At 37.3% G+C, this 130,235-nt stretch overlaps 6 protein-coding genes across 7 annotated transcripts; 4 read left to right on the top strand and 2 right to left on the bottom strand.

The window, feature by feature from the left end:
• The first annotated feature begins 10,366 nt into the window (after positions 1-10,366).
• il11ra (interleukin 11 receptor, alpha) lies at positions 10,367-64,705 on the top strand. Its single transcript, XM_059538954.1, has 12 exons — positions 10,367-10,541; positions 36,303-36,399; positions 40,131-40,197; positions 40,586-40,746; positions 42,148-42,262; positions 42,380-42,549; positions 42,771-42,940; positions 49,795-49,942; positions 53,048-53,140; positions 57,918-58,020; positions 58,140-58,219; positions 63,549-64,705. The coding sequence occupies exons 2-11, from the start codon at positions 36,303-36,305 to the stop codon at positions 58,216-58,218; spliced, it is 1,203 nt and encodes a 400-aa protein (XP_059394937.1). The 5' UTR covers positions 10,367-10,541; the 3' UTR covers position 58,219; positions 63,549-64,705.
• Positions 64,706-72,698: 7,993 nt separating this feature from the next.
• tmem267 (transmembrane protein 267) lies at positions 72,699-77,339 on the bottom strand. Its single transcript, XM_059539246.1, has 3 exons — positions 77,215-77,339; positions 76,169-76,561; positions 72,699-73,076 (listed from the first exon to the last, which is right to left on the bottom strand). The coding sequence occupies exons 2-3, from the start codon at positions 76,523-76,525 to the stop codon at positions 72,741-72,743; spliced, it is 693 nt and encodes a 230-aa protein (XP_059395229.1). The 5' UTR covers positions 76,526-76,561; positions 77,215-77,339; the 3' UTR covers positions 72,699-72,740.
• A 4,651-nt stretch (positions 77,340-81,990) lies between these two features.
• Positions 81,991-83,953, top strand: si:busm1-57f23.1 (uncharacterized protein LOC368621 homolog). The gene is made up of 4 exons (XM_059539233.1): positions 81,991-82,240; positions 82,614-82,765; positions 82,851-82,952; positions 83,071-83,953. Exons 1-4 carry the CDS (start codon positions 82,147-82,149, stop codon positions 83,155-83,157), a joined length of 435 nt encoding a protein of 144 aa, XP_059395216.1. The 5' UTR covers positions 81,991-82,146; the 3' UTR covers positions 83,158-83,953.
• On the bottom strand, positions 83,326-94,803 carry rassf6 (Ras association domain family member 6). Its single transcript, XM_059539232.1, has 11 exons — positions 94,531-94,803; positions 93,659-93,736; positions 93,128-93,206; positions 92,774-92,925; positions 90,039-90,130; positions 89,685-89,878; positions 84,584-84,685; positions 84,427-84,478; positions 84,006-84,124; positions 83,826-83,923; positions 83,326-83,686 (listed from the first exon to the last, which is right to left on the bottom strand). The coding sequence occupies exons 2-11, from the start codon at positions 93,715-93,717 to the stop codon at positions 83,629-83,631; spliced, it is 1,005 nt and encodes a 334-aa protein (XP_059395215.1). The 5' UTR covers positions 93,718-93,736; positions 94,531-94,803; the 3' UTR covers positions 83,326-83,628.
• A 2,786-nt stretch (positions 94,804-97,589) lies between these two features.
• LOC132127340 (muscle, skeletal receptor tyrosine-protein kinase-like) lies at positions 97,590-112,957 on the top strand. Its single transcript, XM_059539155.1, has 7 exons — positions 97,590-97,802; positions 107,339-107,465; positions 107,636-107,787; positions 108,066-108,193; positions 108,313-108,454; positions 108,553-108,677; positions 112,613-112,957. Exons 1-7 carry the CDS (start codon positions 97,730-97,732, stop codon positions 112,883-112,885), a joined length of 1,020 nt encoding a protein of 339 aa, XP_059395138.1. The 5' UTR covers positions 97,590-97,729; the 3' UTR covers positions 112,886-112,957.
• Positions 112,958-114,390: 1,433 nt separating this feature from the next.
• Positions 114,391-128,008, top strand: musk (muscle, skeletal, receptor tyrosine kinase). Of its 2 annotated transcripts, none has more exons than XM_059539154.1 (10): positions 114,391-114,574; positions 117,842-118,105; positions 121,042-121,205; positions 121,690-121,713; positions 122,081-122,169; positions 123,066-123,225; positions 123,372-123,558; positions 124,480-124,671; positions 125,531-125,679; positions 125,993-128,008. In XM_059539154.1, exons 1-10 carry the CDS (start codon positions 114,447-114,449, stop codon positions 126,676-126,678), a joined length of 2,043 nt encoding a protein of 680 aa, XP_059395137.1. In that variant the 5' UTR covers positions 114,391-114,446; the 3' UTR covers positions 126,679-128,008. The 2 variants fall into 2 exon arrangements, with proteins under 2 accessions (XP_059395137.1, XP_059395136.1); XM_059539153.1 differs by having other exon boundaries at positions 114,412-114,574; positions 124,477-124,671.
• Positions 128,009-130,235: the final 2,227 nt, after the last annotated feature.

The following is a 130,235-nucleotide window of genomic DNA, read 5'->3' as shown; positions in this document are numbered from 1 at the left end:
GAGTGAACTGTTCACTGCGTCTATCAGCAACATCAGACGATGCCTCAAAATGGATAATATGCTGTGCAATTATATGACAGACGAGGCAGCATGCTTGATTAACTTTGATTGCTGGCCCATTATCCAGCAAATAACAGCTGATGTGGCCATTAGAGAAGTTAGTGAGACACAGCTTTTCACCTTTCAAATTAAGACATTTAAATCAAATCTCGTAGACACCCCATAATTACTGCTCAACACATCAGAACTTAAAATGCACTGGCTCAAAGGTTATTAATTATGTGCTAATTAATTAATTTTACAAACAAAAAAAATAATAAATAATAGTTCAAATATTCATACAGAACTTCTTAATATTTGGTATATTGCTTTGCTTTAATGGCATCAGCACTGAATCCTCCGTGAATCCGAGAATGTTTTAAAGAGCATTTTCAGATCTGAACCCTAGTGTAACTAAAGTCACTATCATTTCACGGTTGGTCTGATTTAACAAAATAAATCTTTAATAAACTACTGAATTTTATGCATTGTTAGAATGTTTTTGTCTTTGACGTTGGTCTTCAGGCATGGCTTATTGCTCTTTATTAGTTGTGTGTCTTACTCTACTTGTTTGCGCCCGCATAAAAGTGTGCCACTCATCTGAAGCAGCCACCATAAAATTTTACTGTCACAGTTACACTGTCTCCTCTATCCAAACATGTCTTAGTTAGTACCTAATAAAAGCTGCTTTATCCCATTCTCTAGGTGGAGACTGACACCTGCTGGACACACACTGAAAATGCCTTATCTTGGAACATTTATCTCCTATACAATGTATGGCACCAACAGCATACAGTTAGGTCCATATATATATATTTGGACACTGATAATTTTCATAATTTTGGCTCTGTGTGCCACAAGAATAGAATTAAAATGAAACAATTATGATGAAATTGAAGTGCAGACTTTAAGCTTCAATTCAAGGGGTTGAACAAAAATATAACATAAAATTCTTAGGAATTACAATCATTTTTATACACAGTCCCCCCATTTTCAGGGGCTTATATGTAATTGAAAAAAATAAATAATAATCATAAATCAAATGTTTACTGCCAACTGCCTTAAGTCTGGATCTCATGGACATCAGAAAAGACTGGGTTTCCTCTTTTGTGATGCTTTGCCAGGCCTTTACTGCAGCTGACTTCACTTGTTGTTTGTTTGTGGCTCTTTCTGCCTTCAGTGAGTGAAATGCAGCTTGATCGGGTTGAGATCAGGAGATTGACTTTCCACTTTATTTGGATTGATATTACACTTTTTTATCTTCAAAAACTCCTGGGTTGCTTTTGCTGTATGTTTTGCTTTTGGGTCATGGTCTATTTGTACTATGAAGCACCACCTAATCAACTTTGCTGCATTTGCCTGAATCTGGACAGACAGTATATCACTATACACTTCAGAGTTCATCCGGCTGCTTCTGTCCTCAGTCATCATCACTAAACACCAGTGACCCACTGCCACTAGAAGCCATGCATACTCATGCACCACACTGCTCCATGTTTCACAGATGATGATGTATGCTTTGGATCATGAGCTATTCCAAGCCTTCTCCATATTTCATCTTCCCATCATTCTGGTTCAGGTTGGTCTTAATTTCAGCTGTCCAAGGATGCTTTTCCTGAGTTGGTTAGACTTTTTTTGATGCCTTGTTTGCAGCTTGTGGTGAAGATTCTGTATTTGCTCTGGTGAAGTCTTCTCTTGATTGTTAACTTTGACAGTGACATGTCTGTCTCTTGGAGAGTGTTCTTCTCTTGGCTGGATGTTATGAAAGGATTTTTATTTACCATGGAGAGGAGGACTCTCAGTCATCCACCACTGTTGTTCTCATGGATGTCCAGGCTTTTTATCTTGCTGAGTTCACCAGTGTGTTCCTTTTTCTCAGAATGTAGCAGCTGTTGATTTGGCCAATCCCAATGTTCTTGCTCTCTTTGATGGATTTGATTTGATTTTAAAGCCTAATCATTGTCTGTTTAACTTGTATGGAGAACTCCTTTGACCACATGATTCCAAACGAAAATGGCAAACTTAGGATCAGCTCAAGATCTTTTACCTGCTTAAATGATGTAGAAATAATGAAGTAATAGTCCACATCTGACCTGCTACCCTCAAATTAAAGCTCAGAATGTGCACTTTAAGCCCATATTCATTATATAACTCAGGGCTCAAAATTAACTTGTTTACTTGGTAGAACTGGTGCTCCCAACTTCATAAAGTTAGGAACACCAGCAAAATTTAACAAAAAACGTCCAAAGGTTACGAATGTAACCCTAGTTCCTCGAAGGAACGAGACACTGCGTTGAATGCTTTGGGAAACGGCTTTGGCAAGACCAACTCTGAATATCTTGTGCAATCTGTCCAATGGAAGGGCATGACGTCACGGGCGGGGTGACATAGCGACCAGGAAGCTATAAAGGCATGTGCCGCGCAGCTGGCTTCAGCTTCGAGTAGGGAAGCAAGCGCCGGCAGGGGTGCCGGAAGTATGGCGATGCGACGCAGCGTCTCGTTCCTTCGAGGAACTAGGGTTACATTCGTAACCTTGGGACGTTCCTCTTTAGGAACTCGAGCTGCGTCGAACGCTTTGGGTAACGATGTGCCCACACTGCCAGACCTCCAAATCCCTGCCTAGTGTGTATCAGAAGAGCACAGCTAAGGCGAGAGAACAGAAGTGCCAGGAGTGGACCATCCGCAGGGTTGCAGATGTCCAAGATGGATACACCTGCTGAGAAGGCCTTAGAGGCCCCCATACCATGAGTAGGGTGAGCCTTGACTAGTCCAATCCCAGAGGAGCTGGATGAACTGGAGAGAACCAGAGGGGACATTGCGATGTCTTCTGAGTCGCAAAGAGGTCCACCTGGGCTTTGCCAAACACTTTCCATATCTGCTTCACCACCTCGGGGTGAAGCCTCCATTCCCGGGCCTCGGCCCCTGTCTCATCAGTATGTCTACTCCCACATTCAATCTATTAGGAATATGCACTGCTCTGAGCGAGAGGAGTTTGCCCTGGGACCACAGAAGGATCTGGTGTGCCAACTTGTATAAGGGGCGCGAACGCAGACCCCCCTGGTGATTGATATAAGAGACCACCGATGTGTTGTCGGTGCGCACCAACACATGGTGACCTCTCAGGTCTGGGAGGAAATGTTTTAATTCTCGATACACCGCTAGCATCTCTAGACAATTGATATGCCATGTCAGATGGTGACCACTCCACAGACCGTGGGCAGGGTGGCCACTCATGACCGCACCCCAACCGGTGAGGGACGCATCTGTCGCTAGCGTTACACGGCGACCAAGAGCTCCCAGCACCAGGCCCTGATTCAAGAACCAAGGTCTCTTCCACATGTCTAAGGCACGAATGCATCGCCTCGTGACCTTGATAATTCGAAGTGGATTCCCCTTCAGGGAGAAACCCTTGGACTTGAGTCACCACTGTAGGGGTCTCATGTACAGCAGGCCAAAAGGTATCACGTTGGACTCAGCTGCCATCAGACCTAACAAACTCTGAAACAGTTTGACAGTGAGGGACTGACCTTCTTTGACTCTCTTGACTGACGTGAGGATCAACTCGATCCGAGCAGGAGACAGACGTGCCTGCATCGTGGTCGAATCCCACACTACGCCTAGATAGGAGGTTCTCTGAACTGGAAAAATACACTCTTCTTGGCGTTTAGTCTCAAACCCAGCTCCCCCATATGTGCAAGAACGACATCTCCATGTCGAACCGCCATGTGCTCTGATTGAGCTAAAATCAACCAATCATCGATATAATTCAGAATGTGGATGCCCTGTGAACGTGCGGGGTGAGAGTGCAAGGCCGAAGGGAAGTACTCGGTATTGGTAAGCTTTCCCCCCGAAAGCGAACCTCAGAAACTTCCTGTGTTGTGGAAGGATGGATATGTGGAAGTATGCATCTTTGAGATCTATTGTGAGAAACCAGTCCTCAGATCTGATTTGAGCTACAACATGCTTGATGGTGAGTATTTTGAACTTCAGTGCCATAATTGAGCGGTTCAACTGACGTAAGTCTAATATCGGACGCAACCCCCCATCCTTCTATGGAACTATGAAATACCAGCTGTAAAACTCGGATTCCGTGTCTTGTGGAGGGACCACCTCGATGGTCTCATTCCTTAATAGGGTATTCACTTCTCGTTCCATAACCAGAGCCTGCTGGGGGCTGACTAGTGTCGGTATAACCCCATTGAATATTGGTGGTGGATAGCCAAACTGAATGCAGTAGCCTTATTCTACCGTACGCAGGACCCACTGAGATACATTTGCTGGTAGTTTCCATGCTGCTAAATAATCTACTAAGCGAATCAGTCTCTCGAGACTGACCTCTCGTCTCAGCTCCGCTACGCTCACAGGTGGAAATAACTGAAAACTGCGCTCGCTGGAAGCCGCATCACCCTGAAACTCTGGCAGGGTTGGCAGACCATCCTCCCAAGGGCACTGAGTTGAGATGGGCATTGCTCTATAATTCCGCTCTCCAAGCCCCATAACGTTGCCAAAATATAGTGTCTCGGGGCCGAAGAGGCGGGTAGAATAAGGATGGTTCCACGATCTCGCGATTTCATCATGGAGATCGGGAAAGAAAGGAAGGCTCCAGCGTGGAGGTGGTTGCCTCGGCCGCAGAAAATGTTCATCTAGCTTGCTTTTCAGCTGCTCAGAATGTTTCTTGGCAGGCCAGTTGATTTTTAATCTATCTACTGCGTGAGTAACCACCTCCAACAGCTCCTCATATTGGGGCGATAGGGGTGGCGAATCCCCACTAACAGTCTCCACATCAACCTTCACGGAGGAAGAGAGGTGAAGAGTTGATCCCTCACCCTGGGGGGAAGAAACCGCCAAGCGTGCCTCCGAACCCAGGGTTTGGGCGCTGGATCTGGCCCGTCTCCATTCCCTCTGCCAGATCCACCTTCGAACCCCACAAGTGCAGCGGCTGCTCTGCCTCAGCAGATGCGGGGCTAGCACCGCAGGGAATGCTGGTGAAGGCTCCCTCCTCGAAGAGAGTCCTCCGGCATCGAAGCGTCCGCATTGGCAATCGTTCACAATGCGGACAGTCAGCCCCCTCGAGAGCCGACTCAACGTGCTTTGATCCCAGGCAAACCACGCATAGACTGTGTGTATCCCTGCTCGTAATGTAGCGAAGACAGGGAGGAACACAAAATCTATAACGCGATTTGGAATCGCCCCTCACATGCTTAGTCTTAGCCTTACTCTTAGCCATACTGAGCTGCTCTTATTATAAAAACAGGCAACAATAAATAAGACTGACAGGACAGACTTTTTGACATGCACACACAGAGCGCTTGCTGAAAGACGCGAAGCTGAAGCCAGCTGCACGGCACGTGCCTTTATAGCTTCCTGGTCGCTACGTCACCCTGCCCGTGACATCACGCCCTTCCATTGGACAGATTGCACACGAAATTCAGAGTCGGTCTAGCCAAAGGCGTTCCCCAAAGTGTTCAACGCAGCACGAGTTCCTGAAGAGGAACCACTCTCTCCGAAAACTGAATGCCGTATTTGGCTGGTGGATCAACATTCATCACATGATCTCTATTTCCAGCACCATTATTTGTAACTTTAGGTGGTTCACAAAAGAAATCTGTCAGTGTTTCTTTTTTTTTCTCTTTTCTTCAGCCCTTTACATTCCCCGCAGTAGTTCGATCCCTGTCACCTGACAGCAGAAAGCAGTGACTGGGTGATTGACAGCTAATATTAGCCAAATCTAAAATCTGCATTAAAGTTAAGAATGTAGTGATGTTTAGTTTAATTGTTTATGCAGCATAATGTTTCATACAACGGTAGACAGGTCAACGTATCAACACTCAGAAAGCACATACTCTGAATTATTTTAGACAAATGAAAACAGGCCGCATGACAACAATTAAATGAACTCGCACAAATACTCCCAAACATATTTTGAGGTCGCACAGATTAAATTTTGGGAGCAAACTGTATGCAACCAAAATGGTTGCAATTTCGATCCTTGTAACTGTAACTTAAATATGTTTTGGTCAGAAGCTAAAATAACAAAAAATGTGCCTTTGTTTTCAAATATATATGGACCTGACTCTATGTGGCTGCCCACAGCAGATGATAGATAGGTGGATGGATGGATGGATGGATGGATGGGTGGGTGGGTTGGTGGTTAGATGGATGGATGGATGGATGGATGGGTGGGTGGGTGGGTGGTTAGATGGATAGATAGATAGATAGATAGATAGATAGATAGATAGATAGATAGATAGATAGATAGATAGATAGATAGATAGATAGATAGATAGATAGATAGATAGATAGATAGATAGAGCGTACAACATTTAGGTGATACCTCACCGTGAGGTAACAGGTAATTTTTTTATTTATTTTGTTTAATTGTAGGCTTCTTATGCAGACCATACTGAATTGTTTACTGTGGTTTCTCACAGCGTAACGGGATACTTTAAAAGACAAAAACCAGCACTGATAGAAAAGAGTGTTGGATGAGTTGAATCCTTTAATTTGAGATGTTAGTAGGCTAGATAGTGTTTTATAAGATTTTCCAGAAGATGTCGCCAAACAGCTGTTAAGAAACGGACGAAGTAAATCCCTCTCAGATTCAGAAAACTGAAACTATAAACTAAACACTTCAAGTCTCCCATGTGAATGTAACTGAATTTGATTGGAACAATCATAGTTGGACATTCAAATGGTTAATCACCTAATAATTGTCAGCCATTGTTAGATCAGGCCTAAATAAAACGAAACAGGCCCGACTGCAGATTCTGATATACTTTCAAAGAAACATATTGAGTTGCTCTGTTCTATGAAAAGGAGACTGAAATGTTCAGTTGTAAATAATACAAGATTAGCTGACAGCTTTTGTGATGTCTGAGGTTTTCATTTAAAGGCCACAGCATCATTTAAAGATTAATATATTGGGTAGCATATTTGTGGGGATGTTGATGTGGCGAGACATCTGCTGCATCTGGTTCTCTTGCTCAGATTACAGACTGCAAATGTAACTTCTGAAATGCAGTACTGGACAAGTTAAAGACAAAATAGAATCATCTGAATTTTGATACAGTGCTATGTATCCACTCACTCCATATAAAAATCACCTGTGCTCCAGCGACTTGCTTCTATTGTCAAGATGAAACATGTTCCAGTGTTTAAAACGAGAAAATATTCATTCACTTCTCTTCCACTCTGTGGTTTAACAGATTAAAGGTTTTAGATGATTATTATCCACCAACAGTTTCTGCCACTGTACTTCTGAACTGGGAAAACAAAAATATTGGCTTGAGGAGGAGGAACCTTCTTGGAATAAATGAAGACATGAACACTTTAATAATAAGTGATGTAACAGTTTATTTAGAAGAATGACACGTTATGGGCTACTAAAGTATAATTTTGGTAATTCTTCTTATTGACTGTACTTTTGAAAATAATAAGGACATGTCCTAGTAATTTCAACAATCAGTGTTTTGTGCGTTCATCATGATCAAAGCTGTTCACTGATTTTTTTTCCCCCTACTGTTGTTTTCTATAGTTGATTAAAGGATAGCCATTAGATTGTATAATGCAGCCAGCAAACAAACAAGAGACCTAGATAGCTCACTCCACAAACAGTTTTGTATCCATCCAGTATTTTTATTTGTACACTATAGACACAGAAAAAGAACATATTGCATAAAAATGATGAAAGTCATAGCTTCTGGTTACTTTACACCATATAAAGGGTGACCGGGGTATTCTAAGACTAAAAGACTATTATCTCTTAGCACCCCTATTCATTTCTTTAACTCTGGTATGCAAATCTGCCATAATCACTTCTTTGCAAACTTTTTGTAGGCCTGTTTTGTATGTTTTTATGTTCATCATTAAACAGCAGTTCTTACTGATGTGTAATGTTATGGTACTTAACTTTTATTTCATTATGAAATAATGTTTTATGAGGTACTATTTTTATTTCATTTGAGGTTATGATGCTTTGTATAGTGTTTTTTGTTTTGTTTTTATCTATAAGGAATGGTTCACCTAAAAAAAAAAAATGTGCTCAACCTCAGGCCAACCAAGATGTAGATGAGCTTCTTTCTTCATCAGATTTGGAGAACTGTAGCATTGCATCACTTGCTCATCAATGGATCCTCTGCAGTGAATGGGTGCCATCAGAGTCCAAACAGCTGATAAAATCATCATAATAATCCACACCACTCCAGTCTGTCAAGTAATGACTTGAGAAGCCAAACAATGTGTGTTTGTAAGAATTAAATAAATCAAGACATTTTAACTTTAAACTGACGGCACCCATTCACTGCAGAGGATCTCCTGGTGAGCAAGTGATGCAATACTACGTTCATACATAAAGTAATGAAGAAGAACTCATCTACATCTTGGATGGTCTGAGGGTGAGGACATTCTCAGAAATCATTTCTGGGTGAACTATTCCTTTAATATAAAACTCTGTGAAAAAAAAAAAAAAAAAACCCAGAATAAAAATTGCAGACCTGGCACTGATTTGCAGAGAATGACAGCATGCAAACTGCTATGACTGAATTACGATATGATGAAACAGAGTTGCATAGAGAAAAAAGCGCATGACGCATAACAGGAAATGACAGCTGTTCATCACATCTGGGTGTTTCTGGCACAACAACTTGCTAGATTAATTATCTGTGGATTACACTTAAGCACCATCATCAATACTGCATTATTGTCACTGCAGTGACACCTCTGAGAAATGAATACATGCGATGACTTTATCAAAAGTTTAACATTTCAGAAACCATACCCAAAGTTAAATGTCACTCAAACAAGAGCATAACGATGCCAAGATCATGCAATGGATTCAAAACAAGAGCTGATTAAAACTGATCAAACTTCAATTTGAATATTAATATAACGTATTTACTACAAAAACAATAAACTACAATGATTGAATGAATACAATGAATGTTTTATTTTTGATATTAAAAATAGCATATTCAGAATGTCATGCTTTTAAAACAGCAAAAAACACCAAAATAAAACAAGGCCATGTAACATTTCACCCGGAAAAAACAAGCCTAGCTTACAATGGCAAATATGTGGAATTAACAGGAAACTTATCACAACTGCCAAACAATACATTAAATTATTTATCCATCTTTCAGCTGTGACTGGAAGAGCATTTGGGCAAACAGACTGAACAAGTTCATACACAGGAGTCTGACAGGAAACACGTTTTCTGACGTATGACACGTTTACTTCTCAGCAAATTGAATCAGGAACTTAAAGGATATAAAAATACAACAGTAATGCCATAATGACATATCTAATAATATCTAATCTACTTTTATTCAAGCTTAACTCCTAAATGTTATTGCTGGTATAAAACAAGTTTCCTAAAACTAAAATGTGATGATAACATCATAGTTTCATTTCTGCAATGTTGTGAAAGTGCATTATGTAAAACAAATCCTGAATAAATATGTTCACGGCTAAAAATGGATACACACTGACCTGCTTTTATGATTGTTTCTTGTCAAATTGTGAGAAATGACCCCAGTGAGATCGTGTGTACAAGACATTGTGTTTACAAACGTCGATCTGAAATGCAACATTACGATTATAGTGTACAGACCCACACAAATCCCTATGGTAATGTTGACAAAAATGTAAAAACAAGCTAAAACAATAAATACTTAGTGTTGGATCTGATTGGGAAAATGATTTTAGCATTGAGCCATTATTTACATTGGAACGTGTGTGCAAATGCATTTAATATATCTGCAAACAATTAATATCACTGCTGAAACACTTTCAAATAATTGCTCAACATTGTTCATGAGTCAAAGCAATACTCATCATGTATTGCTTCCATAGTGGTGAATCACACACACACACACACACACACACACACACACACACAAACACACGCACACACACACACACACACACACACACATGTTTATATATATATATATATATATATATATATATATATATAAATATCCATGAGATTACTACAATGCTACTGCTATGAAAATCATATAATTACTACAGGATTACATTGTATAAAAGCACCTGCTAGATGTGGAATTAAGTTTTATTTTATTTTGTTTTATTACTTCAATTTACTTTATTTTATATTATATTTGATCGTATTTGATTTGATTTGTGTTGAATGCACCAACGTTTGGTCTGGAGGTAACCGTTTTTGGAGGAGGGGGAAAACTACTTAATTTTCAGGCATCATCAGGGGACTGATACTGAAAATACTTTGCAGAAGACACAGCTCATACTTGAAAAGCAGTGCATAAGGAATGGTAGTATGGCATGGAAACACCGCCCAGGATTGTTCTGCGACAGGAAACGCTGGCGCGAGCGCGTGAGTACTGACAGAGCTCTTGTCCAATGGGAGCCGCGGAAGGAAGGCGCAGAGAAATCCTCTGACTTTACTACGAAGGTGAAGCGCAGCCAAGGCGATGGAGAGAAACCGCGTAAAAATGCTCGTTTAATGTTTGAAGAAAAGTAAGGTAAGGATTGACAAGGAACACTTGAAGAGTTGCAGTTTGGGAAAAAGGTTTAATGTATTAGTAATGGCATCATAGTGAAAGCGAGAGGAAAGTTTTGGCGACTCAAGGGAGATCATATAACTGAGCTCTGGGAGCTGCGCTTGGAAATCTGTCCGCTGTAGGGAAGATAAACAGTTTATCATGTTAAAAACTACATGTTTTAAGTCTTCACATTTGAAAAACTGAAATAACGTCGCGTGTAGCAGCTTGGAACCTGTTGAATACGCAATGATGTTTTATGTACAGTATTGTGGAATAGAGGAACGTAGGCTATTAACTTGTGTAGATTACTACGTACGCGTATCCTGTAGCTTTTCAAGACGGGAAAATTTACTGGAGTATTATAATAAAATAAAATAAAAATGAAAAAAAAAAAAACTTTTAAAGATTAAACACTTTAGAAACATTTTAAAGGAAATGTTTATCATAAAAAATGTTTAACGTTTTTTTTTTTGACCATTAGTTTTTTTTATTTTTTTATTATTATTTTTTGCATTGCATTGCACTTTTAATCTATTTTAATTTCTATTAGGGATGCACGATCATGATTTTTCATGGCCGATTCCAATACCGATTTTTTTACAAGCAAACTGGCCAAATCCGATACCGATTTCCAATTTTTTTTAATTATCTTTAAGCAACAAACAAGAAAGAAGGAAAGTGTGCATAAACAAAATCAAATAATGTTGGTGCGAATAAAACAAATTAATTATTTTAAAATCAAATTAAGTCTATGTAATTTCAAGGTAAAATACAAATAATCATCCTAATGCATAACTGACGTTTACTTCTGGCTTTTCAAATGTGTATGCAAGTTCTACTTTACACACACACACACACACAAAAAAAAACATTTCAGTTTTGTCACAGTTTAGTCCGTTTCGTTTTTCATCCAACACGTGAGAAGTTGAGCTGAACATCTCTTCATGGTTAATTTCGTGTTCAGGGCGTTGACCGGTACAGTATACGCTCACGCAGCTTCAGTAGGCGCAGGAAAGGGACTCTTTATTTGTGCGCCAGTACAACAATGGCTGTTCACTTCCTGCTATCTGTGCCTCCGACATGAAGTTCTGCACTTCCAGTGCTGAACGGCTGCCGGTGTCCTGCGCACAGATTTCAAAATTCTTCCACACAAATGACATAGCGAACCATTACAATGTAGTCTGTGCACACGAGTGCACTTCCGGAAAAATCGGCCGAAAAAAGAAAAAAAAAAAAGGTTCCGATTTATGGCCGGTCAACCGGTGCATCCCTAATTTCTGTTTATCCAATCATCTAGCAACGAAGTAACTGTATTGGCAATAGTAGGCTGTGGGAAATGTTGTGTCCAAACATTAACTGTGTCAGTGTCACATTGAACCTCAAATTTTTTTAAATCAACTTCAAATTTGGAACATAACTAATTAGAAATATGGCTTTGTTTTTTGTTTTTAACTTTTTGTGTGTGTGTGTAGATTTTTATTTTAGATTCCAAAATACTTATTAATATGTATTATAATATTTATTACAAAAAGGGAAAATAGTACATTCAATTTTTATTTACAGTAAACTTAAACTTCTGTGACTTTTTTTCTCTTTATTTTTGTTAATTCTTTCATGAAGTTCAGATTTTAATGCATTTTAATGTCTAATGGACATTTTTTAAGATTTTAAGTTATATGAGACTACAGAGAAACAACCTGTAATCGGAAATACATGCCAAAAAGTTACTGAAAAAAAAGAGAGTTACACATGTTCCTGCTTTCTCCTACTCTTCTTTACTCCAATGTGTTTTCATAAGCACAACAGCATGTCAGTTAAAGTGGACTTTAATCATAATAGTTTGAATATCTATACATAAAGCAGTGAGACAGTTAATGCTTCTAATATTTTGGAAATGTCTTTGTCTTTAGATTGTTTGGGAACAGTGTCTCCAGTCAATCTCTCTGTGTATTTTAACCTTGGATCAGCTGTACACTGGTTGCACAGTCCAAACTGTTAAAACTCTCTTAGTTACCACACCAGGCCTTGTTTTTAGCCAGGTATTAGGAACATCATCTTCTCAAGATACTGAACCCTACATGGAGAACATCTTCCCAGATGTGCATTCCTCAGGACTCGAACATTTATATACAGTAAATACTAGAAGCGGAATGCAATCATGGGGAAAAAATGTTTAAAAAAGCCTTTAAATGCAGGAAAGTGATACGCCTGTGATGTTAGTTTGGCGGTGGAATGCGTGGCTCCAACCCCTCTCTCCACTCTTTAACTGAATCCTCTCTGGTTTTCCGACTTGCCAAGTTCTGTTCCTCATTCAGTACACTCGTCTCCAACGCATATTTCAGCACGCATTATGAGTGGCTGTAATCAATTTCAAATTAAACTTGAGTGCTCTTTGTTCTATCGGGAAAAGGGCCCCAGCGAAGGGGACGTGGTCGACTGTCTCGCTGGCACACTGATGGTGTGTTGGCTCTTGGCTGCTCCAATACTTCGCTTGCTTGAGGCCCTAGATGGGGTTTCATACACTGTGCTTAGGCTGCCTAAAAGTTTTCATATGTATTTGCTCAAGCTTAGGTCTTTTTCCATGAAACTGTAATGCGAGGGCACGGTGAGTCATTGCAGAAGAGTTCAAGTTCGTTAGGGATTTGTTTATGAGTTGAAAGTGTCAAGGCCTGGTGAAGCCCTGCATTTGGCAAATGCAGTAATTATACAGATATAGAGGCCCCTTGTCCTGGTCTTTGATGTCCGCTCGGTGTAATACAGGACATGGAATGTTGCGCAAGAAGTGCATTTATTCTTGTGTTTTGAATATAAAAGTACCGTTTTTTTGTTGTTGTTTTTGTTTTTGTTCTCTCAGTACACATTTAGTTTTTCTCTAATGAAACGATCCACATGCCCTTTCCTTGGGAACCACAGAATGGCATCAGACATGAGGTTTGTTCATATGTGCTTGATGGTCACCTGAAAACATTTCCATCTGACATTTACATTGCGTAATCTGGACTGATTGTTCTGTATGTCACTTTATAGATGGCTTTACAGCTAACTGACATGAACTAAAAGCCTCAAACTGCCAGTTTTTAATAATGGCGTTTATTCTCACAAATTATTCATTCATCTTTGAATTCAGTTGGGTTGAAAACAACAATCTTTAATGTAATGGTTGTTATTGTGTAAGGAGGTTTAAATCTGTAAAACATTTAGTGGTTGAAATAGACCCAACATTATCCATTTAGTTTGTTGTCAACTAGCCGCACATTTTATAGTGTATTTCATCGTTCTCCATTTTATATTAAGCCTAAATGGTTTTTAATGAGAGACAGATCTTTCCCCAAAAGTGGTATCTGGAGGCACTCTGCTAATGTAATGCCTAATATGTTTAAGTTTCACAATTAATATGCTATCCATGATACTTTTTCTCAAAAGGCAATACAATGGCTAATATCTACTAAATAAGTACATGTATTTTTGTCCTTTCCTGAGACCAGAGTAGCACATATTATGACATGTCTTGAAATAAAGCCTTAATCAGCCTGCAAGGAGAGTTTTGTTATAGCATATGTTGATAGTGACATTTTTTTTAATTGATGTAAAACACATTGGACTTCCTAATTTTATACTTATACTAAAGAAATTCTGATTTAAAACGTTTACAAACTGAAACATTTTCATACTATCAGATCAAAATCTAAAAATCTTAAAATAAACTAAATTTACAGTTTTCAAACGTTCGCTTCACTGATCTGCTAGAAATGTGGTCATCTAAAAATATATTAATTATTAAACAACAACAATAATAATAATTAATATTATTATACAATTTAAATGTAAAAAAATAAATGTAATAAAAAAACTATTTTTAATTTAGAAGAAATCATTCTTTTTTAACATTACATTTACATTTAGCAGAGGCTTTTATCCAAAGTGACTTACAAATAGAAGCAATCAAAATCAACAAAAGAGCAATAAAATGCTGTGGCAAGTCTCAGTTAGTCTAATGTAGTAATCATTGCAAGGTGTTTTTTATAATAAATAAAAAGAAAAGATATAGAAAAGAAAAGAAAAGAAAAGAAGAATAGAGAACACTATTGTTATGGGGTCAATTTTTTATAATAAATAAAAAGAAAGCAATTAGGTAGATAGAATTAGGTAGATAGAATATATTTTTATAATAAATTAAAAGAAAACAAGTAGTAGAGTAGAAAAAGAATAGAGAACGCTGATGTTAGAGGGTCTATTTTTATAATAATAATAATAATAATAATAATAAAAGAAAACAAGTAGTAGATTAGAAATAAAGAGATACAGATAATAGAGAGTGCAAGTGTATAAATAAAACAAGTAGATAAAATAGAAATAGAATAGATAGTGCAAGTGTTAGAGGGTCATGTTTTTTAAAAAATAAATAAATAAAAAGAAAGAAAACAAGTAGATAAAACAGAAATATAATAGACAGTGCAAGTGTACATGAAAGAGATGTGTTTTTAGTTTTCTTGTTTTGAGTAAATATGTTTTTAAAGCTTTATTCTTTTATAAAGTGTTTGAGAATCTGGCTGGGGACCAACATTCTTAAAAAATAGCAAAACAATAGACTCATCAAAGTTGCAATAAAAATGCATATTATCCATCCATTAAAAAGAGTGAGTTTTTTTTTCTTCAAGAATTTGTCTCTCAACATCAAGAGACAGAAGGGCTCTAATTACTGCATAAGTGTTGGCAGTTTGATTTTAGGCGGTAAAATTCTCATGGCTCGGGCCTGTCATGGCAAATCGCTTTGATTCCGCTAAAGCCTTTTATCTCTGAAGTTCTCTCGCTGCCACTCAGATTTAATAAGGAGTTACAAATGGTTGTAATCTGTTTGAGGAATGGCCTCACTATGTACACATTACAAGAATAAATGTTCGGTAGACATATGACTTCTATCAGTAAGGATAGTCAAACAAAGTTCTGTTTGCAGAGGGTTCGATTGTGCAGCAATGTTCTTGTCTGGATGCTGTCGATTTTTTCCCCCTCTCATGCCGAAGACCAGCTTTCTATGAGCCAAGCATGTTGGAACAGTGGTAACAGAATATGTGTGCCGCTTCCCAGCAGGTGTGAGTCATAGGCACAAAGAAAGTACTTTATCTTCTGGCGTGCTACCCTCTGTTTGGGAACCATATACAAATACATATACCTGCAGGCAAAATCTGATACCCTATCTGTCATGCTGTTTGATACTCAGCAAACCTTTACCGACAGATCATCTTCAGTTGTTGGTGAGACCTTTTCTTCATCACGTGCACCAGGTCAAACAGTGTCACCTCTGCAGGGAGTTGTGTCAATTTCAACCAGTCTGAGACTGTCAGCCGTTTGATAAATGACACTAGAGAATATTCAACAAGCTATTCGGAGCACTTCACAATTCACTCCTGGGCTTTATACTCCCCATGACTCATTTGGCACTGATTGGGCATTGAAATCAGACACGAGACTCTGCAAATCCAGTCCCATATTCCTCATGCCAGATCCGGGACTCAAGAAACAGGCTGCTGGTCTGGGCTTAGTGTCGTCTGACATTTATTTGCTTTTGCTCGTTTGCTGAAATGACATGTTGGCCTTGGGGAGTTTGCGCCATTCATGATGTGGTAGCTCGTCGAAGTGAGCTTTGGCCCATTCGGCCTCCATAATTACATGCAGCGGGACTGTGGCGCCATTTTAAATGCTAAGCAACCCAGGCTGGTGTTGAGCTGTCATTGTCAATGAGGTCCTTGTGCTTGAGAGATCTTCGAAATCTTCGGTCTGCTTTCGAAGAGCAGGTAGCGGCTTTCCGAAGTTGTTGGGTTAATAAACGTTTCCAAGTTTGCTTGTAACCATGACTCAAGATTGCGGTATACGGAAACCTCTTGTACGAGGTAAATGACTGGTGTTCTTCACGAGAAACCGATCCATGAAAGGCGCTGCTTCCAAGTGAATGTTTGTGCCATACCAAGTTGTAATCAAGTCTTCAGGCCATGTTTGGAACCGCAGAACTAGGCAATCCATCAGCTGAGGATGGTTTTGTCCTTTTTGTTTAATCCTGTGTTGAGTAAAGTGAGGGTAAGTGTTCACGCACAGTCTACCTTCAAGCAAAACTGGCTGAGGCTGCAATTCTCCTGGGAAACCAGCCAAGAGCTCAGTGAATAGCTGGCATCTGGTAGCCATCTTATTCTGGCCAGTGCCTGAAGAAATTCCAGCCTTGAGTGGCTATGATAGCTCTGGTTTAGAGTGCTGATCCACAGCCTTATCCCCGCTTCGCGTCAAACTGATGTTTGTTTCAAAGCCAGGTCCAAGAACGCTCGTAATTTGCCTCTTTTGCGAAGACTTTTAGCTGGATCTGTCAAGCTGCACAAACATTGACTGTGAGAGGTACACAAACAGATGCCGTTTTCTTTCTTTGACTTATTAGATCATCAGCTTGCTCTGAGTAGAATGGTATCATGGAGAATTGGGGTGGGCAAGTCCAAATATGCATTGGCTCGCTTGTTTGTTTGCTTTCTGTGTCATTATCCAGGCTAAGCTACTTCTGCATTGCCTTAGAAATCCTGCAGATATGTTTATGTCTTTATGTGTGATGACTGCAACTATAATTGTTGTGGATTCTATCTGGTCTACCTGGTTTGGAGTTTTAAGCTTCAGCTAAACTTTAAAGGATTTGTTCAATAAAAGATAAAAATATTTTTATCAGTTAATCACTATTGCAAACACTTTTTAAAAGGGCCATGAACTGCATTAAATTTTTTTTTATAATGTTCTCTGAGGTATGGAGCCCCGCATATGACATGCAAGAAAAAAGTAGGCTAAATCGTGTGCACGATTTACTAATTCGTTCCCTCAATGTACTAAAACGTGCACACGATTACTATTGCTTTCCTTCGATTGACTATTTCGTAAACAAGTCGTGCTCACGATTTAGCAAATCAAGTGAATGCAATAGCAAATCGAGGGAACGCAAACATAATTCTGTGCATGTTTTAGCAAAAGCATAGATGTGTAAAGCAATATATTGTGAGAGGGCCGACTCAAAATAATAAACCACAAAGTTAACAAAACAATGCACTCCACTATGCTGAGAAAGCATTTCTCTGCTGTTTTCACGTGCTATCAGAAACTTACTATTTTCCATTTGTGAAGTTGTGATTACAAGCTCATTGCATTCTTTTCTGTGGTTTGTGAATGCTGATGCTTAGCCTAAATAATTTGATCGGGAGTATCCACTCCTGTGACCCATGATTTTCCTGTATGTATATTCAGAGCCAGTGAGCAAAGGACTTTCATAATAATGAAAACACTGCATTAACAGGCCATAAAATAACCACGGGTGTTAATCAATTAATGCGCTAACACCATAATAACGTGTTAACTTGGCCAGCCCTATTATACATGTGTATATATATATATATATAGAATAATAGGCAATTTTCTGTGCTGTTTGAGCCTTTCTGCAGAACAGTCAAATTACAAATTAGTCCACTGTATTTTGGACTATCGTCTCTATTGAGGTTATATGCTCAGATAATTTTGCTGTGTTACGTGGTCATGAAATCTTTGCATTTACATGCGTTTTTAAGCATTACAGTTTAAAACATGATTTTAAGCCATTGAAACGCAATCAGAGGCGAAAGAGCTCACAGTTATCAGCAAACAGATGAGAAAGAGAACACGTGTAACGGTATATTGGACCCGGGCAGTTCTTAAAGTGACAGCAGTCTAGTATTCCTGCTGTCTGTAATTCATGCTAACCAAACAACAGGAGAGAAAACATCTCTCACTGCTCGTGATCTTTTGTAACTTCAATAAGAAAAAAAAAAAAAAATTATATATATATATATATATATATATATATATATATATATATATTGTTTAATTTACACTGAAGAATATGCAGTATTTTATACATTTGATTACTTTATATAATGTAGCATTTTTTATTTATTTGTTATTCTTTTGTTGTCCTATTGCTTGCCATTAGTTTTTTTTTATTATTAAATAATTTTTTTTAGCTGGATTTATTATATATAGCTCTTGTGATATTGACACTGACAAGAATTATGAAATTTCTAATGTTGATATGTTACAGACTGCACTGTGTCTTTTACTTTCAGTCTCTTTGAAAAGCCTTCATCAAACTGTTCTTTGAAAACAAATCCACAGTAAAGCAAAGCAAACAAACAAATAGTGAAATTTAAAAAACGTCCATTTTCCGTTAACATTTGAGCTCTGTTGAGCAGATAAAACCACTGATTGGCCATTGTCTTCACATGCTCAACAGTAATATGAATGTGATTGGGTGATAGACACAGCTTTCAAACAGTCCTGTGTGCTTCTGTAGAAGTGCTCAGTGAAGAGTGTGAAGCGATGATCATTGCAGCCAATCACAGTCATATCTGTTGAGCTTGTGAAGATAATGACCAATCAACGGTGTTAAAAAAATCTGCTCATAAATTTTAGTACCGACTCGTAACACAGTCTGTACTGTTGACAACACTATAAACAAACAAAGCTTCATCTTCATGTTTGAGCTTCACCTGCAGAGACAGGCTTTTATTGTACTATGATGTCATAACGTGATGATTGCAAAATGAGTCGTTTTTCAGCTTTGTTTCAGTGAAAGCTGTTTTTGAACTAACAAAGTAGTTTTGATATATGAAACTTACTGGATGTTTCTATTCTACAGTGACCCATTATATGTCAAAAGATCAAGGGAAATATGACTTCTCTGTTCATGACCTCTTTAAACTTACTTACTGCTGTGGGATACAAATGGAGTAATATTGAGTTATGTACTAGGCCTAGTTGTTCATTTGGGATTAATTGGGAAAGGAGCTTTCAAACTTCTTTCAGGACTGCCCCAGTCTTCATTTTATTTCAAAAGAATGGGCAAGAGTATTCCTCAAGAGTCCTTCCTTTGTGTTTCTGGGAATAAAGAAATTGCTAAAGTTTTGGAATAACATGAAGGTAAGTAAATAAGAACAGAACTTCCATTTTTGGAAGAACAGTTGATCTCCATTAAGCGGTTGTCGTTGAGGTTTTCATTAGTTTTCTACAGACGTTAATCCAACCTGGACAGTCCACACAAGTTTTTAATAATCTATCCTGCATATACAGTGAATTCAGGAAGGAGATTGATTGGCTGATTTGTGATAAATGTTACATCAGGTTTTGCTTCCAGATCCAGGAGAAGTTAAAGTCATTAAATCTTTGCCTTAGGCAGGCTGGCAGTGCACACAGCCTAATTTCAATGTTGTTCCCATGGTAACAGAAATTCCAGAGTGGCTTTGTAAGACTGAAAACTACTAGTTGTTGCCCAACTAGATTTCATCTTGTATCTAGGGTTTACATCTGGATAAAGTCCATATCTTGGGATGAAAAACTTTTCCGGCTCGTTCTGCCTGAAATGGGCAACGTTTCAGTAGACCTGTCACCATTCCCCTAGACTAATGCTGTATATTTGGATTCAGTTTCTGCAAGCCCTGTCAGTCTATTATCTGTAAACCACACTTTTATCTGTAGGGCCCTGGGTGGTCTGTGTTAAAGTTACGAAGAGAGAACACAAGCCACGGTCCCCTGTGTATCCACATCCTGGACTGTTTAGCAAACTCTGCCCATCCAAACAACAAGGAAGATTACTTGCAGCTTTATTTTCCTTGAATCCCTTGAAACTCGTCTCTTGTTGCGAAGATGTGCTTGAAGCGCACTCTTTCTTTTCCCGAAGACCTGCAGTGGCCCTGCACCGCAGGCAACTCTGGGAAAACGCATCCAATCATCTCAGACTTAGAAAGACATGAGTGAAAATCCACCAAAATATAGCTAAATGGCTTTTAAGAAGGGTGTGGTTAAACTACATTAGCAAGACATTAAAGGAATGTTTGTTTTTCATGTATTTCGTGTATTTGTTTATGTATTTTCTTTGGCTTCTCTGATCTTTTTCTGTTATATTTCAAGAAGTTACGCTTTGCCAACACAATGCATTGACAATATGTTTAGACATCATTTAGCTTTTCACAAGTGAAAACACACGCCACAGCATTAGAGTTACGAGGAAGGAGTGTTCTAATAATATAATAAGAAGAATTGATTAATCTGCCAACTAATATAGTGTTCCATTGTTTCCTTCTGCTGGTTGGATAGCAATGGGCCAATTTAAAATAAGGGGGAAAAAAACTAATTTTAAAACAAATGCGGCAAGTTCAAAAAAACAAATGTCATGTTTTAATTGGTTTAAAAAAAAAAAAAACATTTTAAAGAAGAGTTTAAATTCAATGTCATGTAGTGATTTATGGCCGGTCACACCACGTTGTACAGCCTCAACGGACCTTGCCTTGACATGAAAAGGTCAAAATCTCTGATATTTTAAAAGACTTTTGCACTCAGCCATGAGAACATCCAAATGACCATTTACTGTTCTCTCTGTGTGTGTACATGTGACCTTTGTGACTTTACGGAATGCTCTAAACATATCAAAGTGAATGTTATTGAATGTTATTAGAATTAGAAATCTTTATAGTCTAAACTTTACCTTTATAAACAGCTGTGATACCAAGTATATTTACTTCAATGTTACTTTAATTAAAAACAACTACATTTGTTCTTATGTGTTATTTTCAGCTTCCATCAAGCAGTTGTTGCCAAACTGAGATGCTGCCAGCTCAAGTGTTAAAGTTCAAACACATTTTATTTTCCTGTTGACCAGGCTCATTAAGCACAGGAGATTCATGTTAATGCCAGTTTTGTCCATTAGTGCCGTCAACCCAACGTCATATTGTGATTGTTCTGTCCTCCCATCCTTTGAAAAGTGATATGTCACTTGCACTGATTATTTATTTAGTCTAAAACTCTCACGTGGGACAGGAAACAACTGAAGTCACAGAAAAATGCATGAAAACCAGGGCAAATATGCATCGCATTCCTCACGTGAGCGTTTCCATTTGTCAGGTTGTCAGTTTTCCATTCAGTCTTGTTGGATGAGTTGGAATGTGCCAAAGAGGGAACACTGTCTATTTTCAGCCGTCCTCTCTGCATTTTCCCTCGTAAAAAGACTGCATGTTACTTCATGAGTCATCTCTGCGATCTCTGCTCAGACTCGCATGACTGTGAATGGATCCTAACAATTAATGCTGGAAAGAAAGACAAACAGACTCAGAAATGAGTGAACTTGTTTCCTGGCTCCACAAACAGAAGATGCTGTGAACTGCGTATGCACTTGGAGTCGGCCAAGACATTTCAAGTAGGTATTGTTCTTTTTAAAGCGAGCAGCAATGCCACGGGATGTTTTACTTCTACTGCTTTTATCAACAATGCCTTTTCAATTTTCCATAAACAAACATCGGCAATGGCTGATAAGCTTGTGAAGCAGATGGAGATACAATTGTTGCAGCTCGACTGACGCTGAAAATTATATTATATCAGAAAAGACTTTCAAAGGAGTCTTATCTCTTGTTATCACAGCACTTCAAGAGCCGGCCTCACTATTGGCAAGTGTAGCAACCCCGCAGAGCAAACGCAGGAATTCTGTGGAAAGAAACAAAAAATATTGGCGCGACTTGAACATTCCTTCGCACTCTCTTGGCTGTCCCCCAAGCTCCCCCGTCCCTCCTTCACCTCTCATTTTCTCTTCTGGTCCTTTGTCCTTACTGCAAAATGAATGAAAGTACTGGAAACTTCTTTTGCCCTTTAGGAAAGTGTTTTAAGAAAGCACAGTAAATTAATAAGACTTGCTAGTGGGTGGTCTGATGGTATATTCTGTGCAACAGTAGAAATATAGCACAATATTAGCACAATAGTTACACATAAGATGACAAAAAAATGTAGTAATGTGAAATCCAACAGCATAAGTTGTACGAAACAAGTCAAAATCAGATTACTTTTTATTAGGAGTTTTTATTAGGCAAAATATGGAGTTTATGGTTGTTGAACTACAATGCAACTTGCTTCGTGTTTTGATTTTAATTCCAGTGTTACATAATGTGAAGCTGTCTCAACTCTGATGTTAAACTATTTGTTTGTTAGGAACATTCTTTTATACTGTGTGTGTATATATATATATATAAATAAATATATATATATATATATATATATATATATATATATATATATATATATATATATATATACATAATTTCTGTTAACTGAAATAAAGCTTAAATTAATTATAAATAGTACTAGAAATGCACTAGAAATGTTATCTTAGTAACTAATTTGAAATAAAATTAGTTTAATTTGAAGTGCTTAAATTACTAAAACGTATACTGAAATAAGAATTTCAAATTAAAGATTACTAGAAAAAAACACTTAAATTACCATTTAAATGAAAAGAGAAAAAATATCATATAATACTAAATATAATACTAAACTAATACTGTTTCAAAACTTCGTTTGCTGTCGTTTGCTTATCATTATAAAGTTTCAATGCATATAGAAAAATCATGTCGTCAACAGCAACATGCTGACAGAAAAACTTATTTTAAGTTTTAGTAACGATATGTGCCTTTTGTCTTTTACCGTAAAACTTCAAATAATAGCCCGGGCTTCTATTTACCCAAATCGCCGAACTGCACCGGCTTGTATTTGAGACAGGCGTCTATAAGAGACAGGCCTTTAATTTAGTGTTGAGATGTTCAAGCATGACAGTAGGAGGTTACAACATTATATTACGTTTTATTTAGAATTAATTTGGAATGTGTTTAACAAATAATTTAATGTAAGAAATGTCTTTGGCTATTGGCAGCATAAAAAAAAAAAAAAAACATAAAAAACGAAACGATGTCACCGCAATGGGCAGAACAATACAAGTTACCCCTAAACAAATGTGTTTAACAAATAATTTAGTGAAAGAAATGTCTAAGATTATTGGCAGCATAAAAAACGAAACGATGTGACAGCAATGGGCAGAACAATAGAAGTTACCGCTAAAATCCATCGAGCATATGAACTTGTTTCCCGAAACATATCAACAAGAAAGAATGAAGGCTACCCTGTAAAACAACTGCAATCATGTGAAAGAAAATTACTCTATTCATCACTATCATCATCCCCGCGATCCTCAATTACAAGTTCATTGGCGAATTCCTCCTCCACGTCGCTCTCCTCCACTTCTCTCTCTCCAGCCTCCGCTAACTCTGCCTGCCTTGCTTGCACTAACAGCTCTCGCCCAGATGCACACGGCTCTCCCTCTTTGAAACAATGGATAAGGTGATCCTCACTTCCATCAGAAGCTACTGTCAGGCCACATACCTAAGGATAACATCCCGAAGTCAATGAAATATATTATCTCCTCTTTCTCCCTCGCACACACACACGCGCACGCGCGCGCAAGCATACCTTAAAGGAATTTTTCAGCCGCTCCGTATCCAGCTTTTCCCACGCTTGAAACAGACCAGGCCTCTATTTGAGACCGGCCTTTATTTACCCAAACCTGTCGTCACACCAGGCGTTTAAAAGAGACAGGCGTCTATTTGGGACTCGGCTATTATTTGAAGTTTTACGGTATATATGTATTGTTTGTTTGTTTACTTTAGTCATTTTAGTAGTTTAACAAACTTATTTTGGTAACACTTTAGTTTTGGGTCCAATTCGCTCTAAAAACAAGTTGCTTATTAGCATGTATAATTACTGTTGCATATTAACTGGTCCCCCCCCCCCCATGTAGTAATTATATATATTTTTTCACTTTTTTCAATTAATTATTATTATTATTATTAATATTTTTTTAGTTTGAGTTAACAATAACAACGCTGAGTTCACCTATGGATGCTGTCTTAGGAGCAGCAGTCTAGGTTGGTAGTAGAAAGCAAGGCAGTTCTCTGGGTTTTGGCAGAGAGCCAGACTGTCAGTGCAGACTCATACTGTAGCTGGATTGGTGTTGTGATGTGAGCCTGATTCTGTTGAGTAGAGGTAGTGGTACATGTGACTATAATAATGAGTCAGTTTTTGGGAAGGTTATTCTTATGTGTGTGTTTGTCTTCCAGAACCTGCTATTTGCCATTAATCCTCTTTTTTTTTTTTTCCGTTGCCTTACAGTCGTAAATTTTCACTTGCTTGAATATGCAAACTGAACATCTGGTTGGCATATGTGCATTTGTGTGTGTATGTGTTTGTTTTGGCGCTGAATATTCATATATGAAAACTTGTGGTTTGAAAAATATTCCAAAACCATCAAATTTTCATAAAGGAACATTTAGTACCGCTGTGCAATACGGTCTTGTAATGCCGTATAAACAAAATGTGAAACTGTGAATGATGGCCTTTCACAGAACTTTTGCTGCAGGATATTAATAGTAGCTACTATCATTATTCTCACACATTATGTATTGTAACTGAAAGACAATGATTATATCCATGACTAATGTTGCATGTGCCTATATTAGTCACTAGTTTTAAAATATTTATGCAGAAGTAATAAATACTAAGGGTATTTTAGAATATGAATATAACCTGAAGTTTATTCACAACAGTAGTTTGCGTCAATTTCTCACAGTTTTCCAGCAAATTTTATTTAAAGACTAATAAACATAGAAGAGTAATATAGCAGTGTCACACTGGCCCTATTGTTGGAAATGTTATGGGTACCGAGGGGCTGTTTTTAACAGCTCTATGTTTATCTTCACCAGATGTGCCATCATTCTGTAGCATCCAGGCCAACCGTCCTGAACAACAACAGGCAACAGACTAAATAATATATAAGGATATGGCCCTGATATATAATTTACCACTAGCTTGTGGTCAGTGTTTGACTTGTGGAAGGTAGAGGGGCTAGTGTGGAGATGCATTTTTGTGAAAAGAAAAAGTTGAAACATTGAGTTGGGAGGGGGCTAATGAACTGGAGTTTTAACTCTGCCCCTATTGGCTTTGTCACAAAGAACCGCAGGTGCATCAATTTTGTGGCTCGAACGGCAAACGCATCTCACGGCAGGAGATTTGTGGGCGTATTGGTATGATCCTGTCTACAGTGTAATATCTGTGCCAATGGAATGTGTAAATCAATTTTATTAGTAAAATTGAGCAATTTAGTATCATTTACAAATAATAGCATTTTAGTATTTTTACTATTTTATGTATAATTGTATATATTTATGCATGTAATAAAATGGATTCAATAATTAAATATTTAATTTATGAATTGTTTAATGTGGCTTATGATTTATATAAATTAGTGCTGGGCAACAGTGATTTTTTTTATCGTGATTAACCGTATGATTGTCTGCGATTAATTGCAATTTTGCAATTGTGCAATTTTATTTTCATTTAAAAGTACTGCTTACAAAATAATATTTGTAACCCTTGACCACAAAACCAGTCTTAGGTTGCTGGGGTATATTTATAGCAATAGCCAAAAATACATAGTATGTGTCCAAATTAACCTTTTTTTTTGTGCCAAAAATTATTAGGATATTAAGTAAAGTTCATGTTCCATGAAGATATTTCCTACTGTGTATAATATATGTGCATATATATATATATATATATATATATATATATGCACACCAAAACATATTTTTTTATTTGTAATATTCATTGCTAAGAATTAGGGCTTGGTAAAAAAAAATATTTTTCGATTAATCGTTTTTTAAAATGTGGTCGATTCAAAATCGATTCTCAAAGGCCATGAATCGATTTTTTTCCCATATTTATTTCCGCAGACATTGAATGTAAGATTAGCGTTAATCTAATTATAAATCTTCTCCACTAGATGTCACCCTCTTATGTTACCAACGAACCTGTCATTTATTCATTCAGTTTAAAGCAGTGGTTCTCAACCCGCGGCCAGTCACAAATTCAAATGCGGCCCATATGCTGAACACACACACACACAAAACTTTGCAACTCACTTGAAGAAGTTCAAGCAAATGGAAACACCATATACTACGCAGCAATCATCCTTAATTGAAGAAATGTGGCAAAACATCTCTGGAGAGAACCTCATATTATTAAATTCGAAGTGCTTTCCATATGGATCAACATAGGCTACATTTGTGAACGCACATTTTCTGCAATGTCGCGCGTCAAGTCATGCTCCCGTGCACGTCTTACAGACTGCATTTTAAAGCCTCTTATACGTTCTGCGTCCGCGAGTCCGCTATGGACTGCTAGGTAGGCGTGACGTAAAAATCGCCATCAGAGAGCCAAGGCTCTGAGCAGACGACAGCGCGGACAGGTGCGAGTGGTCAGTAGTCTTCAAAAGCACAATTGCACATGTTCAGGCAGTGTGAAAAAGCCCATTGCCAATCGAACCTGAACCCGACGGAACCCGATCGGACTTCATTTAGATTCGGGCTTCATTTATATCATTTTACATGGGAACAGGGTTGGGCGGTAAATGAGCGGTCATGTAATGTAGGGGTGTAACAGTACGCAAAAATCACGGTTCGGTACGTACCTCGGTTTTAAAGTCACGGTTCGGTTCATTTTCGGTACAGTAAGGGAAAGAAATGCAAGAAATAAAATACTGCTGCAAAGTTCTCCACTTAATAAAATACTCTCAGTCTCAATATCATATAATAAAATATAATGAAAAATATAAATAAACAACTATGATTACAGTGCAGCATTACCAATCCCAGCTTGTAGGCCTGCTCATATTAAAAATATATATATAACTTTTCCAAAGTGTAAAGTGCAGCATGAACAGTTTCAGTTTTTAGACCTGCTCAGATTTCATTATTGCGTTGGCCCGATCAGAATTAAGAGCAAAGGTCTGTTTAAATGCTGATTGGAGCTGCGTTTGAATTACAATCGTTTTTTTCCTAGCTGTAGTGATGTTCACACTCGCGTGATGCCTTTTGAAAACCTTAGGGCGGTGACACACTGGCATATTGCACCTGTCAAACATAGTCTATTTTGCCATCAACAGGTGTCCTTTATCAGTAGGCTTTATATTTATGCTCAACATGAAGTATAGATATTGTTGTCGTGAAGACAAGATCCTGGTCTGTCGGCGGTCTCCCTCTATTTCATATTACAGTAGCAGCAGCGCGCCAGCGGCGTGTCAGGCACAATTCTGGTGTGTAAAGACACAGAAAACGTGAAGCAGCCGTCACGCATCTGACACGCAGCAGAAACGCCACGCAGCCAGTGTGTCACTGGCCTTAGAATCAGCTGCAGGGCGGGATTTGCGCTGAACGCGGAGACTTCCGCCACTTAATATGTTCGTTTGGAAACACGAAAATGTACCCATGTTCCGCAAAACAAAATATTGCATTCGGTCATTCGGTACACACGTGCACCGTACCGAAAGCCCTGTACCGAAACGGTCCGGTACGAATACACGTACCGTTACACCCCTAATGTAATGTGTTTCGATTAGCGCGAGAAAGATGCAAAAATGTATGCTGATTAGTTGAAACGGAGGCTTGCCTCTGACAATTACGTGTTGGTAGCACCAGCAACTAAAGCAAAGTCTGAGGTTTGGAAAAGTTTTGACCTTGTTTATAATGAAAATCCTCGAATAATGAGCCAGAGGGTTATATTGCTGGACGCACCATCAGTGAGCGCAGGAACTCGCTGAAGCCATCTACAGTGGATTCAATCATTTTCCTCCACAAAAACACATAGGCCTTGCCTAATCTTGGTGAGTAAATGTTTTTCAAATAATAACTAAATATTAATTGAGTCTTAAATGCATAATGTAGACAGAGTAGGGTATATAAGCTAATGTTGGCATTATTATTTTATTATGTCAGCTGCTATGGCAAAGCAAATCCGGCAGAGCCTTTATCTTAATTAATTTCGTTATTGCCAAATACCCATCTTAATTTAGAATTTATCTTAATTAAAATTCTTGTTTTTATTGGTGCGTTGGCCTATTTATATGCTAAATGAGCCTATACCTAGGGCTATTTATAGAGTGCTGAGATATTACGATGTTACAGAGGACTTATTTTATTTCTTTATTCAAACTTCAAAGTGGCCTATTACGTTAGTCATGTATAAATTATGTTAAAACCTGTATAAATGACTCATTCCTGACAAAAGGCAAAAGAGCTGCGTGCGTGCGTACATTTGAAAAATGTTGGGTTGTAAATAGGGGTGTAACGATACGCGAATTCGTATTGAACCGTTCGGTACGAGGCTTACGGTTCGGTACGCGGTACGCATTATGGACCGAACGGTTCGTTGGACTAATTAATTATATTTGGAAAATAATAAAAAAAAAATTGAAATATAACGATATGCGTTCATCAAGGTAGCCCAATAACCCAAACGACGTAACAGGCAATGCCCCTGACACCCCCGAAGAAGAAAAAAACACCAACTTATAAGTTTTATGTTAGGCTACTCAGTCAGGCGCTCGTTCACTCAGTAGGCTACACGCTGAAGGCTCGTTGCAAAATGGCCAATGCGTTTGGGTGCACTTTGGATTCAAGTGCACCCAAACACCAGACCTGTTGGTTATTGGAGGATCTTCTATTTCTGGTCTGTTAAACGCATTAGCCATTTTGCAACGAGCCTTCAGCGCATACCTACTGAGTGAGCGAGCGCCTTTATGGGCCTTTCACACAGGACGCGGTATGCGTGGCGCTGCGCTATAAAACCCATTCATCTCAATGGCTTGCTCCGCGCAAGGACGTTTTGTTGCTGCGTCGACCAAAGCGCAAGCGCAGCGGTGCGCATCATTTGCGTGCTCCAAAACAAGCACGGAAATCAAAATGAATGAACGGCTAGTACAGTACTGTGTGTGTCAGAATTTCCTGAGCTGTACGATACAAGTTTGAGGTAGTATAGGGACATCATCAGGAAAGCTGTGTCATGGAGACATATCTCCATTCAAGGAACAACAGACTATGATAGAGCTCCCGCTAAAAGTTTTTAAAACTCCGCCTACGCCATAGCGCAGCGCAAATCGCGTTGTATCTGAAGGGCAACGCTGAACCCAGCGGCAAGCGCCGCGCATACCGCGTCCTGTCTGAAAGGCCCATATACTCTGTAGTGGAAAACGTAGGTTTTAAGAACATGCTTAATGTAATTGAGCCCAGTTACAATATTCCTTCACGAGCCCATTTCAGACAGACCGTAATTCCTGCTTTGTTCCAAAAAACATAAGCCCTATAGAGGACCAATTGAGTAAAAACACACTCAATATAAAGAGTTATAGAGTTCCATATAAAAAGTTACATCTTTGTATTTGTTCATAACTACTACAATAATATAACATTTTAATTTTTTTATAAGGAGCTGTTTTTGTTTTATACAGTATGCTGCTAAGAAAGCACTATAGAAGATGGGTAAAGAATAGCTCCATCATTGTTCAATGTAAAAAAAAAAAACATACTTTGTTAGTTTTAATAAATAAAACATTTTTTAAAAATCAAGGAAATTTATCTGCCAATTTTTTCTTTTTGCTGTATCTAAAACGTACCGAACCGAACCGTGACACCAGTGTATCGTATCGAACCGAACCGTGAATTTTGTGAACCATTACACCCCTAGTTGTAAATGGGTTCGGGCGTTTAAAAAGCTGTCAATCAAAATGTACTTGTCAGACTTGGGCCGAAATCTGTCGGGCTCGTGTCCTTTTGGGCTTAACTTTTATGGCCCGATTACAGCTCTAATAGAAAATCGAATCGAGAATCAAAATCGAATCGAAATCGAAAATCGAATTGAGAATCGAAATCGAATCGATCTGGAACATCTGAATCGATACCCAGCCCTACTAAGAATTCATTTGGACAACTTTAAAGGCGATTTTCTAAGTATTTAGATTTTTTTGCATCCTCAGATTCCAGATTTTCAAATCCTATAAACCAAGATCCTATAAACCATACATCAATGGAAAGCTTATTCATTCAGCTTTCAGATGATGTATAAATCTCAAAATCGAAAAATTTACACTTAAGACACATTTGGTTTGCAAACACAGGTTAAAAAAAATTCTCGGAAATCTTAACTTGTAACATTAATGTAATTAGATTAAATATAAAACAAGCTATTTGTGACTGCTAGGCAACCTTAACCCCCAAAGCCTGGTTCGTTTGCCTAATGTGATTGCTCCGTTTAGCAGTCCCTGGCTTGGCTGGAAGAGGTGGGCACAGTGTTTAAAAAACGATTCACTACACTGTGCTGAGCAAGTGCTTCTTTGCTGTCTTCACATTTTTTGTGGCTAATAATAATGTACAGTATGTGGAAAATAATGTGTCTTTTAACCTTAAACCGCATAAAACATTTAATTACACCAAATACACAAAATAATGTTCTTAGCAACATCATATGACCCCTTTAAGCCTTTTTTAAGCATCAACAGTATATTTAGCTTCGAGCAGACAAAACGGTACAAATTTACAAAGTTGTTTACCAATATCAACATAAAAATAGTTACCATTATAACTGACCAAAATTTATCCCTGAAACAACCGCTTCACACTGTCCAACCACAGAATAAATCATCATAAAGCCTTTAAGTGGATTTGAGGTCAATGGCTTTTGTCAGACCAGCAGAAAAACACATGACTCTATCGAGCGTTTGATGATAATGCGCAGAAGCTGCACCTCGCTGCTGAATTTGACAGTCTCTTGAGAGTGGAGAACATGGAGGCCATCCAGATAACAAACTATGTCACACGTCCACAGGATTGAGTGCCCATACTGTGAGATTAAAGTCACAACTCACGATATGAGACTTTTAAGAGATTATTAGCCTGTGTTTTAGATTAATATTGAGCGAATTACATTCGGACCAGTGCAGCCCTGCTATAAAGCAGCATAAAAACGGATGGGAAACAATTCCAGCCTGTGGTTTAGAGATGTCAAGCGCTACAGACGTTTTCTGATGCAGTAAGGAAAATTCCTATGTTCCCAATTACCAAGAGATGTCAGATAATAATGATGGCTAAACCATATGGAAATAAAACTCAAGCGTGTTTTCACTGCACTGTAGGTTTTAAACTTACTTTCCCCCGAAAACAAGGAATGGACAAAAGACCTAGCTCAGGTGATCTGAGGGACCAGGCGGGAGAATAAGAGTACAACAGGTTACACAAATGTGGAGGTGCAAGACCATTTAATTCCTTAAATGTTAGAAGAAATATCTTAAAGTGGATATGTGATGCCACAGGTAGCAAAAGAAAATCAAGCAGTAGAGGAGTAATGTGAACAGAAAGCCTGGTAGAGGTGAGAACTCTTGCGGCTGAGTTTTGAACATACTGTAACCTTGCAATATGTTTTTTAGGCAGACCAAGAAATACAGCATTGCAATAATCCTGACATGAAGTGATTAATGCATTAATTAAGATTTCAGTATCAGCTAGAGTTAGAGAAGGTCGAAGACGTGCGATATTACGAAGATGGAAAAAATATGTTTTAATAAAAGAAGAAATGTGAGAGGCAAAAGATAGCAATAAGTCAAATAAGACACCGAGATTACAGACAGATGAAGAAGGCTTAACATGAACCCCATCAATTTCAAAGGACAGGTCCATCCTTCTGATTGATGTAACAGAGCCAATAATTAGAATTTCCATTTTGTTATTATTTAGTTTTAGGAAATTCAAAGACATCCATGACTTGATATCCCTGATGCATGCAGTAAGTGAGTCAGGCAACGATGGCCTATCAGAGCTAGTGGTTAGGTAAATTTGAATTTCATCAGCATAGCAATGAAATTGAAGTCCATGCATGCCTAGGATGTTACCAAGTGAATATATATATAAATGATAAACAGAATTGGGCAAAGAACTGTACCTTGAGGAACACCCTGTGAGACTGGACATATTTATACCCTTGTGTGGTGAGTTAATATTTCCTATCACTGATGTAGGAAATGAGCCAGGAAAGTGCTAAACCAGTGATACCGATAACGGAAAGACGAGAGATTAGTATTTTTAATGGCAGACTGTGTCAAATGCAGAGCTTATATCTAGAAGAATCAAGATGACTATTAACCCAGAATCCATAAACAGAATAATGTCATTTATCACACAAAGAAGAGCATTTCAAACTTTTTCAAGAATTTTACTTAAGAATGGTAAATTTGAGATTGGCCTATAATTGTTCATGTCTAGATGGTCAAGAGACGTTTTTTAAGTATGGGGGTCACCACAGCCATTTTTTATTCTGCTGGAACAAGGGCAGATGCTAAACTACAGTTAATCATATGTGTTATGTAAGGTTCAACCTCAGGAACACACATAAGCAAAATAGTATGTGTAGGATCAATCTGGCAGGATGTAGAATTTGACTTCACAATTAGATCACTTATGTCAGCAGAAGTAGCGAGACTAAAAGCAAAAAGAGAGCATGTTGAGTTAGCCGAGTCAGCTGACAGCAAGTTAACATTTGAGTCAATTGTATGAGGGGTGTCATTGGAAATAGATTCAGTGATTAACTTTATCTGAGAAAAATATTCAATAGTCATTCACAATCCCCTCAGAGCCACAGATAATATGTTGTGGAGGGTTAGTGAGTTTGTTAACCATAGCAAACAGAGATTTGGGCCTGCACATGGAATTCTTAATAGTAAAAGAAACATATGAGGATCTTGCAGCATTGAGAGCAGTACGGTAATTGAGCAAATGTTCTTTCAAAGCCAAAGAATGTGCAATTGTAACACATCCTATCTTCAGGAGAAGGGAGCCGAATGAAAATCCAATAAGGGAGGTTTTAATGATGATAATGGTGAAAAACAAACACATACAAAACTCAAGATTTGCTTTACGCCAAGATACTACACACTATGCTACTTCAACGACCGACAAACCAGAACTAAACAGAAAGGGTTTATAAAACACAAGGAAAGTAATTAGAAGAACAGAAACAGGTGGGGAGTAATCAATTAACTCAACAAGAAAAGGAAAGTGATCAAGTAAGGAAAAAACTCAAAAGAACCAGGAGAATGGAAGTCCATGACTGTGACATTACTCCCCCCTCCCGGAAGGCTCGTCCCGAGCTGTAACACTAGGGAGGGGGGGGTCGGCGCCTCAGGAGACTCAGGCGGCCATGGCGGAACTGGCTCTGAGGCCGTGGCTCCAACCCCCGCCTCAGCCTCTATGGCTGGATCTCTACTGTACCCCCCGCCAAAAAATACTTGGGAAAACTTAAAGTGCTGGACTCTGGGACTGGAGTAGAGTCTGGAAAGAGTCAAGAGTCAAGAGCCCTCCCTGAGCTCGTCGGAGAATCAAGAACCCTCCCTGGGCTTAACTGGGGATCGGGAGACCCTCCAAGGGGGAGTAGATGAGGATGGGATGGACAGGACCAGGGGAGACACAGGGGATTCTATGCTGGGTAGAACCAGCGGAGACAGGGGATTCTATGCTGGGCAGAACCAGCGGAGACACACGGGATTCTATGCTGGGCAGAACCAGCGGAGACACAAGGGATTCTATGCTGGGCGGAACCAGCGGATACACAGGGGATTCTATGCTGGGTGGAACCAGTGGAGACACAGGAGACATAGGGGGTGGAGGAGGTTCAGGGAAGTGTTTTAGAGGGAAATATGGGGAGAGGATGGGTGCGGATAAATCCGGAGGTAAAGCTGTATCCAAGATACTTAAGCTGGGGACTGGTGATGGTAGGTGATCAGGAGGAGAGGGCGGTTTAATATAAATATGGCTTGCCATATTACTCGCTACTGGCTGCCGCATTGGCGGGCTGAAAGAGATAGCTGTGTTCGGAGGCTACTGGGGTGGTTGGGTTTGGGCAGGCGGGAGGAGCTGTTGGAGCGATATGCAGAGGTTCCCGGCTCGGGGTGAGTGGACGCAACACGGCTCATTCCTGAGGGGACTGGACGAGGAAATTTTTAGCTCGATTAAGGGGAAATTACCACCAGGAAGAGTGAAACAGATTGTGTCCTCATCCAGCCCCAGCAAAAAACAAGCGCTCAGGAATGAGTCGTGATAACTCACCCGGTTTGCAAGCTCGAGGACATCCTCTACATATCGCTCCAACCTCTGACCGCTCTGCCTCAAACACCTCAGTTCCCCCTCAGCCTGCATTTTCTGTTTCGTTCGGTCGTTCTGTAACACATCGTATCTTCAGGAGAAGGGAGCCAAAGATTTGCTTTACGCTAAGATACTTCACACCATGCTACTTTAACAACCGACAAACCAGAACTAAACAGAAAGGATTTATAAAACACAAGGAAAGTAATTAGAAGAACAGAAACAGGTGGGGAGTAATCAATTAACTCAACAAAAAAAGGAAAATGACCAAATAAGGAAAAAACGCAAAAGAACCAGGAGAACGGGTTGGGTAGAAGACAACAAATCCCATCATTCCACGCTCCTTCTTAGCGACATCAAACCACGCAATTGTTATTGTTTTGGTAGTGCGCCCTCTAGTGGCAGGTCCTACAACCTGTACCTTTAAGTTTTTTTTTTTTTGTGGTTTCAGTTGTTTTTAACTGGATTATTAAATTCATGTTAGAAATATGTTATATTGTGGTAAAACATGCAAACAGTGTTAGCAATATGCTATTAATGCTAGAAATATGCTAGCAACATGCTAATCATGTTGGAAACATGCAAGCAATGTTCTAACAGGTTATTCTTACAGGTTTTAGAGTCACCGTTTTGGTACAGTTTGTTATGTGGATAAACTATACTTTCAAATAAAAATGTTGTTGCTATTCAATTAATAATATAAAGACTGTCACTTTAAGAGAATGTACTGATCAGTGCACTGATACAGTAGGCCTACATTCAGCCGGCTATGTCTGCTGTAGGATACTTACCAAGATGGGCATTTTGACATATTTTTTTTGTGAATTTGCCCTTTTAAACACAATACTTCAGAGACAGCTTGATTTTTGCACGTATTCTGAGGTGCGGGTTTGCACGCTTCTGAACCGTGTGTGGAGAACCGGATGTTTTTTTTATTTTTTCAGCGAACCGCCCCACCCCTAAAATCTATCTAATCTATCTATCTAAAACTACTCTGCAAACTTTCAGCCTTGGCCGTCTCAAGCCAATTTCAAAGTTTATTCATCTAGTTAATCTTTGATAGTTTTGCTAATAAATATACAACTGTTAATTATTTGCTCAATTATTTGCCCATGTTAGCTCCATTAAATAATATTAATAGATACAACTGATAGAATACAACTGTAATAATGCTTGTGATTCAGTTATTAAATGGTCATAACTTTCCCTTTTATTTTTATCACTTTAATTTGGCATTACTTTTCCGGTGTTAATGAATTAATGAACTTTTAATGAACTCTCGTTGTGAGGTTTAGTGACTTCAGCTCTAGGATTGTGAAGATGTTTCCTGCATTTCCTTTGCTTTTCCTCAGGTTTTAGACGCATCCGTTTGCCATAAACCGATGCCTGCCAGGCAAATCCCAACCACACGAATGACAGATGTATCCTGTCAGTTACAGTATTTGTTTAAAATGTTTACAGTCTGTTGATTCAAGGCTCCCCGAGGCCGTATTTCAGATAGCGGACCTTTTTCATTTGACGTCATTACCCAGAATGTCCTCAGCAATTAATGAATGTGAATGGACTTGCAAAACAACTTCCCAGACTTCGTCAGAGCTGTTCAAATCAGCTATCATTCATGCGAACACCATTTTGTGGAGATGTTGATTCTCTGTGCTGTTTATACGGAAATCTCCATCGGTCATGCACATATTGCCATGGTGTCTTGTTTGCCTATATCCAAATTAGAGTGGCTAATTGTCATGTTGTTTCACAACTTGGTTGGTTGCTAAGCAGGTGAACCATTTACACAGAATGATACTCATTAACTCTTAAAATGGCACTTCCCCTTGAGTAACTCTTGTTTTATTCTCCCTTACAGATGCCTGGTTTAGTGTCATGCCTTGGCGATCTAATAGTCACTGGAATCATCATCCTCTTCTCTGACCACGTCCAGTCAGAGATATGGACCAATGAAGGTACATTCTGCTTTTATTTGGGCCAAAGTGCTTCAGGACAGCCAGCCACATTAGCATTTAAATGTTGTTGTTGCTAGTATGTGAATTTGCGTTCAGCATATGGAACTCGTCAGGAATCTTTGTAGCATGTCTCTGTTTAGACAAGCAGGATGAAAATATTTAGCCATTGTATTGCTACATTGCTAATCCTTTGGAAAAGTAGGTAAAATGCTCACTTTTGAGAACGCCTAAAAATATGAAAGTTAGTGTGTGTGTGTGTATGTAAATTATGTAATGTAAGTATGTAAATTAATATGCCAATTCATGTCCCATTTACACTTAATGCTGTCACATTTTCTCAAAAGAATTTTTTTTTTATGTTAACAATATAATTACAGTTCTATTTATTAAAACCAAGTATCTCATTAAGTTGTTGCAATAGTTTTAAGCATTTTTTACATTCATTCCAAATTAGTAACTCAAGGCAGGAACAATTTAAACTTTACAATTTAAACAATATATCTTATTTGTGAACTTATGTTAAGCTGTTTGTTTTAATAGTCAAATTATTTTCTGACATCAATGCTTGGTGAACACTAGTCAGGAAATGGAGATGTACCTTTAATTTCACCAAGCTGATTGATTCAGGCCATTACAAGTTTTATTTTGAAATTACAAAATGGTGACATCTAAGGGTGCGTTGACAACAACCAATGTACTAAAAAAAAGTTTTTCCTTTGCGTTTTTGAAAGGTTTTGCATATAGATGACAACATTGTCAAAACGATCGTTGTTCACATGAATTTAAAAAACTACAAAAAATCTGTATTATTCAAGCCAGGCCAGTAGGTGGCAATGCCACTTTGTAAAGAATCACTTCATGCCGGCATTGTTTTCAAAACAATTTCACTTTGAAATCCGTTTTCAAAAGTTTGCAATTTCAGTTTGACAAAATGCTGTTGTCATGTAAATGAACAGCCAAAACAGATAGTAAACACCCCCCTAAACGTGTGAGTTGTTTACTTCTTAATGAGTCTTCCCATTACTTTGTTTATTCAGTCTGATTTAGAGGCAAGAAAACAAGAGGCGGGATTTATCGCATGAACCAGTCATAGCATGATGGGAGAAATTGTCTCCTCTCATGTGACTTTCAGATTTTAACGTTGCATTGTGACAATCGTACTTTAAAAAGTTTTCAGATTTTAACGTTGCATTGTGACAGTCACACTTTCAAAAGTTTACCTAAAGTCTTTGGTATAAAGCCTGTTTCATCAGATTTTTGGGGGGAAAACAACGTATATACTCTGAAAGATTGCATTTATTGGGCCAAAATACAGTGAAATGCTAGCATTGTGAAATAATAGGCCTATTACAATTAAAAAGAACTATTTTTTATTTTTGTTGCTGTTAGTATTTGGATTTCCAGCATATGGCTCTAGTCAACAGTCTTAGTAGCGTTCCTTTGTTGACAAAGCAGGATGGTATTATACAGAACAACTAGAGCAGATACCACAAAGTTTTATCATGTGAAAATTTGATTTTAATGCACACCAGGAACATAGCCATGGCTTTGTTTTGTGGAACAATAAACATCTCTGTTTAAAGCCCCCAGTTCTTCATTGCCCCACATATGGATTGCTCAATTAATGCATGCAGCTCTGGTCCGTGTGTGTTTGGCTGCGATTTCGCTGGCCAGAGAGGGAGAAATTTGAGAAATATGGTGGGATTTCAAATAATATACTTTTGCCAATATTATCTGAAAGACGACATTGAGCACAAGAGTTTCATGAGTGCAGTTAAACCCTGGGCACTGGATCGACGCCACTCTGTGTGTGTATGTGTGTCTGCTCTTTGTTTAACTCTTGGCAGTAAATGTCTGATATAAATACTGAAATCTGACTATGCAGAAATGTACATTAATGTAAACACCTTAAATCTTGCTATAGAGCCTTATTATGAAGAACGAATTAAGCAGATTTTAAGTGATTAGAGCGTATGGGATGAGTCTTTCAGATTGGAAATCAGCCTTTGTTTTTTTCGTTCTGTGAGATGTTATTTATTTATTTTTCCTACAAATATATCATAGTTTGTTATTAAATAATTTCTAGGATTTAGCCAAAAACAAAGTTTAGATTTTGAAATGTTTGGGAAAGTAGAAAAAATACTTATGAAGTATAAACTGTATGTTAATTATACATTTTTTGTAATAAAACTAAAATTATGACAATCGTTTAAAATTTCGATACAAAATACAAATACACATAAAAAAACAATTATGCATACATATACACAACCGTTAAAAAAGTTTGCACACTTTGTCGTTTTTGCAAGAAGTCAATCGGCACAAATATCTTTGTAATTGATAATAATTTTATATTTTATTTATTTACATTTTCTTTCTGTGTATATTTATATTTATTTATTTATTATATATGAGAAACTATTAGTTATTGTATTTACAGCTATTAGTTAATTATTTAATTTATATTTGTTTGTATTATTTTGTAGGACAAAAGTTGGACATTGTCGGACATTTAGTTTCTTTTTTAAACAAAATGTTTATTAGCCTACATGTATGGCTATGGGATTAAAAATTAGATTTGTGAATACAAATCTGAATGTTCTAGCTATTTATGTGATCCGCTTAAACGCGGAATAGGCTATATGTTTTAATTTAAGTTAATTTAATAATTTAATTAACTATAAATGTGCGATCACTGATGGCTTATATGAGTGACTATAATATACCTTTTAATAATGATGATAATAATAATAATAATAATACAAGGATGGAATAACTGAAAATGTGCCGTTGAATTACAGGAAAAAAAAAAACATGGTAGGCTATTGTCACGAAGTCCTTGTTTGGCCAAATTAATGTATAATTTGGCTCAGCTGCGCGCGTGAATCGCGAGCTGTGTGTGCGTGGATTGAGCAATGCTTAAAGGGCAGAACGAAAGTCTCAAAATTCAAATGAATCAAATATCATCGAGTCAGAAGAGACATGGATGAATGCACATTTTAATCCCTACATGCACAAATTATGGTAATTTAATACAAACTATAACATTTGTATATGTCTCTATTTGAACAAAATGCTGCACATTAACATAATTCTTAACTCTGCAGACACCGGTTGAAAAGCATTTGATTCAGTGTAGTGACGCACATTCGCAAATTTTTCAAATCGTGTACACATTAATGAATTGCACTGGGCCTTGTTCATTAGTAGTTGTGTGTGTGTGGGACGTGAAATGCTGAAAACTGCTAAAATGAATTCTCAAAATCCAAATGAACCGATCAAGATTGACTAGAACTAGATGTCAATTAATGTACGCTTGTACAAATCGCTGCACAATCATTTAATCCTGAATCAAATTGAAAGGCATGTGTTTGTGGTTCGTAAGATACATGTATAAAATTGATGTAGTACATTGATATTTTTGCGTGCATCTATTATTCATTTTGATTCTAATTTCATCCCATATATGGCAATCATTCTGGTATATGCATATCCAAACTGTATAATTACTTCTTTTTTTTCTCAGACTACACCAATATGCTTATAACATGCAAACCAGCAAAAAAACAAAACAAAAAAAAACACAAGTTTACATGTGAAAAGGGGTTTTGTATAAATGTCCAGTGCTCCCCTGAAATCTCAACACCGTTGGCTGCTTGATAACGTATCACTTGATGAAATGTCTCTTGTCACTTCTGGAATAGCACAGCTCTCATGTCTCCTGCTTTCAGTTTCAGACGTCCAGTTCGGTGGACTGGGCTCCAGGATCACGCTCACATGCGGAGGTGCTCACGGCGGGTACGTTCTCCTGTCTATATTAAGCTCCATTAGACTCCAGAGCTAAGCTTTCCTTTAAGGAGCGATAATAGTGTGCTTAACCACCCTCTGCAGGGGCGAGGGGCCAGTCCTTATAGGGTTTGGACACATCGAGTCTATTTACTGTGGGTAGAGGGGCTTGATTCCCCAGTCTCATATAAATGTGTATTTCCTGCCAATAAAGACACTGTCCAAGAGAATCCCAGTGCCAAAAACAAGATTTGCACAACTCACGAATGAGTAACAAAATAAGCAGGTCCAGTTGACATTGATAGCGGTTATTTTGTGGACCTGTCTTTGATTAGAGCAGGTTTGCAAGGAAAGCAGGTGAAGGTTGTTGTTGACTCTGAGTTGTGGATGGATCCGGCAGGTCTCCAGTGGAATGGCGGTTCAATGGGAGCTCAGTACCACTGTGGCAGATACACCAGGGCTCGCTTACGCTACTGAACACCACACACTCGATGGAAGGCAACTACAGCTGCCATGATGAACGAGGAACTTTACTGCAGTCCATCAAACTACGCCTGGGCTGTAAGTCAGCTTCAACGATACAAAAGTCCTTTGTTTCATGTTTTGACTCACAATGTGATTCATTTAATGAAATATTTGAGAATAAGGGTTTAAGGAATTGGCTTAGGGTAGATGCCATATTTAATTTAGTGTTAATGAAAACTAGGCCCCAATGGATAGATGTATTTTACCTTGTGCCTTGGCATCCAATACTAATACCAAAATACCTTTCTTTCTTTCATGATTTTGGTTTATTTTAATTTAAGTTTTTAAGTATGCTTTTATTTATTTATTTATTTATTTATGCTCTCATTAAAGTATGCTTTTGTTTATGCTTGCATTTATTTATTTATGCTTGAATTTATTTTTAAGTTTTTAATTATGTTTGTATTATTGTTATTATTATACTGTTTTATTTATGTATGCTTTTATTTATATTAATTTTTTTTTAATTATTGCTTTATTTTAAAATAGTATTTGTTTTTTGTTCATGTTTTTATTTCTACTTTTAATAATTCTTATATACCTACGCTAATGCTTTTATTATTTTTTTATGTATACTTTTTTATTGAAGTGCAAACCTATATGCTTTTTCTGTCTGTCAATATTTTCTTAAGTTCTCTTGACTGACCTTAAGTTGTATCGAAGCAGGACATTCTTTCCGTGCGACAAATTGAACAGGCTATATGTTTATCCCTCACAGCCTTGTTTTCATTAGCTTTGAATTTAACATGGCATCTACCACGACTCTGTTCCATTGCTTCTGATTGAAAATGGCATCTTAAGAACATTGTTGGCTTAAACCAATGAAAGTGTTGTAGCAACATAAACAAAATGGATCTGATAAACTTTGAATCATGCTCGTGACTCATTGGAATTGTAATCTCAGATCATACATTCAAGAAGTTCCTAAAAAGGTGCTTCTATAGAAAAGTGTTTAATGTCAAATTACATTTGTACGTTAAAGTATGTTTTAAATCATTTAGTTTTAAAGACGCTAGTACACTTATGGACAGTGGTATTGACATTGACAACAGAAATATTGTTATCTGTAATTGTACACGTCTCATAGTTCCTCTGAAATGCTGCTGGAAATGTTCTAGTAAAAAGGAAGGCCTTTGTGCCCTGGGAGATTTAGAAAGTGTGCAATTGTACGCCCTTGCTTTTTAACTCAGGGCACTTCCTCTGACAGGAAGTCGCTGCATCACAGCTCCACAATTTCCTGATAGGAAGGGTTGAGATTGCTGCTTCTAGTGTGTATGTGAGTTTAGTCTAGCGTATCACAATCCCTCATGTTCTTGAAGGCAGCGCTTGAGTTAAACAGCTGTCTTGTGCTCTCTGTCAGCTTGGGTGTTCACAGATAAAGTGTATTTACGTCTGAAGTTATATCTTGAGACATTTTGTGTCATCTTCTTCTTTTAGATCCGCCTCATTTTGTCCGAATTTCTTGTCGTCTGCCGAGTCATATGAACATCTACTGCTCCTGGGTACAAACTAAGACAACACACCTGCCCACGTTATACAGAACCTCCTACAGGTGCATTCTCATCTCCATTCATGAATACTACTACTAATAATAATAATAATATTTATTTATTTATTTGTTTGTTTGTTTATGTCCTTCCTTCCTTCACTGTCCTGCTGTTTTCTGTAGTGTTAATAAAGGCAGGCAGGTGGACGTCTGCGAGCAGAAGCACATTGGGTTGAATGAGTGTATAATTACTAACCCACCGTTATGGACCTCAAAGTTCCTGGTGAACATCACCGAAATCAACCCTCTGGGATCCAACTCCACCATCGTCCAGATAGATATTCATGAACTCTGTGAGTTTGCCTTTATACTCTTAGCCAATTCATTGAATCCTTTGACGTATTTTGATTTATATTATAAGATCATTTTGAAATGTATTCACACACGTCCAACCCCACACCTCAACAAGTATTGTGGACTTTTAAAAGGCTTTATTTAAAGCTTTCCTCAGCTCTTTTAGAGTAGCATTTGAATCTTTTGTTCTGTTTTATGTAATAAGAATGTGTGTTTTTAGTGAAGCCGGATCCTCCCGAGGACGTCCAAGTTCTTCAGGTGGAAGGTCAGCCCACTCAGTTACTGGTCCAGTGGAGTTATCCTTCATCCTGGCCGGTTGAAATCATGCCCGCTTTTCCCTTAACCTTCTCACTGCGTTACCGGCCGATCGGCTCCAGCTACTGGTCGACAGTAAGAACCTTATACAAACAATCAACCTCAATCATTACTTATTAATTAGATTATGATATGTTTTTGTGTCAATCATCCCTTTATATTCTGAATAATTCTGTTCTGTCATCATTTACGCACCATACATTTACAGATACATACAATACACTTACAGGTACTTACGTGGCCTAGTGGTTAGAGAGTTTCACTCCTAACCCTAGGGTTGTGGGTTCGAGTCTTGGGCCGACAATACCACAACTGAGGTGTCCTTGAGCAAGGCACTGAATCCCCAACTGCTCCCTGGGCGCTGCAGCATAAATGGCTGCCCACTGCTCCGGGTGTGTGCTCACAGTGTGTGTCCGCACTTTGGATGGGTTAAATGCAGAGCACAATATCTGAGTATGGGTCACCATACTTGGCTGTATGTCATGTCACTTTTTTTCACTTACCCTTATTTTGTTCAAACCTTTATTTGACCTAAAAGCAGCGGGTCTTAATGCAAAGTGTAAAGCGCACGGCGCAGGTGCACTCAGGGCATGTCCAAATCCACTTTTGCTATTTTAACGACGGAAAAACGGTTGGCGTGCCCGGGTGCATGGTCTAAACGGGTTGTCCCTATTCTCTTAATGAGTAATGGGTGTTTTTTGGGCGTAACGTGCAATAAACCAATCAGAGTCTCATCTTCCATTACATTTTAGAGCCAGTTGCACTCGTGCCATGATAGATTTGCTATTTACACGGCAGAATTTAGCAAGCGCAAAGACAGAACGCGTCTCAGAGATGAAACGGAGCTGTTCGTGTGCGAGCAAATAGATAGCCTAATTCTGATACATGCGATGACTATCCATTATGACATGTAGGCATATATATATATATATATATATATATATATTTATATATATAGATCTGTTGTGTAGGATTTAATGTTGATATCCCTTAATGCATACTTGAGGCTCCGATGAGACTCTGTGGGATGGTCGATTGAGTGATGGCACCCTTTGGGTTGTCAAGTGGGCGCCCTCCTTCCTTTGTGTTTTGCTGATAGGCCCACGACACCTCCAGAGGGTTCAGCAGTGAATCCCAGCATCCCAGGTTCACTTCCTAGGTGCCATCAGCTCACTTGAAGACCCAGGCGGAGTCTTTTCTCTTTACCCATAGCCACTGACTTCCCTTTTCCGCAGTCGCGGAGAGGTCTTTGACTGCCTGCCGGTGGGCCTTTCCTCGCACTCCCATCTCCCTGAGTAGCCTGGATGTTGAGGTGGCTACGAACCCTCTGCAGCCTACTTCCACTGGGTGTAATTTCACAATCCAGCCTTGTTGTTGCGCATCGGTGGCAAGTTCAGCAACCTCAACCTTTTGCGTTCATAAGCCTCCTCCACTGGACCCTCCCAGGGCACGGTGAGCTCGATGATGTAAACAAGCTTGAGCGAAGCTGACCACAGAACAAGGTCTGGTCGCAGGTTGTTGGCTGTGATTTCAGCTGGGAAGCAGAGTTTCTGACTCAAGTCTGCCAGCAGCTTCCAGTCCCGTGCTCTGCCCAGCTGACCAGAGTCTGATCTTATGGTGGTGAGGTTGGCTTGACCCTCACCCTCCCGAACAAATGGTGTTGGATGCCACTGGGGTGACGGGGGAAGAAGGGCATTCACGCTTGTCCGTCGACTTTCTAACACTGCTGCAAGACACTTTAGCACCTGGTTGTGCCGCAAGGTGTAACAGCCTTGTGTGAGGCTAGTCTTGCTTCCCACTGACAGCTTCCCCTTAATGATAAAGATGCTTCTGGACTTGCTCGGCTTGATCTTCATGCGAGGCCGCTCAATGTTTTCCTGGAGCTTTCTTAATAGCCGTGCAGTGCAAACCTTGGTCGTCGTGAGAGTTGTGAGGTCATCCATGTAGGCTCTGACCGGCGGCAGCCTCAGCCCAGGTCTTATTCGCTGTCCGCCAACTGTCCATCTAGAGGCCCGAATGATGACCTCCATGGCCAGGGTAAAGGCCAGTGGGGAGATGGTCCAGCCTGCCATGATTCCCACTTCCAGGTGTTGCCAAGCTGTTGTGTACTCTGCTGTTGTCATACAGAGTTGGATGTCCTGGAAGTAGGCCTTGACAAGGGTTGTGATAGCTGCTGGGACTCTAAAGTAGTCAAAGGCTGTCCACAGGAGGTTGTGAGGAACTAAGCCAAAGGCATTCGCAAGATCCAGGAAGACCACATGAAGATCTGTTCCCTCCTTTTTGGCGACCTGGATCTGATGCCAGATGACACTGGCGTGTTCTACACAACCGGAGAAGCCTGAAATGCCTGCTTTCTGGATTGACGTGTCAATCAAGTTGTTTCTTTGCAGGTATTCTACCAGCCTGTGAGCGACCACGCTGAAGAAGATTTTCCCCTCCATGTTTAGAAGGCTGATCTGTCGGAACTTCCCGATCTCTGATGAGTCCTTTTCCTTGGGGATAAGGATCCCTCCGGCTCTCCGCCAGGATGTTGGTATCTCCTTCTTTTGCCACACAACTCTCATCAGTTTCCAGAGGAATTGCAGGACATCTGGAGCGTTTTTGTAGAGCCTGTATGGAACTCCATTGGGACCTGGAGATGATGCGGCCCTTGCTCTACGCACGGTTTGTTCTACCTCACTCCACATAGGTGGATTGATATCCAGCTCGTGCTCTGGTGGGTTGACTGGTGGCATGTCAGGTGGAAGTGTAACTGTTTCCTGGTGTCTGTCATCTGTGCAGGAGTTTTTCAGATGTTCTTCCAGGTCGGCCTTTGACACTGAGAGATTTCCACTCTTCTCCTTTGTGAAGAGACTCTTCACAAATTTGAAGGGATCTTTGTAGAAGCGTGATCTTGTTTGCTCCTTCCTTCTGCACTTCCTCAGGAGGTTTTCAGCTCTCCTCAGTGTTGCAAGCCTACCCTGAATCTCTTTCTGCAACAGGTTTATACCTTCCTTCTCCTCCTCTGTGGCTTTCCTCCATTGCTTCTTCAGCTGTCTCCTCTCCTTGACTAGCCGATCTATCTCTGTCTGCCTTCTGGACTTGGTGGGCCAACTTTTTCATGGCTGTGCCTTTGATCCCTGCCAGCATGTTGCAGAGATCGGTGTTGGCCTCCTTCCACATCGTCTTGTTGCAGGCCTTTGGCCACTTGACTAATGGCCTTCGCCCCTGGATCTTCTTCTCTGCTGTTGGTCGTGATGGGTTGGGTTCAGGTTGCCCTCTTGTGCAATGTTGTTCATCGTCTAGGGCAGGGGTGTTGATGTCCTGCAGACTGTGGTGTGTGTCCTGCTGCTGAACTTCTGTCGACTGACTCGGCCTGCTTCTCAGAAAGTAGCTGTCGATGCGACTTCCCTGTTGACCCTTCTTTAGGCACCCTTTTTTGCCCTGGTGAATTTTCAGGCCTTGGGTGGATGTAACCTTTGACCAACCACAAATGCAGTTGTGGAGCTTATGTCCTGCTGTAACTATTGGAGCCTCAGGTATGCTGATCATCACTCTCGTAATCTGTTCCGTTCCTGTGTTCATTACCGGGTTATCCACAGATGAGCCATCTTCCGCCCCCGCTCTCGCTGGCTCAGGGGGTGTTTTCTTCTTAAGACTTTTCGTAGCTATGTGTGGGTGGGACCCATGCAACTCTCGTGCTGGATCCCGCCACCACGGGTAGCTAGCCCATGGCGGCCCCCGTGGGGGTCTGTTCCCTCCTTTCAGCTGTCTTTCCATGCTGTCACAAGGTCTTTCCCTTGTTGTCAGCTGCCCTTTCACAGTAGTCACTGGCTCTCCAGATGATCAGATCTGTTGTATAGGATTTGATGTTGATATCCCTTAATGCATACTTGAGGCTCCGATGAGACTCTGTAGGATGGTCGATTGAGTGATGGCACCCTTTGGGTTGTCAAGTGGCTAATTTTATATATATATATATATATATATATATATATATATATATATATATATATATATATATTTAATTAGACTACAAAATATTTGGCATGTTTGTATGCTGCTGTACGTCCCTGTGTTTAATAAGCAGCGTGTACGTGCGTTGTGGACTTGCCTATACTAACACGCACTTTAAATAACAAAGAAAAAAACATTGCGCAAGACTTTAGACCAGGTTTGAGTTGGTCTATGGCACAGTCTATTTTCAGCTCCTTAGAATAGCATTGCGCTAGCAGTGGGTCTGAACACATCTCTTTTTTAGACCAGCACGCCCATGGTCGCACAAATGGGCGCAAATGCATTTTCTAATTAAACGACGTGGCGCTGGATGGGAAAATGCGAATTGGACTTTAAACTAGCAAACACACTTGCGCTGCACCTTGCGTCGCATTGTGCCGGGTGTATTACAGGGCCAAATATTTTTTGTCAATATAATGAAATTCATTGTGGTCCAAAACAACACTGGAACCCCTTTGACTTTCATTGTATGAGGAAAATGACATTTTCTTGGATTACAACCAACATGCAACCCTCATATCATATGAGTCTTCAATAAACAGTCCTGTAGTCCAGCCCTCTTTGGACTCACACACACGCACACACACGCACACACTCATACACAGTCTTATCTCAGAGCCCCACAGTCATCTCTGCATGGGCTGATCTTATCTGCTTTCACCAGGCTGCTTGGCCTTTCATCAGAAAACCAGATGTTGGCTGTCTCCAGATCTGTGTGTGTGTGTGTGTGTGTGTGTGTGTGTGTGTGTGTGTGTGTGTGTGTGTGTGTTTGCAGCACTGTAAGGGTTGTTTTTGCTTTATCTGACAGTTAAAAAGGAAGCAAGCCAGGTATAAACATTTTTTTTTGATATAATAAAATGAATGAAAAGCAATACTGCTGTTACATTGTGTTCCAAAAGTGTGTGTGTGTGTGTTAGAAATTAGTACTTTATTCAGCAATGAAACATACCATTGTTAAAAAGTGACAGAAAAGACATTTATGGTTACAAATAAAATTATTTTCAATTAAATGTTGTTCTTTTAACTTTCTATTAATCATAGAATCTTAAAAAAATGTGTGTGTTATGATTGCAACAAAAATATGAAGCAGTAAATCTGTTTTCAACATTGATAATATTCAGAAATGTTTCTTGAGCCGCAAATAGCATATAAGAATGATTTCTGAAGATCATGTGATACTGAAGACTGGAGTGATGATGCTGAAAATACATATATATTTTAAAATGTATTATATACAGGTGCATCTCAATAAATTAGTATGTCATGGGAAAGTTCACTTATTTCAGCAATTCAACTCAAATTGTGAAATTTATGTATTAAATAAATTCAGTGCACACAGACTAGAGTAGTTTAAGTCTTTGGTTCTTTTAATTGTGATGATTTTGGCTCACATTTAACAAAAACCTACCAACAAATCTCAACAAATTATAATATGGTGACATGCCAATCAGCTAATCAACTCAAAACACCCGCAAATTCTTCCTGGGCCTTCAAAATGGTCTCTCAGTTTTGTTCACTATGCTACACAATCATGGGGAAGACTGCTGCTCTGACAGTTGTCCAGAAGACAATCATTGACACCCTTCACAAGGAGGGTAAGCCACAAACATTCATTGCCAAAGAAGCTGGCAGTTCACAGAGTGCTGTATCCAAGCATGTTAACAGAAAGTTGAGTGGAGGCATCTTCAGAGGCATCTTACCTGGGCTGAGGAGAAGAAGAAATGGACTGTTGCGTTTTTAGATGAGAACAAGTTTTGTATTTCATTTGGAAACCAAGGTCCTAGAGTCTGGAGGAAGGGTGGAGAATCTCATAGCCCAAGTTTCTTGAAGTCCAGTGTTAAGTTTCCACAGTCTGTGATGATTTGGGTTGCAATGTCATCTGCTGGTGTTGGTCCATTGTGTTTTTTGAAATCCAAAATCACTGCACCCGTTTACCAAGACATTTTGGAGCACTTCATGCTTCCTTCTGCTGACCAGATTTTTGAAGATGCTGATTTCATTTTCCAGCAGGATTTGGCACATGACCACACTGCCAAAAGTACCAAAAGTTGGTTAAATGACCATGGTGCTGGTGTGCTTGACTGACCAAGCAAACTCACCAGACCTGAACCCCAGAGAGAATCTACGGGGTATTGTCAAGAGGAAGATGAGAAACAAGAGACCAAACAATGCAGATGAGCTGAAGGCCACTGTCAAAGAAACCTGGGCTTCCACACCACCTCAGCAGTGGAACAAACTGATCACCTCCATGCTACGCTGAATTGAGGCAGTAATTAAAGCAAAAAGAACCCCTGCCACGTATTGAGTACATGTACAGTAAATGAGCATACTTTCCAGAAGGCCAACAATTCACTAAAAATGATTTTTATTATTGGTCTTATTGAAGGTATTCGAGCCAAAATCATCACAATTAAAAGAACCAAAGACTTAAACTTCTTCAGTCTGTGTGCACTGAATTTATTTAATACACAAGTTTCACAATTTGAGTTGAATTACTGAAATAAATGAACTTTTACAGAATAATCTAATTTATTGAGATGCACCTGTATATATTTTTACATAACATTTATTACGTATAATATTTTATAATATTTTTACTAATTTATTTTTTGGGTAACACCTCAAGTGAAAACAAAAATCTAATAGTTGTAAAGATTAATAGAAAAACGTTCAAATAATAATAATAATGCTTTTGTGATAAATTAATAAATTAGATTTATATGATGTAAAAAAAAAAAAACTTTCATGAATGACTATCACTTAAGGTGATATACCCAATGAAAATGACTCTATTATGCACCAAAACCTGTCAAGTACAGATCAGTTGAAACATGGTTAATGAGTTTTGCCAGTGTCAGTACTTTGAGTGATCTGAGTCTGTCTCTACAGTGTTGTGCTGTGTTAAGTAGATGTATCTGTTGATGATTTCTCAGCTGGAGACAGAGGACAACACTAGTCTAAAGATCATGGACGCTCTAGTGGGTCATCTGCATCAGATCCAGATCAGAGCTCAGGATGCCCTGATCAACCACAGCCAGTGGAGTGAATGGAGTCATATGGTAGAGGCGCAGCCGTGGATCGGTGTGTAAACACACACACATTGGTTTCCATGTATTTTATAGGCACATTGCATAGACAATGGATTTTCTACTGTACAAACTGTATTTTCTATCCCTTCACACAATACTACAGGCTTTTTTTACATTAGCAAACCACTTAATTCTGTATGATTCATAAGCTGTTATCCTCATGGAGACCAAAAAATATCCCCACATGGTCAAAAATTATTAAATTATTAAGATATTTGGTCCCCATAATTTAGGCAATACCAGGCACAAACACTCATTAACTCTCACTAACAAACATAACTAGTGTCAATTAAATATGCAGTCTGAGGTGTTATGCACCAGTGGCATGACCAGAAAATCTTTTTTTTTTTTTTTTTTATAATAGTTGTTTGTAATGTAATATTTATGTGTGTAGAAATCTTTGACAACATTTTTCAATTTGTATTATAATTATGATACATGCATTTTTTTCATCGAGCTAATATTAATGAGATGGTAACACTTTAATTGAGAGACCAAATCTGCTAATTGACGTGCATTTTACATATTGGCTGTTTATTAATATTTATAAAGCACATATTATTTCTGCATGACCATATTTTAGATCCATTAATCCACCACATATCTAAACTTAGCAACTACCTTACTATTAATAAACAGTAAATTAGGGATTTACTGACGCAAAAGGTGTAGTTAATAATTAGTTAATAGTAAGAATTGGTCTCTAAAGTGTGACTGTTGAGATACTAGATGGAATATTTCAGTAAAGTTTCATTATTTAACATTAGTTAATGTACAACCCGAATTCCGGAAAAGTTGGGACGTTTTTTTAATTTTAATAAAATGAAAACTAAAGGAATTTCAAATCACATGAGCCAATATTTTATTCACAATAGAACATAGATAACGTAGCAAATGTTTAAACTGAGAAATTTTACACTTTTATCCACTTAATTAGCTCATTTAAAATTTAATGCCTGCTACAGGTCTCAAAAAAGTTGGCACGGGGGCAACAAATGGCTAAAAAAGCAAGCAGTTTTGAAAAGATTCAGCTGGGAGAACATCTAGTGATTAATTAAGTTAATTGATATCAGGTCTGTAACATGATCAGCTATAAAAGCTTTGTCTTAGAGAAGCAGAGTCTCTCAGAAGTAAAGATGGGCAGAGGCTCTCCAATCTGTGAAAGACTGCGTAAAAAAATTGTGAAACAATGTTCCTCAACGTCAAATTGCAAAGGCTTTGCAAATCTCATCATCTACAGTGCATAACATCATCAAAAGATTCAGAGAAACTGGAGAAATCTCTGTGCGTAAGGGACAAGGCCGGGGACCTTTATTGGATGCCCGTGGTCTTCGGGCTCTCAGACGACACTGCATCACTCATCGGCATGATTGTGTCAATGACATTACTAAATGGGCCCAGGAATACTTTCAGAAACCACTGTCGGTAAACACAATCCGCCGTGCCATCAGCAGATGCCAACTAAAGCTCTATCATGCAAAAAGGAAGCCATATGTGAACATGGTCCAGAAGCGCCGTCGTGTCATGTGGGCCAAGGCTCATTTAAAATGGACTATTTCAAAGTTGAATAGTGTTTTATGGTCAGACGAGTCCAAATTTGACATTCTTGTTGGAAATCACGGACGCCGTGTCCTCCGGGCTAAAGAGGAGGGAGACCTTCCAGCATGTTATCAGCGTTCAGTTCAAAAGCCAGCATCTCTGATGGTATGGGGGTGCATAAGTGCATACGGTATGGGCAGCTTGCATGTTTTGGAAGGCTCTGTGAATGCTGAAAGGTATATAAAGGTTTTAGAGCAACATATGCTTCCCTCCAAACAACGTCTATTTCAGGGAAGGCCTTGTTTATTTCAGCAGGACAATGCAAAACCACATACTGCAGCTATAACAACAGCATGGCTTCGTTGTAGAAGAGTCAGATCTTTCACCTATAGAGAACATTTGGCGCATCATTAAACGAAAAATACGTCAAAGACGACCACGAACTCTTCAGCAGCTGGAAATCTATATAAGGCAAGAATGGGACCAAATTCCAACAGCAAAACTCCAGCAACGCATAGCCTCAATGCCCAGACGTCTTCAAACTGCTACACCATGGTAAACATGCCCCGTCCCAACTATTTTGAGACCTGTAGCAGAAATCAAAATTGAAATGAGCTCATTTTGTGCATAAAATTGTAAACTTTCTCAGTTTAAACATTTGCTATGTTATCTATGTTCTATTGTGAATAAAATATTGGCTCATGTGATTTGAAAGTCTTTTAGTTTTCATTTTATTAAAATTTAAAAAACGTCCCAACTTTTCCGGAATTCGGGTTGTATTAACTAACATCATTAACAATGAGCCAAACATTTATTGCAGTGTTTATTGATCTTTGTTAATGTTAGTTAAGACAGGATACAACTGTTCATTGTAAATGTTTGACTTAGTCTGATAATATAAAAAATTTTGTTTTATATATATAATTAATAATTAGTAAATTAGTAAATGTTGACATTAACTAAGATTAATGAATGCTTTAGAAGTATTGTGTTAGTTCATAGTAACTAATGTAGTTAACTTATGTTAACCTTATTGTAAAGATTAAATAAATATATATATATTTTTTTTTTGAGAACTGCTTTAATGTACTATATATTACCCATCATCCATCAGACCCTTCAGATAGCTAATGCAATAATGGAGTAAATCAAATTGTGCAGCTAGCATGATGCTTCAGGAAATTGGACTGTGTTCTATGGCAGATATCTGATAAATTTAATAAAGGAAGATAATTATATTTACATGTTGGCAATTCATTGTCAGAAGGGTTTTTTTTTTTTTTTTTCTTATTTAATGAAATGTGTCTTGTGGTTGAGTATCACACAATGCACTACGATTCAGCTGTCTGTTTACATCAGTTTTGCAGTACAAGCAGCAGAATAATGTTTTGTCCAGCAAAATGCACTGAGAGAAAATAAATGAAATGATGAGCTTTGGATCTTCAAGAGGAAAACTGTTGAGGAAAACTTATTCTGACATGACTTTTGAGCAGAACTGGTCATGAATAATTCAGAGGTAGTATAAATATATATAATTATATTTGTTTTGCAATTTTAGAGCCTTGGGAAGAGCCAACAGAGGAACTGATTGATTTTAGCTTTCCATTTTTCAACTTGTCATTTCCAGTGAGGACCACAGACAAGTCTCCAGGTATTTGCTTGAAATGTCATACTCCCTAAGTTGAAGGAATTCAAAGAATCTTGTTCACACTGCAGTGTTGCTACTCTGTTTGACAGTTTATCAGAGGTTTTGGCAGGGATCGTTATACGCATTCACAGATTAAACACAAAGTATCAGATGCTTTTGAGATCTTAGCCAGAGTTTTTTTTTTCACTCTTAACGTTATCCAGAGGGTTTGGGCTTGTTTGTGGTGGGCGGAGTTTTCCCCATCATCTGGCTCTGACCAATCAAAGCGTGCCTGTCTTCCCTAATGCAGTCATGTGGCAGACCAGCATGACTCAGTCTGCTCTTCATTAGCTAACTGTTTCCAGGCCATTTATTTATAACCACTCAACTAGCATGTGAACACTCTGTACGATTGCAGCAGTCATATTTATCAGCTCAAGACTGAAATGAAGTTGGTGAATTTGATTCGTAATGCTATAACCATTTTTAATGTGTGTATATATATATATATATATATATATATATATATATATATATATATATTTATTTATTAGTGGTGGGCCGTTATCGGCGTTAACGTGCTGCGTTAATGTGAGACTCTTTTTGGGCGATAAAAAAAATATCGCCGTTAATCTATTCTCAAAGTTGGGTTGAGAGCTGGGTCTATACTAGGCGAGCTATGATGACTTTCACCTTGATATTTTAGCGCGGATGTATACCTAGCCAAATCTGTAGGGGGCGAGAATGAGTCTTCGAACCTGTGTGTATGCCTACTGTGAAATTACCACATCAAACGTGACGTGCTAACACGGTGCGCACGCAGAGAGAGAGCCGCGTATCACGGACAGTGACACTGAACAGAGCTCTCTTCTGCGAAGTTCTCCTCGAAGTCCCTCCTGCACCTGAACAAACAAAAACAAATCGCATTTTGAATAAACAAAAAGATGTGAAAGAGCCCAATTCAGTACTCGTGGTGTTCTGGTGTTCAGGGCTCACGCAGAGAAAGACGTCTCAAAACACTTGAACACCAAATCTGCTTCTTTTTGCTCTTGTGCCGACACATACATACAACATACCCGCCTTAGAAAGTGTGCTCGAAAAAACTGTCAGCTATTTCTTAAGTGAAACTAAACAGTTGAGGAAAAAAATGGGATGTGTATTATATTGGATGCGTTCATCGTCTCTTAAAGTGACCGCGCCTAATTTAGCTTCTAGCTGCTGTAATGTTAATCCAAGAAAATTAAAGAAAATCACACACTGCTCTTGACTGAATTAATTTGTAGTTTTAACAAGAATTAATGTACAGTCAAACCAAAAATTATTCAGACACCAGATATAATTTTTTATATATTTGACTAGTAGGTACAGGACACTATATATTTATGTAAGTGAGTATAGCAAAATTAAGTGAACTGTGACATATTATACCCAAAGAATCTTCATACAGTGAACTACTAGTGAAATTGATTATTGTATATCAAAAATTATTCAGCACCTTATAAAGCACCATGTATTGCTTATCTGTTTTTTTTTCTGAATTGCTAATGCAACCTTTTCACACCACAGTTACAAAATTAAGCATTGCTTAGTAATTGTTCAACAAAGTATTGATGGTAGTGTAAATATTGTCATAATAACAGTTGTCTGTAGTTTTGATTGTAATCCATTACATACATTATCAAGACAAATTTGTTCTGACACAGTTAAACTCTAAGTTCTTGTCATATTTTATAACCATTATACAAGCGATAGCAAATATACTGTAATAATGTGAGAAATGTTGAAGGTTTCTGAATAAATTTTGGTTTGATTGTATATTTCATTTTGACATTGAAGACTATCCAGTGCTATTTTACATTTAATTATTCAGTTTCTGTACCTTGACACCTACAAACTTGAAAAAAAAAAAAACGTTAACATTGTGTAAATAGCACAAAGGCATGTACAGGCATTGCTGTTGCCTCTCTGTGCATCTCTCAGAAATCAGAGCTTGGCAAGAGTAATATCAACTAAAATAATACATCATACATGTTCTACTATTTGTGTATATTTAAAAGGCAATGATGTAAACCTTATAGGCTAGGAAATTATACATGAATGAATGGAATAAGCACTGCGCGCTCATCAATCAAACAGTCGTGTTGCCCTCTCTGCGCGCCTCTCATAAACCAAAGCAGCTCTCTGTCAAGAGTAGGCTAATAATCAGCTTAGATACAGATATATTTTCTACTAGGCATACATGTTTGCTTCTTTATCTTTTGCCAGTTTGTGTGGCACATGCACATTTGTTTAGTGAAGTTCAAAAAAGACTTAAGACTGCTTAAAGATTTATGCGTTATGAAAAAGTGCGTCTTGAATTAATTCAGTCGTGTTCAGACGATTACTAAACGTTTGACATGAAAGCTCTCTATTTGTATGATCTATTTATTTTTAGAAATTATTTATTTTTAGAAATTAATTTTATACTTAAGAACACTGAATAGGACAAATAGTCGAAGTCCAAATATTTTTCCATACTCTTTCATTTTTTCCATACTTTTCTAGACCTGAAAATTACTTAAGAGAAAATAGCTAGCCTTCTTTGTTAAACTGCGCAGGAACCGGTGAGCCAAAGGAAATCATGTTGATTTACATAAACCTCTAATATTACAATGCAGTAGCAATTGTGTAAAGTAAATGAGTGTAAATTTTATAAATTAAATAAGCATAAATGAAATAGCAGTGTTGCACTTGCCTTTTTCCATGCATTTGATTTACATATTTCTAAACTGCATAGGAACCTTTACTGTTTTAATTAGAAGATATTTAAATATTTATGGATCACGAAAGGTCCCCAAAATGGGACTCGAGCTCGCGCTCGAAACTTTGTCGATAGATACAGACGGTTGGTCTGGGAACGCCCGTCACGTGATGTGAATTTAGCCCGTGGGGGAAAACATTGCGTTGGCGCCAATTGAAATACACGGGACAATCATGCCGAAGAGTTGTTGTGTCATTTTCTGTACCTCCAATAAACTAACAAATTATGAAATAAAGTTCTACATCATTCCTAATAAACATACAGAACCGGAAAGGATGACAAAATGGCTACAAGCAATAAGTTGTGAGGATGATCAAGGGAAGTTATGGAAATCCCAAGATTAATGTGTATGTATGCAGTCGGCATTCATCACAGGCAGGCTATGTTAACATTGTGTTCATTATTAACGCTATCAAAACTGTGTAAGGTTGTTTCAGAAAGTGGCATGTATATATAATTAGCCTTATCATTCTACCTTAATCAAAACTATGTAACGTTAGCCTAGTGTCGAACATAAACCCGTTTACCCACTTAAAAAAGCGGGTGGACACGTAAAAACGTAGTTTTGTGTCAGAACTTTTACACTTTCATTCATAAATTCACCCCGTCTGTGTTTGCGAAACGATGGAATCGCGGAATCCAGTCAAAAATAGAATTTGCTGTATAAAGCAGAACGTCACGGAATTTGGCTATTTTTGAATAAATACATCTACAATAGTGCTGTAAAATGGATCAAATATCGATATGGAGTAGTGTATATGAATATTAAAGTTAAAAGAGACTAAAATTGTTCTACGCGTCTCTGGGAATGAGCACTCAATATATGCATTTTTGTCATTCAGATACATGCGATGTTCGCTGTGTTTTCCCCCACGCCGACTCCGCCCTCGCCACGCCCCCAGCTATGACTAGATGCCGACTGTATGTATACAAGGATATCAACTTCGACTAAATGTTATAATCATTAATTTTTTTTTTAGTTAAACCGCATATTTGTTCAGTGATAACTATGAAAAAAACAAAGTCTCTAAAACCATAACGATCTTAGCAACTATAATTGTACGAAGATCCGGTTCAAGCTCCGCCTACTCCGCCTGAATACAGATACAAATACTGGCTTCGCTGCATACCCCTAATATATATATATATATATATATATATAAACACACACTCACACATAAGAATATCTTCAATTCTGGAGCACTGTATGCTAAAAAATGACAAAATAACTTTTAATCACCTTAGGAAGTGAATAAAGATGGACACATTATTATTTTAATTAATATTTAGTTTTTCTTTCTTTTTTAAAACTAGTTTAATAAATGCTTCAACAGTAATATTTACAAAAAAATTACAATCACAAAATAATATTTGTCAATTTTTCTTCATATTTGTTGTTTTGTTTCATTTTGTTCATTTGTTCACTTCATTTGTTTTTTTGTTTTGTGTTGCTTTTCGTTGTTTTTTTTTGTTACCATTTTTTATTGCATTTTATTTCTGTTTTGTTTATTCGTTTTTTGATTATTTGGGTTGTTTTCTGTTTTGATTTGTATTTTGTTTACATGTTTTGTGTTGTATTGTTTTTGTTTATTTTGATTATTTGTGTGTTCTTTCTTTTTGAGTTGTTTTATTTGTGTTGCTTTGTGTTTTGTTTACTTGTTGTATGTTATGTTTGTGTTCTACTTTTTGTTTTGTGTTGTTGTAGTGTTCTATTTTTTGTTTATTTGTGTTGTGTTGTTGTTTTTCTGTTGTTTGTGCTATTTTTGTTTATTTCTGTTTTGTTTTATGTTCTGTGTTGTATTTATTTGTGTGTTTTAATTGTATTGTTTTGTGTTTTTGCATTGTTTTTTGTTTTGTTTATTTGTGTCATGTTTTTATTTATATGTGTTTTGTGTTGGGGCTTTTTTTGTTAGGTTTATTTGTATTTTATGATGTGTTGTTTTGTGTATGTGTGTGTGTGTGCATTGCTTTGTGTTTCATTATGTTTTGTTTTTGCCTCAGATTCATCATTACACCAGAACGGAAGCCTCGGACTGTTGATTTTGTTGGGGCTGTTTGCAGCGTTCATGGTGGCTGTGTTATTAACCATCATCGCACTTCTACGGTAAAAATTGTGCTTCATTTATCTAAATCTCATAAATAAATCCATACAAACAGTTTGCAACAATTTGACAGAGACATGAGACAACCTGTTATCGGATCTCTTAATTGTTCCCTTTATAGGGTCAGACAAAGAAAACAGGACAATGTGAAGAAAGAAGAATTGGCTTCCATGGTGAAGATGAAATCCATACCGGTCTAAAGTAAGCTGGCGGAGCCCGTCTCCATTCTGACATTCCCCCCGTCTGCTGTTTTGGCGATTGGCCCATCTCAGTTTAAACAGTTTGGAAGAGAAAGCATGCTAAACAATCCATTTATGGCTACTGAGTTGATACTGAGTTGATTTATCATTGGTTGGCTGTCCTCTATTTTTACTGCACAGAAAACAAACTCAGTCAAAAATGCAGTCAACAAAACCAGCTAGACTACTAGACTTTTCCTTAGATTCAAAAAAATCCATTCTGAATGGAAACCATCAAAAGGTCACATACACACTGCAAATTCTGAGTGAGAACAGCATATAAATGTGGGAGTGAATCCCCTAAATGACTGTTTGAGGTGTGTATGGAATATAATTGTCACTGCTGATACTTGACACAAGAAATGTTTTGGCATCTTGCAGCTCTGAACAAGAACCAGCTTAATCCGATAATTCTGAATAAGTAATATTAGTGACTTGAGATGTTTTATGTTTGTAAATCACTGTCAACATGCGAGTGTGTTGTTTATGTTGTTGCTGAGTCACTGCTTTTAAATAGCGCACTCTGTCTGTAGCGTAATTTAATGTGGTTTGCTGATAGACCACAGGACTGGTGTGGAGACAGTAATTTACAAACGCGTAAAGACAAATACCTCTGTTTCTGTATTTATTTAGCATCCTACCTCAACTAAGTTGTTAAAAATAGAGACCTATTTTTAAAATAACACAAATAACTCAACTTCAAGTGATTAAAATATCAATTTATGTCATGTTAGTGTCAATAGCATCTAAAGAGTTCACATTAAAATAGTGAATGCATTGTAGAAATGGCTCATTCTGCTCGTTTAAGTGAGTAATGTTAACAAAGAGGGCGGAGCTTAGTGATTGACATGGAACTTAATTTCCATAGGAATGTTTATCTATGATTGATATAAATAGTTTTTGCTGGTGTTGTATGAAAGAGGTTGTATGTGAGTACAGGAGCTCTCAAAGAGGAGTGATGATTGTATTTAACTCATATAAAAACGTGAAGCTTTTGATTAGGACCAAAACTGTGGTTTATAGCCAGGGGTGCAAACACATGTATGGTCAAAAAAGAGAGAGGTAATCGAAGCCCCGCCCAACGGCAAATATCCAGATACTTACATTGCCACCAACCCCTGCCATCCCCAGGCCACCCCATAGGCACAGACTAAAATGAAATTCTATAAAATCAAAATACACAGACGCTAATTTGTAATATTCAATTTCATTTTTTATTCCGAAACATAAACTCTCATTGAACTATCTTCTTGCTTTACTCCAACTTCCTCTTCTTCCTGACAGGGCTGGACTGGGACAAAAAATCGGCCCGGCATTTTTGCCAAGACCGGCCCACTATATGATCATAAACACCACCCATCTTTGCACGCCCTTAATTATATGCATACCAACTCCTATTCATTAAAACCACTAATGCCATGTAATGAGTGAGTATAGGAACGAGTGAGAGTTAACAGATGAAATAAGTCAAAATTGTATATTTATTAATACAGTTGAACTATACTCCACAGCGGTGAATCCTAAAACAAGCTATAAGCGACTCTGGCATAGCAATACCAGTGTTTCTTACAGGATTTTTGTTAAAACTATGGTGGTGTGTCCTCGGTCCTCTAGGGGGGTTCGGGGGCATGCCTCCCCGTGAGAAAATTTTGTGCATTTTAATGTTAAATTCATTAATCTGGTGCACTTTGAGAGTTCAAAATTAAAAGCTCAAACCCATATTCAGTGTGCAAATTAAACAAAGAAAAATTCAAACCTCTTTTAGTTACAGTGTCTATTTACATTACACCTATCCATAATAATAGTTATAATATTAATCCAATGACAGTAATAGCCATATTTTGTAAAACAAAGGCACAAAAAAATAAAGGAAACTTTCTTAATTAGTTGTACCAATTTCTATACTTGAAAGAGATAAGCACATGATCTTTTATTTTGACGCAAACTGCATCAAGCTTTTATTTTGGCAGAAAACATGGTTTACAAACGTCTCTTATTAAATTTCTAGTGAATTGCGGTAATCGTCAACTATTCAGATGTGGAAATAATCTACACTCATGACATGGCCTAAGTGTTTTGAAAGTAGTTATGCTTACCACAGGCTCTACACTTTCCCATCTCTCTCCTGATCCTCCGTCCTCACTATCATCATCTGCCACAGGAGCTGATGAAGGTCAGAAAACATATATTTTGACACAGTTTACAGTGTCTGCTTTAAGGGCCTGGTTCTATTTTTTCACGCTATTTATCTGCACATTCCTTGCGTTTCCTCTCCATCTTTTTTTACAGATACACACTGACACTGCTGCCGCTCGTTCACTCGTTTAAAGTTGTGATTGGGCCAGCCCAGTGTCAATCAAGAAAAGAGCCAATGGGCCTTTCATGGGCGGGTCTGTCAGAAAAAAAAACTAACACTGACTTTGACCAATGCATTACACCGGCACAAACCCAGCGCCGCCAATTAAGCCAAACAAAACAAAATGAATGGGCCGCCGATGTACAAATTTTATGGACCATTTATATATCGGCCCAAAAAGCACTTCGGCCCACCGGGCAAATGCCGGTATGCCCAATGGCCACTCCAGCCATGCTTCCTGGCTACCTCCTGCAACGTATCCAGGGCCTTGCGTCTGGCTGCATTAATTTTCTTATCAACATGTTTGAGACGTGTCTGCCTCTCTTCGGCCAGAGCAGTGGTCTTGGCCTTCTCTGCACTTGAACACAAAAGAAGATATTTTGAAGAAAGTCGGTAACCAAACAACTGATGGACCCCATTATTGACTTCCATAGTAGGAAAAAAAAATACTATGGAAGTCAATGGGGACCAGCAACTGTTTAATTACAAACCTTTTTTAAAATACCTTTTTTTGTGTTTAGCAGAAGAAAGGAAATAATACAGGTTTGGAACAACTTGAGGGAGAGAAAATGACAGAATTTTAATTTTTGGGTGAACTATTCCTTTAACATTGTTGCCCAGCATGACTATACCAGCTCAGCAAACAGAAGTCTACAGAGAAATGTCACCTTATTTGAGCAGACTTTGCTTTTCCAGTGCTTGATCGGTACATGATTGGAGCGTTTGGGCCGTGAACGACAGAGCAGAACGCGCAGCGCAAACACGGAGTCGGACATTGAGCAGAGAGCGCAGCGCGCCGACACCTATGGCCGACACACACACACACAGACACACACAACATGAAAGCTGCGCGAGAATGAAACCCGATCCACATATTTTCTGCTTTTCAATAGCAGCCGCAACAGGAAATCATTAAAACGAGGCAAAAAAAAGTCCTGTGTTAAATGCGTTTTTTTTAACGCATTAAACATTTCAAATTAATCGCAAAGATTAATGCGTTAATTTCCCCAGCCCTAATTAATATTAATAAAACATCCTAACTATCAGCATTGGCGTGTTCTACCTCTTTTACTGATGGCTTACAAAATGAAACAGGTAACGTTAGCACCACAACCATTATTTGCACTCGCACAAATTAGCAGTAACTTACTCCTGAATATATTTTTAGGTTACCGTATATATCGACGGATCACGGATTACATTTTTCACGAGCACATGCGACCAAAATGGTTGTAATTTCGAGCCTAACAACTTTTTCTATGTAGCTACAGCCATCCATAATTTGATCTGCTAGCTAGCACTAACGTTAGGTCTGTACATGTGAACTTGATGTAGCTAAATTGTACTGATAGCAGGTTACACACAGACACACAACATATTACCTCGGCCTAGTTAAAATGTTTAATAAATTACATGACTAGTAGATTACATAACATTATAAACCAAAAATATCCGTACCTCCAATCATTGATGATCTCACCAGTTTCCAGTAAAACGGGAAGGCGCAGCGCCGAACTCGGGTCTCAGGGAGAAATAATGCTGCAGTGGCAGATATACCCCAGCGAGAAGAAACATAGTGGTTCACACCAGCGCGCATACCGGTGCTATTTTGGCGCGCAGTGATCTGATTTGCTCATTTACTTTTTTGGTGGAGGCAATCCTGAATTACTGATGGTGAAATTATAATCCGACACTCTCAGACTCTCAGACACACCCCCCCACCCCACCCTCCGGAAAAAAAATTCTTCGGATCTGCACGATTCACACAAGTCACCCAGACGGCCGTGAAAAAAGCGAGAGCCGCCGAAAAGCGCGCTGTTTGCACCCCTGATAGCACGGTCCATTTACAGTAATAGCTAACTTACAGTCGACTTTTTACGAGCTTTGAACGTTGTAAATCAGTCTAGCAAAAAACTTAAGATGAAGACGTAAACAGCTTGTGTTCACTTTGAACTTTGCAACTTTTCATTTATCTTTAGATCTGAATTTTTGACAAGTGGGAAAATGTGAAGATGTAAACATGATGATTTATATGAGAGACGTCTGCTCTATATTAGTCTGTAAACTTATTGACTCTCCCACATGATGTAATAATTAATAGGTGAAGGAAAATGAACATTGTCATTATTTACTTACTCTCATGTCATTCCAAGTATGTATGCTGTTTACGGAAGGTTTTTTTTTTTTTTTATAAAACAGCATTCATGCTTCACAAGACATGAGGATGGATAAATGATTATACAAATTTTATGTCTGCACAAACTTTTCCAATGTTTTTTTTTTTTTTTAAGTTATTTATTTAACAGTAGTAGTAGTAGTAGTATTTTATTATTTAAACAGAAGTTTTAGGACAATATAAATATCATGTTCAAAGCAAATATAAAATACACAACACATATACATCTATACAACACACTACTGTTCAAAAGTTTGGGGTCAGTACGATTTTGAATGGTTTTGAAAGAAGTCTCTTCTGCTCATCAAAGCTGTATTTATTTGATCAAAAATACCGTAAAATCAGTAAAATTGTGAAATATTATTAAAATTTAAAATAACTTATTTCTATTTGAATATATTGTCAAATTAAATTTATTCCTGTGATCAAAGCTGTATTTTCAGTATCATTACTCCAGTCTTCAGTGTCACATGATCCTTCAAAAAATCATTCTAATATGCTGATTATTTAAAAAAAAAAAGCGAGAAACCACAATAAATCAAAAGAATGGCCTTTATTTGACAGAAATCTTTTGTAATGCTATAAAATATCTTTAATGTCACTTTTGATAACATGAACACGTCCTTACTGAGTAAAAAATATGTATTTCGTGCTCACCCCAAAATGTTGAACTCTAGTTTTTTTTTTTTTGAAAATTTGACAGTGTTTTGTTACGGAACCGCTGCTCTAAAAGAGTTTGATTTTGTTGTTTACCTCTAGATTTGAGAAGCCGGCCGTCTCCAGTTCGGCCCTCATAGGGCATCAGTATAGGGAATCAGCACCACTGACAGACTCCATTACCCACAATCCACCTCTCCTCTCTCTGAGTCCAGTGAACTGTGAACATGAACAGTCTCCAATGTAGCACAATGCAATGGAAAAAAACAAAAGGATTTCCTTTCTCCTTTCATAGCAAATTCTTGGACAATGAAAAGCATATTTTTGTATTGCTCTTTTCCTTCCCGTATCACCCGCGCTCTACTGGACTCCACTTCTGACACACGCTGTTCTGTGAAAAGGCACTTGCCCGGACACACGCAGCATACGGGGCATTATGGAGAAAGTGGCGAAAAAGACACTCTGTAACCTTTAGACAGCTGCTATCTTTGGAAGACAGAAGGTTGGCGAAGGAAGCGTAGTCTTTCTGTGGAGAGACAAACACTGCTTTGTCTTTCTTCCTGCGAGGTTTCTTCTCAGAAAGCTGCGCTCAAAACTGGTGGACAGACACATCTGCAGTTGATTGGCTTCGTCTGGTTAGTTCCCAGCCAGATGTGGCATCTAAAGCATCGCTTTCTTGCTCATAAACTCCCGTAAAATGCATTTCACCATGACATCAGCCTCGGAGTTCATGTCTTGACCGTAAACGCCAGCGACGGTTACGAACTCGCTTCAATGCCATAAATGCATTTGGTTTCTTCTGGACTTTTTCGGCATTTTCTCTGCATTGAATCGAGACATGAATGTAAATCAGTCTTACAGTGTCACATCTGTAAGGCGATCAAAGCTGATTGTTTCTATGTTGAAGCTAGTAGATATTCACAATATTAAATTCTATTGAAGCTCATCTATAAAATGATATCATTAAACATTTATGCATTTATATATGTGTTATAGTTTGTATACAGCATACAGTTCAGTTGCACAGTGCTCTCCAGTGACATAAAGCTCGATGCATGCGTTTTTGTAATTCTTTTAAAATGTATGATTTTATTGAATGAGTAACTTTTAGTATGCGTATCCTTCCTATAGATACAAAGAAACAAAAATGAGGAAAGTTGTCCAAAGAAAGACATAAAGTGGTTAATGTCTGGAATATGTATCTATGGAAGTTTTTTTTTTTTTTTATCCATGGGATAAAAAAAATAATTGTGACTTTCTTTAATCTCAAAAATCTCTTTTTTTCTTTCCTCGCAGCTCTGACTTTTTTCCGCTCTCACAAATCTAAGTTTACGTTTTCACAGTTTTCTGTAAAAAATAAAAAAAGAAGTAATTGTGAGTTTATATCTCGACTTCTCAGAATTGAAGATATCTCACAACTCTTTTTATCAAACTCAGAATTGTGAATAAAATAAGTCAGAAGTGTGAGTGAGTGAATTAATAAATAAAATAAAAAAAATATTTTTTACTTTCTCTCTCTCTCTCTCTCTCTCTCTCTCTCTCTCTCTCTCTCTCTCTCTCTCTCTGTCCAGTGGTAGAAAAAAAAAGCTTCCATAGGTACTTTTTTTTATCAAATGTTTTTTTTTTTTTTGTTTTTTTTTTGTTTTTTTTTTGTATGACATTTAAAAAACACAAATTTCTATTCTGGGTTTTGCACCAAATTGTTTCATAATTCGGGTTTCTTGTTTATAACAGCTATTTTTACATAAAGACCAAAAGTTGAACTAACAATAAGTGGGCTTTTAGTTTTCTGATAATTCTTATAATTCATTGAAGATGTTTGCTAGGTGTTTTTTGTACATTTCTTCATGTATTTTTGCATCATTTGCTCATAACCTCTGCCGTTCGTGTGCCTTAACGTTTCACCAGCAAGATGATTTGTGTTTTTGTAGTATTCATAACGCACGTGCCTGTGAGATTGGTGCTCTGATAATACTTCACTTTAAGTCAGATTGTGATTGAACAGTGAATCATTTATGCATAAATCTTTTGTTTTGTCAGTCATATTTGAGACTATACTCTTGGTTTAGCCGGCCATATATTCTTCTTTCCCTGCTTTGATTAAAGTGCTCCTGCGTTTGAGAGTATTTTTGGATTTGATTGACATGATGATCAGCAACATCCAGTAAATCACTGCTTCTCGACTGGTTTTGTTTCAGGACTCTTAAATGGGACATCCAACACACTACAGACCCTCATGTTGTGTTCCCGTCATTTTGACCTGGAAGGGGTTTTCTTCTTTCCAAAAAATAATACTTTACTGTTATTGCATTGGACTAAACCTTGCTGGCTTTGCTCACACAGGATATAACAATTTCCTCTCCCCAAAAATGGATGATTTGGGGATTTACAAAAAAATAAAAATACAAAAAAATTGCTTGTACATTTATTGTAATTTTATGCTATTGCCAAATATTGGATTACATTTTCAGTATACATGTTTTCTTTTAATTATCACAGCTTTTGTTTTTCTTTTTGCAACTGATTGCTTGTAGACCTCATTGATCTGAGCTTATGCATCAGCTTATGAGTGAATCAGTTTTTGAGTGAACATTGCCAAAATTATCAAAAACTGTGCATGTGCCGGATCAACAAGACCTATGATAAATCCATTCCAAAAAGAAATAAAGCCTGTGCTGATTGAAAGTAAACAAACTGATATAAAGGTGGAATCCAATATTTATAATAAATAATACATCCAAGTGAGTAATTTAAGTTTTTGTCCCCAGTTTTAAATGTAATTAATTTTATTTTTAACATCATAAGGCTTAAATTGTAGAATCATTTTTGAGCGTAAAAAAAGTAATTTAAGATTTTGTTTTTCCTGGTCCTGTTTTTTCCCCCCTAATTTTTACTTAAATTTATTTCATTTCATTTCATTTTACAGTAAAGGCCAAAATTGTTTATCACACAAAGTAAACAAAAAATCCAGTAACTAATAATTTAAGATTCTTTTTTTCCCAGTTTTAATTTTTTTATTTATTTTTACTTAAATTTATTTTATTTTATTTCATTAAATAATATTTTATTTTACAGCAAAGGCCTAAATTGTTTATCAAACAAAAATGATTACATTCAAATATGGAAATTTTTAATAAAGCCATATTCTGCTCAGGAACAATTTTAAATGCAAATAGTTTGATTTTATTTTGAACAGCATATGGCCCAAATTGTAGAATACTTCATAAACATAAAAACAAAACTTATAAATTGTCACATAAAGTAAACAAAAATGATTAAATTAAAATATGGAAATGAGTTGGGAGTCATAAAAAATAAACTCCACAAATTGTTTAACACATATTTCATGATTCATGATTTTTTTTTTTAAATATATATTTTTGTGTAGCATGCAATTTGGTATCTAATTCCGCTAGCGTCTTGTGTTGGTGATATGCACAATTGTATGGTTTTGTTGCATCTAATTTTTTGCATTCAGCACGTTTGGGTCATGACCTGTTGAGAACGGCTTCAGCAAATCATCTGAGCACTGAAACACGTCTTGCCGCTGATTTCTTTTTATTTTTAGCCCTCTGTGGTATGATTCCATCTGTAAACGCACTCATTAACGGCTGTGTGTTACAGTCACTCAACACTGACCATCAGCTCTTGCATCAGAGAAATTCAATCTGGCGCTGAAAGAAACTGATGCATGATTCCAGAAAGGCCAAGCAAAGCAAACAAGCCAATCGATCAGCAATCATCTGTTACTGGCAGGACAGAGAGTCTTTATACTTCAAGCAGGACAGGTTCTTGGAGAAAAAATGCTTATATTTCCCGCTTCCTTTCTGCATTTTTTATAATGTTGCATGCATGGTCAAATCCAGATGTATTGGACTACTGTTGTTGCCTGTCAAATAGTGGAAGGTGAACTCAAAGCCGTCCGCAGGTTTTTTTTTTTTTTTTTTTCTCTCTGTACAACATAAGCTGTTTTATTATTCCTCTGTCTATATTTTTGTGAAATAAAAGTTATTTTATCTGAAGAAAATGGCTGTTTGTGGTCAGATTGGTGACTGGTATCGTCTGTTTGTTTCCAATCACTCAATATTACAAATATTTCATCATGAAAATCAGGCACGGGATTTAGCAGCTTGTTGAATTTCTACAGTTAAAGTACTGTTACTTGGCCAAGGCTCTGGTGAAATCATATACCTCCAATATTTGAGTGTGGCCATTGGTAGTCTGTGGGGATTTACACGTTATATTGACTTAAATCACATAATCCTAATATTTACGTTCACCTCAATCATTTATGCTGCAGATCAAGGCGATGATCTTAATGACTGAATCAGGTTAGTTCTGGCCATCATCTGAGCAATGGACGAAAGACAGTGAGATATAAAAAAGGCTTCTTCTTTTTTGCTGGCCAAGTTAACGCATTAATTGATTAGAATTGATTATTTAGATTGTAATAATAATAATAATATCGTCTTCGGATAATAACAAACTTAACATCGTTATTATCTGAAGACATTAATAATATTTTCCCCTTCTGATAATAGTAATATTTTTTTTTTTTCTCTATTTGTTGATGGGGGATTTGTGGACAGCAGGATACTCAATAAAAGTAATAATAAAACTTACATTTCCTGAATAGTCTGGGAATTACATTTCAAAACTAATTATTCATCCATAGGTTGAGTGGAAAATTTCAATATGACTTCATAATTTATGATATTAAGCCATTCATTAAAGACAGTTCAACCAAAAATGTAATTCTGTTATTATTTCCTGGCTCAATATCACTACAGAGTGCCTTTCAGCCCTCACAATACTCAAACATTTGGTTTTAATTTCCCATTTGCTAAACCTAGCCCTAACCCTTTATGTCAAATCATAAATAGTAGACACTCGAGTACTGTAGAAACATATTAGCTGAGCTCCCACACATTATAATTATTATTTTATTTTTTAGATAGTTATGGGCCATTATTTAATGCAGAAACCATGGACATATGTTACAGTTAAATACATTTTCATTGCAAAATTAAGATGCAAATTATATTTTCTGAAAGGTATAATGTCCTTTTCCTAAACAAGTTTGTTTGCTTTCAAATTATAAATACATAAAATATTTTATGTAAGCCATTTGCATTTAAAGAAACTCACACAATATATATATTTTTTTCTTATATGAAGAAAAATGATACTTGGACGCAGTTTTTTGTTTGCATGTAATTTCACCCACACCTAGCTATATAACTCACTGGATTATATAGATATGATTTAATTATTTAAAATAACGTTAGTATTGTAAAATATCAAGATGACGGGGTGGAAACATAAAGCAGAACACGACGACAATGAAACATTTATTCAACTTCGGAAAAAATAAAAATAATAATAAATAATATAATTAGATCCTCGATCACAATGATAAACCATGAATGTCCACCCTATCGACTCTCAGTGGCCGACAGGGTGGACATATTTGAGCTTCAATTAGCATATTAACTTACAACAAACTGTGGCTAGCTAAATAGTTAGTCTGGTTGTTGAAGAGAATTTGGTATATTTAAATATCTTGAAAATACTGTATTCCAATCACGTAAGCTTTGGCGAAACAAGTAAGCAAACTTATACGAGGAACATTTGTCAGATGAAAAGTCACCAACTTACTCACCTCAGCCGTTGAGATGAGATTCCCGCCACTTAAGACAGAAAACATAAATAAATAAATAAATAAAAAGCAGGATGGCCTTTTCTTAAAGGGGCGGGTTCCCCAATACGACAAGGTGAACAACCATTCAAGGGAAATGGACATGATGTTGAGTAAACTACATAATTTTCCACTTTGGATAAACGACCCCTTTAATTACATATTCTGTGTGATGCAGAAATGTAATTATAGATCTCTAAATCTTACAGTTTACCAGGAAATGCACACCGCTCTTAAGGGTAGCATCTTCCCCTACCATGACTTTTCAGTTTTTTATTTTTTTCACCATATGAATGTCTGACAAGACGATATTTTCAAGTATATAAAGTAGAGCTTCATTATGGCTTCAAAGTGAAAATAATCAGAAACAATGAAAGACAGAAACCCATTAAAACAGAAGAGCATGTGTAACTTTACTGACAGTTTTCAGAAATAATGCTTTCAGTCATTTATTGACTATGCAATCAACATCACATTATTGACAAATCAACATTATGTGCAAAAAAAGCATATAAATAAAATACATGTTTAAAACGTAACCATTACAATAAAAATAAATAAATAAAATGAAAAGGAATTTACAAAAGGTCATGGATAAAGTCGGTCTACATCTCCCTCTGCAGGTTTGACAAGGCCTCTACAACTGACTTAAGCATTAGGAATCAAACCTTATTACAATAACAAATTACTAAAAGCACAGTTTTATCATTGCTTCTGAAAATAAGTAGTAACGAAAAAAAAAGATATCCACCACAAGTCAAAAGTTCGAAAACACATGACAATTCATACTCCCTAAAAACATTTATGTATAATGACGGCAACTAGTTTTGTGTCCATTCAAGCATTGACAAAACTAACATTTCTGAAATTGGGTGAATAGGGAATCTAGACAAAATGGGGCAACAATGATAAAACACAAGATTTAACTTACCATGTTTAGGCAGAGTATATTCCCTTTACAATATTGAAAATATTAACTAAGAACATAATCCAAAACTTTTAAGTGGCAGTATACATATGCAATGCTAAATTAACTCGACATTGTGCTGTAAACACTAATATTGAACAATGTTTGATTTAATTTGATCTGAAAAAAAAAAAAAACACCAACATGAATATTTACTCCAAGATCTATAGCCCAACAGCAGTTTGAACACGTTTTGTCTTTGTGGCTGCTTGCTTAATACCAGTTTTATTTATTAAAACAACTATGAGAGCACACAACTGAAAGAAAGAAATAGTTGACTCAAGAATGAACAACTGCTTCAAATGTACTCACGCACAGCTCATTCAAGATGTAGAGTTTGTTTCTTCATCAGATTTGGAGAAATGTAGCATTACATCTCTCTGCAGTGAATGGGTGCTGAATTTCATATTTTAAACGGTTGCTTCCGGCTGAAATACTCTACTCTTTCCATAATAACACTTATTCTAGAGAAAAGTAATCTTGTACATATCAAGCACAGTTTAAAAGCCAAAACAAATATGCAGGTGGATTTTGATGTAAGAGAACAACACTGGAGGAAGCGTTATTATGGATTATAGACGGATATTTTGGCCTGAAATAACAGCTGAAAGTTAAAATGCCTGAATGAATTTGATTCTTACAAACACACAGCTTTTTAATTCACAAGACAATAACTGATGGACTGGAGAGGTGTGGATATTGTGTTTTTATGAGCTGTTTGGACTCGCAGTTTGACAGCATCCATTCACTGCAGAGGATACATTGGTGAGCAAGGGACATAATGCTACATTTCTCCAAATTTGATGAAGAAACAAACTCTTCTACCTCTTGAGTAAAGAAGTTAAATTGCAGCATGTATACAAAGACACTTAACAACAGTTCAATTTAATCATGTAAATGATACGGAAACAAAGCTTTGGTTTGGAAATAAAGTCGGCAATAATCTTTTGTAACAACAAAGTATTTCCATACCATTTAAAAAGGTTTATAGTTAAGGACTTTTCCAAGTGAAACTAGACCTACCAGTGATTTTCTGCCTTTTAAATACACTACAGAAAGAATAACGTCCTTCAAGTACATCTACAGTGATCCTCAACTGCAAATACACAAGCACAAAGACCATCACCATCCATTCTCAATGCCTATTAGTGGACGCACGACACATCATGAATCAAGTCTGTGGCTTCCTTCGGAAAATAAACGCAATAAAATGGCATTATTTGAACAGACAAGTCTATACCTCTAAGCTATATGTGACAACACAATGCTGAAGCTTTTAAAGTTAGTAAGAGTGAATCCAGACCAAGTTTTCAAGGGCTGGGCGATAATAACCAACATTCACATCCATTTAGTGATATAAATGACCGCACTAGTTTTTAAAGCACTTTTTATTTATCTATTAAAATGTTATTTTAATAGATTCACAGTCTTTCTTTTTAAGAATTAAAACAGATATTTTAATAATAATTTTAATTTCAGCATTAAGATGTGGTCACATTCACTGCTGTACACATTTTCATGTGTGAAATCCAGTATCAACCGGGATCAACAATGCTATCTCACGCCCAATTCGTACGTATTTTACGAGGTGGCTAATTCGTACGACCTCACTTGTACAAACAAATTTGTACAATTTGTCTAGACCCCAGTGACGGGCAGGTTAAGGGGCAAGGTGAAGCGTAGATCAATCATATGAATTAATATGAATTGTGCAACTCGCAGAATACGTACGAATTGCCATTAGATCAAGTTGCGCGATCAGGAGGGCAAAAGATTTCCTTGCGCAGATTTCTCAACAGGTTCAAGTTGGTCATGTGACAAATAAACTATTGACAATGGTCCTTTTTTGCCAAAAATTTCACTAATATGACCACACGATCTTAAATTAGAAAGTGAATTAATTCACAATTATGAATTAGCAATTTTTGTTTGTTTGTTCATAACTCAAATTTCTCAGCTCTAGTGTGTTGTTTATTACTTCATACGGTTCTATTGATGCTTATGAAAAAAATTGATTAGATATTAACAATCATTAAATATTATCTACTTGACAATGAGAATTTAAATCCAGATCAGCAAATGTAGAAATTACATTTTCAAAATGAACTCCATTTTGAACCACATTTCATATATATATATTTCATAAAACTAATTCAGAGTATATACATAAGTATACTTACTAAAGTAAAGTGTTTACTTCTGAATTATTTTTATTATTAAATTTAGCAAAATACTGCAAAATGGAGATTCAATTTCGATAATATAATTTTCCCCATTTGCTCTGTAATGGATTTTTATATCAAATATATATACAGCATACTGTACAAAAAGCCTGGAAAATATATATATATATTATTATTATTATTAATTATTATTTTATTTATTTTTTAATCGCCCAACCCTCATCTACATCATAGATATTAAAACATTCACAGTCTTCACAGTAAATACGACCTGATTTCACACTGATACCTGAATGAACACAGTAGTTAAAAGTATCAAACGTACTGAAAATCTCTCAAGGAATAAGGACGAATTATGTTGGAATGGCAAAGAGGGAGAGAAGAACTAATGGAAATGGAAAATATAATAATTGAATATATAACGAGCCCACAATCAAGCCAGTGTTTCAGACGTCGATGGCGACCCCGTGTTTGGTGGAGATCATGTCTCTGGTGCCGGTCAGATACATGAGCACCGAGCACAGGTGAGGGAGAGTGGCTGTGATGGTGACGTACAGCCAGTAAGAGATGGGTGCCGTGTTTCCAAACGGACACACCCAAAGACCGTGCCGAACGCCGTCGCGGATGTGGTGCGATGCCAGTGAGATGAACAGCATCCAGGGCAGGGAGCACCAGGAGTCCTTGAGCTGGCAGGCCCACATGAGGAGGCGCAGGGAGAAGCAGAGCGCTGGGATCAGGGTGGAGCAGTGCAGCGGAGGCCTGTGCAGCAGATTCACCGCATCCTGCACAAGTACACAAACTTCAGTTTTCTATCTGACAATCACTTTACAGTCAATGTAGCACTGATGTCTTTGCAGATATGCATTATTTGCAGTACAGTTTTGTTGTGATTTTTCCTCTCTCTTTTTGTTCAAAGTAACTCTTTAATAAATATCCCCCTTTTAAAACGAGCTTTAGTTTGCCTCCACCTCTATGTGATGTTCATAGGCATAACAGCAATGATCTTTATATCCTAAGGTTGAATAATTAATCAAAATTAAATTGCAATCACGATTAGCTGTGATTGATATGCACATCTCGTCAAGGAAGCATGGTTCTGTGATCAGTAGTAAATCTCCATCCGAAGACCAGAGGGCGCTCTTGCATGGACATAACAAATATGGTTTATCGGAGTTCATCTTATTATAATTTTATTAGTGCCGTCAAATGATTAATCGCGATTAATCGCATCCAAAATAAGTTATTGTTCACATAATGTGTGTGTACTGTGTATATTTATTATGTATATATAAATACACACACATGCATGTATATTTAACAAAATGTTATATTTGTATATTAAATTTAATAGAAAAATAAAACATACCCTTCATGTCGTGGCCGTTACACATCAGGTGTGCATTATTATTATCAATATTATTTTTTCTAATAATTTCATGGCCCGGAGTCAATTATTCTGCTTATACTACGGTTGCCACACCTCAAGACATCGATCAGATGATATTTCAAGGTATTCGTCCAGTTTTTCTACTTAAAATGATATTATAAATAGGGTTAGTTTCTTCCACATCTCATGGAACGCCTCCGTTGCTGATTCCATAACGTCATTTTCGACTTAGTTACAGAGGCTTGAGCAGTTGATAGCACAGTATGTGTAGAGTATGGGTTTTCTGTACATAAAACATAATTTTGTGGCAAAACATGGAAATAATCTCTTGTTTTTATCCTATTGCTTATTATATTTTTTGTTTGGTCAGTGTTGTTGTGGGTTTTGGTTATTTTGCTGTTGTAAGCTGTACAGACCTTTTAAATAATTGAAATATTTGGCGAAGTGATATTTACATGAAATGCAGTCAAGAGCGCCCTGTATATATATATATATCTGTGTGTGTGTGTGTGTGTGTGTAAATTTATATATACACACACAATTGCATAATAATTGAAAAGAAAACAGAATACAAAAAGATTAGAAAGGTGGTTAGATTTTTTTAAAGAATAGAATTAGAATAGAGAGTGTTAAAGTTAGAGGGTCAAATAAAGATGGAAGAGATGTGTTTTAAGGCGATTCTTGAAGATGGCTAAGGACTCAGCTGTCCGGATTGAGTTGAAGAGGTCATTCCACCAGGAGGAACATTTAATTTAAAAGTCAGTAAAAGTGACTGTGCTTCTTTGGGATGGCACAATCAAGCGACGTTCACTTGCAGAACGCAAGCTTCTAGAGGGCACATAAGTCTGAAGTAACAAATTTAGGTAAATGGGTGCAGAGCCAGTGGTAGTTTTGTAGGCAAACATCAATGCCTTGAATTTTATACGAGCAGCTACTGGAAGCCAGTGCAAATTGATGAACAGAGGTGTGACGTGTATTCTTTTTGGCTCAATAAAAATTAATCTTGCTGCCGCGTTCTGGATTAATTGTAAAGGTTTAGACGAATTGTTAATTTTGTCATTTTAGTAGTGGAGACATTAGCAGAGAAGGAAGATAGGAGAGACTGCATAGATAGCATTTACCTGAAAATAATTTCACACATCAGAACATTGATCAACGTTGATCATAATCAAGCATTCCTATGGCCCACTAGCATAAATAAATATGGATACATACATGTAAATCGCGATAAATCGTGCGTCCTCTATTCTGTGTAAGAAGCCACATCATCTTAAAAGATTTATTTCAAACACTCGACTGAAGTTATGAAGTGAGTTGAGTAAAAACATGTTATTAAATGTGGTATTTTCAAGTGCTTTCAGATGGAGCAGCATTCACTACACATGGCAAAAGAATAAAACTTTTTCTTTTAAATAAAATCAAGATGTAATCTGTCTGAAATCAAAGAAATATTAAAAATACCTTATGTATAGTCTAAAACACAAATATTGGGTTGGACATCTGGAAGCATTCGAGTCAAAAAAGGTTGAAAATCACTGGTTGTAGACACTCTCCACTTCCTAAAACAACCGATTTAATAATCGAAACAGTAAAATTGTTCGTATGATAAAAGGTACACCAATTTTAAATAATATACATTTACAATTCTGATATCAACAGCACAAAGAAAGAAACAAATGCCTCTCATTAATATCACTGACCTATTTTAAGCCAATTTTATGTGAAGCTTGAGAAGGATTGATCACAGTCAGCTTATTGTGTTCATGCTTAGATTCTGATGTCTCACTAAAAAAAATATATAATAATAATAACCTGATGATGAGTCACTGTTGTGCTTGCTGGTTAAAATAAACTATTTATATTTTAATTCAAACCTTTTGAATATTCCTTGGCATGTTTGCAACCAAGGCTTGGACATGAAATCATCATGCAATCATCATTTTTTCTTTGAAATTTAGCAAATCTCTTGTCAGAGATGTGTGAAACATAGCTCACACAAAAGCCCCTTCCAAACAGAACAGCTTTCTGTTGGTCACCACAGTGAATATGCAAGACCAACTTGAACCTGATATGAACTCTGTGTGAGGAAATCCTTTGCCCACAAGCAGAAATTTCTGATTGTGTGGATTTGTACTGAAAATACTTCATTTCACTCATTAAAATTTGCGAAAATTAAATGTTAAAATGTGTTAGATTTACGTGACAAACAGAATCCGGTTGCTTTCTAGTCGGCTGTAATTATATACGTTTAAAAATATAATATACATAAAATATAAATATATATTTTTAAAAATATTACAATATAATAATAATAAATGCATAATTTTCAGAACAATTAAGCATCTTTAGATTCAAATATTAAAAATGCAATGCGATGGAAAAAAAAGGTATTGTCTCATGCTTTGATTTTTATCGTTGTAAATAGTTCAAAAAAGTGCAATGATCATTTTTCAAATGTTAATAAAATATGAAATCAAAAGGCCTCACTTTGAGTGACAATGATCCAGCCGTGTAGAAGTGGTCCAGGTCAATGATAGATGCCAGAAACCCAGCCAAGACGACTTCATAGAAGTCACTTTTCTTCCTCAAACCGATGATGATGGCCCATGACCAGAGTCCGATGATGCCGTGGACGGCGTTATCGAGCACCGCCCTGAGCCACAGATGGTGCTGGATGAAGGGGAGCGTCAGAAAGTGGTCGGCGAGGAAGCAGAAAGCACCCAGGCCCGCGCTGGCTAACAGAGAGGCAGTGCTGAAGGTCTGGAGCAGGGCCTGAGCTTTCTCAGTCTCCACGGCCAGGTTCAGAGGAGATGAGGAGTCCAGCTTGGAGTAGAAGCCCCTCATCGCTGGCCTCTTCCATGGAGGGGTCCACTACCTGATCTGCTCAAAGACACAAGCACACTCAAGTCAAATGTGATATTGTTTAATGTGGTTATGATAGCAGACTACTGCTATGATAATACTACTGACTAACAAACAGTTCTAACCATCATGAACACACAATCTTTTCATGACATGAACAGATTAAACATTCAGAATATTAATAATAACAGAATATAACGTTACACAAACAGACATATGTGACGAAGACGTTTTCTAAAACGACCTAAATTTGAAAAGAGAACGGCGACAAAACAAACAGGCAATGCGTAACTATATGATGTAACAAAAACATTAAATATAAAATCATTGTATTCAAGTACGTTATAATGTCACGCGTGCTGTCGACATATTTCGCATGTAATGTTTAAGTCTTGCAAAACTACACTGCAATTGTGATTTTACGACGAAATGAATACATAAATCAATATTATACTCGGACATCTTTGTCTAGCCAGAGTTATTCTTACAAAATTAGCATTAGCTTGGCTGCTAACTAGCTCATCAGCTAATTCACTGCTCAGTGTTAACGACTTCATTTATTAGCCGAAATAACAGCATTCACATACAAGACTAAGCCGGTACTGCGGATACCGTGGATAACATTAAACCACAAGACGACTGTATGAACACAGACAGTATCCTCTTCTCACCTCATTTCATTCAGCTCACCGGTCTGACGACAACCGACTGTTCGTCTCTGCTCGCTTGATTCGCGAATCACTGAATCGGTTCCATTGAATAAATTGAAGTCCAACTGAAATGACATCAACGCGAGTCAGGGGTAACTAATAACCAATAATAGATATTAATTAATTTAGATAAGGGGATCCTGAAAAAGGAAGAAGTATAAACCTTATTATGATTATTATTATTATTATTATTATTATTGTTATTTTCTTTTTCAAACCAGACTACTGATGGCCTTCAGGTCTAAATTTCTTGTATATACTACAGCTACAGCCTTGTTTTGCCCTTTCTTATAGACTGTCGTTCTATCCTTGATGTTCACGTTTATATCACTTGACCTGTCAGGCCTGATTGAACTGTCAAACATGCTCTAGGTGCTAAGAATAAAAAAAAATGATACATAAATCACACTTTAAATGTATGTTCAGGGTTAATTAATATTATTATTATTTTATCTCTCTTTCAATTTTATACATCTCACATCACCATTAATCACAGAACACGGATGATTTTTCAACAGTCTAATTCTTATCTCCATATTTCTTCTATGATGGTTATTTCAAAACTCCTCTCGAGGTCGCTGTGCAAATTCTTGCCAATAAAGGCCCCAGGTTTACTGCGATTATCTAATTTCACACAGTACATTGTGTTCCTGGAGCACCGTATGCCTTGTGAGTACTTGTTTGAATGTGTTCAAACTCTTAAGTGACGTGACATACAGCCAAGTATGGTGACCCATACTCAGAATTTGTGCTCTGCATTTAACCCATCCGAAGTGCACACACACAGAGCAGTGAACACACACACACACACACTGTGAGCACACACCCGGAGCAGTGGGCAGCCATTTATGCTGCGGCGCCCGGGGAGCAGTTGGGGGTTCGATGCCTTGCTCAAGGGCACCTCAGTCGTGGTATTGAAGGTGGAGAGAGAACTGTACATGCACTCCCCCCACCTACAATTCCTGCCGGCCCGAGACTCAAACTCACAACCTTTCGATTGCGAGTCCGACTCTCTAACCATTAAGCCTGACTTCCCCATCCCTTCTGTTTGTACCGTTATGTGACATGGATGATAACATATTAAAAGATGACTTAAGATCTTCACTAGGCAATGGCCAGTTCAGTTGCAATTCTGAATGGTACAACCAATCCAGGAAAATTAACATCTGAACCGGCTTGATAAAAGTCGGCCTTGCAGATCATTTTTATAAGTTTAAGGTAATAATAAGATGTCCCTCTCATCTTGATGTAGTTTTATTGACTGTTGTCTGCAGAGCAACCCAAAGCAGCAGAAGAAAGGGGATATGGCAACAAAAAGATCTCAAGTCTGTATAGCACTGTACAGCACTGTATACACGACGATGGTTGCAATGTGTTTCCTCTGTGTTGTCCATTTGAATAGGCTAGTGGACCAAAACTGGCTTGTCACAAGGTCAGATCGTCATCACAGCAATGCAGGCTAATCTTTACTCTAAACATACAAAACAAAATGAGGCAATAAAAAAACTACTGAGCCATGTGGCTTCTGAAATGTACCCAGAGGTTCCTGTGATGAACACCTCAGTCCATCGCAGTGTCACTATATTCTGTAAGAAACTACAGACTGCCTCCACCCAGATTCCTCTTCACAGTGCATGTTAGAACACACTCATTTGCAAAATAGCTTAATTGTTATAGAGAAGAAAGTCAACAGTTATGTTGTTTTTGCACCATTTGGTATTATCACATCCTGATGGACCAAAAGGTCATCAATTGTAGAATGGAAAGGTGTTTATTTCAACTCCAGTGAACCCAAATACATGTAATGTGTCAAAGCTATGCTGCAATAAACATCTTCATTAAGATCTTCCATGTCCTTCCATTTGTTACAGTTCTGTTTTCTAGGACTTTTCTTTTGTTTCTCCATGCTTTCCTGATTTATTCCTGTTTCCTTTGTTCTTAACAATCTGTATTGCGCTCTTCTATAACACATATATTTTGGATTTAAGTTGGTTTAATTTTTTTTTTTTTTTTTTTTTTTATGTATGAGCCCATACCTCCACACAACAAGTCATGTATGGAGCTATGAGCATAATTTATGATCTACTGTAACACCAAGAAATGTATTCTCACTCTTTCTGTGTCTTCATTATTAATCCAAATTTTAGCTTTTTTATTACTTAGCCGATTACTAAGTATTATGAACTTTGATTATCATCCAACCACATTTTTATTATTGCATCTTTGTAACACATATGAAGATATTTTTAATACACTCCCATCCATTGAAATTCAATGAAAACATTACTGCAACAGAAAGTATGAATGGAGTTAACTTGACTGGATAGTGATTAATGACAATAGCTTCTGTAAAAATTTAGCCTAAATAATATCAGTGGGTGAAGTCTTTAGGTGAATGTTACTGTGTTGCTACCAGACAATTATGGCTATCATGGAAATTGTGACCTTTTGCCTGCTATTATAGAAATTATAATTAAACATTTTTTATGTCAAATTTGCATTGCATTTTTTATTATAAAATAAATAAACAAATAGATGCAATTTTATAAACACAAATACTTTGTAATGTTTAAACCAATAATCGTGTATAATAAACTGATCCTTTAAATTGTTGATTTAACCATGGTGTAATACTGTAATCTTATCTATCCTGAGTACTTTGGGTGTCTATGTCCACATACTGTACATACATTATGTCTTTACTAACACATGGGAAATAAAAACAAAGATGCTGTCATCTGCTGGAAAAATATTTGTTAAAAAAATATATATATTTCAAAATTTCATATTGAAATCAATTTATCATATATATTTTGTGATATATCAACTGTAAAATATATTGATTTGTCTAAAACAATAAATACATCTCAGGATACAACAAACTTAACGCTGTTCATTATTTAACATTTTAGTTATGATCAGAACTAGAAAGAATGTTATGCAACATTATACATATATTTACTTATGAATACAGTATTTGTCAATCTTTAAAAGGTTTAGTTTATCACTAACCTAAATACACATGCAAATCTGTCTGCGTATGTCAGTGGGGTTTTAAGAGTTCATCATCGGTTCAAGTCCTTAAGGAATCTCATGCAACAGAAGAGCTTTTTAACAGCCCTGAGTCCTATCTGGCTTAGCTTATCACGGTGACTGTAGACCAATATGACAGGGTGAACTGAGGTTATCACAGTCCTTGAAAGAGACTGCAATCATCTGACACTTGATGACGTGAGTGATCTTAGAGGATGCTACTAATTTCCACCCCTATATTTCTATAACAAAATAAAAATCCTTGGGCCTGATAAGCACCGATTTGTAACCATTGTTGTTACTGTTTTGTAATATTTCGTTTTAAATGGGCGTAAATAATTATATACAAATCAACAAACAGTGGATATAATAGCATAGTAGCCTACATCACACACAGTAATTACAAAGGCTAGGATGCCAACACTGTTCCGAAATGTAATCACATACAGACATGATCTAAGGCCAGATGAGATAACTGACCTGTCACACTGCCACGAGAAAAGTGCAATATAGTTAAATGTAAACAAGGGAAAATTATGAATGCCATTGTAATTTATAGAGCATTGGTGATATTTTGTTTAAAAATCTCATCTGTCAGCATGGCCTTTATGTGACTACGGGCTGACTGTTTTTTTCTGGTCTTGTGTTATACAGCGAGGGTGTGATTTCTCTATAGCACATGTTCTAGATTGCTTTTAAACGGGGCCTTGTTGAGAGCTATTTAGACGTCACTGTTCAGGACAAACAACTGATTATCTTCCTGGGACCAGCAAAACAAGTTTTGGGGTTTAGAATTTGGATAGTGTTTAAAGAATCATTATAGTGTTTGGAGTTTGAGCAACATATGACCAACTTCTTGTTGTTGTTGTTTAAACATTAAACACTATACTTTACACTATATCTGCACAAACTTCTCATTCAGAAATCAATTTTTAGTTGAGATTAAATTTGCAATAATAACCTAATAAATAACCTACAATACATGTGATACTGATATAAAAATGTCAGTATGATATTAATTTGTTGTATTTTTGCATGCAATATGCTTTGAAATGTATGTTTTTTTTCCCTTCTTTCTAACATCAACATAACTTTAACTATTCTTTTTAAAAAAAGTGTTTGTCCACCTATAATGTCCCAATAAATAAATAAATAAGTATCACCCATAATGTCCAACAAATATTTTGTATATTGAGTGTGTTAGACAAAAGAAAATATAATAATGGTGATATTTAATTTCTGAAATTCATTAGGACAATTATTAAATTATTAAAATGTATGTACAATAAACAACTGAAAATCAATCAAAAAATGTATTATACTTATGCAAAATAATATACAGTAGCATACATACTGTTTATGTATAACCCGTTCTCACGAGTGCTGCGTACCAGGTAAAATGTATTATTACAAATTAATAATAATAATAATAATAATAATAATAAAAGCGATGTCATATCAGATAATTTTGTCCAAAATAAAAGAAGTGAAATGTTGATCAGATATACAGTAGCCTAGCAATAAATAAGTGACGTTTGTTTTCAAGAGTAGTTAAACTCTTTGTAATCTTCACCTGTAAGTGACAGGAAGTTAAATCACACACTGAGGGCAGTCTATGTGCTGACAGCCGGTCGGCAGCTTACAGTGTAATAAGATTACCGTTTATTTCCTCGTTTTCTGTCCTAGGACACCCTTCACGCACAATTTTCCCTCGACTCACCGTCTGTGTGGATTCATCATTACGTGAGTGGGCGTCGCTGGCGGGAAGGGCGTGAGGCATTTCTTGACTACATGGCAGATTTCTAAAGCCGTCTCCTCATTCACTGTTTCATTCTCTCAGAGAGCACACACCCGACAGCCATGGACATCTGCTTTCTGCTCTTCGTGTCTTTTCTCTCAGTGTTTCACTTCAGCAGTGCTGACCAGCCTTTGGAGGAAGCAGTAATTGTAGCAAGTAAGCTCTTTGTTATATTGTAATGTTTACAAAATGCCAAATGTTTGGAATGGTTTTCTCTCTCTGTGTGTAGTCTATATATGTGTGCATTATAATATGAACTACTAATCAAAGCACATGCTGATTCACAGAATACTGTGGTGCAACATAGTACCTTCAAAAAAATTAAATAAAAAAGAGAGAGAGAGAGAGAGAGAAAAGTATTCATGGGAACATCTTTAAAACATTTGTAATTCTTATTTGTTGGTGGAGCAACAAAGTCATGTAGAGCAGATGTAGAGCATTCAGTCCACGTCTTGAATGAGCGCAAACTCTTCAAATGTTTCTTCGAGACCCAGTACCGTCATTGATATTCTCGGTCCGTGTCTGACAGGAAATGTGGAGCTGCTCGGCGGCTGGACTCTCGCTAATCCCAAGAGAGAAGATGTTCAAGAGGCTGCTAAAGAAGCTGTAGAGGTGTTCAACACGAAGTCCAAAGGAAAGAAATACTTCAGACTAATCAATGTCACATCGGCCAGCACTCAGGTACAGGTTTCATGCTTACACATAGTTCTGATATGTGTAAATGTGTATTAATCCATATTAAACGACATGGAACCTTTTTGTCCAGGTGACGAATAAGATAAACTACAAAATAGAAGCCACAATTGGAAAGACAAAATGCCGCAAATCAGAAGATACAGATATTCAGGCTTGTGGCATGGCAAAAAAGGTAGATTTCTTTCTTCTTCTTTTTTTTTTTAACACTTGATTGTAGCCGAGATTAGAAAAATCTACACAAGCATACTTCCATTACTCTTCAGAGTTTGACTTATTTTTTTCTTTTTTAGCAACTGACATGTAAGTTTGAGGTGACCCTCGACCCAATGAATGATGACCATGATGTGCAGAAGATTTCCTGCAAAAGATCTGCTTAATTTCACATAGACTCAAGTCTCTACAGTGCTGTACTTTTGGATAGCCGATCACACATTCTTTATCTTGACATTTTCTTTTTCCTGATGATATAGCTTATTTAAAATGGAAAACTAGTTAAGAGACCCTAAAGTATAGTGAATAGAGCAACAGTTAATTCACAAATAAACTGCAAATCAAATAACAGTATTTTAGTTGGTTTCTCACGTGATAAATATTGGAATTACATGTACGTGAAAACTATTTTACATTATAGACATTATAACCACCAACTTAACAGTAAAGCGATTCACGAAAAGTCACATATGCACTTTTGAACATCTCACACTCATGATTCCTGGCTTGTAGTCCTGAAGGCTCACTTCCCATTTAATTTTCCATTTCTACACATCTATTCTCTGTGGTTGATGTCACAAACAATGGAAACAGTTTCCTGTTGCCAAGAAGACTTCATTTATACAGCGGCCTCTGTTTTAAACTGCATCTTTTTTTTTCAGGCACTGCAACAAGACACTCCGTTCCTTTTGATATCTATATATGAAAAAAATAGTTAAAAAAATACATGAAAGCCTGTCAACTAACACAATTGTTCATCTAGGTTAATATGATAAAACAAATGCATTAATTGCCAAAAACATGATTTGTTTTTCATAAAGTACTCTAGACTTACTTTGCGATTATTCTTTGTACTTCTTTGTTCTCTTGCTCCTCCAGTTTCTGCAGAATTACCTTCAAAATGGGCATCTCTAAATTGAGGTACTGAGCTACCTATTAAAATCAGTGGAAATGTGACACAAATGTAGTTTTATCTGAGTGGGAAACACATTAATGTCTGAAGAGCTAGACTTACATCAGGGCTAATTTCATGTTCATCTGCATCCATGAGGAATATTTTCATGATGCTGTTTGATGGTCCCTGTAGAAGACGTTCCCACAGTGGCAGGTCTGAACTGCTCAGCCTTCGCTTTTCTATGAGCAATGGACATAATAATCAGAAATGGGACTCTGGAATTAAACTTCAGCAAAGTTTTGGCTCTAGGATGGAGAATCTTGGAACAAAAGTTACTAAGTGATTGAATAATGTACACACACACACACACACACACACACACACACACACACACACACACACACACACACAGACAAAAAAGGTCTTATGCTTGAAAATGAAACTATTATTACAATCAGAACTGAATTTAAGCTTTAAGCTATTTTATCCACATATGTTTTGTAATTAACTGAGGGTCAAAATACATAAGACTGCAACATACCTCCACTTTGATGAATGCAGTACAGGGCAAATTCATTTGGGGGGTTTTCTATCTGCATTAAAAAAAGTCAAGAGTGAATTTTTTCTATCGAAAATTGAGGGTGGAAATAATCAGTGACAAATAAAATCATTAAGGAATTGTAAGTAATAACACCTACTTTAAATTTTTGAAGAAGCTGTGTAATGACCTCTTGTGTTGTCATCTTGCTGCTAATCTGCACATTTGTGGTGGCGCCAAATGATGGCGTGAAAACAGATGTCTACAAAAACAAAATGACTCAGTAAACTATATATATAGACTCTTAAAACTCATAAAACTAATATAATAACTTCAGTCCCCATTCACATAACTGTATTCATTGCATGGAAAAAATGACCAGCCAAGTGTTCAGAAATTCTCCTTTTGTAATCCAAGAAAGTAAGTTTGAACATGAGGGGTGAATTAATGCTGATTTATGGGTGAACTTTAAAGAGCTAGAGGATGCAGTATCTCGGTCCCTCAGAAGGGAACGTCTAGGTTACGTATGTAACCTCTCGTTCCCTGAAGGAGGGAACGGAGACGTTACGTCAGAAAGAGACTGACGAATGGGGATCTCGCCCGAGAGCCCAATCACCTTCGAGTGGTAACAAAACGAGCCAATAGTACACAGAGTACCTTGGTCTGCTGAATTTGCATTCGCTATGCGGGCATATAAGGAGCAGCGCGAGCAACTCGCACTCAAGTCTTCGCTGAGGAGATGAGCCCAGTGACCCGGCCATTAAGAGGAACAGCGATGTGGCAAAGGGACGTGACGTCTTCATTCCCGCCTTCAGGGAACGAGGGTTACATACGTAACTTAGATGTTCCCTTTCAGTCGGTCATGTTCTACGTTACATCAGAAAGAGTCTGACGAATTGGGTCCCTTACAAAACGCCACAAGGCTGTCTTCCAGTAATCGTGTGAGTGATAGCACCTTGTCATGAGGCCAGCACGAGTGATGGCCTATAGCTGGCACAGAATACACTGGGTAGCATATTCCAGCTGGACGTATGCTAGCAGGCCGCCTGCTCGTAGTAGGACTTACAAAGGCAGGTACCAACCGAGAGGTGGTGATACACATGAACTCAGGGTCATCAACGTTTGAGTTGCCTTAGGAAACTTGGTAAATTTAACATTGACAGACACATGCTGACTTTGTTTTACTGTGCTTTTATTTGAATCTATTATGTCGTTTTCCATTGTGGTGTGGTATGGAAGCCTGTCAGTGAAGAATAAAAACTCCTTAAAACAAATTGTTAATTGGGCGAGTAGGACAATTGGAGTAAATCAACGGAATTTGGGAAATATTTATATTTATAATCAGCTGTACCGGAAAGCAAGTGTTGTCTTGAATGATCGTCTCATCCCTTAAGGAATGACTTTCAGTTACTTCCCTCTGGTCGTCGGTTTGTGGCCTCGAGATGGAAGACTAGACGGTACAGAAATATTTTTGTTCCAGTGGCAATTGAAATTTTAAATAATATTAGTAAGATAGATGTTTTAGTATTTGATAGTTAATTTGGATAGAGGATGTGTATGTGTCATGGTGTAGCCTGTTTTATGTTTTTTTTATGTTTTATTTTGGATGACCGAATTCTTCTTTTATCTGCAAAACAAATTTCCCTGTGGGTATGAAATAAAGATACCTTGACCTTGAACTATGAGGTACCAGCCCACAGGGTGGAAGTTTCAATGACAGAGCTGGCAAGGTGCTTGCCAAGGGAAAGACACATGCTACGAAGAGACTTACTGTGGAATACACACGTGGGATTGCCCAAAAAAGGGGAATCACAACACCTGGAGGCACCTAGTCCCACACAGGGCTGACCGATAGAGCATGCACGCAAGTGCTGGACATCAGCAGTGCTGGAGGAACCCAGGGTTCTGGACTGAGGAACTCACCTGAGGGGAATAACGCACGCATCCAGTCCAAGCGGATTGACACCGAGCAGGTCCTTACTGGCCCGAAGGGGCGAGTACCCAGGAGGACACAGGCTCTACACAGAGATTATAAAATCTTGCAATTGTGTTAGGTGTTGCCCAGCCCGCAGCTCTACAGATGTCTGTTAGCGAGGCGCCATGCGCCAGCACCCAGGAGGAGGCTACACTCCTAGTTGAGTGAGCTCTCACCACTAGGGGGCATGGCAAGTCTTGAGCCTGATGAGCCAGGACAATACCATCCACTATCCAGTGGGATAACCTCTGCTTGGAAACAGCCTTTCCCTTCTGCTGGCCTCTGTAACAATCAAAGAGCTGGTCTGAGACCCTAAGGCACTGAGTTTTGTCCACGTAAGTGTGGAGTGCACGCACTGGACAGAGCAGCGCCAGGGCTGGGTCTGCCTCTTACAGGGGCAGAGCTTGCAAGTTCACCACCTGATCTCTAAAAGGAGTGGTGGGAACTTTGGGCACGTACCCAGCCCAGGGTCTCAAGATAACGTGCAAGTAGGCGGCCCGAATTCCAGGCATGCTTCGTCAACTGAAAATGCCTGCAGGTCCCCGCCCCCTTTTCACCGAAGCCAAAGCCGTCAGGAGCGCAGTTTTCAATGATAGTAACTTTAGCTCTACCGAGAGCAAGGGTTCGAAGGGAGCCTTCTGCAGTGCCGATAGAACCACTGCGAGTCCCAAGAGGGAACTTGCTAAGGGGGAGGCAGATTGAGCCTCCTGGCCCCTCTGAGGAACCTGATGATCAGATCATGCTTCCCAAGAGACTTACCATCAACAGGGTCATGGTGAGCCAAGATGGCGGCCACATAGACCTTTAGGGTGGAAGGAGACAGCCTTCGTTCCAACCCTTCCTGAAGAAAGGAAAGCACTGACCCGATCGGGCATCTCCAGGTGTCCTCACGACGTGCAGAACACCAAGTGACGAAGAGGTTCCACTTCAATGCATAGGCGTGTCTGGTGAACACGGCTCTAGCTGAAGTGATGGTAGCTACCACATGAGGTGGCAAGGTACCTAAACCTTCCATGACCCATCCAGAACTCTGAGATAGAAGGTCTTTCCTTCTAGGAAGTTTGGGGAACCAGGTCCGGCTGGGCCAAAAAGGCGCAACCATGAGGACCTGCTCCTCGTCCTCCCTGATCTTGCACAACGTCTGTGCAAGAAGGCTCACTGGGGGAAATGCATACTTGCGCACACCCAGCGGCCAGCTGTGCACCAGAGCGTCCGTGCCAAGGGTGCCCTCGGTCAGGGAGTAAAACAACTGGCAGAGGAAATTTTCTGGAGAGGCAAACAGGTCTACCTGAGCGTCTCAGAAGCGTTCCCAAATCAGCTGAACCGACCGGGGTAGGAGTCTGAGTGCCTGAGGAGTAAGACTGCTGCCGTGAGAGCTCGTTGGCTGCACGATTGAGCCTTCCCGGGATGTGAATGGCACGGAGCGACCTCAGATGCTTCTGACTCCACAAGAGGAGATGGCGAGCGAGTTGCGACATGCGGTTGGGTTCAGCCATAAATGGCGCTCCTGGACCACCAAAGTGGACATCACCTGACCCAAGGAGCTCACAGTAACCTCCGTCACCCAGAGAGCGAGGTTGGTAGCGGTGCACGCCTCCTGCAAAACCCCTGGGTCAGCACTGCCCCTGTGCAGCTCTTTGAACATCATGGCCTGGTAGACTTGTAGGGTGGCCATGGCATGCAGGGCAGAAGCAGCCTGCCCCGCACCTCTGTAAGACTTGGCCACAAGCGTGGATGAGAACTTACAGGCCTTGGAGGGAAGCTTGGGACCACCACGCCATGCGGAGGTGCTCTGAGGACACAGTTGCATCGCAACAGAACGCTCATCCGAGGGCAGTGAAGGTGGAGGGGGGCACCAGAATGGTTTCGGGCAGTTAAAGGTGCCTTGTTTTACCTGGTGCACTTCCTGGTGCACTTCCGGAAAGAAAGGAACCAGTGGGAGGTGCTGGAGGGGGGTGCCCCCAGGAACCAATCATTCAGTCTCGAGCACTCGAGACAGGGTGGAGGATTCCACTCAAGAACGATGCTCTCAGCTGCCTGGGAATGCATGGCTGTCAGCTCGGGTGCAGCGTTTGTGAGGGGGGTGTGGCCTGAGGAGGCTGGCTCGTCGGGGCAGCCTGGCCACCAGCCAAAGTAGCCCTCTTATGAGAAGAGGAGCTAGAACGGGGCATGGCAGAGGGGACTCTATACCTTTGAAGGTAATTTTGAGTCTTGATCTTAACTCTGAGATGTTCATGTCCCTGCAATGAGAACATGAGTCATCCAAGAATGCAGTCTCAGCGCGCTGAAAGCCCAGACACGTGACACAGCGATCGTGGCCGTCACGAGGAGCGATATATCGATCGCACCCAGAAACACACGGGGGAAAGCACTCAAGGGAACGCGGGAGCTGACTGCAGGAAACCCAGACGAACCGCTGAATTGCACCGTCACACCAACACCAGCTGACTCACTTGTAAACAATCTGGTGAAAGCAGCAAGTGATGTGCTCGGCTCTGAAGCGAAAGCAGCAAGTGATGTGCTCGGCTCTGAAGCGAAAGCTTGAGTGCGAGTTGCTCCCGCTGCTCCTTATATACCCGCACAGTGGGGCAGAGCTCGCGATGCAAATTCCACAGACCAAGGTACCCTGTGTACCATTGGCTCGTTTTGTTAGCACTCGAAGGTGATTGGGCTCTCGGGGGAGATCCCCATTCGTCAGTCTTTTTCTGACGTAACATAAAACGTGACCAACTGAAAGGGAACTAAGACATTCATGGTGAATCATGTCGATATCCCTGATGGAAAAAATAAATAAATAAAAACTGAGACCATCAAAGATATTGTAATGGTTTAACTGGTTATAATGGGAATTTTATTAATTTTAAATGGAAACTGCAATGGTCCCTTTGGGTCTCACTTTTTATTGGTGGCTTGTTAAAACAGCAATAACTCCTAATGGAATATGTCCTTTTTAATGGTTAATAGTTTATGGTTTGTAATGTTTGTAATTGTTTTTGAAGTGTGAAAAACCATTGATGGTTTCTATATATGTATATATATATATATATATATATATTTATATACAGCAGGGATGGCAGAACACAATTATGATTTCAGTACTTTAAAGTACAAATTCATAAATAAAGTTGTCTGTTTACAGATTCGTTTATTTATTGTTTTTCAGAGGTTATACTTCCTACTTGTATTTCCCTTTTTCTGTCCCAGCCTCATAATAATAACACTATTATTGTTCATTCACATCTGGCTTTAAGCTTGACATGTGGGTCATGGTGGTTGAACTGCAGACCTTGTAGTTGTAGAAGTGTCCGTTGATGGAGAAGCGATGGTTTCTGTTCCTCTGACGTTCTACCATCTTCTTACTCTTCACCCTCATTTTCACCAGCGAGGCATCACTCATTGTACGGATCACATATGAGCTTTCTTCACTGATCGGCACAGGTTGGGAAGGTCTCAACATTTTGCTCTCATATTCAATGTAGTCTTAAAGAGAGATGTAGAAAAGTGTTAATTAAAAGTGTAAGTTCATTTCTTAAATGCGGTAATCAGACTACATCATTTCAAGTAATCAAGTAATACTGCTTTTAAATGTATTTTCTAAGATCTGATGACACATGTTGCCATAGTACTAATTCCACAGTACCTTTAGGAGGATTTTCAGGTTTTGTGGATCCAGCTTCTTCCAGTTCTTCAATATGATGAAGATCATCAAATTCTCCCCATCTTGTCATTCCCCTTTTATCAAATCAAAAACAGACAGAAACTTGAACAAATATTGGTCATTTTAACTAAGATAGAATGTTAGTTTTTGTGTTCACTGACTTCCTGTTATAATTTTGATTCACATTTTTTATTCAGCCTTAAATGTCCAAACGTTATCAGCTAATCAGTGTTAAGTCAGTTCTGTTTTTCACATACAGATGATGCTGCAGCCCTATGGACTCTCATTCATTCACTTCACATCAAATGATTATTTAATCAATTATTGTCTAAAAGCAGACAACTCATAGAAAGCAATAACTTTGTTAAGAGTTTGTTATCATCATGTAATTCTTATTGATCCTAAAAGAGGATAAAATCCTCTTTTTTGTTCTTCTTGGTACTTGTATTTTTGGGAGTGAGAGATCCAGATTTCTCATAAAAATAGTTAAATGATCCAGTGCCGAAAGAATGAAGCTGTTTTCCATTAAAATGTGTCCTTAGTGATTAGATTGTGTAATCACCACTTTCACTGTAGACAGGATTTATTATCAAGAAGGGGCAAAATCATTTTTGCCTTAAAAGGCCACTGTCTAAGAAGTTAAGATGTTTTTCTAAGAATAAAACCAGTCATAAGTAGCACAGGTATATTTGTAGCAGTAGCCAACAATACATTGTGTGATTCAAAATAACAGATTTTTCTTTTATGGCACAAATAATTAGGATATTAATGTTTAACACAATTTCCCCTCTGCGCTCAGAGCATTTAATAATCGCTCCAGCACTACCTTCGCTCCGTGGCTAAAGCAGTATGTTTGAAATGTAATGTTCATAACGTATCCTATACTAAAAATAAAATAACAGGAGAATTTCAAAGTGGCTTAGGCTATTCCTACCACATGCCAAACTAATAACATGGCTGTCAGCATTTAAAGGTATAATTGCAGCTCTCTTCTGTGCAAATTTTGTTTGTGATGAAAATACATTTTCATCAGTTATTTTATTAGTTTTCTGCTTGTTCAAAATCAGATACAGATGAAGGAGCACTTTAAGTTTACATTTTTTTGAATGCATTATTGCGAAAGTGATTGCATGTGAATGTTCTGTACCTGTTTAAAGGGGTCATACGATGTTGCTAAATAGAACATAATTTTGTGTATATGGTGTAATGAAATGTGTTTATGCGATTTAAGGTCAAAAAAAAAAAAACGTATTTTCCACATACTGTACATTATTGTTTCTCCTCTATGCCCCGCTTCTAAAACGTGTAGATTTTTACAAGGCTCATCGTTCTGAAAAGCGAGATGCGCTCTGATTGGCCAGCTATCCAGTGAGTTGTGATTGGGTGAATACCCTTGACATATTGTGATGCCCTGTCTGGTCGGAGCGACGAGACATAAACATAAAACCCATTATAAATGTGATATACAGTAAACATGATTTCTAGTCGTGTCTTCTTTTGGAAAGCCAAACAAAGTAGTTCCAGTGAGCCTTGAGTGAGAACGATGAGGCCAGCAAATTCGTTCAGCAAATTCTTGCAGCAACCACATGTGACGACCCCGGACAGGACTCCGCTCCGTCCACAGAGAAAGCCGATTCGGCGATCCAGAGGGCAAAGTTGATGTATTTCCTCAGCGACCAGCATGGATCAGCTCCAGGAATGACGAAGCTGATACCATCCTCTTTTAGAAGGCCAAACTAAATAGCCTAGTTTGGCTTTCACAGTGAAACACACAGCGTCTATACGACATGACGGAGGCAGCAACAACAATACTACAACGAGAATGAAAGGTACGCCTTCTTTCTTTGAAGAGATGTGTGTGTGTGGGGTGTGTGTGGGGGGGGGGGGTTATATAAGCCTATAACTAAAAAATCTGCTCGCTCCAGTCAAAATCTGAAAACCAAAATATGGATCTTCCAGAACTACTCTCTCAGTGGCTATATTCAGCAACATTAAGTCGTCTGAACAGACTTCTGTGCGATGTAGATGGTGTAGATGTACATTCAGCCACATTAGATGTTATCAAATGAAATGTTTTAGGATTTCAGCGGAGATGTCTGTGACAGACTCTGCACAAAGATTTGCATTGAATGAAAATGAAGATAGGAGATTCGAAGCATTCAGTGCAAATTTACGCAGATATTTTAAAGCTTATTGTCATTTTCTTCCTGGAAGATAAACTACAAATATTAATGACTCATCATCAGCACTTGATCAAATGCTTTCTAGAATGCATCCACCTATACTTCTGACTGGAAAATAATACATTTCTAATGTAAATTAAAGGGAAATTAAAACGAAGACTACAAAAAAAAGAAAAAAAAAGAAACTGGAGTCAATGTGTCCCACTTCAACTTTATTTTAATAGGAAGTACATTAACACAGGGTGAGTTGGTTTGTGAGTTCTTTAAGCCCCTGTATATGTATTTCCTCATAGATATCCATTGTATGCCAAGTGCATTACTGTAACACATTTTGTGTCTTTTGTTTTTACAAACTGAGGAACAATGAACAACTGAGAATGACTTCCATAGCATAGAGCTTGTTTTATTTATCGCATAATAGTTCTCTCTATATAGGCCGAAACAACTTTTCCATTTACTGCAATATACATGCAACAGCAGTAAAATCGACAGTCAAAAAAAAAAAGAAGAAAAGAAGAAAGAAAGAATACTAACCTTTTGTTTCCATGTGGACTGATGGGATCTGGTGACTTGACTTTAGACTCATTTGGAAAACCTTGTTTCTCATCTTGTATTTGTAACTGAATGGGTTTCTTTACTCCCCAGGAAATGACAACATTGCCTTCAAACGTCACCTTCCCTGCTTTCTGTTAGAGCAGACATGACAGCAGTCAGCGTTTGACAGCAGAGGGCAGCAACATGCTATTTTTATCAAATTATATCCATGGGCTCAAAGTCCACACATAGAGTCGCAAACTGCTGCACACACTGCTGTCAAACACTCAGACTTGTGTTAATTTAACAGTAACGAATGCACAAACACCCATACAGATACAGATGCTGTGTTACCTCCTGAACAGTGAGCTGCAGGTGTGCCTGGTCTTTCAGAAAGCAGTTGTAGGTGTTCAATAAAGAGAACAATTCAGCCCTAAAAAAATAATAATAATACAAAATAAATGATTAAATAATTCAGTAGGAAAACACAGACAGTTCCCAAATCAGAACATTAAATATATAATATTTTCGTTATTATTATCATCATGCTATGTATTTTTTTCATTGCAATTTAACAGTTAAGCACGTTGATTTAAATCTATATGATTACTGATTCATTTTATTATTATTATTAATATTATTTTCAAAACTATATTTTCAGAACTCTGTTTAACTTTAAGATTCCTTTCCAGGTTTAAAATTGACTGTGAAAATCAGTTTTTTATTTTATTTTATGTTTTGTTATCCATACTTTACGTAGTATTTATAATAGTCTGCCATGTGATATGTCACATATATCCCTTTGACTGCAAGAAATATAATTTGTAATAATTTCATTAATTATATATAAATATAACACATTAAAATGTATATATTAATACTGACCTGGAGCAAGATTTTCCAGCACCAGTTTGAACAACAGAAGTTGTCTGGCCAGCATTCATTTCAACAAACCAACCCAATCTACAAAGAAAACCGATTTTTAATTCAACAACTTTAAAACCACCGAAGAAGTCCAAGTCAAGACTGCTGTATCTCTCAGGAGTTCCAACTGTGTCCAAACATGTTTTTTTTTTTTTTTCTGCGTCAATATCTCTGGTATTTGAGCAAAGGCAGAGGAAATGGTCCATGCTAATATGTTATTAAGGAAACAAACCCTTACAAAATGCTGTGCTCTTCCCTTTAAATTATAAAGCCTGGGGCCACTGAAAAAAGGTTTGTGTTTAGGTTTGTTTGAGCTGTACTTTCGCTTTACTCCCTCACTCTTTACCTGAAACATTGAGTGAATTTGTTCATTAGAGGGAGTGCTGGTTATTCAAGTCAGTGCACGCCTCAAAAAACCACAGAAACAAATCCTGCTTTGCTTGCAAACACAGCTTTGAAAGGATTTCGACTCACATAAGATGTGCATCTGTATGCAACTAAGACTGTCAGCAGAGCTATGCTGGGTTAATGGGCTAATGCAGTCAAACAAACAACTCTCCAATCAGATCCCACTGAAATTTAAAACAATTCACTTCAGTCAAGTCCAGAACTTATCTGAAGTCGGTTGCTTATATTCATTAGAAGGTGATATGTTAATGTCTTCTTATAGTCATTTTATAATACATGCACCTGGCAATTTCAAAACTCACATAGTATAGATAAGTCACATTTGCATGAGGGGAACTGATAGAAGCGTGCACATGCAAGCATACTTAACACCAACAAACTCTTGAACGTAATACTTTAGCAGCACATAAACGCTCTTCACTCACCTGCTGTCTGCTTAGATCCAGTGTCGGTGGACTTTAGCAGGAAGGGGTCACAGGGGTCATCTGTTCCCGAGGTGTGGCTACAGCAGTGTGGGGTCAGATAAGAGGAGCCCGGGACCGAATGAGGAGCTTGTCAGGTGTTTTTTTTTCTTTTTCTGGTGATTATGGCAATGTTGTGCTGTAACTCGATCCACTCACCTCTTCTAAGTGCATTGTGGGAATGCCTAGCAATGCAGTGAATGTATGAACACACCCATAGGTATGAATCGCTCAGTTTGAATGTGTCGGCAGAATAGGAAGAGGAAGGACGTTTTGCAATAGGAGTGACGCAGTATCTGGATAACAGTGTTTTTATATATAATATATGCAGGTATTCAGAGAGTATTAAATACGTATTTAAATGTAGAATAAAACTACTTAAATATGGCAATAGGTGCATAGCATGTGTTTGTTTTTTTTTACTTATCTTGCATAAAACAACCCAATGACATCTTGCATTTTAGACTAACTTCCATAAAAGCTTTTCTTTAGATTTTATATGAAATCTTGACTTTAAGTATTGATTTGTCCACTTGCAGTGTGACCACAAGTGTGTGTGTTTGCAGCTAAATTGTGTTAAATCATATATAATACATTAAATATAATACAAAGAAACTCTCCCAAATGCTGCAATATTCGGAAAGAATAACAAAACACAAGTGCACTTTGACCCTTAACCTTTGTGCGGCCTGTTAAAGACCCAGTCACTGCTCTACACTCTTTCAACATATTGCACAGAAGTTTGCGATACACGTTTTGAAATCTCTCTTTTTCACATACCCAGCAGGTCTTTGCTTAAGGAATGCATGTAAATGGATTAGAAAGCTGATGCATTACACTCATTGAATCTACTTCATTTGCTTCACGCATGCAGCTGCTGAAATGTACAAACTCAAATCAGTTGTGCAACCCATGTTAGTCCACGCTGCCTTTTGAAAGCTCAGGGCTTGCTAAACAGGAAGGTGGCATTACTGAAATGCCTGCCTAATGGTGTCCACACTCTTCTCTAGCTGAACAACAGATGGCAGTGTAACTTAAGTTTCAGGAAGACCCATGCAAATGAAGACACTGAGTTGGAGTGTTTGTGTTTTATTTATTCAGTGACTTACAGCCTGATAGAGAGATGGACAGGCCTTTATAGATTTGGATTTCTGATCGTATGCTTGCTGTCAGAGGCTGATGTAGTTCTGCAGCACTGAATGCTTCACTCATATTGTATTGCAGAATGCTTATTGGCTGTAATATCTCAATGTCTGCCAGAACTCTGGGTGACACTGTTAGGGTTACAAACAGAACATCTGAGGAATCTCAGCTGTCTTCAGCCTCCCTAACTCTGCCCTTACAATAAACTTCATTTCATGAACCTCAACAGTACAGCGCTATTCACAAGTTTGGGGTCAGTGAGTCTTTTTTTCTTTGAAAGGAAGAACGAAAGAACAAAATGATATAATAATATTAAGCAATGATGCATATAACCAATACAAATATATTTTTACAAACATTTATATAGTCACAAAAGTTTTTTTTTTTTTTCAAATAAATGCTGTTCTTTTGAACTTGAACTTAATCAGAAACATCAAAAAATGCATCATGTTTCTTACAAAAATATGAAGCAGGCAGCACAACCATTTTCAGTATTGGTAATACTCAGAAGTGTTTCTTGAGCAGTAAATCAGCATCTTAGACTGATTTCTGAAGATCATGTGACACTGAAGCCTGGAGGAATAATGCTGAAAATTCAGCTGTGCATCACAGGAATTAATTGCATTCTAAAATATATTAAAATAGAAAATAGTTCAATTAAATAGTAATAATATTCCACAAAATAGCCTTGTTTAGCATACAAGATACTTCCTTTATCTCGCATGCATCACAAAGTTACTTATATTTGATTAGCATCTTAGAAATAGTGCAGAATCTAAATATTCCTTCTTACTTTAATGTCTATTTAATCTTACTATTTTCAATTTTATGTCTATGCTGTTTTGCATTTTGGAGAATGCAGCAACATTTTATGTCCATTTTTAATTGTCAAAACCAACGCTGCTCTCGAAGTGCACTAAGCACATTTCTCTGCATATCATGCATCATGCACACTCAGAATAAAATATTCCACTGCAATTAACCGTACAAGGCGAAAGCATAGATGATGGGGACATAAACAGTCACTTTGGGAAATGTCACTCTCCAGCTTAAAATAAATCAGTGTGTACAGGACAGTGAGCAACAGGTGGGTCCTGCCACACAAAGGCCACTTGAATGCAAAGCTGTGCCTGTCATGCTGCTATGAGTGAGGGAGGGCTGGCGTGTGTTTCTGAGGGCTGTCCAACTCACACAGAGAAACACATAACTGACTTCAAATATATATATATATATATATATATATATATATATATATATATATATATATATATATATATATATATATATATATATATATATATATATATATATATGTATATGTTTTGGCAGTTATAGTAGATTTACAACATGAATCCCAAATTAACTGTGTGAAATTTGAAAATACTGTTAAATAAACCTTAGTGAAGTGGAGGTGTAGAAACATTTTTTTAAATTGTAAACTGAGTGCATTTTCACAATTAAAACTGCATTGAATTAAACATGAAAGTTTGAAATGGAAAAACTGTTCTTGTAAAAAAAAAGAAAAAAAAAACACTACTCCAATATTTATTTATTTACACAGTGTACATTTATGTATGTATGTATGTATGTATGTATTTATTTATTTATTTATTATATCACAGTGTACAATTCCCTTCATGCCGTGAATAATCATTTTCATGATAAATCATGAGCTCTGAATTTTGGCAGCGCTGGAAATATACAAACTTGTGATTCTAAACAGCACCCTGTAAATGCGTACGACATGTTCCCTTCTATAAAAATGGAATTGTTGGTATTTTCTCGTCACTTTCTGCATCCCGTCCCCCTCATCTCAGTGTAAGTGTATCCAGCAGCTGGCCCTGTCTGTCTCGAGCCGAGCACACAGCTCGCAGGGCCTGTCTGCAGCACACACACACACACACACACACACACACACACACACACTCTACTGTCTGCTGCCACTGCATCTCACAGCTCCGACATGAGACTGACCGATGGATTTTAAAGCTGATTCGAAGCAGAACGTTCTAAGGTGAAGATGAAGGTCCTCAAAAACATTCCACTGATAGTTCTTCTGGTGTATTTCAGCCTGAGTGAAGGGCTCCAGAGAGGTGAGTCACGGCTTCTGGTTGGGAATAACTCTCTTGTGTTGTGCAAGCATGAGCCACATGGAGAAGTATACTGAGAACATATGATCATCTATCTATCTATCTATCTATCTATCTATCTATCTATCTATCTATCTATCTATCTATCTATCTATCTATCTATCTATCTATCTATCTATCTATCTATCTATCTATCTATCTATCTATCTATCTGAGGGGTGAACTGTTTAACTTTAGGCTATATTATAAAATGCATAGTTCTTCATATTTTATATATATATATATATATATATATATATATATATATATATATATATATATATTGCTTAAATAAATAAGTTGGCCTGTCATATATGTTACATTTATCTGTTGCAAATTAGTTTGATTCATTTATTTGTTCATTTATTTTAGTTAGTTTTTAAAACAACTGGGAAACGAGTTTTGATGCACAAAATAGGTATGTGTTAATCAGTTTTGCATTGGCACACATACCCTACTTAGCTATGAAATAATACTAAAACAAAATTAAATGAATCAACATTTCCACTTGTATTGAAAAACATACAGTTCTTGGTCACAGTACACGGGGAAAGTTGTCACAATTGAACCTGCTGTTAAATAGCTTATTATTAGGATTTAATTTAATTCAGCAATATGTGAAATGAACAAAAACATCAAGAAAATAATATGAAGATAAGATATCTGATTCCTCCATGTTTCAAGATGTCAAAATTGTCAAAAGTTTGTTATGAAAGGAGCTGTTTCTGACAGCATTGATACAACATGTGCTGCTGTATTAATAATAATAGTATCAATGGTCACACACATAACAATAACTTCATGTCATCATAGACTAAAGGATGGAATTTTCCAGCATGTTCCTTCCACAATATGAAATACCATACCACGTTTAAAAGCTAACCTATAATTTTTAAATCAAGTTTGTTTCTCTCTCTCTCATTTTTCTTCACACCCACAGTGAATAAACATTTATTATAGTCAGTTTTCTTGACTATTTGAGAAAAGCAATTACATACAGATCACATTTGTAGAATAATTTACAAAGCTTTACAACATCAGTCTCAGAATAACTGACAGATGGGTTTTGATTTGTGTATTTATGATTTAAACTGTGAGGTCACGTCAAGCTTGAAATATAATTTGTGACATATGACTTCTGGAGAACTGAAAGGCATAGCTATGACCTCAGAGCTTTGAACCTCAATATCTTCCAACTGGAAATGTTTATAATGATTTTAGGAACCTGCGTAAGCAGAGTTCCAGATGGAGAAGATACACTGTACGCCAACCGTTTCTCCTGAGACACTCATGCGGTTACTAATCGACATCTTAATATAACATATGAGGTCATTAGTATGGTATGTTGCCGTTGGACAGAATCCTACAATCAATTGTTCTACATAAAGCAAACACAAGAACAGCTTGACATGATTTATAGAATTGCAAAAGGGAAAGATGGAGAATGTGGATTTAGAATGTTCGAGTATGGCATGATACACAAGGTAATGTCTTAAAGTCAGGGAAAAATGTCAGTGCTTCGGTGTCTGTGCTCTGAAAACAGAACTGAATTGAGTTATCACTTGCATCGTCAGATTTATCCATATGTCTGCTCTTCTCTTACTCCCACATAATGACAGTATTTTACATTTTATGCAACGTGCAGCAAGTCTATTTAGCTTATGTCCCGCTGGCTCAAATGTTTCTGTATGCATCTAACCTCCTAACTATGCAGCAGATTCCTTCTGAAAGAATCACTACCCAAATTGTCCACCCCTAGTATTTTCCTCTTGTGTTTGTCCGTTGACGAAAATCACAATTAATTTCACCATAGTTTTTGTCATCTAAAAAGAGTTTTAGCTTGTTATCTTCTCGTTGTCGTTGGTGAAAAAAATGTTGTTGACGTAATTAAGACTGCAACGCACTAACCACGAGGCTATCGGCAAGTGAGTCTTTCTGACCAATTCAGTTGAAGAGTCATTCAGAAGAGTCAGCCTAACGTGGACATTGCAATAGAAATATGTTGTATCTACTGTTAAAGGAACTGAAACAAACGTCATGAAAATTTGTTTTAGTTATTTTGACCAAAAACAATAACTGGTTTCAGGTTTGTTATGAATACAACTGATAATTATAATTGTGCATAATTTGATACATAGTCTAATTAGTATCTATCGATAGTTCACCCAAAAATGAAAATTACCTCATGATTTATTCACCCTCAAGCCACCCTAGGTGTATATAATTTTCTATTTATTTTAAGTTATTTTAAGAAATGTCTTGGCTCTCCCAAGCTTTATAATAACAGTGAATAGTGGTTAAGATTTTGAAGTCCAAAAAGTGCATCCATCCATGATGAAAACTGCTCCACATGGGCCTGGATGTGGAATGCTGCTCTCTCTTGAACAAGTGTACGACAGTTAGCAGAAGCTATAGATTACAATTTATAAAGTTTTAAATATGGGTATTTTTCTTACTCAAACACACTGATTCACGTCAGAAGGTTATTAAACCCCCAGAGCCGTGTGGAGCACTTTTTATGCTGGATGGTTACACTTTATTTTGCTTAAAAATCTCAACCACCATTTACTGCCATTATTAAGCTTGGAAGTATATATATTAATATAACTCTTATTGTATTCATCTGAAAGATGAAAGTCATTGAGGGTGAGTAAATCATGGGGTAAGTTTAATTTTTGGGTGAACTATCTCTTTAAGAATTGAAAAGGAAGTACTTTTAATATATTTTACTGTTTATGTCAAAGGTTGCATCAGATCAAACTCTATGATGTTTTTGCACAAATTCATCTGTATCTTGGTAGAAGTAAGGCAGATGCCAACATTGACATGCCTTCATCCTGAAAACCTATAAATTATGAAAGGTCAAAGGAAATATGACCCAGACTGCATTAATGTAGGTTACATTTGAGAGTGTCGCCATTCCATGTCCAGTGCAAAATTTGGATCCTGGAACCCAACCAGATGAAACCCACTCTCAGTGGATGATGCCAAAATGGTATGCGATCAGATGGTGAGGTATAAATTTGATATTGACGTACACACTACCTCAATCAAATTAATGGCATCAGTAGCTGTTCTAAACATCATCTGGCTGTCAGTGAACTGTGAATTGAAAATAAATGCTCCTTCTCAACCTTTGCATACAGAATGTCCTTCTTGGTATCACATCAAATGTCATTCAGACAGGAAAGTACCAGTAAAAACAGAACAGTAGTGAAGCAGTGAAGCCAAAAAGACCAAATGCAGCAAAAAAAGCGAAGACCAACAAATCAGGGAACATTCTCAGAATTTTGACTAATTTTGTGACAAGTTTCTCTAAACGAACATTTGTTAAGCTTAACAGAATATTCATTGAAAGTTATCTGGTTGCCAATTTATTGATTTATTTATTGTACGTAACTAATATGGTAAAATGGAGCTTAATGTTTTCTCTAATATTCACAATGTTCAGAGTCCATTCAGAAATAATGTTTTCATGGAAATGCTAGCAACAAAATTAAAATAAATAAATAAAAATCTTAGAACACACATAGGTGGCTTTTCCTTAAAAAAAAAGTGTTCCATATTTTACATACAATGGCCTCCAAACATATTTAGCCATTTGAGTTTGAATGTCATAGCATTAGAAATCAAAGGAAATGGCATATGCAAACAAATGAATGCTGCACCTTTTCCAAATAGATGGATGAAATAATAGTTAATTTATTATAAATTAAGTAATTTGTTTACATCTAATTGGAGAGTGAGTCTGTTCTAAAACTCTAAGAAGCCTCTTAACATGAGCTGTTGCTAACAGGTCAGGATGATGATGTCCTTGGAAGCGCGGAACAGGTGATATATCCGCTGATTCACACTCTGGAAATTGGCAGGTTGTGTTCCCGCGGAGTGCTAATGCATCCCCGTGAGAAAACACAGCCGACAGCAAAACGAGGTTTGCACAGTCATGCTGTAAATTAATGAGGCTCCAGCTTCACCGCTGTCACTCACCTGCATACAACACAGAGAAAACAGCTTAAAAAGACAAGAACTATGCATTCCCTTCTGAAACAAAGCTTGAACCAACCTGAAGTACTCAGCTGGTCACCCAGAATAGTTTTGGTGGGGTTTTGTGCAGTTGTCAGCAGGCTAAACCAGCTTAATTCTGCTTTTACTGGTTAGCAAGGCCCTGTTAGCCCCTGCCAGAAGATGACGTAGCTACACCATTCTGTTCATCGTTCTCTATTGATGAAAATTGAAAATGACAATTCTAAATGCATTATATTAACAGCATATACGCAGAGCAGAACTGTTTCGAGGTACATTCAGTTGAATGAATAAACATGACATTTTAGCTAAAGCTATTAAACATTGTTTTCTTTAACTGAAAAATAATATAAATATTATATGAAAAACTTAAAAACATATAAGTCTTGCATTGGAAGCTGTCTAGTCTGGAAGTACACAAATTGATAGATTTTACAAAAGCACATAGAATTACTAAACCTTAAAATGAAAGTAAACTTAGTTATAATGATAATGAAAATAAAACAAATAAGAAAGCAAATTTAAAATATTAATAGTTTAAGAACACTGGAGGGCAACAACAAAGTCACTCAGTCTATAATCTTGCTAATAATATAACAAAACTGAAAATAGCATAAGCGTCATACGTGACCTACAGTAATTACATTAGTGAGCGCTGTATAGTGCATCCATTTTTGGTCAAGTTTAGTTTGTGAGAGGAGCTTTTAGATCTAAAAGGGGAAATTTTGGATAACTGATATGAAAAGTCTTTTGGAGAATTCGGGCGGGCTATTTATCTTGTCAGATTAATTTTTGAAGAAACCGATGTTTAAAGAAATATCTAAAACAATACAAGTGTGATTGCAAAAGAAATGAAAAGACGAGAACTTCCTGGAGTTGGTGCGTCTTGACATAACAGTGCCAGACTAAACAATAAAACTCCAGTTAAAATATTTATTATGAGGCAGAAAGAAAGGGGTTAGTGCAACAAACTGACCTTGAATCTTATAGTGGATGTTTAATACTGTTTTAATGACTCTTAACACAAACATTATTTAACTTAAGAGCAAACATTTCAGAACTAAAACTGCAATATCCAGACTTATACACATCAATTTCACTTAAAAATGTCTTTAACTGAGTTATACTTGATTAATAGTAAATTGTTGATCTTGCTTGATTAAAATTAGACTAAATGTTACTCATGAAATAGGCTACACATGCACAAACATTGGTTCTCTTCCAAATCCTAAGGCATCTTGTTGCATAAATAGACAGCATGCATTGAAACAGAGCCTTATAAGTGACTACAGCACCCTAGATAGGCTGCAACTCCATGCGGCATACAAATAGTGCTACTCAAGAGACTAGACACAACTGATTTCAGCAGTCTGGTGTTAGCATGTTGCTAAGCTAACAACACAGTACTCATATACATGCTGATTTAATAATATCTTACTTTTTGTCAGTATTAATTATAATCACATTGATATTCTACATTGATTCCAAAAGTCCTCTTGTTTACTCAGATTCAGGACTATAGCAGTAAAACAATGCATGAAGAGATTGACTTTTCTATCAGCTTTAGATGTTGATCAAAATAAGGGGTCTTAGAATTTAGTATAACTATCCTGCTTATGATTCTATGGTGGTACCATGGCACAGTGATGCTATCAGACACCAGTACCATGGTATTTTTATAGATACTGTAGCTTACCCTGAATGATTATTATTATTATTATTTTTTTAACCATGGCATTTACAAGGTAGACAATGCTTTAAAGAATAGTTCAAAGAATACCATAGCATCACCATGGCAAAAATCCAAAAAGACATGGTATTACACTTCAAAAACAATTTCTTACTTAGTATTTGTCTTATTTTCCGGTACAAATATCATAACATTCTTAAATCGGATTACATTTATTGAAAAGTAAAATAATAAGGATATTATGTCTTGTTTTATGATAAATATATCAAAATTAACTGAAATTTATAATTCTAAAAACATGGTATTAACACATGCCTTAAAAATGGTTTTATCATGGTACACGCCCAAAAACAAGGTATTACCATGGTACACATCCAAAAAACTTGACATTTTGTAAACATGGAATTAGTAGGATAAAATGTATTTATTTATTTATTTATTTATTTATTTATTTATTTATTTATTTATTTATTTATTCATTTATTATTATGATGGTACACAAAAAAATGATTTTGTCCAAAAAATAAGATATTACTATGGTACAGATCTCCCAAAAAATATGATTTTACCATGATAAACATGCAAAAAAAAAACACAAAATAAAACAACATGATTTCTCGTCCCTCTATCTGTCACTAACTGTACATCTCGTCCCTCTAGCTGTCTCTGACTGTCCCACTCGTCCCTCTATCTGTCTCTGAATGTACCTCTCGTCCCTCTGTCTGTCTCTGAATGTACCTCTCGTCCCTCTATCTGTCTCTGAATGTACCTCTCGTTCCTGTATCTGTCTCTGACTGTACCTCTCGTCCCTCTATCTGTCTCTGACTGTACCTCTCGTCCCTCTATCTGTCTCTGAATGTACCTCTCATCCCTGTATCTGTCTCTGACTGTACCTCTCGTCCCTGTATCTGTCTCTGACTGTACCTCTCCGTCCCTCTATCTGTCACTGACTGTACCTCTCGTCCCTCTATCTGTCTCTGACTGTACCTCTCCGTCCCTCTATCTGTCACTGACCGTACCTCTCGTCCCTCTATCTGTCTCTGAATGTACCTCTCGTCCCTGTATCTGTCTCTGACTGTACCTCTTGTCCCTCTATCTGTCTCTGATTGTACCTCTCGTCCCTCTATCTGTCTCTGAATGTACCTCTCGTCCCTGTATCTGTTTCTGACTGTACCTCTCGTCCCTCTATCTGTCTCTGACTGTACCTCTCGTCCCTCTATCTGTTTCTGACTGTACCTCTCGTCCCTCTATCTGTCTCTGACTGTACCTCTCGTCCCTCTTCTGTCTCTGACTGTACCTCTCGTCCCTGTATCTGTCTCTGACTGTCCCTCTTGTCCCTCTATCTTTTCAAGTTTATTTGTATAGCGCTGTTTACAATACAAATCATTACAAAGCAACTTTGAAATTACGTTTACGTTGAAATTACGGAAATTACGTTTCTACAATATTTAGTAGTAGCTTATAAGTGGTGACTGTCAGTTTGTGCGCGTATGACAGGATTTTTCAGAAAAATAATAATAATACAAGACGTAGTCAGCCAGACGATGAACACTATTAACAGCAATTATTATATGATGAAGTCACACTTGTAGCAATATTTGTTAGTTCTGTTTGTTGATTCAGGGTTAGCATCATCTGGGGTCCTCTGAGGGTCAGCATCATCTCTTCTCAGGTGTTCTGGATCCAGACTGGAGCTTTTGTAAATCCTAGTTACCACAGGATGTAAATCCCGTGGCAAAACATAGAAACAAACAGAGACATCATTAGCATAGCTGCTGATCCAACAAAGTAAAATTAATTAGTTTAACCCAAGCTAAAGAATAATTCAATTCAATTCAAGTTTATTTGTATAGCGCTTTTTACAATACAAATCGTTACAAAGCAACTTTACAGAAAATTATGTTTATACAATATTTAGTAGTAGCTAGTAGTTTGTGCACGTTTGACAGGATTTTAGAAAAATAAAAATAATAATAATAATACAAGACGTAGTCAGCTAGATGATGAACTATCAATATTATTAATTAATAGTAATTATATGATGCAGTCACACATGTAGCAATAATTGTTAGTTCTGTTTGTTGATTCAAGGTTAGGATCATCTGAATAAGAATGCACATTTGATCAGATACAACTATACTCACAATTTAAGATACATTATTCAAATGCGTGGCGAAAGAGATGCGTTTTTAATCTAGATTTAAACAGAGAGAGTGTGTCTGAAACCCGAACATTATCAGGAAGGCTATTCCAGAGTTTGGGAGCCAAATGTGAAAAAGCTCTACCTACTTTAGTGGACTTTGCTATCCTAGGAACTACCAAAAGTCCAGCATTTTGTGAAATTGTGACCTTAGGGAGCTGTCTCTGACTGTACCTCTCATCCCTCTATCTGTCTCTGACTGTATCTGTCCTCCCCCTATCTGTTTCTGAAAGTATTATTGTGTTTTGTAATATATATAATGTATTGTCCTCTTCGTTCTTTTCAATATTTCTAGTCACACTTTGAATCCTGAAATGGAACTTCATCTGGAGCATAATGGTTCTTTGGTTGATTTTTATCTGTTTTTGATGGAAAGTTTGTATGACTTGTTTGACCATATTGGTCTATTCATTAAGTGATGAAAGCTAACTGAAAGCATCTTTGTGGTTTTTAAAGGATTAGTTCACCCAAAAATGAAAATTCTGTCAATAATTACTATGTCGAGAATAAAGTAAAAATCTGTAAATTCAATTACAGTAAGACTACTGTAAAATTTACAGTAACTGGCTGGCAACCCTGCTGCCAGTATTTTACTGTAAAATTTACAGTAATTTTTAACAGTGTGTGATTTATCATTCATCATTTATTGCACAATTATGTGCAAAGTGTTATTTAATGCCACATGTTTCTTCTTGCTTTACACCTATTTCTCGAATGGACCATTGACACTCTATCTACAATCTCACTTAGGAGTGTCAATGGCCAATGGTGTTATTATCCTTGGAGATTCAAAGTTTACTTCAGGATGTCAATGGCTAAGCTTGATGCTTTGCTTGCGATACTAGAGCCACATATTAAAAAAGAAGACCACTAGATACTGTGAACTCAGTGTCTAAGGAACTTTACAGTAGATAAACTTGACCATTCTACCATTCTTTGGCATTCACTTGTATGGTGGCTCTGAATTGTCCAAAAGCTTCTCAAAATGCTTGCAAAGGATGCGAAAAAAGCAGAAAATCTAACCCAATAGAAAATAATGTTTATGACGGACAAAAGTTTTGGAGGCAGTGTGTAAACATGATTGACACAACGTGAAGTCATATTTATTTTTCAACGTGCAAACATTTTGAATGAAAATTTCGGAATCAGTGTGCAATGGCATCCAGTGTGCAATAGCATTTCACATGATAAACATGTCATGGTAAGAGTCCCAAAATTGGAATTAACATAAAAAAAAAGAAACCTAAAGTCCAGTCTGGTCTCAGTCACGAGAGGGATGTGTTTCATATCAGCTGGATTTGTCACACAGATTCACACAGTTATTTACAATAGAAACATGTTCACCCCGTGACCCTCAGCTGTCTGCGGTGTGCCGAGCAGTGCTCAGAATGTGAAATATTTTGTTGTGAAAAGGTAGTTTCACAGCCGTTACAGTGTCTGATTTATATTCAGGGTCAAATGCTAAAAAGCATTTCTTGTCAGCCTGTCTTATTTCATGACTTGATTACTGAAGGAGGAATAAAAAAAATTCCTCTTTCTCTACAGTAACTTCGAAAATGAAAATATTTCTTTCCTTCTCTATTGCAGCACCCAAAATCACAACATTGCTTGAGACAGTGGACGTCTCTCTGGATCATAACGCAACTTTCATCTGTGAGGTTGATTCATACCCTCAAGCTGATATAACATGGACGCGGAATAACTACCCAATACGGTTTGAACATTCTTCATTTATTAACTTGATTCTTATTCTATGATATGCATAAAAATAAAAACAAAAACAAAACCAGTTTCTCCTGTATAGTCAGCAATTAGATCTCAGCAAAGTCTCAAACTGTGTTCAGGTTACCAGTGGTTTGTAAAGAATCTGCTTCTTGAATGCAGGTATTACGATTCCAGATACATTATACAAGAAAATGGCCAAATGCTGATCATTCCCAATGTAAAGGATTCAGACAATGGAGAATACTGTTGCGTTGCAAGCAATGGGATTGGAGAACCGGCCAAGAGCTGTGGAGCTTTACAGCTGAAGATGAGTATGTTCACATATGAGCCATCAGGATATTATATCAGAACTACCATGAGCATACTATTGTTCATGCTTGTTGCCAAATGATTGCTTTTGAATCTTAATAAAGGCTTAAAGATGTTCAGGTTCACAGTTTGCATTCACATGTCATTTCTGTGTTATATTCAATGATTCATTTATTAATGATCCACATGGAAAGGTGTAAGAAGTGTTTGAATTTGAATGTTATAATAGAAAATCCATTTGAGTGAATTAAAGATCACTCTAATAAAGTTTTTTTTTCAGAGCCTCAAATCAAAAGACATCCTACTAACATGACATTGATTGTAGAGTCCAAAGCAGTGTTGCCATGTTTAACAATAGGATATCCAAAACCCGGCATATCCTGGATTAAAGAAGATGATTTGATAAAGGTAACTGGATTGTCTTGTCTCAGTATTTAACATAAGTAAATTAATGTAAGTTCTTCCCACTATTTGTTGGTAAGACTGTAAGAAGGTTCAAAATGGATCATTCATTGTGTGTCTTGAAGGTTAATAGTCGTATATCAGTTTTGGAATCTGGTTCCCTAAAAATTAACAACATCAAGAAAGAGGATGCTGGACAGTATCGCTGTGTGGCCAGGAACAGTTTTGGAATCGTGTACTCCAAACCAGTCACTATTGAAGTGCAAGGTATGGCTTAAAATAATTTTCATACTCATTCAAATATTGTAATTTTATTGATTTTTTAAGATTTTCCATTTTCTTATTCATCATTGACTTCCCTGTAGCTCCTGCCAAGATACTGAAAGTTCCCAAGGAGAAGAAAGTTCAGATTGGATCAGAGGTTACGCTGGAGTGTAACGCCACTGGCAACCCTATCCCATCCATAACTTGGCTTGAGAACGGCAATACGGTAAATCCTTTACTGTACAAATTTTCCCTCTTTCCCATCTTCCTCTTTGCCTCTCTCTTGCTTGCTCTGGCTCTATGGAGCAAATGAATTGTACTTTCATCTCATCTTACTGGACCAGAGCGCAGAGCTCAGTGTGTTCTTGTTAATGTCAGGTGGCATAGCTCAAATGCACTGCCAGATGCTTCGGTCTGTGCTGCTATTAACAGGATTCAAACTATAATCATTCCCCAGGCCACGGATCGGACAGCAGCAAAGAAGTTTAAGCCGTATTGAGATCAAGAAAGGAATTCAAAACACCTCAGGGCTCTTATCATTATTTGGGATCATTTTGCGTTGTGGATTTTGGTAGACAGATACAAAGAGAACTGAAAACTGATCAGTCTCACTGGAAGATATTGTCTGAAAACAAGCATGTAAGTCTTTAAACCCAAGAGAATCCAAGATTTAGATTTCTCAGGCTTCTGAACAAGCTGTACTCTCTCTGTTTTCATTTGGACACCAGCAGTCTTATTTTAATACAATATTTTTTGAGATATGTGTAGATAAATATTGGTTTGGCTCAGTGGCTGTGACTTTTTTGGCATGATGTGTTATAACAGTAAATAGTGGAGCAGAGAATGATCTCTCTGCTTGAGAACATTTATGTCCTAAATACAGGAGGATTTAACCCTTGGATGACCAAACTGCTATATTTTGGGTGATCTTTTTGTTGTAGAATGTTCTAGGTTGCACTGGTATTTACTATACACTAAGTTTGTACATATGTGCTTTTGTTTATGCACAAACATTTTATTTTGATGCATTTATTTTATAAATATTGTGTTGACATACATTCTAATTAAACCAGATTTTATTTTATTACATTTTTCTTTTCTTTTTTCTTGTTTAAAATATCATATAGATGTCTTCAGATCAAACAGACTAAATTTCATTCAACTATTTACATTTAACACAGTCATGTTTTATTTATTTATTATCACCATTAATTGCATGCAAAATAAAAGTTTTTGTTTACATAATATATGTGTGTGTACTGTGTATATTTTTTGTGTATATATAAATACACTCACATAGTATACATTTAAAAAATAATGACGTGTACATATTTATATTCATATAATTTATATTATATATATAAATACATTTAAAATATAAACATAACGTATCTATTTTAAATATATACATGCATGTGTGTGCATTTATATATACATTATAAATATACACGGTGCACACATACGCACGCACGCACGCACGCACACACACACACACACACACACACACACACACACACACACACACACTTATTTTGGATGCGATTAATTATCTACAGCAATCTATTTATTTATAGATTCATTCACATTTGATTTGGTAAATCAAGTTAAAATAAAAATAAATTTCAGTTTACGTTTAATGCATTTAAACACAATATTTTACATCAAAGGGTTTTTGCAATCATCAAAGAATATAAATTCAGTTTAATGTATTTAAACTTTTGATGACAATGTGCTATTATAATAATTTGTCCATTTACCTTTTTTTTGGTATTTTTTGGGACATATATGATAACAATCTGATTAATTACTCTAATTAATAATCTATCTATACTTTTAAATTTTAAGTCAGTTGATATTAATGTGATTACAAGTAACATATTGATTTAATGGTTTTAGTTAGCTAAGTACAGTATAATACTCCTACAATAAAAAAAAAATCCAAGGCATTTCAAAACAGTATTAGTGGCATTATTATGTTGTGGCAACAATGTTTAACAAGCACCCAACCCAAGAATTTTTTTTTTACATCAAAAGTGATTTAATTGTACTGAAACCTTCATCAACACAGTGTGCTAATTAAATGATTTGTCTATTTATTCCTTATTTGGTATTTGTAGGACATGTCTTTGAAATCCTCTCATTACTTGTCTTTTAGACATTAGAATGTCTTTGGGTTGCGAGAGCAAATCATAAAACACTCCACCATCGTTGTCCTTTGCCTTTGGAGCACTTTTCACTAATAATCGTATGTAGTATAGTAATAGTTTAAAAAAGGCATTTATATTATGATGAATAGTTAGAGATGTCAGAGCAGACAGATAACGTCAGAGAGATGAACTTTGACCTCTGACCTCCAAAGCATCCCTGAAACCCGTGAGATGTTATTAGACACTTGATTAAAATGAGTCGTCTGAGTGTGTTTCTGGCAGGACTCACGGCTCATTAGTTTTCTTTGGCCTGATGAAGTGCCTTCTAAAATCAGCTGCATGAGCACTTTGTCAAATATAGAGCCGTGATCGACATTCCTACAGGCTCTCATGATCGTCTCATAAACTCAGCAAATCACATTAGCAAAATAGCAGGAGTCTTAGCACATCCAAACGATAAATAGAGGGATTTGTTATAATTGTTGGAATAATCATGTGACCCATCACTTCTGTTTCTTTTCTATTCTATTCTGCACATATACTGTACAGATCGCTAGTGATTATTTTGAACTCTAAATACAATGAGCCTCCAGTTGCAGGGTGTATACTTTCTGTGCTATTAAAGATAATATCATAGTTCTTTTATTTATTACATTTAGTTGATTAGATGAGCCATATATATGTACATCTGCGATCACACATGAGCTGAATTTTGATTAATGCAGCAGTAATAACTAAAAGCTGTTATATTGCATGGCTACTTGCCAGACGATTGTTTTGATTTGTTGTTGTAATCATTTCTACCTTTGAGGTCTGCAAAATTATCATTATTGTGAATTTTCAGCATAATTATTCCAGTCTTTAGTTTCACAGTCATAGTGATTTGGCATATTTTATTATTATTATTAATGCTGTTGTGCTTCATATTTTTGTGTAATCTTGAAAAAGATATTTTTCCAAAAATAAATAAATAAAAATGTATGTATGCAAATTATATAATATCCAAGTTAACCAATTTTAGTAATTGTGCAGTTAATTCTCATATTGTATTTTCAGAAAGTTGTGGAATATTTGTCCTCTTCCCATATTTGTCACTACTGAAACACAGTGATAATAATTACATTAGAAAGGTTATATTGGTTAAAGGTTATATAACATGTTATATAATGTTGGTATATAAGGTTATATAACATGTGTTCCCTGGGAATCGAACCCACAACCTTTTGCCTGCTAACACAATGCTCTACCACTGAACCACATACTCAAATCAAGTGGAAAACTACTAAGAAAGACTACTAAGCAGAAAAACAAATTACCTTTTTGAGAAAAAAAAAATCTATAACTGTACTAAAATGTAGTTTATTCCCAACAGATATGAGGATTATGTATTTATATATTATGTATTATCCCTAGAAAACAATGATGACATGTTTCGGTAGTGACAATTTTAGATACTTTTAGACATAGCTCAAGTATGCTAATCAGCACATGGTTTGCTAGCACAGTTCTGAACATTGTACGCATAAAAAATAAATGTTATGAAATAACTCCCAAAAAAGTGTGCTTAGTTGCAAGAAAAGGTGTTCGGTAGTGATGTTCCTTAAATTTACACATATATTTGTCAGACAAATTTTGAACAAATTTACCTCAAAATGATTGGACCTATCTACTCACACCATGCAGCTATGAGAGAGGGGGACACAGGAATATTCCCTGATCATACATTCATGGATTTAATTAAAATAAGTCTCGACCAATAGACTAAAACTTTCACTGTTTCGGTAGTGACATGAAAATGTGGGCAATATCTTTTTACATCAAGTTTCATAATTTACATATAAATATATATAATTCATTTTATTTCATTTATTTTTTTGTGGGACAGCAGTATACATACTGTATAGTCTTCTGTGCCTTTTATATTGCATATAATGACATTTTCTCAAATGTAGAGGCATCACAGTGTTTAAAACATGTGAAGGTGTACGTGCTATGATTTATTTGTTGTGTGTAGATTTCTGGTGCGTCAGTGGAGGAGACGTTGGTGGATGAAGTCATCGTGTCTGTTCTGCGCGTGGTGGTTCATAAACCAGCTCTCTACACCTGTCAGGCTACTAACCAGCACAGCGGAGGAGCCAACACCGTTAAAGCCACGGCTAAAATAACTGTCTCAGGTGAGCTAAGGCACCAACGCTATCTCACGACCAATTCATATGTATTTTACAAGGTGGCTAATTCGTACAAATTCGTAGGACCTCATTCGTACGATTTTGTACAATTTGTCTAGACCCCAGTGACGTGTAGGTTTAGGGGCAGGGTTAGATGTAGGTCATTCGTACAAATTTATACAAATTGCACAACTCATAAAATATGTACAGTTTAGCACAATTAATGTGAGTGAGTTCGTAGGAATTCGTACGAATCAGCCACCTCGTAAAATATGTGCGAATTGTCATGAGATGGGGCTGAAAGAACTGATTCCAACCCGATCCACTAGACTGTCTGCAGCTTTGTCCCTAAAAATCCACAAATTTCTCGCAAAATGTCATAGATATTGAAATGTATTGATACCCAACTGTAAAAATAACTACAATTATATACCATTTCATGACAGTAACAATCAATAAAGTTACTATGCTATTTAGCAGGAGGTACGGTAAGCATGGTAAATGTTTATATGGGTTAAAAAACCTGAGTATAGGAGTGATATGAAACAGTATTTTATGTATGTGATGCACCAAAGAGTACCATGTTAATTTGAAAAAAAACATTTATCATAATACTGAGGTATTTAAAGTGCACTGGTGTACACTACCATTCAAAGGTTTGTGGTCAGTAAGATACGTTATTTTATTTACTGGTTGATTGATCGATTAATTGATTGATTGATTAATTGATTGGGAGAGATAAACTATTACTTTTATTTCACAATATTACAGTTTACATTACATTACATTACAATTTTTATTATACTTTTGAACAAATAAATGTTGAAATACCCAAACTTCTAAAGAGTAGTGTACCTTTAAAATACCATTATATATATATATATATATATATATATATAATTTTAATTTATTTTTTTATACTGCCTTGATAAACGTCATAGTACTAGATCACACAGTCAGAGTACCAAGATACCACTGGAGTGTATTATTGTCAGGCTGTGATGTCAGCAGTCATAATGTTTTAGCAAAATCAATTTGAAATGCTTCTGTTAATAAAGGCCCATGAAACAAGTCTTGTAAACACCCCCTCGCTGTGATGCACTGTTTCAGCCATATGCTTCCCTGGCTGCTCTGTGTAAATATGAAGTGACTGCTCTTGAAGTTTCAGCAGCTGTGTTTCTGCTGCCGGTATTTCACTCAGCTTCCTCTGTGTTTGCATAGCTGTTCTTCTGCCTCCTCCAAACCCCGAAACGCATCCTTAGGCAAACATGCCCCAAAAGCTGTCTTGTGTCACTTGAGCCATGCACAGAATGTGTACAATACGATTAGGAAATATTACATTGAATTATTGCATTAACTGAGTCATATATGCTTTTGTTACCAAAAATTACCAAATAAATGACCAACAAGTACCAAAAATTCCTTATTACATGGATCTCTGGTATACCTCAATCTTATTGGTCAATCACTATTCTGAAATATATTGTTTCTTACGGAAGTGGTATATAAAAAGAAAGACCTCAAGTCCGTAAACTGTTTGCTTCTGTGAAGTAGGTTCTTGAGTCCTGTCACATTAAAATGATGAGGGCCGTTAAACTTCACACCTGCTGTATCTGCAGAAAGGCCCCGTGCTCTGTGTGTGTCCTCGTCTCAGTCACACAAACACTGTGCCACAGAAGCATGCTTAGGTCTATAGCGTGGATGTGTTGCTCTCTGACATTAAACAGATATTGTTTGTGCTCTTTTCTCTTCTTGGGTCTGTTTCTGGTGGTGGACTCTGGATCCTGTATCTTTCCCATAGAATGGAGGTAAGAATGTAATTTACATCCTATTAAGTGGTACTTTAACATCCAGCTTAATACAGCGTGACCCTGTGGCCGTATTTTCTCTATACAGTTTTACCTGGGTAAATCTCACAAAATCTGTTAAGAACAGCAAATTTCTAAGTGTATTGCATGACTCAAGCTGACTGCTCATGAACTCATGAGCGTGCGTTTAAATTGAGTGGAGCTTTCACTGGAAAGAGCCACTCAAATTGAGTCAGTGTGTCTCTGTTGATTGAAATGATAAATGCAAGCATACACGTGCTGGATAATGCAGTACTCTCCCGCCGTCAAACCAAACGTGCCATATGGTCTAAGTTACACATGAACTTACATAAACTAAGCTATTATCTGACAGTTCAGATTCAGCGTCTGGATGCAATTAAAGCAAAGTTACAGAGAATTGAGACTTTATCCCTGTCAGTTGTGCAGTGTGTACATGAGTCAGCACGCAGTCATGAGGCAGTCATGTATGGAAGCCTTGAAGAGACATCATTATACAACTGAACTATTCTGGGCTGGGTTTCCTAAAAACTCAAATTTTCTATTGAAGCCAAAGTATTTAAATTTGCTCTTTTTACTTTAGCAAGCTTTAAGACGGTAATATATTTAAAAAGAATATACTTTAGTGTGAACTAAATGTAAAGTTTTCAGACACCTAATCCCATGTTTTTTTGTTTTTGTATTAAATGAAAATGTAAAATAGTTTACATTTATATTAAATGCAATTAGTTTAAATTCATAAGTGCTTTTTACGAACTTAAATAGGACTTAAGCACATCTTTATTTGCTAAATAAAATGGCTAATGTGATTTCTATACAAATTTGGCATTTAAATATATTTGCAATTGCACAATTGAAATGACTAATATGGAATGATATTCCGGACATTATTCAAAAGGAATTGCAAATTGTATTTGCAATTGCGTTTTCAATTTGTGGACGCATAAAATGTGACATAATCCAAACGCAAATGCAAATCGCGCATTAACGTTTGCATTTTCGTTTAAGCGAATGTCCAGTGTCTGCCAAATTTAAAATGGAAATGCAAAGTCCATTTGCAATTGTGTTTCCCATATCTTACGAGCTATGAGCCTGTAATATTTAAATAGCAATATTAATTACCACATTTGCCTTTTCACTCTCTCTGCACTGTGCATGTAAACTGCCAAAACTCAAATGGAATCGCAATTCCTTTTGCATTTGAATTTCCAACGTCTACACGGAAACCTGTCAATCAAGTGACAGGGGTGGGGCCATTTTATCGGGCGTATTTGCATTGGGAAGTGACGTCACTCACAGTTGATGGTAATAAATAATTATTAATTAATAAGTGTGGATTTTGTCATCTAAATACTTAATAACCAATAAGGTTAAGGATGTGTCTTAAAAATTACTTCATCTTTTCTATCCTGTGAAGCTTTACTTAAAAAAGATGTTTCCTGATATTGACACTTTATGTTCTTTTTGTGGTGCTGAACATGAATCCATTTCTCATCTTTTCTGGGAATGCACATATACAAGTCTGTTCTGGAAGAATTTTTGTATCTTCGATCATACTAAAATGTACCATGTTTTACTATGGTAAAAATGAGTTATCGATAGTGTTTATAATTAAACCACAGTAGCCACAAATGTACAGTTGTCTGAGACGTTATGAAATGTTCTTGAACATCATGAACCATAAAATGTAGTCAGTGGTCTGCTATGGTTTATTTTCATGATAGGTAAACACAGGTCACAAGTTAACACAGTCACATTTCCTTGATTCAGCAGCTGTACGATGTGCCGCCGAGAGTCCTGTCTTCAATCGAGAGATCTGAAGGTGATTCGGTGTAGATCGGTAGCTTGGTGGTTAGTGACTCTCGTCTCTCGTGTTCGAAACCCGCCAACACAGACGTACTTTATTTTTTTGTTTATCCTATTTACTTCAGCCACGAAACGGGCGATCATACTAATATCTTGTAATCTTTACAAGAATATCTGAATCATGCAATGAGCAAGTCTGCGTTTATTAAACACTTAATATCGCGTCAGTTTGTGCTTTCAGAATCACAGAGTCTGCTGCCGTCATTCCAGCAAATCTTCAGCAGAGACCTGAACCAGGAAATTGGTCACCAGATAACACGGTAACCAGTTAAACCATAACACCGGGAAGATTAGGCAAATAGACTGGTGACGTAGGTCTGCGCGCGTTTCTCAATACAAAGTACGCTGATTTCAGACTTGCATCCTCGGTAGTTCAGACTTTGTGCATTTGACTCGGGAGTGTGATGTCTGTGAGGACGCAGATCCGGTAATTCTGCAAACAACAGCGTACTTGATAACTTCAGTCAGCTTGCCTTGACTACTGCAATTTTCCTCACTGTATTTACAATAAAACAAAAAAGGATATTAAATACCACTGCCTCCTTTCATTTTTTATTTAAACATAATAATAGCAGCAGAAATGTACTTAGTTCAGAGAAATGTCTATGTATACAGTCATTACAAATTAAACTTAATATTATATCAATTTCCTCTTTTATTACCGTCGACTGTGAGTGACGTCACTTGCCAATGCAAACACGCCCAATAAAATGGCCCCAACCCTGTCACTTGATTGACAGGTTTCCGTGTAGACGTTGAAAATTCAAATGCAAAAGGAATTGCGATTCCAATTTTGTTTTGGCAGTTTACATGCACAGTGCAGAGAGAGTGAAAAGGCAAATGTGGTAATTAATATTGCTATTTAAATATGACAGGCTCACAGCTCATAAGATATTGGAAACAGAATTGCAAACGGACTTTGCATTTCCATTTTAAATTTGGTAGACACTGTGCATTCGCTTAAACAAAAATGCAAACGGTAATGCGCGATTTGCATTTGCGTTTGGATTATGTCACTTTTTTGCGTCCACAAATTGAAAACGCAATTGCAAATACAATTTGCAATGCCTTTTGAATAAAGTCCGGAATATACGTAATGCCATAGATTAAGTTGCAATAAAATGCATTTAAATATATTACCTTTAAATATAATATCATAATTACAATTAAAATGACAAGAACTTTACATGTCATTTACCTATCAAAATGAAAAATAAGTCAAAATAAGTGCACTTCTTTAAAGTATGACAAAAGACCCATTGTACATCATGTGTAGAGAAGTCGTCCAGAATGCTTTTGCAACCATAATGCAACCCACATAGAACACCCAGAAACCACACAGTATGTGTTTAATGTTGCATTGTGATGTCTTATATGATTTAGACTGTACAAAGGCAGCGCAGGCTACTGCAGCACATACAGAGGCGACGTGTGTCGGAACGAGCTCCGTCAGGACATGCTGGTATTTTTTAACTATTCTCTTCCGAACCCGGAGGACGCTCAGGAGTACCTGGCCCAGAGTGCATGGGGGGAACTGGACGGGGTGAGCTCATTCTGCAGGCCCGCCGCCAGATCACTGCTCTGTCACGCCACCTTCCAGGACTGCAACCCGTCTGGACTCGGTCCAGCACCCAAACCCATCTGCAGGTAATGCAAATGAGCCGATACCGTGCAGAATATACATATAACAAAAAATATACAGTAAACCAGAAGAAGCCAAAGAAACATATTGGCTATGTGTCATTCTTTGTTGCCTGGATCAGATTTCCTAACATTGCATCAGAAAAAAGCATATCTTTACAGAAAAGGAAACAGCACTGGTGAGCTGTGAAACATGAACCTGTTCACAGAATGACAACCAGAAAAATTAGTTATAGATTCTGTGTTTTGATAAATGGCTGATATTTAGCTTTTATTCTTTACTTACGTCACCTATAATAACAATTGGAATGTAACTGATTTTTTTTTTATTAAAGACTAGAACAAAAAACTAAAACAAAGCATGAAATTTGACCCATAAAAAAATGCCATCACGGGAGCAAATTTTCTACCAGTTGTTATCTAGCAGATTCTGCAAAAACTAAAAAAAAAAAAAAAAAAAAAAAAAAAAAAAAAAAAAAAAAATATATATATATATATATATATATATATATATATATATATATATATATATAATATATAATTCAATAATAATAGCATTATTTATTATTATTTTAGATGCAGAAGCAGACGTGGGAAATACAAAACAAAATGATCACAATGCAAGGGAAATGAGTCACAACACAACAAAATTAGCACAACACAATGGAAATAAGCCGAAACACAATTAAATTAGCACAACACAATGGAAATAAGCCGAAACACAATTAAATTAGCACAACACAATGGAAATAAGTCACAACATGACAAATTAGCACAACACAATGAAAATAAGTCGCAACATGACAAATTAGCACAATACAATGGAAATAAGTCGCAACATGACAAATTAGCACAATACAATGGAAATAGGCCGAAACACAACAAAATTAGCAAAACACAATGGAAATAAGCTAAAACACAACGAAATTAGCACAACACAATGGATATAAGCCGAAACACAACAAAATTAGCACAACACAATGGAAATAAGCCAAAACACAACAAAATTAGCACAACACAATGGAAATAAGTCGCAACATGACTAATTAGCACAACACATTGGAAATAAGACGAAACACAACAAAATTGGCACAATACAATGGAAATAAGCCGAAACACAACAAAATTGGCACAATACAATGGAAATAAGCCGAAACACAACAAAATTAGCACAATACAATGGAAATAAGACGAAACACAACAAAATTGGCACAACACATTGGAAATAAGACGAAACACAACAAAATTGGCACAATACAATGGAAATAGGCCGAAACACAACAAAATTAGCACAATACAATGGAAATAAGCCGAAACACAACAAAATTAGCACAAACAATGGAAATAAGATGAAACACAACAAAATTAGCACAACACAATGTAAATAAGTCGAAACACAACAAAATTAGTTCAATACAATGGAAATAAGCCGAAACACAACAAAATTAGCACAAAACAATGGAAATAAGATGAAACACAACAAAATTAGCACAACACAATGGGAATAAGCCGAAACACAACAAAATTAGCACAACACAATGGAAATAAGTCGCAATATGACAAATTAGCACAATACAATGGAAATAAGCCGAAACACAACAAAATTAGCACAATACAATGGAAATAAGACGAAACACAACAAAATTGGCACAACACATTGGAAATAAGACGAAACACAACAAAATTGGCACAATACAATGGAAATAAGCCGAAACACAACAAAATTAGCACAATACAATGGAAATAAGCCGAAACACAACAAAATTAGCACAAAACAATGGAAATAAGATGAAACACAACAAAATTAGCACAACACAATGTAAATAAGTCGAAACACAACAAAATTAGTTCAATACAATGGAAATAAGCCGAAACACAACAAAATTAGCACAAAACAATGGAAATAAGATGAAACACAACAAAATTAGCACAACACAATGGGAATAAGCCGAAACACAACAAAATTAGCACAACACATTGGAAATAAGTCGCAATATGACAAATTAGCACAATACAATGGAAATAAGCCGAAACACAACAAAATTAGCACAACACAATGTAAATAAGTCGAAACACAACAAAATTAAAATAACACAATGGAAATAAGCTGAAACACAACAAAATTGAAACAACACAATGGAAATAAACTGAAACACGATGAAATTAGCACAACACAACGGAAATAAGCTGCAGCACAACAAAATTAGAACAACAAAACAAATTAGCACAACACAACAGAAACATGCTACACCACAACGAAATTAGCAGAACACAACAGAATCAAGTCACAACACAACAAAATTAGCAAAATACAATAAAATAAAGCCACAACAGCACAACACAAAGGAAACATCAGAAACTTGAATGAAGTTAAAGGTGTAATCTGCCGATTGTCCTGCAGGTAACCTCATAATCCTGTCTTGTTACGATGTATGTAAATACTGTATTCACGATTACTCCAGAGCACTCGTAAATCCATGAAGATTTTCAAGTACTACTTAAGTTACAATGGTTTTGGTATATGGTCCACAAGTCTAAGATGATTTGTGTGATCATTTTTACGCTCAGCTTAAACTTACGATACTTTTGGGAAATGCAGCCCATTTGTATTTATATTATATTGTGCACATACATATTTGTATTATATTTAATTGTTATATTTAAAATAATGAAAGAATTAAAAAATAATCATTTTAAATAATATAAAATAAAATAAAATAAAATGTAGTTTTAAATACAATATGACATGATTTTCATCAGGTTTATTCAAAGCAGGTCACAGTATTGGAGCAACCTGAGGTTTGTTCATCATGCTTGAGCAAACAATGGTGGTCTACCTAGAAACCGGCAAGTTTTCAAATGCTAGCCCTATGCTTTAACCACTAAACCACCCATGCTATATATATATATATTTCAACATACACTGTGATGATGTGTCACAGGGAGCACTGTCTGGCTGTGAAAGAGCTGTACTGTTATAAGGAGTGGCGCTCTGCTGAGGAACGATCTCTTAGAGGGTTCCAACATAGCATCACTCTCCCAGAATGCACCTCTCTACCCAGCCAACAAGCAGACCCATCCTCATGCACAGCGGTTCCTTACGTTGGTAAGTGTGACACGATATTATATAAACATATATTTTTAGTTATGAAAATCATGTGATATTTTGGGGCTGATTGTCAATGATGTTCATAAAGCATCCGTCCCATGAAAACAATGGGTGTTAGAGGAAAAACTGCCACGTATGGATCTTGGCAGGACAATGCTGTAGATTTTCTTTGTTTATGTGAAATGCCTCGTGAGGAATGTGAGGACAGCAGACCTGAAGATGGACAAGATTAGGGTGGTTTATAGCCAAAGCATGCGAGGAAGTTGGGGAGATTGAACAGCTGAGTAAATGGTCCTATCTAAAAATGTTTCCATGCCATGTTTGCAAGCTGTTGTGTTGCAAAATTTAATGGGAAAGAGCAATGAAATGGTAATTATATACTGCAGGAGCCTGCAAGTCAGAAAAGTATAACTAAACTTAATAAGTAAAATGAATAAATCAATAAAAAAAAAAAACTTTTTTGTGTGTGTGTGTTATACAGATCTCAATAAAGACCAAGTTACAAGTAAGTGAGAATTTGACTTTGCTTTCTTCACGTATGGTGGGGTGTACATTTTTTTTATTTTTACAATTACAATTTTACAATTATTTTTTTTTATTTAAACTTGCATGTGAACTGCTTTATAAACGACAACAACAACAACAATACTACTACTAATAAAAATAAATCATGTAATAATTACTATTTAGATTTGTTTAATAAAATAATTATTATTAATAATTATTGCATTATTATATGCACAGATACATACATACACAGATCCACATATACTAACAGACCTTTGGACTCCAGTTTGCATTAAACAGCAATAATGATCATAAAAGCACACTTTTAATTTTATTTGACCAGTGACAGTTTATATATTCTTTAGAAACATGTTACAGTGACAAAGGAAGGTTTTACCAAGGAACTCACAACATGACAGCATCTTCCATTCCCTGTCAGCGATGGAACCAGCAGGTAAATGTTTGTTTTGAAGTCAGCATAGCAAAATTTACAAATAAAAATCTTCCTATACTCTTATTTAGTGCAATTATTTAATGCATGTTTTTATTTTTATTCTGAAGAAAGTTTAATCTACAAAATCTTGTTCTATCTCCTATTCACCAAGGGTGATGCCATCTAGGCCGCATGGGCAGGGAAAATAATGTTAGCTAGTAGATAGGAATGTAGCTTTTTATTCAGCTTTCGATTTATGTTAGAAGTAATTCTGCCTGTCTAGTCTTCGACAATGGTTAATGCAGTCATGTAATAAAGGTTATGACAGTAATAACAAATTACAATAGATTTGACAAAGATATGCTAATGGCATATGCCAAGTTGTTCTGGAGGAGGATTTGACGACCATTGCTAAGTTTTAATATTGGGCAAAGGGTTAGAATTGCACATATTAATAAATAAATGTTCATTTTAACATGCTATCATTTCCCCATGTGGCTATAAACAAATATAATTGGCTATAATCTTATATATATATATATATATAATTTTTTTCAATTGCATTATTATTATTTTTTTTTATGTCACTATCCTCAAACTATAACCAACCCCTAAACAATTAGAATTCTGCACGTTGGCATACACTCAGCGACCTTCAACAGATATGAACACAGGAAACAAATGTTTTTACAGCAAAAACAATGGAGGGTCAAAATAAATCAATCCAGAAGTTTCCTTTGAAATGAAGTTTTGAATGGAGAAGATTTTGTCTCTTTTCAAAACAGTGTCTAAAGGTTTAATGCTTGCGGTGTGTTTCAACCTGGCAGTGCTGGATATATCAGGGATAATGGGAATATTGAATTTAGCCACAGAGGTTTGAGTTTCTTGGTTGACCGCTCTGTTTTTATCCCACTCAGGATCCCCATCAGCATAGGCTCTCTGTAGATGTGATTCCTGAGTTGCGAAATGCAGAAAACTACTGTCGTAACCCAGGAGGAGAGAGTGACAGGCCATGGTGCTACACCACACACCCTAATGTACGCTGGGAGTACTGTCTGGTGCCCATATGTGGAGACGGTATAAAAATTCATATCTCACTAATAAATAAGATAAACTAGAATAACACTGTGAAAAATACTTTTTGACGTGGCTAGATTGTCAGCTATTTCTAAAATATAAAACAAATGCTGGTCCTGGCTTATAATTATTCTTCTTTTCTTCAGTTATGAGTGTGAAGACTGCACCCTCCATTACAAAACCAGTCCAGATTTACCCACCTCCACCTGTGTCTACAGCCTACTCAATGAGCGTTATCATCTTCGTCATTTCTGGCTTCGCTGGGGCGGCCTTCTTTACCATACTCATCCTCATGTGCCATAGGCGAAAGAAAATGTGGCAAAAGAGGAAAAGGTAAATAATGGACTGAAAAGCCTAGTTTATAGTAATTTACAGTCATTTAGTCTCTCAATACAATTACCTGCACTACACTGATGGCTCAAACATTTAAAATAGGGTTCCTCAAATCTGGCCCTGGAGGGCCGATGTCCTGCAGAGTTGAACCCTGGTCAAGCTTACTTACCTGTGATTTCCTAGTGAACCTGAATACTTGGCTTTCTTAGTTGTGTTTGAAGCTAAACTCTCGGCATTGACCCTCCAGAACTGGATTTGAAGAACCCTGCTTTAAAAAGTGTGATCCATGAGGACTGATGTAGGACAGGGGTGAATTCATTTCCATCTCAGCACCAACATAACTTACTGTACTTGTGAAGTGCTCCTGATGATCTTAATTAGCTAGTTCAGCTTTGTTTGATCAGGGTTGGAGCTGAATATGCAGAAAGTAAGAACTTCAGGAACAGAAATGTATCAAGATCTACCAAGTGAGCATTGGTATCAACATCTGTTGTTGGTCCTGAAACAACATTCCTATTTAAAAATCATAGTCCAGATCTTAAATTTCAAAACCTAACAGGACACTCAATCAAAATTACTCTAGAAAAGGTATGGTCAACTGCTCCTGAATGGGATACCATCCTGCAGAGTTTAGCTCAACCCTAATCAAACACACCTGAAATCAAGGTGTTCAGGATGATTTGAAAACAAAGGTTTATTGGAGCAAGGCCTGAACTGAAATCTGCAGGAGTGTAGAGCTTTAGCATCAGAGTTGGCTATCCCATCTCCTGGAGGTACACCATCAAACAGAGTCTTGGTCCAATTCTGCTCCAACACACTTGCTCTTGAGAACTCTCACTAGAAGTTGCTTTGTATGTTGCATTACTTAAATTATTAGCTATATGCATCTAAACAACACAGTCGTGCTTCTATATTCAGTAGAGTGCTGGAGACGCCTACTCTGACTACACTCCCCTCAGAGCTCTTGCTGGACCGACTTCATCCCAACCCCATGTACCAACGACTGCCTCTCCTTCTCAACTCTAAGCTCCTCAGTCTCGAATATCCACGCAACAACATTGAATATGTCCGTGATATTGGAGAGGGGGCCTTCGGTAGGGTGTTTCAGGCAAGGTGAGAGCTACCAAATGTTACACGCAAATGTAACACCAGTGGTGCTAATGTCTGTTCTTGTTTGCCACTGTCACTGTTTATATGGACAGTCCATTGCATGTTTTCTTTTGAAGGGTTTTGTCATAGTGAACTTTTATAGTATGTGAATGGTTAAGTGAACCCAGTTTTAAGGACAATGACTCTACTCTCTGAAACTCTTTACTGACTCACCAGTTAGATCTGAGACAGCATAAACCATTAATCAAGGTTTGACGTGTACAGACCAAATAGTTCTGATATCAGATATACAGAAACCCTGGGAAGTACAGAAGTGGTTAAAATGTATACACCACATGGCTGTCGCCTGAAATAGGATATTGGATAGGAATTGTAAACATGTGATGTGTTTCAGTATGAAACTTCCCTGTAGACACTATCGTGTGAGTGAGCTCTACTGAGGGGGTTATTTATAGATGCCCATTAGGAAAGTGTTTACTTCTCCAGGAACACACAGGAGCCTTCAGCACAGGAAGTGCAATCTCAATGGTATTCGAAGCTGGTTCTTGATTTGGTGCCATTGTAGTTCTGTTTCCAAAGTTTGGCATCACCATTTAAACTATTTTGAAAGGCTTTATGACCTGTTTGTCAATATGTGACAGATAAAGCTGGTTTGAGGTCAGTGAAGGTGGCCTGTTACTCCATGACAAGAAAGTAATTTCTAAGTTAAGCAAATTAGACTACTATGCCTACTACATTACTTCAAAAGCTGGAAAAAAGTTCATAAACTGATTGATGGTCCAGGTTTGTATTGTCCAGGTTTGTTTGTCCAGGATCAGCAAGTTACTGCAATGTGATTCCCAGTGTTCCTGCTATTCTTTAGAGCCCCTGGTCTTTTGCCGATGGAGCCGTTCACCATGGTGGCAGTGAAGATGTTGAAGGAGGAAGCTTCGGCTGATATGCAGAATGACTTTCAAAGAGAAGCTGCACTCATGGCTGAGTTTGATCACCCCAACATTGTCCGTCTCCTAGGTAATGTATCTCAACTTCAAAGGCTTGCACCATACATCTGCTTGAGGACTTTCCTAAAATTAACCACATCTGCTTCCTATTACACTTATGTCCTTTCCTCAAGGGTGCCACACAATTGAAAAAGCCTTAAAATAGCTTGACTCATCCATTTCAGAGTTGACCCAGCGTGTAGTCTGGATCAGTCCACTCTGTGGCATTTCGGAACCATATTCAGTGCCTTGACTCAGTGTTAGAATAACAGAAGGATATTTTTGGTTAGGCATCAACTGTTGGAAGCACAACTAAGCCTGTCATTTGTGTATCTGTCATGCAGGAGTCTGCGCGGTGGGGAAGCCCATGTGTCTCATGTTTGAATACATGGCCTATGGGGACTTGAACGAATTCCTGCGACGGCGCTCTTCAACCCAGCAGCCCAGTCTAAGTAGGGATACCTTGACTTGTAGCAGTCTCATTTCAGAACCTGAGCGTTACCCACCCCTCAGCTGCCTGGAGCAGCTCTCCATTTCCAAGCAGGTGGCGGCAGGAATGGCATACTTGTCGGAACGCAAGTTTGTGCACCGTGACCTAGCTACCCGCAACTGTTTGGTTGCCGAAAACCTGGTTGTGAAAATTGCGGATTTTGGTCTCTCGCGCAACATCTATGCTGCAGATTATTACAAAGCCAGTGAAAATGATGCCATCCCGATTCGCTGGATGCCACCCGAATCTATCTTCTACAACCGCTACACCAGCGAGTCAGATGTCTGGGCTTATGGGGTGGTATTATGGGAAATCTTCTCATATGGCATGCAGCCATACTATGGCATGGCCCATGAGGAAGTCATCTACTATGTAAGGGATGGGAATGTGCTCGCCTGTCCAGAAAACTGTCCACAGGAGTTGTATAATCTCATGCGTTTGTGTTGGAGCACTCATCCCACTGACCGGCCTAGTTTCGCAAGCATTCACCGCATACTGGAAAGAATGCATGACCAGATGCTCCAATCTGGCCTTTCTTGAGGATCTCTAAAGATGCAATTCAAAGAACCGAAAAGCTCCAATCTTAAAGGAACTCATTAGAATCCCAAAGAGCCCTGAGGGGTCTTAAAGAAGGATAAAACATTTTAAGGTATCCACAAGAGCTGAAGACAACCCAGCAAAATTGTAAGTGCCCATATACAGTACTCAAGAAACCAGAAGAACATTGAGGAATGAGTAAGAAGCCTGAAATGATTGAAAAGGCTCTCACACCTTGAGGAATACTGATCCCTTAAACTCGTTGAAGATGAGTTCGCTTGCATCTGTTCAAAGGATCCCTTTTGTTTTCTTTCAATGAAACAGATGTATGGCAGACATCAGATGAGTGCTAGTCAAGGTTTGAGGTGATTCATATTAACAGGATCACCAGTAATGAAGGTTAACGTACAATCACTGCAATAATCTAGACTGAAATCTCTGCAAGCAGAGACATACAGTATAAATGCCTGATATTTGTACTTTTCATCGCTTTTATATCTATTTTGAGTAAAAATACGAGAGTATTATGCATCTGTTAGTAACATTCTTTAATAAAGTTCATTCAAGAACATGCTACAGTGCTTAAAGCTGAACAATGTTGTCATTGATTAATTTAAATTTAAAACATTTAAATAGAATTGCTTATTCCAAAGTGGCACATCATCACTTTACTTTATGTTGTAACTAAACCGTTTTGTTAATTTCTCATTAATTGATATTCCAGGATACTATGTTTCTTTGTGTGTTCTCGGTTATATTTGTGAGTGAAACAATGTATCAGATATATATTGTAGAGAAGTTTATATAGAATATTTTTGAACGATTTCTTAAGATGTCTCATAATTCATAAACAAATCTGAATGTGTATGAACTATATGCGTTTTATCATAAATTGAGATGAAGACATCTGCTTAATGTAAGCTTTTAACAATTTATCTGTTTGATGGTCCCATATACACTACCAGCCAACAAACAATAAAACCTATGAAAATTAAGTAGTCACCCCTTTGTCTAGATTATAACGCTGCTTACACTTAAAACTCTTCATATACTGGTGCATTCTGGGATACTTTTTTAAACAGTATTTTATGAGTGTCCATGTGTACCTAACGCTTTACTTCATCTGATACAACACCCATTTCATTTTCAGTTCAATTCAGTTCAGCATGTCCGAACTTCTGACAGGTATTTAAAATCTCAGAATAAAAAAGCTTTGGGAATCTGCTATTATACACGCATGACCTATTTTTTGTGTTATTATTATGTCATTATTGTATAATTACACAATTTTAGACCAACTATGTTAATATAGTGGTTACATTAGTTATATGAATCGATGTTGGATGTGACATGCTTGAAATAAAACTATTTAGTACATTTCTCATATTGTCTCAGAAATAAATACTCCAATTCACAATTGCAGAAAGCAACATTAATGGTATATAAGTTCCTTTCCATATCAAGTATGATTAAATGTGGTAATATAAGCAGCTAATTACGAAACTAATAGTCTACTGGACATTTGTTTTTCAGTTTAAAATTGTGGTTTATCTCGGGTAGCAGGCAGGGGGCAGTATTACATCACAGGGACTAAAATGACCTCATGGAGCCTGATTTATGACACTACCTTTCTCTGCATTTGAGACAGTTTTTGCTCTAAGCATTCAAAACAGGAACTCACCGAGACTGTATTAAATCACGCTGGCATTTAATGAAGAGAGATGGTGAAGGATTTACTTTCAACGTGTGTGGGACTGATTCTTCATTCCAGCATTTAATTCATCATCTCAAAATGTAGGGTCACATCTGATAATCCTAGAAATACATGATCTTTGCCATGAGTTTTTAACTGTTATAGAATCCTCAAGGAGTAAGCGAGGCAAAACCACAGACATCCCAATAGTAGCAGGCCAGGAAAAACAAGTGATGAATGGATTCATGAGCCGTGGCTCCTGCCAGCACGTTTGGTTGATGGAGAGGCCACAACACAACCGACCAGGTGAATTTGGGCCTCAGTGATTTCTATTCAAACCGAACACTCTCTCTGACCCTTGTGATGTAACTTGAAGACAAAACACAGAATTACTGATCACCACAAGACACTTAAATTCGAGCTTACTGGGGTCATTTTCTCAGAAGAAAGCAGGAAACCACAATGACCTGCGAGTCTCCTTTTGATCTTCATCTAATCTCACTGCTGTCTAGAAATAACAACAGATATACTGACGAGATCCTGTTTGTGATGTTCTCTTCTGATGCTAAGGCTATATTCTTTGGTTTAGCTTCAGTTTTCAGCAGGTCTCGGGGTCTGACACAGGGTCTTTGAGTGAGAGGGTGGAGTATTATAAACCTGGGAAGTGGACAGTAGGTTGACTGTTCCCTTTTTGGTTCGTTTATATTGGACTCGAGAGCACAACTTAGTATAGCCGTGGTCTCCTAAGCTTCCTTTTCCCCAAGAATAAATCAAATCGAAATATTCGTTAACCCTTTAGATTGGTGAACACATATATTCACTATTACTTGAATATGTGAATATAAGTTACTTTCCCCTCAAACTCCTAATTTGCTGTTTATTATTAGTTAGTGAGGTAGTTGTTAAGTTATCGAATAGGATCAACATGTGATTTTTAAATACTAATAAACAGCCAAATTGCTAGCAATACACAGTCAAATAGTTAACAGTGAACAGTGTTCCTTAGCCTAAAGTGTTACTGAATATTTTAACAAGTGCTTTACTGTACTTTACATTCAAACACTGTTCTTCCTGATGGCTGTCCGAGAAACTCTATGTCTACTATCACACATGACTAAAGAGTAACGCAAACACAGAGGAATGCCGACCCCAGCTGCTCTGGTTTATAGACTTGGCCGTGTCCGAGCAATAACTGAAGTCCTATTGTCCCGTGGAATCTCTCTGGCCATATGTTTCACATACCAAACATTTTCACGATTGTTTTACAGATATAACACACATTCCTTATAGCGGCCGAAATGGGGCCAGCGAGGGTCTGTTTTTTGTAGATTCGTGACATCAGCATTGACGGAGTAATATCCCCATCACTCATCAGCTCGCTCTAAACTCAAGGATTTCCTACCGCATCGCAGGAAATGTGGAAAACTCCATTCTGGAGGATATGTGTCGACTGTAAGCCATGACATTATGGGTTAATTGGCATGTTTTTTCTTTGCAAAAGAACAAATGTTCTTAAATGTCAGCATGTGTATTCTAGTAACTCCACCATGTGGAGTATTTAACATAGAACTTTCAAATAAATGACGCAGCAGATGAGGATTTGACTCGTATACAGATTTATTTGAAGAAGGTTCAATAATTGTATGACACTGTTAAGTGAATGTTACCAGAAAGGATTTCAGAGTTTAGACTTCATAAGGGAACAAGTATCTTTTCTGAAACGCACTGCTGTTTTTCAACCTAGAATGAACCTATGCCCCATGACCTGTCGAGCACAGCTGTCTTTTTAGATGGACATTATTTGGAGCACTGGAGTGCTTCAAACTCGCTTTCGCAACAGAGCAAGACTTGCAACAGGGCTGGAACA

Source organism: Carassius carassius, chromosome 45, assembly GCF_963082965.1.
Source record: "Carassius carassius chromosome 45, fCarCar2.1, whole genome shotgun sequence".
Classification (NCBI taxonomy): domain Eukaryota; kingdom Metazoa; phylum Chordata; class Actinopteri; order Cypriniformes; family Cyprinidae; genus Carassius; species Carassius carassius.
This window is presented reverse-complemented; position numbering and strand designations above follow the sequence as displayed.

Bases quoted from the DNA above. Each gene is read 5' to 3' on its own strand.
- LOC132127340 (XM_059539155.1), top strand. From the start codon at position 97,730: ATGAAGGTCCTCAAAAACATTCCACTGATAGTTCTTCTGGTGTATTTC. The intron at 97,803-107,338 runs GTGAGTCACGGC...TCTCTATTGCAG, and splicing joins GAGTGAAGGGCTCCAGAGAG to CACCCAAAATCACAACATTG. The intron at 107,466-107,635 runs GTTTGAACATTC...TCTTGAATGCAG, and splicing joins CGGAATAACTACCCAATACG to GTATTACGATTCCAGATACA.
- rassf6 (XM_059539232.1), bottom strand. From the start codon at position 93,717: ATGAATGCTGGCCAGACAACTTCTGTTGTTCAAACTGGTGCTGGAAAA. The intron at 92,926-93,127 runs GTAACACAGCAT...CTGCTCTAACAG, and splicing joins TGCAGCTCACTGTTCAGGAG to AAAGCAGGGAAGGTGACGTT. The intron at 89,879-90,038 runs GTACTGTGGAAT...TCTCTCTTTAAG, and splicing joins ACCTGAAAATCCTCCTAAAG to ACTACATTGAATATGAGAGC.
- il11ra (XM_059538954.1), top strand. From the start codon at position 36,303: ATGCCTGGTTTAGTGTCATGCCTTGGCGATCTAATAGTCACTGGAATC. The intron at 36,400-40,130 runs GTACATTCTGCT...TCCTGCTTTCAG, and splicing joins AGAGATATGGACCAATGAAG to TTTCAGACGTCCAGTTCGGT. The intron at 42,263-42,379 runs GTGCATTCTCAT...TGTTTTCTGTAG, and splicing joins TTATACAGAACCTCCTACAG to TGTTAATAAAGGCAGGCAGG.
- si:busm1-57f23.1 (XM_059539233.1), top strand. From the start codon at position 82,147: ATGGACATCTGCTTTCTGCTCTTCGTGTCTTTTCTCTCAGTGTTTCAC. The intron at 82,241-82,613 runs GTAAGCTCTTTG...CGTGTCTGACAG, and splicing joins GGAAGCAGTAATTGTAGCAA to GAAATGTGGAGCTGCTCGGC. The intron at 82,953-83,070 runs GTAGATTTCTTT...TTTCTTTTTTAG, and splicing joins CTTGTGGCATGGCAAAAAAG to CAACTGACATGTAAGTTTGA.
- musk (XM_059539153.1), top strand. From the start codon at position 114,447: ATGCTTAGGTCTATAGCGTGGATGTGTTGCTCTCTGACATTAAACAGA. The intron at 123,559-124,476 runs GTAAATAATGGA...TTCTATATTCAG, and splicing joins ATGTGGCAAAAGAGGAAAAG to TAGAGTGCTGGAGACGCCTA. The intron at 124,672-125,530 runs GTGAGAGCTACC...GCTATTCTTTAG, and splicing joins GGTAGGGTGTTTCAGGCAAG to AGCCCCTGGTCTTTTGCCGA.
- tmem267 (XM_059539246.1), bottom strand. From the start codon at position 76,525: ATGAGGGGCTTCTACTCCAAGCTGGACTCCTCATCTCCTCTGAACCTG. The intron at 73,077-76,168 runs GTGAGGCCTTTT...GTACTTGTGCAG, and splicing joins CTGGATCATTGTCACTCAAA to GATGCGGTGAATCTGCTGCA.